The sequence below is a fragment of the Arvicanthis niloticus genome, chromosome 5 (genome assembly GCF_011762505.2).
Source record: "Arvicanthis niloticus isolate mArvNil1 chromosome 5, mArvNil1.pat.X, whole genome shotgun sequence".
In the NCBI taxonomy this organism is placed as follows: domain Eukaryota; kingdom Metazoa; phylum Chordata; class Mammalia; order Rodentia; family Muridae; genus Arvicanthis; species Arvicanthis niloticus.
The window spans coordinates 40,891,096-40,996,036 of record NC_047662.1 but is presented as its reverse complement, the minus strand read 5'-3'; the positions used below and the strand labels follow the sequence as shown (position 1 = coordinate 40,996,036).

The 104,941-nt window shown below is 40.6% G+C and overlaps 1 protein-coding gene, 1 long non-coding RNA gene and 1 pseudogene across 5 annotated transcripts; 1 reads left to right on the top strand and 2 right to left on the bottom strand.

Moving 5' to 3' along the window:
• Nucleotides 1–241: 241 nt before the first annotated feature.
• On the bottom strand, nt 242–53,579 carry C5H1orf185 (chromosome 5 C1orf185 homolog). Its single transcript, XM_076935185.1, has 7 exons — nt 53,562–53,579; nt 53,327–53,429; nt 42,664–42,762; nt 18,763–18,868; nt 9,745–9,874; nt 5,517–5,553; nt 242–2,612 (listed from the first exon to the last, which is right to left on the bottom strand). Exons 1-7 carry the CDS (start codon nt 53,577–53,579, stop codon nt 2,218–2,220), a joined length of 888 nt encoding a protein of 295 aa, XP_076791300.1. The 3' UTR covers nt 242–2,217.
• On the top strand, nt 28,859–28,970 carry LOC117709730 (small nucleolar RNA SNORA17; annotated as a pseudogene).
• Nucleotides 53,580–56,061: 2,482 nt separating the features above from the next.
• Nucleotides 56,062–60,394, bottom strand: LOC143442382 (uncharacterized). Of its 4 annotated transcripts, none has more exons than XR_013110518.1 (4): nt 59,951–60,328; nt 58,873–59,014; nt 57,762–57,973; nt 56,064–57,217 (listed from the first exon to the last, which is right to left on the bottom strand). It is a non-coding gene; the product is annotated as an uncharacterized LOC143442382 (long non-coding RNA). The 4 variants fall into 4 exon arrangements; XR_013110517.1 differs by having other exon boundaries at nt 56,069–56,519; nt 59,951–60,320; XR_013110516.1 differs by having other exon boundaries at nt 56,062–57,973; nt 58,873–59,561; nt 59,951–60,394.
• Nucleotides 60,395–104,941: the final 44,547 nt, after the last annotated feature.

The window sequence follows — 104,941 nt, the reverse complement described above, 5'->3', positions numbered from 1 at the left end:
TCCCTCTCCCTCTCCCTCTTCTTCCTCTCCCTCTCTCTCTTCTCCTTTTCCCTCTTCCTCTCCCTCTTTCTCTCCCTCTCCCTCTCCTTCTCCTTCTTCCTCTCCCTCTCCTTCTCCTTTTTCCTCATCTTCTCCTTCTCCTTCTTCCTCTCCCTCTCCCTCTCCTTCTTCTCCTTTTCCCTCTCCCTTTCCCTTTCCCTCTCCCTCTTCTCCCTCTCTCTCCCTCTCCTTTTCTCTTACTATTCTATTTTTTCCTTCTTCTTGGTATTACTGGGGATTGAATTCAAGGCTGTACAGATGCTAAATACACATTCTACATTGAGCTAATGATTACCCCTAAACCTGAAGTAGGTTGAAGACAGCCTTCTATGTACCAGGAAGCACATCAGCACTGGCACCCTCTGCTAGTGCCCTAGAAGAAAACATCTGCTGTTTATAAACTACATAACTTATATTGTTTTGTTTTAGAAACCTGGATGAACTAAGACCATCTCTTTAAATATTTAAAAATTTTAATATGGATTAGTGGATTCTTATTATTTATTTATTTTTATTTTTTTGTGAGACTATGTAGCTTGGTTGGCCTGGAGCTTGCTGTGTAGATCAGGCTGGCCTTGAACTCATAGAGATCTGCCTATCTCTGCATTCTGAGTGCTGGGATTAAATATGTGCACCACCAAGCCAAAATTAGATTTTTCCTCCTCCTCTTTTCTGTGTTTTTTTTTTGGGGGGGGTTATTTATTTATTTATCTATTGAGAAAATTGTTTGTGTGTGTATGTGTGTGTCTGTATAACGGATATAGTATGATATATAGGTATAGAGACATCAGATAAACTAAACAGGAAATATACCATGTGTGTCGCAGCATGTAGGTACTGAACCAAATTTGGGTCCTCTGTAGGACAGGAGGAATTGTTAACTGTTGAGCCATTTTTCTAGAGTCTCATGGATTCTTTATAATTCAATATATAGTTATATTATAAATGGTTATAGTGTGAATAATAAACAAAACCATTTAAAACCTTTATTTTGGGCTGGGCATGAAGGTGCATGCCTTTAATCCCAGCCCTTTGGAGGTAGAAGCAGGTGGATCACTGTGAGTTCTAGGACAACCTGGTCTACAGAGTGAGTCCAGTACAACCAGGTCTCTGTTACACAGAGAAAACCTGTCTCGAAAAACAACAATAACAACAAAAATTTATTTCCTAATCCCCTAATTTGAACAGAGGAATCTTTCATAGAGGAAATGTGCTAGGGTTGCCCTCTGCTTTCTTTGATCTGGCTGTGCTGACAGCCACTTCTCAGCAAAGTGTCATGTATAGTGGAGAATAGTTTTCACCAAGAACTGAGCATTAACTGTGTTCATGGTCCCTGGGGTGAATTATCAGTAGAGCAAATACAGTATGAATATATAGGAGAAAGTAAGCAACCAACATGCATATGCACAACACACATATGTACACCCTGCTAGCTCTAACCCCAATCACAATACTCAGTGTCACAATACTCAGAGCCCTTTATGGATTCTACTCTATGTGATGGTCAGTCCAAGTCTCTCTTAGAAACTGATATTTGAGATGAACTTGAAGTAATACTTAAGAGCCATGCAAAAATCTAAAAACAAATGTTTATAGAGTCTATAAAGCAGCAAGTACACAGCCCACGGTGAAAATAAACACTGTGTTTGAGAAGCCAACTAGCCAGTGTGGCCAGACTGCACTGACTTCCTAAAGAGAATGGTTTGAAATGAAACCAACCCACCAGGAAGGAAATGTTGTATGTGAAATTGCATAAGATATAGCAAATGCATAGAAATAGTTTAGTAAAATATGAGGATGCTGGGCGGTTTTAAGAAGAAGACAATGGGGAGCTGGAGAGATGGCTCAGTGGTTAAGAGCACTGACTGCTCTTCCAGAGGTCCTGAGTTCAATTCCCAGTACCCACATGGCAGCCCACATGGCAGCTCCCACTGGAGTCTGTAACTCCAGTTTCAGGGGACCGGACACCCTCACACAGACATACATGGAGGCAAAACACCAATTCTCATAAAATTAAAATAAATAATTAGTTAAAATATATAAAACCCAGTAAGGACTAGAGCCGCTTTATGGTGAAGAACAAGAAAAGCAATATTCATATGGACATGATAAGAGACTCAGAAGTTCATAATTCAGTTTTAACTTTACCACGCTATACCAGATTTCACAGGGAAAATGTCATTCAATATCAAAGTGACGGTTGTGTTTGCCAACCTCTATGTTTTTTTGTATAAACATTTCCTTAATGCTGTCAGCTTTTTGCCCATTACAAAATGTTGCATTCACTGAGTTTCCTGGCCATTCTTCTAAAGAAATGGATGATAGGTATGCGAGCACCTTCTCAGTTATAGGCTCCTGGAGTAAAATATTCTTTGAGGGTTTCTTGGTTTCTAAACAATCATCAGAATACCATTCTTCAGCTCCTTCTATGCTTTGGTTACAGTAAGAACTAGAAATTGATTTTAAGCTCGGTGTTGTCATACTGCTGTCATTTGTTATTGAGGTCATCCCAGGGGACTCATGGCTGGTGGCATCCAGGAGGCAGAATTCAATTTGAGAGTGACTTTGGACAGCTGTTTAAAAAAAAAAAAAGGCAAATCAAATCTTTGGGTCCCGAGGCTTGAGACAGTGTTTTTCATGTATGCCTGGTTGTGTGCTGGGATTAAATGTGTGCACCACCACCAACCACTTGTTTTTTTGTCTTTTTGTTTTCTGAGTTAGTACTTTTCTGTATAGCCCACACTGTCCCAGAACTTACTCTGTAGACTAGGTTGGCCTTGAACTCAGAGATCCACCTGCCTTTGTCTCTTGGAGTCCTGGGATTTATAGTATGTGCCACTATGCCCAGCTGACAAGTTAAATCTTAAGACCCCTTTTAGGGGTATCATTGTTAAGATAATGCCAGAAAGGAAAAATACAAAGTCACTATCATCTGTAGAATATTAAATACTTGATATTTAAATATTCTAATCCAGGAAAATATTCTAATTAGGTTGGAAATCTCAGTTCTACAATGTGCCTCTAGACTGTTTCTTAGAAACATTAGAAAGTATAGAAGACCACAACCAATCAAAATGCAGTGTTGTGAAACCCAGTCCCAGTGAATACATCTACAAAACATTCCCATACCTAAGGCTCAGAGAACACTGCAGAAGAGGGAGCAAAGATTGTAAGAGCCAGAGGACCAGGGAGTCTGCTATGAGATTATGTCTCCTGGGATGTCTGAGGCTACACCATAAAGACTCACCCATGTGAGTTATAGTTGAATATTACATTATTTTTTGAAAAAATATAATGGGCAGGATCATAAAAAATCATTTTGTCCACAGTGAGTGAGGTAAGATCCCACGCATGGGGTAGCCTTCTGCCAATAACAATAGGAGGCATTGTTTTTCTTTTTTGAGACAGAGTCTCTCTACATAGCTATGGCTGTCCTGGAACTCACTACGTAGTCTAGGTTGGCCTTGAACTAACAGAGATCCTCTTGCCTCTGTCTCCCAAATGCTAAGATTAAAGACATGAGCCACTACTGCATGGCATGTTTTCTACTCTTAAAGCTATTTTGATATTTTTATAATAAATGTTTAAGATATATACAAAGACATACAACATTTCACATTTACTGCCAGGTAGTGTTGGTGCACACCTTTAATCCCAGCACGAGGGAAGCAGAGGCAGGTGGGTCTCTGAGTTCAAGGCCAGCTTGAACTATAGAATTAGTTCCAGGTCAGCCAGGGCTATATAGAGAAACTGTGTCTTGAAAAACAAAAAAACAAAAAAAAAAGTTCTTGGACTACTATAGAAAACCATAACCAATCAAAACACATAGTTATGGACCCCATTCCCAATGGGTACATCTACAAAACACTCTAGTACCTAAGGCTTGGGAAACACTGCTCAAGAGAAGGAGGATGGAAAGATGGAAAAACTAGACAATCTGGGAGTTTGCTGTGAAATTGTGTCTGAAGCTATATCCATAAAGTCTCACCAACCTGATTGTCCAGCTATAAGCTGAACAGGGATGGCACCAACGTGCATGCCAAAGAGACAGGGTAAAGCCCACAAGGCCTCAGCCCTACACTGAGAACTATAGGAAAATGGGGACATCCGGGAGCAGGAGTGGTGGTCTCCAGAGAAGAGTACACCAATTGGTTATCCAACACCAAATGGTCATCCCTGAAAACATACATACAAGTAACATATGGGCTGAACAGGTTGTATTTAAAAATATATGTATACATATTTTAATATATGCTTATTTATTTATTTATTTATTTATTTATTGACAGATACTATGGCTGTCCTCAAACTCACTATGTAGACCAGGATGGCCTTGCACTGACAGAGATCCTCCTGCCTCTGCCTCTTTGGGATTAAAGGCATGTGATACCACAACTAGCTTTGAAAAATTTTAAAACAAATTTATTTTCTTTTATGTGTGTGAGTGGCTGGTGTTCTTGGAGGACAGAAGAGGACAGAAGAGGACAGAAGAGGTGTCCTGGGGCTAGAATTACAGTTGTGAGCCACCATGTAGGTGCTGAGAATCAAACAGTGGTCCTCTGAAAAGAGCAGCTAGTGCTCTTAACTGCTAAGCCACCTACCTCTCCAGCCCCAGCAAGCATTTCTCTAGAGCTGTATGGTCTACAGAGCACTTTATCATGCTTCCAGATCTCAGTCACTATCCCAACAACTCTTCAGTGTAGTTACTATTGGTACCACTTCACAAATGACAGAGACAGAGAAACCACCCATCATCAATCAGACACCAGGCTGATTTCAATCTACATATTAAGACTCAAGCTTTTCATATTATTGAGGCTGGTGTTGTACAGGCTGCAGTCCCTATACTTGGGAGACCAAGGCAGAACAGAATTTGAGGCTGTCAATCCAGCACAGCCCAGCTAGAGTAAGTAGTGTGAATCTGTCTCAAAATAAAACAAACCCAAATGAAAAACAAAATAATAACCAAGTAAAATCCATCAAAACCCAAACATTAAGTTTTAGAAAATATCACATTCCTAAAATACATTACACAATACTTCAAATGTTAGCTTCTATTTTTATACATTAAATTCAAAATTGTTCAAAATATACTTTATAATCATTTCTAAAATTATGTAGGACAAGTTTTGAGAAATGAAGGCATGGAATAAACATTTAAATGGGTACAAATATCTTAAATTTTTTGATTTTGTCTCATACCCTGACTTAGTCCAACTTGCAGGCATTACTACCTGGTCACCATTATAATACCTTTGAATTCAAATACGAAAAAGAATTAATCTCACATTCTAAGACATGATATTACAATTTTTTTCTTTAAAAAGATATGCCAATTCACAGAGCAAATTGATATTTCTTTTGATTTTTCATAGAATATTAAATAACATTTAGGATAGCCTGTTGATTCTTTAAGATTTAAAAATATATTTGTTACACAGTAAGAATTCTAACAATTTATTGGAAACAAAAAGTACCTTTTATTTGTGCCTCTTCCCTTTTTGTCTTCTTCATCTACATAAAAAATTGCATTTTTTAAAAAAATGATGGAAATTTGTACCTCTACAATTCATTTACTCTCTATACATTTTAGTAAGAAATGTTAAGTTTTTGATGAAATTTTTTCCCACAAGATGTTTTGCTTTGCCAAAATATATTAACAGAAAAACCAGTTATCATTTGAGAATCTGAGGGCTACAGAGATGACCTGGTGGCCAACAGTGCATGTGTTTACTCCTGGTCCACTCCTATGTGGCGGATCCACTCTGTGAGACTGCATCGTCCACTCATGAGTGTGAAACTCCGCTTAGAGCTTCACCTGCTAAAATTTTTGCCCTGTCAGTGCAACCTTCCCAGAGGCAGCCTTGTATCCCATGAGCCTTCCAGAGATAAGCCACATTTACATGTGGTGGCAGCGACTGGACTGTATCTCAATAAAGCTACTAAGTATAAAACAAAGGGTACTGGAAAGAAAGCTTTTCAAAGAGAAGGTAGATACCCCATTTTGTGGTCTATTGTTAGGATGAATTCTGAAACATTTTACTAACAGTATGACTCAAGGGGGGTGGGCGGGAAACAGAAATAATACTTTGTCAATGTTGAAAACTTTTATGAAATTCTATTACCAGGGTAAAAAACTCACCAAATGAGATTAAAACATTGAAAAGCAGGCCAGGTTGTGGTGCACACCATTAATCCCAGCACTCTAGAGGCAGAGGCAGGTGGATCTCTATTAGTTTGAGGCCAACCTGATCTATATAGTGAGTTCCAGGCCAACCAGGCTACATAAAAAGACTGTCTCATAAATTCAACAAACAAAAAAAATATGAAAAATGAAAAACAGATAACCAAGAAAGGACTTGCATTCATAATAGATAACAAACTCTTAGTTTAATATTAAGAAAATAATCCAATTAGAAAAAATATGAGAAAAAATATGAGATTTAAAGAGAGATTTTACTGAGAGTATAGATTAAAAGATATGTAAAACCACTTACTGGCAAATAAAAATTAAAACAATATGTTATCTTCTACTGAAAAGGATACAGATCTTGCCTTGGTATAGACAGCTTCTGACTGATAAGTGGTGGCTAAGGAGACTGTTTTCTCTCTTATTCTAAGCACATGTGTGCACCACTGCACACATGCAGAGGTGAGAGGACACCTGACAGGACTTGATTATCTCCTTTCACTATGTGTATCCTGGGGATAGAACTGAGGTTATCAGACTTGGTTGCAGCACCTTTATCTACAGAGCCATCTAATGCACACATATATGCACACATACACACATGCACACACTCATACACACATAAACATGCATACGTGATACACACAGAGGTCTGAAGTTGCCTACCATAGATTACTCAGCTTTTCACTAAATCTTTCTCTTATAGCATGTAGAACTTAAAAAAAAAGAGCCATTCTCAAACCTTGTTGGTACTGTCATCTAATTTTATATAATATTCTGAATTCTTTGTTGTGGTTTCAACAATGCTCCTGGTGTTTTAATGAGGAGTAAATCCCATCTCAAGAAACAGCTTTGGAGAGATTTTGGGTTAGATGGAGGACTAGAAGCTGCCTCAGTACAGTTTTGTGAAGAATCATGCGGTGTAAACAGTGTATTCCAAAGAAAGGAGGTGAAGGAAGAATTCAGAAACCCATGGAGGTGATCTAGCATGGCTGCAAAGTGCAGAGAAACAGGAGGAGGAGGAGGAGGAAAAGGAGGAGGAAGAAGAAGAGGAGGAGGCACTGACAAGAAGACCAAGCCCAATACAGCTCCAGCCTCAAAGCTTCCAGCAGTGGGAGGGGACACAGAAGCCTTCTCCAGAAGGTCATCCATAGGACCTGGTCAAAGAGACTGGCAGTGTTTCTCACAGGCCAGGTCCACAGCACTCATAAACCTCCAACTCAGCCCACTGTGGGCTGGGCCAGCAGTGGAAAGGAATATCCTTGGCTCAGGGGATGAGGCCGGGTGTCATCTTTAGAGGGGACATACTGTTTAAAATTGAACTACCCTGGGGTCCTGAGAGTGGAGACTAGTTATGCAAAGGAGTCTGGATTTCTACCTGTCACAGCTCTAGCCCCAGAGATGGCTCTAGAGGAAATCAGTAGAGCATCGAAGGGACCTATACTGAGAAAACCCCGAAGGGCAAGCAGCAGGTAGCTTCACCATTGATGCCTGAGAACAGATTCCATGAACATAGCTTTGACTGAAGTCAGCAGGTGAGTCATTTCTGGAGCCCTCTCTGCTCTGAGGTTAGCTGCTGTGAGTCTGGACCCTTTGAAACTCCAGCTAAAGCTTTTCTAGAGAACACAGGTTCCCAAGTCAGGTAACTCAACCAACTGCCTATAACACCAGCTCCAGAGGGTCTGAATCCTCTGGTTAAGACCAAACACATATGTATGTACACACACACACACACACACACACACAAAAATAAAGACTTATTTTTTAATGTTGTGTATGGATGTCTCTCTGTCTGCAGCACTCTCAGAGGCCAGAAGAGGGCTCTGGATCCTTGGTCCTCTACAGTAACAGCCTGTGCTCAGAGCCATCCCTCCAGCCCTGCTAAATGGATTTTAAAAAGATGAAAGCAGGTTTGCCTGTAGGGAGCTCAGTGCTGTGGATGGAAGCTTCTCCTACTTCACATGAAAAAGGCAGATAGAAACTACTCAGGTAGAACATTCACCAGTCCAGAGAGTATTAACTGGGAAGTCTTGGGATCATGGGAGGCCATGCTCAGCTCACAGACTGAAATAGCCAAGTGTGACTGCAGAGGCCTGTGGCATGGCAAAGAAGGGAAACTGCACGTTAATTGACATCAGACATTCGCACTGTACAGACTTCTCAGAACCAACAAAAATCATGGTAAATGGGGATCAGAGCCCACTGTTTAACTGGCTCCAGCCCTAGACACATGCTCAACACGCATGTCCTTAGAGAGCTGTGACTACAAGTGAGCATTCAGACTGCATCTCTTATAAATAGTGAGTGCTGTAAGCGACACCAGCCAGTGCTGCCGAGGATGTGGAGTGGAACACCAGTTCTCCATAGCTGGGGGGCGGGACCATGAATGGCACAGTTTCTCATAAAGCCAAGCACACACACAGTATGATTAGTGACTCTTCTCTTTGGTATCATCTCAAATGAGTTGAAAAGTCACATCCATACAAAAGCCTCCACATGGGTGTTATTGTACCTTTGTTCACCATTGCCCACACTGTATCCTTCTGTTGGTGAAAGGACAGACTGAGGTTAATGTTTAGTTTTTTTCTACCTTGACTGTTAGCTTATCTAGGTCTGGGCTTGTCTCTTTTTGGTTTGTGTCTACACCATAGCAAATTAGTGTTGCCATATGGTCATCAGACATGGTTGCTGAGTTCAATGAATTCAAGATGAAGGCTGCGTAAGGAAGCCCTGCTGTCCTATCTGTCATTGGTCTCTACCTCCAAATGCTGTATGATCAGGAATTCAATGGATTCATGACCGTGATTCGTGGATTTAGCTTGGCTATGTCATAGTGTTCCATTTCTACCACGCTCTACCATGTTCTGCTTTGTCCTGTGATACTGTTTGGATACATAACATTGCCAGCTGTGGTCTGCTCTTCTCATCAGTACCACACAAGCACCTTGAAAGATGGGGTGGTATCTTACTCTCCCCAATAGGGGAGGGGCAAAATCTTCAAGTATAATATGGATTAGTAGAACTTTGTCAAGTTGAATTAAATTGCACTTAACTGGTTTGGTTATCTCGTTATCTGAGCTCTTCTCATCTCCAAATTTCTTTCTTTCTTCTAGTCCTGAGAGGTTTGCATGCACCACCCCCAACATGCCACTATCTTCATCCCTCTTACAAGCCTAATATAGAGAATTTAAGGGGTTTTATTTTTGTTTGTTCAATTTTTTTTTGTCTGAAAGGTATATGAAAGTAACTGGAGATGTTTTCATTTAATTTTTCTGTTCATTTAAAACATTTATCACACCCCTCCCCCAAATATAAAGGAAAACTTCTGTTTTCCTGTTACATGAACTTATGGTTTAGATAATTTAAATTTTGGCTCCATGCTTTTGTATCTTAAACTAAAGCATTAACAGCAAATACGTTATCCTTCCACATAACAGTGAATACTTAAACATCAACATGCTGGTGACATGGTCTAGAGATCTCTGAGGGGACAGCTTTAAAATGTGACACTCTACCTGTAATGGTGACCAGCCAACATGGAAGTTCCGGGAAATGAAAACATATTGAGGGTGAGCTTTAAGCTTTGGCTTGGATGGCCCTTGATTTTCACCAGTTGCTTTAAATTTGGAATTCCCAAATATTTCTCTGAAAAACATTGTACAGAAAATGTTATTAAACAGGAATCAGATTATATGTGTATATATATGCCACCTGAGATAATTGTCACTAGTATTTATACATGGGGGGTTTAAATCAGTACTCAGTTTATACACTCTAACATATATCTGATTCTATTATGTCTACTTTTCATGAAATGTAAACTAAGCTACGTATAGCAGGTTAGTATTTCAGTTTGAATGTTATCGAGTTACTCACACACACTTCATTTTGGCTATTGGCATAACCAACTTCACTGTTAGTCTTTTTATAAATCTGTCTTCAGTTAAATAAAATGAACTCATTGGTCCCTTTTCACACAAAGAGGAAAGAAACTGGGTTGAAAATAATAACCACAAGAGGACACTTAATTTTTTATTATCCGAATAGTTACAAGCAAGTCTGGGGGTGGTGGTTAAAAAACATGGGTTGTAGCCGGGCAGTGGTGGCACACACCTTTAATCCCAGCACTTGGGAGGCAGAGGCAGGTGGATTTCTGAGTTCAAGGCCAGCCTGGTCTACAGAGTGAGTTTCAGGGCTACACAAAGAAACCCTGTCTCAAAAAAACCAAAACCAACCAAACAAACAAAAACAAAAAAATAAAAACAAAACATGGGGTGCTAAATAAAACTTCAGCTCATCAGAGTCAGAGAGAAGTATAAAGGGACAAAGTTTTCTTTATAAAGTTAAATATTTGTGATGGCTCTTCTTGGTTGTCCACTTGACTGCATCTAGAATTAACTAAACTCCAAGCAGCTGTGAGCATTTTTCTTGACTGAATCATTTAAAGTAGGAAATTCCACCCTAAATCCAGATCTTTTGAGGGGAGATCCACCTTAAATCTTGGCCACACCTTCTGCCAGCAGCCTGTATTAAGGATGTAGAAGAAGTATGTTTTTGCTTTTTGCCTGCTTACCCTCATTGTTGCTTAGAAGCTCATTCTTATGCTGGGGTTAACACCTACTTCTGTGGTTATTTATAAACAGTTGAGGCATCCAGCCTTGTAGACAGAACAACTACTGGATTCTGAGACTTTCCATTGGGTGACAGCCATCATTGGAATAGTCAGACCAGAACCTGTGAGCCACTCTAATAAATCCCATGCATCTATGTGAATACACACACACACACACACACACACACACACACACACACACTTTCAGTTGTTTCTCTAGAAAACCCTAACTAATACAATAAGAATGCCAGGCAATGGAATATTTTTCAATGATACAAAGAAAGCTGTCAAAGCCACAAAATGACACGGAGGAGAGCTAGGCACAGTGACTCACACCTGTAATCCAAAGCCTGGGAGCTGAGGCAAGAGAGGGCAACCTGTGCTAGCTAGTGAGTTTTAGGCCAGTTCAACTACACAGTTAAGGCCTGACTACGAAAAAATCTAGGAAGGCTACATGCTGTATGATTTGATGTCTGATTTCAACACTATGACATCACTTTGGAAAAGGCTGAACCACTGAGACCTAGGAAAATCAGTGGTTGCCTGAGGTTAGGGAGAGGGAGGGATGGCTAGATGATGCACAGAGGACCTTCAGGGTGATGACAATACTCTGGCTGATATTGTAATTGTATGTACAAATCATTGTGCATTTATGAAAACCTAGAATGCACAGGATGTTTGTTGGAAGCCGACTCCTAGCAGAAAGAGGCTATCATCTTTGCAAACATCTCAGACTATATACCCTGACAAGAAACTTGTTTTCAATAGCCTACAACAGCTGAGCACACTCTGATAAACATCCTGTTTTGCTCATGCATCTTGTTTTGTTGTTTAGTGCTCCCAGATGCAAGGTGCATATGATATCCACGCCTGCAAGATGCACATGGTATCCATGCCTACAAGGCATGTGGCAAAGCCTATAAATACCTTGGATTTCCTTTCTTGATCAGACCCTCTGTCTTGTCTCCATTCTTCATGTCTCTTGCCCCTCCATTCCCACTCACTCTCTCTTGCTAGAGTCTGACCTGCTTGGGCTGAGACACAGTGGCCCCCAAGCCAGGCAGTGTGGGCCTCAAGATAGTGGCCCCCCCCCCAAGTGTGGGGCAGTGCAATTCTGCAACATAGTGGCGCCTAACGTGGGGCTCCAGTAAGTGGGATACAGTGAAGGAATTGGAAGTGGCCATACTCAGTCCTGCACTGGAGAACCTGTCTACTGATGGAACTGGCTTGGCAGTGGCACACAATGTGAGACAGCAAAAATGAGAGACCCAGTGAGGGACGTTACTGGAAGAAGGGTCTGCCAAGAATTCAGAAGTGAAATAAAGGTGATTGCAGCGAGACCAGTAGGTTATAGTAACAAAAATGGGACAATAAATAAGTGAGCAGAAACAGATGAAAAAGGCTTTAAAGATGTGAGGAATAAATTGCAGGCTGCTCTGAGTCAAGAGAGTCAAACAGATAAATAGATAAATAGAAGGTTGCTCTAGGCAGAGAGCTGAACAGAAAGATAGTGTTAATCAGTTGTATTAGATTGACTTAACTTTCAAAATGGGTGTGATTCTTAGTTGTGTAGTTGTATTTTTCTTCTGGATAAAAGGTCAATATAAAGGTTTTTCTGGTTACTGGCTCAAGGATAGGCAGATTTGAGAAAAAAAGGTTTTTCTATGTGTTTTCTGAAGGGGTCATTAAGGTAGTAGTTATATCTTCCAGAATAATATGGATCAGACATGACAGAGGTAGGCCTCCAGAAGACTAGATTCCAGAGAATCAAACAAAATAATTATCTTGACACTAAAATTTGTTTTGGGATTTGTACATTACAGAATACACAGCCTTGGTGAATGAATCTTGTCACCTGCATGTCCACTGATGCCCTGGACTTCCAGCTGGATGCAGTTAAGGCTTATCAATTAACGCTTCCCCTCAACCCTCTTCTAATATCTCAATGCCCATATTCAGCTTGAAGAAGTTAATGAAGAGTCAGCGCCCCAATTCCCTGGACTTCGGGACTGAGGTGGTTAATATTAGGCTGTCTTTCTAGGGAAAAGTAATGGTTTCATTGGAACAGGGAGAGCTAAAATTGATTACACAGCCATAATCTATTGGTAGAAATCTGTATAATTGTTACTAAGCTGATGCAAATTCAAGGGTTTCATTGGTATAATTTCTTCTATTCAAAATTTGTGGGTACAAGGCTTAGACCTTTTACTTCTCCAACAGGGGGCTTGTGTGCTACCCTTAAAGAAGAGTGTTGCTTTTATACCAACCATTTAGGCATTCGGACTCTTGTCTCTCGGGTCCATGCTGTTTAACAAACTAATGGCTTTTGTACAACAACAGATAGACGATATTCAAATTAAACCCATACAGGTTTGTTATTACAGGCTGGAAGTAGGGGACTCTAAAACCTCTGTCATCAAGACTAATGAGGATTATCCCCTAATATAAGTGCTAAGCTGGATAGTCAATGACGGATAAGAGAACACCCCAAGACCCTTGCCCCTAACTGGGAGGCCTCACCATCCTAAGGAGCTCAACCAATGGCTGTTGAGTATCCAAAGACAGGAAAGGGAGGCTGGAGTCATTTGTTCCCACCTAAGGCAAGCACGGTTTCTGTAAGTTTTCCCAGCCTTCCCTTTTGAAAAAAATGTAAAAAGGGGGACCTGTTGGGAGCCGACTCCTAGCAGAAAGCAGCTATCATCTTTGCAGCCATCTCAGGCCATATACCCAGATAAGAGACTTGTTTTCAACAGCCTACAACAGCTGAGCACACTCTGATAAACATCTTGCTTTTCCCACATATCTTGTTTTGTTGTTTAGTGCCCCCAGCTGCAAGGTGCACATGGTAAAGTGCCTTCAGCTGTGTTCCCCTGCTTCCGCTTATAAATACCCAGGATTTCCTTGCAAAGAAGGAGAAAGGAGACTAGGGACTTGAACACACACCCTGTCTTGTCTCCATTCTTTATGTCTCTTCCGATCCATCCCCACTCTCTTTCTTGCTAGACCCTGACCTGCAGACTGGAGCAGCAGCTCAGGACACAGTGGCCCCCAAGCTGGTCAGTGTGGGCCTGGACAACAGGAAGAGTGAATCTTAATGTGGTATGAATGTTAACAACTTGTCGACATAAGTTCTTCAGTTGTAACCTTCTCCAAACAGTAAAATGGTAGCCGTTTATTTTTCCAGAGGTAATAGAAAACTTCCAAGTTAATTTGAGAGTTCATCATATTGGATTCCTTCATAAGATATGAACAACTAAGATCCAGTCACTCACTGAATTCCATTCACTAAACAAATGTTTAGCCTATATGTCAGAAATGTTGAATGTTGAATGTTTAAAGAGTATGTTGGAGGCAGGGCCCATAGCCACCACCTTCATGACCTATCACATAGTTGTTAAGTACTAATAAAGACAGATATTACAATAAATAGAAAATATGACCATGGAAAATATGTGCCAATGAGGAAAGTCACCAGGCACTGTGTGTGGGTTGGTATAAAGGGAGGCAATCTGGCTAGAGAGGTCAGTGAAGGGTTTCTTGAGGAAAAGGTGGTTGAATTAGGCTGCTAAAAAATAAAGTTGTATAAAATTTAGTAGAAATGGGGAGATGTGGGAGGGATGTTATTCTAGAAGGATGGAATATCAAACACAAAGAGTTCCACCATGTAAAAGGAACACAAAAAGCAAGACAGAAAGTAGGTCATGGGATGGAGTGTGCAGATCATGTGGGGCCTTAAAAGATATGGCACCTGGCTTCATCCCCAAGCCAATGGGAGGTCCTTTGAAAAACAGTGGTCACAGAAGAGACGAATGGGGTGATCTGAGGAGGTTTGCATTTGGAAAATGTATGGCTGAGGTGTGGCAAAGAGAGTAAACGAGCTTACTCCTGATGGCAGGGGTCAGCTTTGAACCGCTACAGTAGTCCACGTGAAGGACAATGAGGACTTGGAGAGGGTGGCATCAGTGGTTAGAGAGATGAAATTGATATGAGTGATTTAGGAGGAAAAAGTAGAATCGGTGATCGTCCAAGTGTGTTAGGGGAAGGAAGAGGGAGCTAACAAGTGTGTCGTCTACGTTGAGAAGAAAAACAGTCCTGTGACTCCTGTTCTGACTTGCATCTAAAATGTCACCCACAAACCCATGCTGTGATCATGTGCTGCTTAGATGACAGTGCAACCTGGGGGAGGTGGGACCTGTAAGAGGTGAGTTTGATAGCTTTCTTCTTTCCCATTGACAGTACTGAGGAGCCTCTGCCACACATTCCTGAATCTATGAATGTGGCCATGCCTTTGTCCCTGTGACAGACTGAAATCTCCTGAAACCAGGAGCCAAAACAAGTCTTTCCTCCCTTAGCTTATGGTGTCAAATATCTTAGTCACTGTGCTATAAAAGCACCTAATAAAATTCTATGTGCTCAAGCTACTACTATTCCCTTTACCAGTTTTACACACGCACACGCACACATGCACACACATGCATGCACACACGCATGCATGCTCGCTCGCACACAGGCATACTCCTTTTGAGAGAGACAGCTATTCTTTTCTCCATTTTTCTCACACCTCATTGTTCTCAAGGATCAGCCTCCAAACATCATTGCACCAGCATTTCATGAAGGTTAAATGACCTCCATCTCCCCAAATCAAAGCCACCTCTCTGTCCTCCTCTTCTTCCTCAACTTCAGACATCAGTAGAACTGGCTCTCACCTTTTTCTTCTGACATTTCTCACCCAGTTCTATGACTTTAGATTCACTACATCTTCTCTTCCATCCTGGCTTCTCAGCTTACACTGGCACAGCCAACTGTAAAGTCCATTTTGGACTTTAGGCTTTTAAACTCACACTGAACACACAGCTTCTAGTTTATCATCTCTCCCTCCAAATTGATCACCATTAAGATAATTTTTCCATCTCAGAAAATGGCACAACCAGTCAGCTGCTCGTGATAAAGTCCTAGTTGTCAGCCTTAGTCCTGTCACCTCTCTCTTCTCTCCTGACTTCATGTGCTCTTTCTATCAAGTCCCCACTGCACCTGTAAGACATCGCAGGTCCAGCCCCTTCTTTTCATTTCCTCTGGTCACACTAGTTCAAAACATCCTCCCCTCTCTCCGTGGATGAAAGCTAGGCATCTCATTTGCCTGTCTCCTTTCTAGTTGCTCCATTAAAGCCAGGCTTCACAGAGAAACATCTTTTGGAAATATAGGCCAGAACAGACATACATTCTTATTAGGAGTGCACACTCACTTTTATCAGCAGTCTCTTAAAATGTGCTGGGTGTTGTTGGCACATCCCAGCACTTGGCAGAAGCAGGAGGATCTCTGTAGGTTCAAAGCTAGCCTGGTCTACATAGTGAGTTACAGCCTAGTCAGGGCAACATAGTAAAACTCCATGTAAACAAACAGACAAACAAACAAACAAAAGCAATTATGTGATCTAACATGTCTGTCTCAGATATTTACTTAGCAGAAAAACTGACCATCATTGCTCTTTTTTTTCTTTCTTTCCTTTGTTTTTAAATTAGACAGCCTCAAATGCACTATGTTCTGCAGACCAGCCTTCAGCTTCTGATCCACCTGCCTCATCCTCCCAAGTGTCGAGAGAAATGAATTATCATATTCAATTTTTTTGAGGTAGAGTCTCAATGTGTAGCTCAGGCTAGCCAAGCCTCTTCATTCTCTTGCCATAGCCTCCCAAGTATTACAAACACATGCCATGCCCATCAAGCTTGGTTATAGTTTTTAAGTTGGGTATAATATTGCTTGTACTACATGTTGCTAAATCTAGATGAAACTGTATATAAAGTAGTTAGAGCAGTGCCTAGCATATCGTAAATATTCAGTATCTGAATGAGAAAGCTATTCTCACTAAACACCTCACAATGGCACAAAAAATAAAATCAACTCCCTATAATATAGCCTACTAACTCCTATGGACTCTTTAATTTCAAAATTACTTTTCTTTCTCCGTACTAATTATTGACATTGAACTTTCTGATAACTGGATAATGCCATGATCATGCCCCCTTTTGGGGTCTTGGTGTTTGCTACCGCTTCAGCTTAGAAAGCTTTATTTTTTAAAAAATTGTATTTATAAACTTTTTATTTTGTGTGTGTGTGTGTGTGTGTGTGTGTGTGTGTGTGCGCTCATGCATGCATGCTTGTGTGTGCATGTGTCATGGAGTGCAATGCACAAACGGTAGTCAGAGAACAAGCCATGGGTGTCATGGTGTCACTTGTCTCCTTTCACCAGGCTGCCATGTTGAGGGCTACTATGTGCAAGGCTATTTTTTTGGCCCTTAAAAATTTTTACACAAGGCATTCAAGAAGTCTTATTCTTTTAACTCTAGTCTCAGATTGAACAGAGTCCTTGTACAGTCCTTCCTTGTCTACTTGTGTTTTCTTATCATCTGTTTCCTGTCAAGTCTAGAGAACAAGAATATTTGCTGCCTTGTTCCCAGTTGTATCCTCAATTCCAATAACAGTAGAAGATAGCCAACAAATACTTTCCTTTATTATTCATGTTTTGTTGTGCATTTATTAAATATTTGCTGAAATAATGAACAAATGAATACTTTCTAACTTATTCATGGCAGAGAGAGAGCTATTGAAGCTTATAAGCCCACCAAGAGAAAACGTAGGAAGGTGAACTTAGATTTTCTATTTTTGAAAATACCAGAATGCAAATTCTGAGCAGATTAAGTAAATAGAAACACAAAATTTTAGAGTTGAAAAGAAGGGGTCAGCCAAACCCTGACACAATTGCTGATGCCAAGAAGTGCTTGCTCACAGGAGCCTGGTATGGCTGTTTCCTGAGAGGCTCTGCCAGCACCTGACTAATACAGATGCAGATACTCACAGTCAACCATTGGACTGAGCCTGGGGACCCCAATGGAAGAGCTAGGGGAAGGACTGAAGAAGCTAAAAGAGATTGCAACCCCATAGGAAGAACAATATCAACTAACTGGAACACCCAGAGCTCCCAGGGACTAAACCACCAACCAAAGAGTATACATGGAGGGATCCATGGCTCCAGATACTAAGTAGCAGAGGATGGCCTTATCTGGCATCAATAGGAGGGGAGGTCCTTAGTCCTGTGGAGGCTTGATGCCTCAGTGTAGGGGGACGCTAGAGCGGTTGAGGTGGGAATAGGTGGGTGGGTGGTGGGATGGGATGGAAGAGTTGTGGAGGGGAAACTGGGGAGGAGGATATCGTTTGAAACCTAAACAAATAAAATGATTTAAAAAAAATATTAAAAGGAAAAAAGGTGTCAACTGATCTTTTGTGTGTTTCTGAAGGGAGAACACTTTCAGACCATGTCAGGGGATTTTGTCAGTTCTCTTAAATGACTAAAGAAAGGAGCCATTCATGCCTTAACCTCCTTCAGTCATGCCTTAACCTCCAAACCAGAAGGTAACCCCTGATTTCTAGTGTTAGATTACAACCAGACCCATGTCTTCCATGTAAAATAGGATTTGTTATTCCTCAGGTTTTCAACACACAGACTGCTGTGTATCTCTCTAGCTCAGCAGTTCTCAGCCTGTGGGTTGCTCCCTCTCCCCATTAGGGGTCACATGACCCTTTCACAGAGGTCACATATCAGATATCCTTCATATCAGACATTTATATTTCAATTCATAAAGCAGCAAAATTATAGTTTTGAAGCAGCAACAGCAATAACTTTATGGTTGGGGGCCAGCACAGCATGAGGAGCTATATGAAAGGGTCACAGTATTAGGAAGGGTGAGAACCACTGATCCATCCTTCTTACACAGAAAGCCTTTTCCAACCAAAGGGTCTCCAACCAAACCCTAGATTATAGAATTAATTCTATCATAGTTATTTAAGTCTAACAGCTATTTAAAAAAGTCTTCCATCGAATTTTTAACAACAAAAAACATAGACAAACTTTCTAATAAGCCTTACCTTCGTTTGTAAATCAGGAACCACAAAGCAGATGCCAAAGCAAAAAATCCGATTCCCAGACTAACAGCACCAGCAGCCAGAAAGTAGGTTAAATGATTAAAGAAACCTATAGAAATACATGGTAAAAGATCATTTCATGCACACATCTTTACTCACTAGGTAAATTAATGATGTAATGTTTACAATGAGATAACATGTGACATTAAGACTGACCAAGAAATCGAGAAGCCCAGATTTTAGTCCTATACTGCCCAAATAAATGGGAAGACCCAGAGTTAGAGAACAATACAGGACACATCATAAATAGAATTGGGAAAACCCATAGGCATCTCACTGTAGAAACAGAAAAATTGAAGACCATGTAAAAGAAGTAACGGAACCAAAACTGTGCAGTAATTCAGGCCACTGTTCTGATTTTTTCTTTTTCTTTTTCTTTTTTTTGCTAGCAAACATCTCAATGTATTTATAAAAAAAATAAGAATTAAGAAATTATGATGTAAGTAGAGTGAACTCTGATATGCAAGCATAAGGCAAACTGCAGAAAGCTTTCATAGATCAACCTAGGTTTTTAACAACAGAGGGATGTGGGTGCTCGTGTGTGTGTGTGTGTCTGTGTGTGTTTGTGTGTGTGTGTGTGTCTGTGTGTGTATAGTCACAAACACTCAGTGAAACTTTTCTAAGGCATTAAGAAGAGAAAAGCTATGTCATATACAGGAAAATGGATGCAAATGGAGATAGACATATTGAGTGAATTAAGCTGGGTCAGAAAGACAAACATCATGCTTTCTCTCATTCATGACTCCTGTGTATGGAGACACCAAATCATGTATATAGAAGTGAAGCTATCTAGGAAAACAGAGGAACTAGTGGGTGGGGGGAGATGACAAAAGGGGATAGAGAGCCATGGGGAATATGCTCAACAAGCAATATTTACTCAAGTGGTAATTTTAAATTTCATTTTTATTTTATGTGTATAGGTGTTTTGCCTGCATGTATGTCTGTGTACCACTTGTGTGCCTTGTGCTTGCAGAAGCTAGAAGAAGGCACTGGATCCCTTGAAACTGGGATGGTTGTGAGCCACCATGTGGGTGCCAGGGATCAAGTCTAGGTCCTTGAAAAGAGCAGCCAGTGCTCTTGAGTGCTAAGCCACCTCTCTGCTCCCATTATTTGTGTGTTTGTTTATTTCAAAAGACTTCTTTAGTACCATGGGTTTTTTGTTTTGTTTTTAAATTTTCTAAGTGATTAATAGCTTCAAGATAGTGCCTCTCATATTGTAGCTTACTGAGTTTGAAAATATCTACATTCAACCAGGCATTGGTGGTGTACACCTTTAATCCCAGCACTGAGGAGGCAGTGGCTAGAGGATTTCTGTGAGTTGGAGGCCAGCCTGGTCTACAAAGTGAGTTCCAGAACGGCCAGGGATATACAGAGAAAACTTTCTCAAAAAGTAAACAAACAAACAAAACAAAACAAAATAAATCTACATTCTAGAATTATTGATATGGAAATTTTACTATAAGGCTATTTATCAAAGTGATATTTTAGACACAAAAAGACTATAAATGTCCCAAATTAGAAAGTTATTAAATAAATTATGTGTGAGAAATAGTGTTAAACTTGAGTACAGACTTCCTCAGTATCATCACTGTAGAGCTTTTGGATTGCATACTTTTTTAAAAAAAAAGAAAGGATATTTCTTAGCTGGGCAGTGGGAGTGCATACTTTTAATCCCAGCACGAGGGAGGCTGAGGCAAGTGGAACTCTGTGAGTTCAAGGCCAGCCTGGTCTACAGAGAGAATTCCAGGACTCTGACAGAAACAAATAAGCAAGCAAACAGACAAGAAGAGATTTCTTGTGGGCTGGAGAGGTGGTCCAGTTGTGAAAAGTACTTGCTGCCCTTCCAGAAGACCTGAACTGGCTCCCAGCACTCTCACCAGGCAGCTCACAGCTGTCTGCAACTCCAGTTCTCAAGGATCCCACACATCTGGATCTGCTACACCTCTGAAGATTCCTGTCCTCACATGCACGTGCTCTCAAATAGACACACACATGTCTAAATAGAAAAATAAAAATAAACCTTTAAACATATTACTTCTTTTAAGGCATGCTATTAATCCCAGAACTCAGGAGGCAGAGGCAGGCCAATCTCTGTGAGTTTGAGACCAGTCTGCTTTACATGGTGCATACCAGGACATCCAAGGTTATATATATATGGAGACACTGTCTCAAAAAAAAATAAAAGAAAAAATGTTAAGTCTAGATTTCTCTCTTTATTACTTTCTCTCTTTTTCTTTTGGTGATGGGGTTCTCAAAGAACAAATTAAAATATTATAATTAAAATAAAAATGAATAAGAAGTAGTTTTAGTATACTGAAAATGAAGATAACACCAGAAACTTAAAAAAGCAAGGAAATGGCTACATGGCCAATAATCATGTATAAACTTTACTAATTATAAATGTAGTATGAATTAAACCACAAATAAAATGTCATGAACACTACATCCAATATATTAAGGGGAAAATGAAAAAGACAAAATATGGACTGTTGACAAGGGAGTAGGAATCTGAAGTTACTTCCACTGCTGTTGGGAATACATTTGGGAGAAGCTCTGGGAAAGTGGCTCCACTATAGCTGGACATATGGATACTCTATAGTTCAGCAATTCAACCAATGACACACATGCAACTCAAGTCCACATACATGTTAATGAAACATGTAGCAGAGGGTTTACAGAAGTGTGGTTTGAGGCAGCTCATCATTTGAAAAATGCACAAAAGCCCATCAGAGGTTGAATGGATAATTTTAAAAGCAGACTTGATGAAAAGAGACAAGAATGAACTACAACCATGTACAACAAGATGTACAATCAATGGGAAAAGAGTGAACAATAACCATGTACAACAAGATAAATTTCACAGATAAAATGTTGGGCAAAGGGGCTGGAGGAATGGCTCAGCGGTTAAGAGCATGGACTGCTCTTCCAAAAGTCCTGAGTTCAATTCCCAGCAACCACATAGTGGCTCACAACCATCTATAATGGGTTCTTATGCTCTGTGTACTCACATGTATTAAATAAATAAATCTTTTTTAAAAAAATGTTGGGCAAAAGCAGACATTCAACACAGATCTCGAGGGAAGTATAGTAATGCTGCATATGCCGTTTCTTGGCTTAGGTGTAGACACGTGTGCAGACACATGTGTACTGAGACTTCAGCAACCCCAGCACATGATACTTAGCAATACATCAAATTTATGATGGCCATCATCTCTGGGTGAACAGGACTATGGTAAAAATACAAACTGACTTAATGTTCCATTCTTAAGATACAAGGCTAAGATGACAAAAAAATGCTCATTTTGCAGACTGTGTGGGTATTTGTTATTGTCCTTTTTTTCTACTTCATTCTTTTAAATTTTCCCTACTATTCAAACATTGTAAAAAATAGTGTTCTAAATTTTAAAACAAAAAAAGAAGAAAAATGAAAAACAAATAAGGAAAAGCATCAGTGGGCTGTCATGGGGCACAGGCTTATACAAACTTTTCTACTTTATCCAATTTTTCCTGTGCAAGAGTGCCTGCCTCACATAAGTCCTGGGGTAGTCTCCAGCAACAGAAAAAAAAATCAAGACTCAGGGAAAGAGTAACAAAATCAACAATCTTATATTATCATATTAAAAATTAACGTATAAAAATGAAGAACACAGAAAAGTTGAAATAAAAAAGTGCTGCCAGTAATGAATGCAAATGTATTTAAAGCTTACTTAAAATAATGAATACTGGAAAAGTGATTTCTAAAAGTGAGTCAAGAAGTGACAGAGCTTCCTGTGCTGACAGTGCCCCAACCAACAGTAACTGTTCCTAAGACCTGCAGGACTTTCTGCAAGAGATGTGTGTGTAGTACCAGCCCCACAAAGCAACACAGCACAAGAAGGACAAGGATTCTTTGTATGCCCTGGAAAAGGCGTTATGGGTGGAAACAGAATGACTATAATGGCAGACAAACATTGTTTCTGTGAAAAGGGTAAACCTACTGAGAAGATTGTGCTGAGCCTAACTGCAGATGAAGAGAGCACTGGCTAGTAAGAGAGAGCACTGAGAGATGCGAGCATTGTAAACAGAAGCGATAGGAGAAAGGGCCTTGTCATGCAGTTCTCAGTTGATTTTGTTATGAAGACAGCTTTTACTCAAATTATAAAGAAAGGAGATTAAAAAGAAAGGCAGAGAAGGGGGAGGGAGGGAGGAGAAAGAGAAGAAAGGAAGAGAGAGAGAGAGAGAGAGAGAGAGAGAGAGAGAGAGAGAGAGGAAACTGACCCAAGGGAACTCAAATTCATTACATTGAATCAGCAGTTACAAAAATTTTCCCCCAAAGAAATTGGTGGTCCCCAAAATGTTACAATTTCTACTGTATACCCATGATGCTAGCTAGTATTCCTTAGCTTCAAGTTCATCCAGAGAACAGAGAGAGATTTCTGGCTGTTCCTCCAAACACATTTTCTTCTTTGTAGGCAAAACACTGTCTCACCATTAGATGAAGCCATGTGACAGAGTTCTGACCAATGAAATCTGAGAGCAATGATGTCATAAAAGCCTTCTGAAGTTCTTTCTTCCGGACTGTGGGGGGATGAAGGTGATCCCCAAGGAAACTGTGGAAGTCCCTGGTTGATGGCATCCATCTACTGCATCTAATTGACATCATAGAAAGTTCATTCTCACGAGAGCTCACATTCTTTGTAAGGGTGCCTTCTGTATTCTCCAACATGAGAAACAATTGGAAACTAGCAAACTTAAAAATGATACAGTTTGAAACAACCCCCTCCCAAAATAAGAAATCACAAGGAGATACAGAAAAATATTTTTAATGAGATTAATGAAATATGATGTCAAGGTTTGTGAGGTACCATGCAAGCAAAACTCAGAGACTAGAATTGACTTTTCCCCTCCCCCATAAGGAAGAAACTCTCTAGATGTCTAAAATTATTGATGCCAAACATAGTGGCTCATACCTTAAATCTTAGAACATGAGAGGCAGAGGTAGGTGGATCTTTCTGTGTTCAAGGCCAGTCTGGTCTACATAGTAAGTTCCAGGACAACTAGGTCTACATTGAGAGACACTGTCACAAAACAAACAAAATGTTTCTCCATTAGTATAGATTTTTTTTTTTTTTGAAAAGACCAAAGTTTTATTCTTAGTAAATTATAGCTCCGGATTCCACAGTCTAGAAGCTCATGTGAAAGAGGCTCTAAAAATAAATCATGGTTTCTCTCCTTTTCTTTCTCTCTTTTTCTTTTTTTGACAGGGTTTCTCTGTATAGCCCTGGCTGTCCTGGAACTCACTCTGTAGACCAGACTGGCCTCGAACTCAGAAATCCGCCTGCCTCTGCCTCCCAAGTGCTGGGATTAAAGGTGTGTGCTACCACTACCCGGCTCCCCCCCCCCACCTTTTTTTCTTTTCTGCACAGTATTTCTGCGTAGTCCTAGCATAGAACTCAGAGATCTGCTTGCCTCCGTTTCCCCAGTGTTTTTAATGTGAATGAACTCACATGAATTATATAGACATTTAATGAGCTCCTTCTGCTGGTCACTGTGAATATTCTTTCTTTCTTGATAATGTGTTCAATGCCATCTACTTACCGTTTCTAATTTTAGAAATATTTATCTCATACTTTCAAATATACCTTTGCTATTAGTCTTTGTTTGTTTGAGACAGTGTCTCACTGTGAAGTTCTAGTTGGCTTGCAACTTACCATGTAGACAAGGCTGACCTCTAAATTACAGAGATCCATTTGATGTCCACTTGACTTTGACTCAAGAGTGCTGGGATTAAAGGTGTTTTCCACCAGCCCTGGTTAGAATTTTTTTTTTTTTTTTTTTTTTTTTGGTTTTTTTGAGACAGGGTTACTCTGTATAGCCCTGGCTATCCTGGAACTCACTCTGTAGACCAGGCTGGCCTCAAACTCAGAAATCCACCTGCCTCTGCCTCCCAAGTGCTGGGATTAAAGGTGTGTGCCACCACTGCCTGGCTCATGTGCGCCAAAGTGTACGTATGTATACCATGTGTGTGCAGGTGCCTACAAGCCAGAAGAGGGTGTCAGCTCCCCTGGAGCTGGAGTTACAGGTGGTTGTGAGCCACAGGCAGGTTGTGGATATAGGGAATCAAACCCAGGTCCTCTTGCAAAAACAGCAAGTGTCTTACCTCTGAGCCTCTCTCCTGCCCCCAAATTCTATAAATCTTATAGTTACATTGACTGGGTAAAAATTTAGTACCCATATAGTACAAGGAAATATTTGAACCTTCCTTCTTAAAGTCATTCTTTAATAACTCGAGACAGCCTTTGCCTGAACTTATAGGCGGCACTAAGATTTTTATTGGGAATGTATTTTTCCAGTTTACCAAATTGTTCCTCAATAAAGTTCTTCATGAAAAATAAAAACTTTTTTCAACAAGAAGAATGTGTTGGCTGGACATTATGGTCCAGGCCTTTAGTCCCATCCCAGCACTTAAGAGGCAGAGGAAGTCAGGCTTCTGTGAGTTCAAGGCCAGCCTTGTGAGTTCCAGGTGAGTCAGGACTACATAGTGAAATCCTGTCTCTAAATGAGAAGGAGGAAGAGGAAGAAAAAGAGGAAGAGGAGGAGGAGGAGGAAGAGGAGGAAGAGGTTGACATGTTTCCTTTCACATTTTGCCGTGTAGGCTGAGTTAAGTTTTACTTTAAAAATCATTTATTATGTAGATTTTCCTATTTTTATAAAATATGTTGTCAGTATTACATCTTGACTTATTACTGTATTTTTAAATGTCTTCTTTAAGTTTGGTTATATTCCAGATATAAAGAGAATCACTGACTGCGGAGATGGCTCAGCTGATAAGGTGCTCACTACAAAAACCAGAAGGACCTGGATTTGGAGTTCAGCATCCATATAAAAAGTAGAATTCTGCAGTATGCACCTGAAGTTCCAGCACTGTGGTGGCAGAGACACGGGAATCCCCAGGGCTTGCTAGCTAGCTGTCCTAGCTGACAAACAAGCTCCAGGTTCAATGAGAGACTCTATCTCAAAAATTAAGGCAGATACAAATTGAGGAAGATATTCTACATCAACATCCGTCCTCCACGTGCACTTGTGGGTGCACACATGTGCACACACACACAAACACACACACACAAACACACGCACACACACACACACACACACACACCTGCACTCACATATGCAGACAAAGAAACATCTATGTACACATACAACTGTGCAAAGAATATCATGTGTTAGAGACAACATTCTGGGCTTTCCACCCTAAGCCAGAAAAAAGAGCTTAATATTTTATTATGACCAAATCAATATTTATACTTATAGAAAATACTTTACATTTTCCAAATGGACAATGTAAGTAGTTTCCTTCTACAGATCGATGTTTTCAGTTGTAATCTGGGTAGTTAATTTTGTCCAAAGGCATCAATCTAGACATGACATTAAATTTCAGTACAAACAAGTCTTATAATGTATGCCAAGACAAAACAACAACTCTGCCATAAAATGAAAGTCTGGACGAAACCAAAATATTCTACTTTCAGTAATCAAAAACACTAAGTGCAATAAACAAAAAGAATAAAGAGAAGTTTCTCTGGCCAAAAGAAAATGTAGCTGTCATTGGAGATCCTCCAGAGAGTCAGTCTCTCTCTCTCTCTCTCTCTCTCTCTCTCTCTCTCTCTCTCTCTCTCTGCTAGAAGCCACTTAAATCTTAGTGGAAAATGTACTGAGCTGTCTTCTAATTCTGCATCTTGACCTCAGGGAGACACAAGAAAGAGGACTGCAGCTAATGAGTTAAAACATTTTAAATCTACAAAGTTATTAAATATTTGTTATTAATCCTGTGAGAATAAAAGCCAACTTTCTTAATTCTCAAACTAGAACATCCACTTTATTACTTGTGCATGTTCCACATAAAATATACTTAACTCCTTTGAGAAATAATGAGTGACTTTGTATCTTTGCCAGAACCTTGTCTTATACTGATTGCTGTCTGACCCCCTGGAGTCAGTGTGGGCAAATGAAATCTGAAATATTAACTATGCAATAAGTAAACATTACAAGTAGTAAGTGACCCTCTAGAAAGTATATTAGCATAGTATAGTAGATTTCTTTCTCTAAAGAAATGCCTCTGGGGGTGTAGAGAAGATGGTGGATTCAAGACACCCAAAACTTTCCTATGCCTCCAGAAATCTGAAATAAAATCTCGGGTTCATGAGTACTGGGAGGTGTGGATGGCACAGAAAGACAAGGAAGGGTGGTGGTAAACAGTAGGCAGAGAAGAGATAAAAATCAAGAAGTATTGGACTTTCGATTTATAAAAAAAAAAATGGTGGTAACAGCACTGGGCAAAATAGTAGGGGAATGAAGGAAACAGGGCAGACATCTGTAAGCTCCATGGGCACCAGCTGGCAGTACTGCAGAGCTGCAGAGTAAAAAGGGGCATTAAACCATGTGCAGCAAACACACCGGAGAGGGAGGCCCTGCACCTCCCAGCTTGCCTGCTACTGCTGTGGAAGAGGGATCATTCTAGAAGTCTTGCGTTCATGTCTTTCATTCAGGGAAAGCACAAGGCCAATAGCTCCCTGACCCCCAGCTAAATGAGTGAGCACTCTGAGAGCCTGGGAGCAACTAGTACTCTGATACACACACACACACACACACACACAGAGAGAGAGAGAGAGAGAGAGAGAGGGAGACAGAGAGAGAGAGACAGAGAGAGACAGAGACAGAGAGAGAGACAGAGACAGACAGAGAGACAGACAGAAAGACAGACACAGACAGAGACAGACAGAGAGACAGAGACAGACAGATCTACTTGGGTTAAAAATATGAGTCTTTCTGAACAAGGAATCTGGAGGTGACTGTATGAGAGTAACTGTTGTTCAAATTCTGGTAGAAAGAGAGATCATAGTGTGTACTAGTAGCTGCATAGGGCAGAGAGCTTCGTGGCCAGGGCACACAGGACCTCTTGACCCTCTGGCACACATAGCTTTGGTCTTACTTCTTTTTGTATTCTCAGAGGGCCAGAGAGACTTGGTAGTAAGTAGCTGCTGCTTTGAGATTTCTTGTGCCAAACCCACTTGTGCTGGTGGGAGGGGGCATCCAGGAAGGGGGTTGGGTAATGTGATCCTTAGTCTCAGTGGTGGGAGCAGTGGAGGGGAGCTCCTGTGTGCTCCATGTCAGCAGGTCTGCACACAGAAAAACACTCACAGGAATTCAGCCTGGAAACCAGCATGGTGGGATGGTCCTGGAGGGGGCAGAGCTTTATCTGCAAATGACCCTTAGTGGTGTAGTCTATTTGGACATCAGAGAGAAAACAGCTGCTCCCCACTCCCAGGAAAATACTTACAGACAAGCCTGGGGTGGGGATGGGGACAAAGAATTTCTACCCTCTTTCTCTTCAGAAAAGAGTTTGTCTAAAGTTTTTCTAATTATTTCTACCATCACCCCAGATGATTATCTCTTTATCCTTTTGTTACATTTATTTATTTTATTAAAAAATATTTTTTGACTTATTAGAGTGACTTTTATATTCATGAGGTTTTACCTGAATGTGTTTATGTGTACTCTGAGTATGTCTGGTGCCAGAGGTCAGAAGAGGGTTTCAGATCCCCCGGGACTGGAGTAACAGAGGGTTTTGAGCTGCCACGAGGGTGCTGGGAATCAAAAGCAGTTGAGAACATTGGCTATTCCTCCAGAGGACCCACATTCAATTCCCCTAGCACCTGTATGGCAGCCGGCAACCATCTAACTCTAGTTCCCAGAGATATAATGCCCTCTACTGGCTTCCATGAGCACTGCAAGAGCATCATGCATTGTGCAGACAAAATACCCATATACATAAAGAGAAACAAGAAATTCTTTTTAAAAAAGAGTTAGGTGAGGTGTGGCAAGGTGCTTCAGTTGGTAAATAAGCTTGCTTCATGTACTTCCCATATCATATACACACACACACAATAATAATAATAATTTTCTTTTAAGAGCTAGATGGGAAACCCAACAATATACCTGAGTGATTCAGTAAGAAAATTGAGATTCTGGGTAACACCTTCTAAAAGTTTTAGAAATGTCTGCCCCTAAAGGCACTGCAGGCGTGCAGTAGGCGGCAGAGAGGAGAAAGGCTATGTTGAGCTCAGTGTTCTGACCTGTGAGCACCTGGATGATTAGCAGCCTCTAACACTCCCTGAAAAACAGGAGCCTGAGATGACCACAAGTCAGGTGCCAGGGGCCCAGACAGGGAGCTAGCCTAAGATGACCCCCAGTTCAGCTCCAGGCAGGCCTGGAAGGGTTCCCAGGGCAGGAAGTGAGCCAGAGACTAGAAGAACCCCCACCTGGGACTGCTGGACCCAGGCAAGGAGTGAGTCTTAGTCAGATGACCCCAGCATGGGGCCATGCGGGCTGGCCAGGAGAGGAGTGAGCCCAAGGTGACCACCAGTCTAGACAAGGAGCTAGCCTGAGATGACCCGTACTGTGCAGGCCTGTGGAGGGCAGGCCATGTCAGGGATGAGCACTGCCAGGTACCATGATGCACAGACAGAGTATAGCACCCCTGAGGCCACTGCTGAGAGAACCCCAGGCTCTCAGAGACCCCGGGCACCACTAAGAGAAGCAAGTAAGTGGTGGGGAAATGGAAGAGAAAGAGAAACAGAAGGGTGTTTGCACAATGAAGAGAGGCAGAACTAGAGGCTCAAGGGGAGTAAGGAAAAGCCTGATATAAGAAGCCAGTGATGCCAACTGGGATCATACTGGGGGCCTGGCCTGTGCTGCTATTGGGAGCCATGTGTGGGTCTGTGGCCCTCATCAGCAGAATTCTGTTATCACCAAAGACAAGGCAGATGTCCCTGCTCTGGGCTGCTACCCAGGGACATGTTAGTGTCTTTGGGCTATGCAGAAGTGGCCCACCCTTACCTGGGCATTGTGGGAGAGCTGGCCCTGGGGGTGTGAAAGCAGGAGAGCTGACATCACCCCTAGTCAGCTGCAGTACTTAGGACAGCATGTCGGAAAGTTGCCCAGGAAGCACAGTACAGCTGGCCCTGGTTGAAGGAATTGTGGGTGAGCTGACACTGAAAGTATAAGCATGGGAGAGCTGGCTCTGCCACTCATCTCCTGTGCAGTGGCATGGATGAGAGGGAGGCACCTTTCTTCCTCCTTGCTCCTTGTCATCTGTGCCAGGAGGGAGACCTGGCCCTGGGGTCATGAGGGAAAGAGGGCTGGCCGTGACCCTCGCCAGCAGCAGCACTTGGAAGAGCAAGCCCTGCACCTCTCATGGGCAGCAAGTAGAGCTGGTCCTGGATGTGGGGGTTGTTAGTGAGTCAGCCCCATGGGCATGAGAGCTGGGCAGCTGACTCTGCCCCTCACTGGTGGTGGTGGCATTGGATAGACCAGCTGAGGCAGGGTAGAAGTGCTCACCCAGTGGTGTGGGTGTGGGACAGCTGGCAGACTGACAAGCTCAGCTACTTCTTAGAACCAGATCCAGGGCTTTGAATTGGCCTACCCCAACATCTACCTTATCGGAGTACATGAATTGACCAGTCCTGCAGATCCAATGCTACAGAATCTCCGACAACATGGGACAACAACAGGATCTCTGAAATAAGTCTTAGTGAGGTCCTAGTATTGATACTATAGCAGAAAACAGAGGCCTCCTGTGGGACCATGTTCCACCCTGCTGTTGGGCACAGCTGTTGAGCATGACTGCGCTTATCCAAAACCACTACCACTGTCGTGGGGTGTTGGTCTTCAGGGAAACACTGAGACACTGCTCAGGGGGTGGGAAAGTGCAGTTTGAGATGTGGGGGTTGAAGTTGAGGTTCCCTGACTTCTAGACTTCCAGTCTCTGCTGGAGAGCCACACAGAGAAATCAGGAATGAAGTGTTGGGGGTGGAAGGGTCCATGGGTCCAAAACAAGGCCAGGACCGGATGCTCCCAGCCCAGGCTGAGGGAATGAGAACTCTGTAAGCAAAGGCCTTCTCCATGTTCCCCATGGCGGTTCTCTATGAACGAGACAGCCCGAGTTTATCAATACAGTTTGTTGACTGTTCTTTGTGGAAAATAGATGCATACCAACTTCTCAGGGTGGACCAGCAATTAAATACCTTCTGAAGGAAGGAATGTCTAGGAAGGGAAGCTTATTGGCTAAAACGCTGAGGGCCTCTTAGGTACCTCATTAGCATGGAGAATTCTGTTCTGTGCTATGTGAAGACACGGGGAGTGTGGATACATGTTCCAGGCCAGGAATCTAGCAGGGAACAAGAAGGAGTCTGCCAGCTCAGGTGTGAGTTTCAGGGGTCTCAGACCCACTCTACTTTACCAAGTTTCCTGGCATGGTCCATGGTTCCACACCCTCACGCCAGATCAATGAGTCATTGCAATGAACATTTGCAAGCAGGTAAGTATGGACAAAAGGGTATATTGTGGGATACACTGTAACACATGCAACATGAACAATGAGATTTTTTTCCCTTTGTTGGAGTGAGGGGAGGTTGCAAGGGTGGAAGGTAGGTTCAAGGCAAGGGGAAAGTGAAAGGGATTGGGGTGAATGATGTGAAATTCACAAAGAATCAATAAAAAATTAAGAATTTAGAAATAGAAATTTAACAAACAAAACTTTTTTTAATAGAAACCACACTATACTATATTAAGACAGAGAGAATAACAAAGGTTGAAGACAAGATCAAATAGTTACTAGGCTCAGACAGCAATAAAGAGAAAAATATTATAGCAACAACTTTCAAGAAATCATGGTCTGGGCAGTGGTGGCGCACACCTTTAATCCCAGCACTTGGGAGGCAGAGACAGGTGGATTTCTGAGTTAGAGGCCAGCCTGGTCTACAAAGTGAGTTCCAGGACAGCCAGGGCTACACAGATAAACCCTGTCTTGAAAAACAAACAAACAAACAAAAAAAAAAAATAAAGAAGGAAAAATAATCACACAAACCTAGGACACAAACCTAGAAGTCTATGAGGCAGAAGTAGGAGTGATATAAATACTAAAAGAAAAAAAAAAAAACCTGTTTACCCTTCTGCCCCTCACTTGGTCCTTTTGCCTGGGACAGATACCTAGCTGGTCTGCTCCTGTGAAGATACCATATCCTGAGCCATCCTAGAGGAATCAGTGCACTCAGAACAGAGAAGGAACCACTGCACCCAGAGCAGCAGGATTTCAGGATCCCAGAGGTGGCCTGAGACCCAGCAGTTCTTCCACCCAGGAGCTCAGGATCACAGAATCACAGAGACATCTGGACTCTGAGGAGTTCTGACACAAGCAAGATAACTGGAAAAATAGGCTCCAGTCAGAGACAGTGAGTGCAGGTAGCACCAGAGCTAACCAGACGGCGAAAGACAAGCGCAAGAACATAAGCAACAGAAACCAAAGTTACTTGGCATCATCAGAACCCAGTCTCCCACCAGAGCAAGCCCTGGACACCCCATAACATCGGAAAAACAGGATTCAGAATTAAAATCACTTCTCATGATAATGGTAGAGGACTTTAAGAAGGACATAAATAACTCCCTTAAAGAAGTACAGGAGAACACAGGTAAACAAGTAGAAGCCCTTAAAGAAGGAACACAAAAACCCCTTAAAGAACTGCAAGAAAACACAACCAAACAGTTAAAGGAATTAAACAAAACAATTCAGGATCTAAAAATAGAAGTAGAAACAATAAAAAAAATCTCAAAGGGGGACTAACCTGGAGATAAAAAACCTGGGAAAGAAATCAGGAGTCTGTAGACACAAGCATCACCAACAGAATACAAGAGACAGAAGAGAGAATCTCATGTGCAGAATATACCATGGAAAACATTGACACAACTGTCAAAGAAAATGAAAAATGCAAAAAGCTCCTAACCCAAAACATCCAGAAAATCCAGGACATAATGAGAAGACCAAACCTAAGGATAATAGGTATAGATGAGGGTGAAGACTCCCAACTTAAAGGGCCAATAAATATCTTCAACAAAATTATAGAGGAAAACTTCCATAACCTAAAGAAAGAGATGTCCTTAAATATACAAGAAGCCTACAGAACCCCAAATAGACTAGACCAAAAAAGGAATACCTCCTGTCACACAATAATCAAAACATCAAATATACAAAACAAAGAAAAAATACTAAAAGCCGTAAGGGAAAAAGGCAAAGTAACCTATAAAGGCAGACCTATAAGAATTACATCAGACTTCTCACCAGAGACTATAAAAGCCAGAAGATCCTGGACTGATATCATACAGACTCTAAGAGAATATGAATGCCAGCCCAGACTACTTTACCCAGCAAAACTCTCAATCACTATTGATGGAGAAACCAAGATATTCTGTGACAAAAACCAAATTTACACAATATCTTCCCATAAATCCAGCACTTCAAAGGATAATGGATGGAAAACTCCAACACAAGGAGGGAAACTACAACCTAGAAAAAGCAAGAAAGTAGTCTTCCTCCCAGCACTTGGGAGGCAGAGGCAGGCAGATTTCTGAGTTCGAGGCCAGCCTGGTCTACAGAGTGAGTTCTAGGACAGCCAGGACTACACAGAGAAACCCTGTCTCAAAAAAACAAAAAACAAACAAACAAAAAAAAAACCAAAACCAAAAACCAAACCAAACCTACCAAACAAACAAACAAAAATGAAAGTAGTCTTTCAACAACCCCAAAAGAAGATAGTTACATAAACACAATTCCACCTCTAATAACAAAAATAACAGGAAGCAACAATCATTTTTCCTTAATGTCTCTTAATATCAATGGACTCAATTCTCCAGTAAAAAGACATAGACTATCAGACTGGATGCATAAACAGGACCCAGCATTTTGCTGCATATAGAAAACGCACCTCTGTGACAAAGACAGGCACTACCTCAAAGTAAAAGGATGGAAAACAATCTTCCAAGCAAATGGCCCCAAGAAACAAGCTTGAGTAGCAATTCTAATATCAAATAAAATTTTAAACCAAAAGTAATCAAAAAAGATAAGGAAGGACACTTCATACTCATCAAAGGAAAAATGTACCAAGATGAACTCTCAATTCTGAATATGTATGCCCCAAATGCATGGACACTCACATACATGAAAGAAACTTTACTAAAGCTCAAAGCATACATTGCACCTCACACAATAATAGTGGGGGATTTCAACACCCCAGTCTTAGCAATGGACAGATCATGGAAACAGAAACTAAACAGAGACACAATGAAACTAACAGAAGTTATGAACCAAATGGATTTAACTGACATCTATAGAACATTTCATCCTAAAAACAGAAGAATATACCTTTTTCTCAGCACCTCATGGTACCTTCTCCAAAATAGACCATATAATTGGTCACAAAACAGGCCTCAACAGATACAAAAAGATTGAAATAATCCCCTGTACCCTATCAGACCATCATGGACTAAGGCTGGTCTTTAATAATGAAAACAAACAATGGAAAGCCCCACATACATATAGAAACTGAAAAACACTCTACTCAAGGATGACTTGGTCAAGGAAGAAATAAAGAAAGAAATGAAATACTTTTTAGAATTTAGTGAAAAGGAGGACACATCATACCAAAACTTGTGGGACTCCATGAAAGCAGTGCTAAGAGGAAAACTCATAGCTCTAAGTGCCTACAAAAAAGAAACTGGAGAGAGCATACACTAACAACTTGAAAGCTCTAGAACAAAAAGAGGCAAATACACCCAAGATTTGATGGCAGGAAATAATCAAACTCAGGGCTGAAATCAACCAAGTAGAAACAAAAAGAACTATACAAAATATCAACAAAACCAGGAGCTGGTTCTTTGAGAAAATCAACAAGACAGATAAATCTTTAGCCAGACTGACCAGAGGGCACAGAGACAGTATCCAAATTAATAAAATCAGAACTGAAAAGGGAGACATAACAACAGAAACTGAGGAAATTCAAAAAATCATCAGATCCTACTACAAAAGCCTATACTCAACAAAACTGGAAAATCTGGATGAAATGGGCAACTTTCTTGACAGATACCAGGTACCAAAGTTAAATAAGGAGCAGACAAACCATCGAAACAGTCCCATATGCCCTAAAGAAATAGCAGCAGTCATTAAAAGTCTCCCCACTAAAAAAAAAGCCCAGGACCAAATGGGCTTAATTTAGTGCAGAATTCTCTCAAACCTTCAAGGAACAATGACACTCATACCTAAACCTCACAAACCGAATCCAAGAACACATCAAAACAATCATCCATCATGATCAAAGTAGGCTTTATCCAAGGAATGCAGGGATAGTTCAATATTTGGAAATCCATCAACATAATTCACTATATAAACAAACTCAAAGAAAAAAAACACATGATCATCTCACTAGATGCTGAGAGAGCATTTGACAAAATTCAACATCTTTTCATGTTAAAAGTCTTAGAAAGAACAGGAATTCAAGGCCCATACCTAAACATAGTAAAAGCAATATACAGCAAACCAGTAGCCAACATCAAACTAAATGGAGAGAAACTTGAAGCAATCCCACTAAAATCAGGCACTAGACAAGGCTGCCCACTCTCACCCTACCTATTCAATATAGTACTGGAAGTCCTAGCCAGAGCAATTAGACAACAAAAGGAAGTCAAAGGGATACAAATAGGAAAGGAAGAAGTCAAAATTTCACTTTTTGCAGATGATATGATAGTATACTTAAGTGACCCTAAAACTTCCACCAGAGAACTCCTAAACCTGATAAACAACTTCAGCAAAGTGTCTGGATATAAAATCAACTCAAACAAATCAGTAGCCTTCCTCTATTCAAAGGATAAACAGGCTGAGAAAGAAATTAGGGAAATGACACACTTTACAATAGTTACAAATAATATAAAATACCTTGGTGTGAATCTAACCAAGCAAGTGAAAGATCTGTATGACAAGAACTTCAAGTCTCTGAAGGAAGAAATTGAAGAAGATCTCAGAAGATGGAAAAATCTCCCATGCTCCTGGATTGGCAGGATTAATTTAGTAAAAATGGCCATCTTGCCAAAAGCAATCTACAGATTCAAAGCAATCTTTTTTTTTTTTTTTTCTGAGACAGGGTTTCTCTGTGTAGTCCTGGCTGTCCTGGAACTCACTCTGTAGACCAGGCTGGCCTCGAACTCAGAAATCCACCTGCCTCTGCCTCCCAAGTGCTGGGATTAAAGGCGTGCGCCACCACCGCCCGGCAATTCAAAGCAATCTTGATCAAAATTCCAAATTAATTCTTCATAGAGATAGAAAGAGAAATTCTGAAATTCATTTGGAATAACAAAAACCCCAGGATATCGAGAACTATTTTCAACAATAAAAGAACTTCTGGAGGAATCACCATCCCTGACCTCAAGCTGTACTACAGAGCAATAGTGATTAAAAACTGCCTGGTATTGGTACAGAGACAGTCAGAAAGATCAATGGAATAGAATTGAAGACCCAGAAATGAACCCACACACCTATGGTCACTTGACCTTTGACAAAGGAACTAAAACCGTCTAGTGGAAAAAGGACAGCATTTTCAATGGTGCTGGTTCAACTGGAGGTCAGCATGTAGAAGAATGCAAATCGATCCATTCTTATCTCCTTGTACAAAGCTCGAGTCCAAGTGGATAAAGGACCTTCACATAAAACCAGATACACAGAAACTAATAGAAGAGAAAATGGGGAAGACCCTTGAATACTTAGGCACAGAGGAAAAGCTCCTGAACAGAACATCAATGGCTTATGCTCTAAGATCAAGAATTGACAAATGGGACCTCATAAAATTGCAAAGCTTCTGTCAGGCAAACGACACTGTCAATAGGACAAAATGGCAACCAACAGATTGGGGAAAGATCTTTACCAATCTTACATCTGATAGAGGGCTAATATCCAATATATACAAAGAAGTCAAGAAATTAGACTCCAGACAAACCAAATAACCCTATTAAAAATGGGGTACAGAGCTAAACAATGAATTCTCAACTAAGGAAACTCGAATGGCCGAGAAACATCTAAAGAAATGTTCAATATCCTTAGTCATCAGGGAAATGCAAATCAAAACAACCCTGAGATTCCACCTCACATTAGTCAGAATGGCCAAGATCAAAAACTCAGGTGATAGCAGATGCTGGCAAAAATGTGGAGAAAGAGGAACACTCCTCCATTGTTGGTGGGATTGCAAGTGGTACAACCACTCTGGAAATCAGTCTAGCGGTTCCTCAGAAAATTGGACATAGCATTACCTGAGGACCCAGCTATACCACTCCTGTGTATATACCCAGAAGATGCTCCAACATATAACAAGGATATATGCTCCATTATGTTCATAGCAGCCTTATTTATAATAGCCAGAAGCTAGAAAGAACCCAGATTCCTTCAACAGAGGAATGGATACAGAAAATGTGGTACATTTACACAATGGAACATTACTCAGCTATTAAAAACAATGAATTTGAGAAATTCTTAGGTAAATGAATGGAACTAGAAAATATCATCCTAAGTGATGTAACCCAATCACAAAAGAACACACATGGTATGCACTCACTGATAACTGGATATTAGCCCAAAAGCTTGCAATATCCAATATACAACTCACAGACCACATGAAGCTCATGAAGAAGGAAGACCAAAGTGTGGGTGATTTGGTCCTTCTTAGAAGGAGTAACAAAATACTCATGGGAGCAAATATGGAGACAAAGCATGGGGCAGAAACTGAAGGAGGGGCCATCCAGAGAATGCTCCCCCCTGGGTATCCATTCCTTGTGCAGTCACCAAAGGTAGATGCTGGTGTGGATGTCAGAAAGTGCATGCTGACAAGGAGCCTGATAGAGCTGTCTCCTTAGAGGTCTGTCAGAGCCTAAAATATACAGAGGCATATGCTCACAGCTAACCATTGAGCTGATCATGGGGTTCCCAATGGAGGAGTGAGAGAGAAGACTGAAGGAGCTGAAAGGGTTTGTGGCCCCATGAGGAGAGCAACAATACCAACCAACCAGAGCTCCCAGGGTCTAAACCGTCAGCCTGGAAGCACATAGGAAGGGACCCATGGCTCTAGCTGTATATGTAGGGGAGGATATTCTTGTTGGGCATAGGTGGGTGAGGGGGTCCTTGGTCCAGTGAAGGCTGGACACCCCAGTGTGGGGAAAATTGAGGGTGGGTTGGTGGGAGTGGGAGGGTAGGTGGAGGCATATCCTCATAGAAGCAGGAGAAGGGGGGATGGGATAAGGGGTCCCTGGGGGGGATGGGGAAAGGGGATTACATCTGAAATGTAAATAAAATATCCAATAAAATTTTTTTTTAAAAAGCTGTTCAATGTAATTATAGTAGAAAATTTCCCAAATCTTGGAAGGAACCTGGACATCCAAGTACATGAGACATTTAGAATCCTAAATAGACATAACTAGAAAGTAGCTTCATGTCACATTATAGTTAAAATACCAAGTGTACAAAGCAGAGAAACAATATTACTAGAAGTAACTGAAAATGCCAAATTAACTACATACAAAGGCAAAATTCATCAGAATTACATGAGACCTTCCAGAAGAAATTCTAAAAGCTTTGAAAGCATGGAATAATATTTTAAGTCCTGAAAGTAGATAATTAAGAACAAAAGTTACTATATCCAGCAAAATTATTCTTTAAATCAATGGAAGAGTAAAGATCTTTCATGATAGTCACAAAATAAATCAATTTCCATTAAGCCACCACTGCAGAAAATATGTAAAGGAATCCTCAACAGAGATGAAGAGAGTCACAAACAAGAGGGTTCCACAAAAAAATAAATTTTACAAGAACATATAAACCATGAAATATATAGTTCAACACAGTAAAACAGGAATCTCCTACAGTGAATAGGAAGTATTTGAATTAAGTAGAAAAATACAAAACACTCAAAATATTTACAGGAATCAGCAAACACCTCTTGATCATAACTTAAATGTAAACAGTCTTAACTCACCAATTAAATGACACAGACTGAGTGAATGGATTCAGAAACAAGGTTCAACTGTTTGCTGCCTGCAAGACATGTATTTCATTATCATAATACAGACCAAGGAGTAAAGGATAGAGAATGATATACCAGAAGCAAGTCAGAATACCTCTCCTCACATCTGAAAAAGTAGACTTCAAGCCAAAATTAGAAAATATAAAGTCATTTTACCAACTAAGAGACCAACTGTACATCCCTGTTTCATAAGACAAATATTTGTGAACATCAAGCAACAGATAGTTCCAGAAATAATAGTGATAGAGTTCATAACCTATGTTTATCAACACATCAGACAGACAAAAAATTAATAAAGAAGATAAAACTGTACCATAGGAAAAAAGGTGTGTGGATGATACCCACACATGGTCTGACAAAGTATTTAGGGTTTAATTTGAAAAAGGCTCAAAACAGCTTCAGAATATTTCTCACTTAATTGGAGAAGTGAAATAGAAAACTTTTCAAAAGCCAAGGAGAAAGAGTTGGTGTCAGAGGGATTAGTTTTGTTAGGGGAGCTCCTGCACACAATAAGTAACAGACTGGAACAGACTGGAAGCCAGAGAATAGAAAATCTTTACAATAGGGAATGCTCTAAAGAGCTGGGAATAAAAGCCATGCCCAGGGCAAAGGCAGCTTCAGCAGAAGGAAATCCTGAAAAGTCTCACTCTCTTCACCAAGTGCTGGATCGAACAGGAGTGGGAAGCTACTTCACAAAGACTCCTGCTGCCCTGGTATCTTAATATCCTGAGACCCTTTCTAAATCACACTCAGGCGGTTCAGAGCAAGTATCTGGGGACTATACATTCAAATCTAGCTAGCAGAATACTACTAGACTGTAGGAGAAAACCAAACCAAACCAAACCAAACCAAACCAAACCAAACCAAACCAAAAAACCTTGAATCAGGACCATGCAGCATCCCATAAACTGAAAACCCAATGGTGAACTTTAACAGACTCCAACCAGTATACTGGAAATTGGAAAGGACCACACAGGTGTGTGAGGCTGGCACTGGAAAACAAAGTCCTGAAGGGATAACAGATGTGTGAGCAGATTCTGGGACTCCACTCTAATGAAGCAGCTCTAATGGACTGGACCAGAATCTATAATCCAATCAGCCAGAGGAAGACCCAGAGGGGAGAACTCATCACAGAAGAGCCACAAGGAGTGAGACAGGCTTCTGTGAGCTGGGGAAGGCATGCTGAGAGACTCCAGCCTGAAGCCCAGGTGTCAGGCCACATCATATACGTAGCTCTACCCAGTTTTCATAATGGACCTGCCCTGGACTGTGATTGCAGGCTGTAGTGGTTTGTCTGAGTGTCTCTGGTATTTGAATACTGGATCCTCACTTAGTGGCACTGTTTGGGGAAGTTTAGGAAGTGTGGCCCTGCTGGAGGAAGAACATCACCTGGGTGGAATGTGATGTTTCAAAGCCTCCTACCATTCCCAGTTGGCTGTCTCTGATTCATGCTCATGGTGGAAGATGTGAGTTCTCAGCTTCCAGCTCCAGCTGGTATGTCTGCTGCCTGCTGCCATGGTGTCTTTGCCATTATGGACCCTAAAGTCTTCTTGAATGAGCCCAAACAGACTCTTTCATTTATAAGTTATTGTGGCCATAGTGTTTTAATCACACCAATAGAAAAGTTACTAATGCACAGACAGACAGTGAGTCATGAAGACAGAGCCTGGTCTACTGAACCACCACTCTAACAGAAAAAAACAACACTAGAATTCTACAACCCAGTCCCTCCTGAACATTGCAAATGCTTCTACTGAAAGAAGAAAGGTGATCTAAATAAAAGCCAAATTCAATTTATGACCAAACTCCAGATGTACAAATCCTAACACAAAAACACAAGCATGAGAAAAACAAATTTCCTACAAACTGACCAACCCAACAGTAACGGCCCCCAAAAGAATGACATGAACAAAATTCCTGGCAATAAATCCCAAAGAACGGTTACAAGTACATTCAAAGTAACCAGAGCACACAAATAAACTGAATTAATTCTGCGGGAATACAAACAGCTGAACCAAACAAGAACATACTTACAATTCAACAAAGAGATAGAAATAATGAAGAAAACCAAATTGAAAAGCTCAGTGGAAAGACTCTCCAATAGAATAGGACCAATTCTGGAGGCAGTCCCCTGTGACTGCTGTGATGCTGGGGGTAGTTTTTCCTAGCCTCAAGGTTTCTTCTTTCTCTGGGTCTGCTGGAGTCTGTCACCTGTTCTACTTCTACCAGATTCTATTTCCCATCCCCCTCCAGCCACTCCCCACACCCCACCTCTGGGCACAGCATCCTTTTCTCTATGTCTGCCAAACTCTGTCTTCAAAGTCGATATACTTTTAGTTTTTCTAAGACAGGGGTTTGCTCTGCAGCTGGGGTAACCTAGAACTTACAAGCCTTCTGCCAAAGCTTCTCAAGTGCTAGGGTTACCAGTATACTCCTATTTACTTCTAGCAGGACATTGGTGTTAAGGAGAAAAGACTACTGAGACCCATTGTTTAAACACGTTTCTCAAACACTTCAAGAGCTCAAAGGAGAGAACATGCATGTTTATGATGAGCTGCTTGACTACAATCACCTTAATAAGTATGATGAGCAATCTAATACTTCACAGTATTAAAATGCTAATAAATAGAAAAAACAATGAAAGTATTTCTAAGGCAGAGAGTCTAGAGAGATGGCTCAGTGCTTCAGAGCACTTGCTGCTCTTCCAGAGAACCCGGGTTTAGTTCCTGGTACGTACACATCAGCTCCCATCTGTTTACAGCTCCAATTCCAGGGGATCCAGCACCCTCCTCTTCTGGCTTCTGTAAGCATGACATGCACACAGTACACATACAAAGCAGCAAAACTACTTGTATGCATAAAGTAAAAATAAACATATCTTTTTTCTGTAGTTAAAAATACATATTTCCAAGGGAGAATTGAGTCTTTAGTGGTCAAAATTTAGAAAACTGCAAGTAACTTTGGTGCTACTGAAAGATGGCATAAGATCCTACATCTACTGTTTTCTTTCCCCTTCAGAGTTAGGAAACTGAAGACTAGCAAGCATATTCAAACTGATAAGGTGGAATTCTATGTTACACGGACATATTCGTAACCAGTATACTATTTAATAGACATGCTGTATGGGAAGATAAAAGGCAAGAAAAAAAAAAAAAAACGAAAGAGAGCAGAGAGAACATGATTTACAACTCTTTGAAAGCATATTGTTTCAGAATGCCCTCCAGTTGAGCTTGTCCTTTTAACTCCAGAGAATGAAGAGCTGGGGAGGAGGTAGCTTACCATTGCTTCAAGAAAGGAAGGTTGGGGATGGAGAGAAAGCTAGTGGGTAAAATCACTGGTTGTTCTCTCAGAGGAACTGGGTTCAATTCCTAGCACTCGCATGGTGGCTCACAACTGTCTATAACTGCAGTCCCGGGGAATGTGACACCCTCTTCTGGCCTCTGAGGGTATCATGTATGCCGGTAATGCCCAGACATACAGATAGGTAAAACTCCCATACATATAAGATAAAAGTAAATAAATCTTTAAGAAAAGGGGAGGTTGTAGCTGTGTGTCATAGGAAGCATTTTTGTGCATGGAGCTGGGGTAGGGGATGGCATAATTGTTAATGTATCCTGTAATAAGTCTCTGCAGTGAGACTAACCTCTCTCTGAGGTACATGGGACTAACAAAAAAAAAAAAAAAAAAAAAAAAAAAAAAAAAAAAGAAAGAAAAGAAGAAAAAAAAAAGAAAAACCTGGGCCATAGTTTCAATGACAAGATATTAACGGTTGTTACACAAGCTACACATGGTCATAATTCAGAATGATGTTGACTACAGGTTTGTCACGTATGCCCTTTACTATGTTGAGATAGTTTCCTCAGTATTCTGAGTCTCTTCAGGACTTTTATCACGATGCAGGAATGTTGTATTTTACCAGAGGCCTTTCTTGCATCTGTTAAGATGATGGTGTGACTTCTGTCCTGATGCGATGAGTTGCCTTTATTGATTTGTAGATGTTGAATTATCCTTGTGTCTGTAAAAAGATGGGAAAAGGTAATCCAGGCAAATGAATCTAGGAAATAAGCAGGCATCCCTTTTCTAAAATGTCAACATAGACTTCAAGCCAAAACTAGTCAGAAGAGATAAAGGTCATGTCCATCAGTTCCAGGAAGAATCCATCAAGGGGACATTGCAATTCTAAATATGTATACACTGAACATGGGAACATTCGATTTTATAAAACAAAAATTGTTATACATACAGTTACAGATTAACTCCAAGACAGCAACAATGGGTGACTTTAATACTCCTCTATTCTCTCCTGTCTTCTTCCCTCCCATCCCCCTCCCCTCTCCTTCCCTCTTCTCCTCTTTCCTCCCTCTCCTCACTTGTCCCCTCCCCTCCCTTCCCTTCCATTCCCCTCCTCTCTTCTCTCCCCTTCCCATTTCTCTCCCCTCATTTTTCCTCTCCTTTCTTCTCCTCTCCTCTCCCCTCCTGTCTCTGTTTCTCTCTGTTTCTGTCTCTCTGTCCCTGTCCCTTCCCTCTCCCTTTCCCCATAACCCCCAGGCTCTGGCTATGTAGTCAAGGCTGAGCTTAAACTCAAGATCCTCTGGCCCAACTGGCTCAGCTTTCCAATGTTTAGTTACTATTTCCCGAATGGCATCCTTGTGAAACACTTTTCACGTACTCTTGAAGGCATGCCTATTTTTAAGGCTGTGGTCAAATGCTACCTTCTCCAGCAAGCCACCCGAGGTTTAGCAGTTGGCATTAATTCAGCTTCTTCTCTCCTGTTTTTACGGTTTATCTAAGGCACTATCAGCCTATCTCATGAGTACATCTCCTCACAAAGTCACATAAAACCAGAACTGGAACCTGAAAAGCACTGGCAGCAGGAGAGGCCGTCTGGTCACTTCCCCCTTAATTTCAGCTGGCCTCTGCCCAAGCGCTCCTAAACAAATACACAGTCTAAAAGCCACCACACAGCTTGCTCGGAGAATTCAGCTTCAAGGCAAATCCACTAAACCTCACACCCAATGTGAATGTTTATTTTACACTCCCTTTCCTTGAGGAAGTTGGGGAGCTTTCAGAACCATGCTGGTCCTTCCCACTAGATGGTAAACTTCTTCAGAGGTGTGTCTCTATGTCCTCCAGGGTCCTGACTGCAATCCTCTTTTTCTTTCTTTCTTTCTTTCTTTCTTTCTTTCTTTCTTTCTTTCTTTCTTTCTTTCTTTCTTTCTTTCTTTCTTTTTTTTTTCTGTGCTTGGGGAAGAAACAAAATTCCCTCAAGAATCAGGAGGAGGTTATTGGATATGTGCATGCTAAAGCAAAGTTAGCAAATGAAGGGTTTAGGATTTAATTCAGGATCAGAGAGAGATGCCATTTTAGCACTGAAAAAAATCTAAAATTTACACTACTGGGGCTGTAAGTCTGCACGAACAGGGAGCAAAAGACAGGAGGATATGTCTGAATGAAGCTGCTCAATGGGTGAGAGGGGGTGGGGGAGGGAGGAGGGAGGAGAGGAAGGAGAAAGAGAGGAGTGGGAGGAGAGGAGAGGGAGGAGAAAGAGATGTATTTTCAAATAAATGTAATGCCATTTTACAATATTTAATCTGATATAATAATCTGAATATGATATTAAGTGTAGATCAAATTTATACCTGTGTATTTTCTTTTCTTTTTGATTTTCTCTCTTTTGAAACTCATCGGCATAACTTGCCAGTTTCAACATTCCATAGCCAATTTCCGATTCTTTTGTGGCATTTTGGTTTTAGCCACTTCGATAGCTAGGTGGAACTCCGAAACTGTTCTGAAGAGTCCATCGCACGTGGTATTTCAGTCTCCTCCTCTCATAGCTCAGAGTAAAATGCATAAGACTTGTAGCTTTTCCTGAATAAATTCTGAAGGTGCTACTTTCTTTCCATTTATAAAATGAATCAATCAATCATTCTAATATGCTCACTTTATCACTAAGTCCCACTCTTTCCCGATTAACAATCAGGCCTACATTCTCAATAATTTGACTCTTTTGAGGTTTTTGTCAATATCTGTTCATTAGAGGTCAAGAGGCCTGAAGAACATTCAGTAATATTTTCATTTCCGGGTGAGCTTTTATAAAATATTTTTCTGAGACTGCAAAGTGTTTCTTCCAGTAAGCTACTCACAGGGTTCAGCGGCAGGGTACTGGCTGGGTGCTGGATGAGAAGTGTCCCCTCCAAAGCTGCATGTGTCGAAGGGGGTCTCCAGCTCTTGGTGCTACTGAGAGGATCGTTTCGTTTTTATCTTCATCAATGAGTTAATGCGTTGCTGATTTTGGACGAGTTCATAGCTGAATAGATGGGTCGCCAGCACACGCCTTAACAGGGTCCTCCACCAACCCCTGCCACCTTCCGATGATTCCTCTGCCTCTCTCCTCCTCCCCCCAAAGGTGAACAGCTTTCTTCTGTGGCTTTCTTCCCAATGCCCTGTCTCATGGTGCTCAGGCCCAGAAGCCACAGTGCTAAGCGAAGCAGAATACCAAAGTGTTGGGAGCCGACTCCTAGCAGAAAGCAGCTATCATCTTGGCAAACATCCTGAGCCATATACTGTCGCGCCCCCGCTAGATCAGCAAGGAAGACGCGACAAACTGAATCCTTCTCAACAGCCTTTATTGTAGAAGTGCTCTTTTAGATTTCTGGGAGAGACCTCGAATGCCCAGAACGGGCTGTTTATATACCCTCAGCCCTGGGCGGGGCAAAGCGCATGGAGGTGCATGATTGGTCCATTTGCAGTGCTTCATTAGCATACACCTCAGCATACCCCGCCCGGGAGGGGGTGATTGGTCAGATTCGTGGTACCCTAGTGGTACCTCATTTACATGCCCCGTTTGGGAGGGGCTGGAGCCAAATTCCAAAGTGCACTGCGCATGCGGGGCTGCTCCGTTTCAGTCAGCCGTCAGGTCGGCAGCTTACAATATACCCTGACAAGAGACTTGTTTTTCAGCAGCCTTCAACAGCTGAGCACACTCTGATAAATATCTTGTTTATCCCACATATCTTGTTTTGCTGTTTAGTGCCCCCAGCTGCAAGGTGCACGTGGTATCCACGCTTACAAGGCTACAAGGCACGTGGCAAAGTGTATAAATAACCCGGACTTCCCTTCAATAAATGAGACTTGAGACTTGATCAGAACCTCTGTCTTGTCTCCATTCTTCGAGTCTCTTCCCCTCCATCCCCACTCTCTCTCTTGCTAGACCCTGACCTGCGGACCGGAGCAGCAGCTCAGGTGGGGACACTTGGCCCCCAAACAGGAAGTGTGAACCTGTCAACACCAAAGTAAGTCTTTCTTTTTTTTTTAAGTAAATTTCTCAGGTATTTTGTTACAACACCAACAGCAAAAAATGACGAATCCACCTGTGAGAAGTTGGGCCTTGGGTGACAATGAATGATGATTTCCATCACAAACAATAAAGACTACAGCCCTCCATGACTTGTTTATATAAAACTTTAAAAAAATTAAATCTGTTTTTTCCTTTCAGCCTCTGCTCCCAGAAAGTCGACTCTGAGAGTAGTTATTTCTTATTAAATGTGTTGGCCACCAGCTTTGGCTCATTCCCTACACAGCTCATTATTGACTTAACCCATTCAAACTAGTCTATGTCTTCCACATGGTTAGTTAGCTGTCCTTCAGTCCCGGATCATTTCTTCTTTCATGTCTCCTCAGCATCCCTCTCAGTATCTCACTTAAATCTCTCCCTGGGTCCTTCCCATGCATCTTCTTTTATTCTCTCACAATTTCCCAGAATCCTCTCTCTTCCTGCCAGTGGCCCGCCTCCCATTTCCTGCCTCAGCTCATTGGCCACAGGCTTTTTTATTGTCAAGCAGGTGAAAAGCATCTTGACACAGAATCAGAACATAAAGAACAAAGCAGATCTTTTAAATCATCTTTTTTTTTTTACAATATTAAATCATTTTATTTTTTTGTTTTGTTTTTGTTCTTTGTTTTTTTTTTTTTTTTTGAGACAGGGTTTCTCTGTGTAGCCCTGGCTGTCCTGGAACTCACTCTGTGGACCAGGCTGGCCTTGAACTCAGAAATCCACCTGGCTCTGCCTCCCAAGTGCTGGGATTAAGGGCGTGCGGTGTGCGCCACTACCGCCCGGCACAATATTAAATCCTTAATCAACCATTGTGAGATAGCCCTCTTTGTTTCCTTATTTAACACATAAAATGGTTTTGAGTGAAGCAGTTAGGTATATCATAAACTTTTAATAGTTCCAGACTCTCCTGGATTTGACTTTAAAAATGTTAGCCGAGAACAAATCTATTTCTCATAGCTGGATTGAAAGAATTGTTTCTGACATTTTGAAAATAATTGGCTCAGTGGATAAAGACACTTGGCACCAAGCCCAGCGATCTGAGCTCAATTCTTGAAATCCACATGGTGGAAGGAAGGAACCCACTCCCACCGGCTGTCATCTGACTTCGCATGTGTTCTGTGGTATACTTGCACACTTATAAAGAGAAAAGAAATAGGTGTGATTTAAAAAAAAAAGCAGAGCTGGCTAAATTTAATACTGAGGTGTTTACTGATTCCCTTTTATTTTTAAGGACTTTTCTAAATGCATCCATAACCCAGGTGTCTGCTCAGATTGTCAGGATTATGAAAGAATACTTAATGGATATTCTTGCCACTTACCTTCTTTTACAAATTCATTATGTTTTTTTTTTTTTCTTTCTTTAATACAAGGTCTCTCTATGTAGCCCTGGCTTTCCTGGAAGTTACTCTGTGGTCCAGACGGGCCAGACTGGCCTTGAACTCTGGACCCTCCTGCGTCTTCCGCCCCAGTACAGGGGTTACAGCACACACCACACCACTACACTTGGTTTCAATTTGTAATCTGATATTGTTGTGTTCTTTCACATTGTATAATGCCTTTTTACTATTAAAGGAGAATTGAGTTTCTTTCTTGCTTCTTTTCTGTAAGTGTACATTTTGCTCATTCATTTGAGACAGGTCTTCCTATCCAGCACAGGCCTGCCTGTCAGCTTCCTGCCTCAGCCTCCTGAGAGATGGGATTACGGGAGTGTGTCACTCCATCTGGCTCTGTAAATAGAAGTTTTAATTTAATTGGTGTTTTCTTTTGTTTGCTTTACAATTTCTAAACTAGTCCTAGGGAAAGATTCCTAGGGAAAGAAATGACTCTTTACTTTGTCTCATAGTTTATGTTGAATTCCCATCTGTCCTAATAAAATCTTCTCCCAAATCTTTAATGAATTTAATCTTTGAAGGATGGTCTGCTTTGAATATGAAAACAGTAGCAAACATATAAGCAATTCAGTTCAACTCTGGTCACCAGTCTCTTACTTGTTATGAAAAGCAGTGTGAAACAGAACCAGAGCCAGAACATAAAGAACAAAGCAGATCTTTTAAATCACCTCTTTTTGCAATATTAAATCCTTAATTATTATGATACTTTTTTATTTGAATTCTTTTTGTTTTTTATTTCATTTTATGTGTATAGGTATTTTGCCTTCATGTAAATCTGTGCACCACATGTGTACCTGGTGCTTGGGGAGGCCAAAAGTGGTTGGATTCCCTAGAACTAGAGTTACAGACTGTTTTGAGCCATCATGTGGGTGCTGGGAATTGAACCTGGGTCTTACAGAAGAGCAGTCAGTGCTCCTAACCATTGAGCCACCTCTCTAGCTTCCCTCTCTTTAAAATGTATTTAGTGAAGTTTAAGTTTATTAAAATTTATTTTTATTTTACTATATATGTGGGTTCTCTGTTTGTGTATGTGTATCTGTACTACATGCTCACAGCGGCCAGAGGAAAGAGTCAGATACCCTGGAGCTGGAGTTCACACGTGGCTGTGAGCCTCCACGTGAACACTGAGAACTGAACTCTGGTCCTATGGAAGAACAGTGTACATTCTTAATTTCTGAGCCCTCTTTTAGGAAAAAAAATATTTTTATACAGTCTCACTATATAGTCCTGCTAGCCTGGAACTTGTAATGTAGACCAGGCTGGCCTCAAACTCAGAGATCCACCTGCCTCTGCCTCCTGGGTGCTGGGGTTACAGGTATACATCCTCATGCCCAGCTGTGAATATTTTCTTTTAATTCAAAGAAATGGTAAAAATATTGGAAAAAATATTCTAAACAATGTATAAGGAGATTAACTACATGTATAATGTGGCTGTCTTATGGAAGTCTGATCCAGTAGCTTAATTTAGGAAAGACTTCAAAATCACCTCCTCAAATGCAAGTTGTGGGAGTCTCTGCTAAAGAGTGTGAGAGTCAGTGGGACTTTGTGCAGGAGGCGATCAGCTTGGTGCCTAGTGCTCAGAAACTATCTTAGGTTTCTCTTCAGCCCCACTGCACCTCACAGCAAACTGAAATTGCTGAAAATTTAACTTCTGTCATCTGCTCTTTGTCTAAAATATTCTTTATTCTGATTCTTACTTCAGGTTTTACTGCTTAAATCTAACTATACTTTTTCTTTGATATTTTCAAAGTCTTGACCTTATTCTTTCCCCCTTAATTTGCTGTTACTCTCCAGCTTCATTCAACTCCAGATCTACCTATTCCCCGACTCCAGTCAGTATAAAACCTTACAGTCCACAAACATAATAGCCCTTCCTCAGAGCTCAATAATCCCTAAAAGTACATCAGTCATAGGATCTGAAAACGAAATCCTTGTGGGTCAAATTAGGCTGAGGACTTATTAAATTTGAGAACTAAACAAGATGCTTTAGCCTTGCTTGATGTTATACACATAGTGATTCTTAAGTTAGATGAAGTAACAGTGTACAAAGCATTTACCCCAAACACTGGCATGTGTTAGACTTAAGTAAAATAACTTAAATAACTCAGTTTTTTAAAAAATTATTTATTCACTTTACATCTCCCCAACCCTCCTTTCCTCCCAGTACTATCCTTAATTACCCTCTCCCCTTACCCTCAGAGAAGGGGAAACTCCTTTGGGTACTACCCCACCCAGGGAAATCCCCATCCCAGTAGGCTTAAGCATGCCCTCTCCATCTGAGATCCAACTAGGTAGTCTGGTTAGGGGAAGGGGACCCAATGCCAGGCAACAAAATCAGAAACAGCCTCTGCTCCAGTTGTTAGGGACCCACATGAAGACCAAGTGCACACCTGCTACAAATGTGTAGGGGTTTTAGATCCAGCCCCTGAATGCTCTTTGGCTGGTGGTTCAGTCTCTGTGTGCCCCCATGGGCCCAGGTAACTTATTTTTCTTAAGTAGCACAAATGATTACATTTTTCTTTTCTTTTTCTTTAATCTTTCTTTTTTTGTATTTTCCCCTTAAAACATTTATATAATACAAAATTAAGAGTAAAAAGTTCTCCCTACCCAAATTGCACACACAGGCACATATGCACACGCACTTCCTTCTCCACTGTTAGCAGTCTGCTCCGCATTCTTCCAAACTGATCCTTCATTATCAATCACCTTAGCTTAGGTACCATTTCTTCCGGAAGCATTCTCTGACTCTCACAGCCACCATTATCTTTCCCTTTCTATTTGCTTCTGCCAAACGTTGGGCGACCTCTATCACAGTATCACAATATGTTGGGTATAGTTTGAATGTGCCCTACCCCCAATCTCATGTGGTTGGTATGTCCTCCTTGTCCAGTGGTGCTGTTTTCAGAAGGTCGCAGACACTTTTGGGTCAGTGGCCTGGCAGAAATGGGTTGGAATTCAGATCCCCAGAACTTACATAAACTTAACACTCAACAATCAGAAACAGAGGATCCCTGGGACAAGCCAGCAACTGTCTTAGGGTTTTTATTGCTGTGAAGAGACACAATGACCTTAGAATCCTTATAAAGAAAAACATTTAATTAGGGCTGACTTACAGTTTCAGAGGTTTAGTCTATTATGGTCATGGCGGGGAAACATGGTGACATGTAGGCAGACATGATACTGGAGAAGGAGCTGAGAGTTCTACATCTTGATCAGCAGGCAGCAGAAGGAGACTCTGTGCCACACTGGATGTAGCTTGAGCATAGGAGATCTTAAAGCCCACAGTGACACACTTCCTCCAATAAGACCACACCCACTGCAGCAAGGCCACACCCACTGCAACAAGGCCACACCTCCTAATTGCCACTACTCCCTATGGGCCAAGCATTCAAACACAGGAGCCTATGGGGGCCATACCTATTTAAACCACCACACTAGGTAAGCCAGCTTTGCGGTCAGGAAAAGATCTTGCATCAGTAAAGTGCAGAGCAACCAAAGAAGAAACCCACTGTCAACTTCAGACTGCCACACACATGCTTACACAGCCACACATACAAAGGAAGGGGAGAAGAGAGGAGGGAAGATGTGAGGAGGGAGGGAGGGAGGGAGGTAAAGAGACAGAGAGAGAGAGAGAGAGAGAGAGAGAGAGAGAGAGAGAGAGAGAGAAGAGAGAGAGAGAGAAAGAGAGAGAGAGAGAGAGAGAGAGAGAGAGAGAGAGAGAGAGAGAGAGAGAGAGAGAAGCAGTTCTTTCTTCCAGGAACTTCAAGTGAGAGGCAAGCCACTGACCTTAAACTCCCCTCCCCAACCAGTGGACTTCACAGACTAAGGAAAGCGAGAGTGCCAAAGGGTGCCTTCGACCTGTCAAAGGAGAGTCCAAGCAGTGGCCAGTCTCCATCAGAGAAAGGAGAACAGAGACTTTTAAACTCCAGAGAGTTGGAAGCTTGCTAGGGTGGCAGAAATGGAGAGAGGGGGCCAGGCTGGGGTGGGGCAGGGGTGCTGGGAAGGTGACCAACACAATCAAAAGGGCCTTAGACTTGAGCACTTTGGTGACTTGGCAGGGCCTTGGAGACTGGCTGAAAAGCACCCAGATTTCCTGCCTTGTAACGTAAGCTGGCCGAAGTGGGGAAGATGAGTTCCAGGAGGAAATGCCACAGCTAGCAAGAGGCTAAAGCCAGTCCTTGTGAGCCAGAAACCTGGGGTTCAGACCAGAAACTCTTGTTTCTGGGGAATGATTGACCCTTGTCACTTGGCTGATGTAGACAGGAGGAGCCCCAAACTCCTTCTCTTAGTTAATTTTGATACTTCACTGGGCTCAGGATCAGTACAGATGACTATACTGGCTTGGTTGGTTTTGTGTGTCAACATGACACAAGCTAGTCATCAGAGAGAAAGGAGCCTCCTTTGAGGAAATGCCTCCATGACATCCAGCTGTTAGGCATTTTGTCAATTAGTGGTCAGTGGGTGAGGGCCCAGCGCACTGTGGTAGTACCATCCCTGGATTGGTGGTCCTGGCTTCTAGGATTGGTGGTCCTGGCTTCTATAAGAAAGCAGGCTGTGTAAGCCATAATGTAGCATCCCTTCATGGATTCTACATCAGCTCCTGCCTCTAGGTTCCTGCCCTGTTTGAGTTCCTGTCCTGACTTCCTTTAATAGTGAACAGCAAAATGGAAGTGTAAGCCAAATGAATCCTTTTATCCCCAACTTGCTTTTTGGTCATGGTGATTTTATGGCAGCAATAGAAATTCTAAGACAATAACCTTCCTTGGCAGTTCATCAGACCCAGTGAATTGTCCAGTCTTTCCAAGTCCCTAGCCTGGGTCCTGGAGCACAAGGCATATTTTAGTCACTTACTATTCACACTCAGTGTATTTTAGCTCTAATTTAGAAGCATGAAATTAGTTTTTGTGTGCATCAAAATACTGAGGAAAATTAAGGGTTAAACAGTTGTTGGCTTTGGGTCTTATCAACTTTGACGTTAATTTCAGTATTTTTTTTTTTTTAACCAACATGTAAGAATGAGCATCCATGTACCAAATCTTGAGAAGTTAAATGATGCTTTTTTGCCCTCAAGGACCTCTCAAATTAGGTAAAAAAAAAAAAAAAAAAAAAAAAAAAAAAAAAAAAATCTCAATCTGAGTATATCAGTGCTTCTTTCTCTCTCTCTCTCTCTCTCTCTCTCTCTCTCACACACACACACACACACACACACACACACACCATGAACATTTACTAGACATGAATCCTGTCTTAGGTGTTAGGCTGGGAGCTCAGTTTTGAATCAAGGACAGGACAAGGTAGGCAACGATTATCTTTTAAAGTACAGATCGGATGCTGTTAAATGCTTCCGCCTAGGTTCAGGATGGGCACACATGTGAGGAACAGAGTTCTGAGCTGTATGTTTAGAAGGAATTGGCAGGCTTAGAGGAGGCAGAGTGTGAATTAGGCCCTCAGGAAATGGCTTCGTTCTCTTGTGGAATTCTGGCTCGACTTTTGGACTTTCTAGCAGACCTGAGTTGAGAGACTTTACATTTTTTTATCTTTTATTTTGCTATTGCTGTCCAATTTACTTTGTCATCCACCTACCAACTCAACCCTTGGCTTGTTTTCTTGGAAATAGCCTCAGCCAAAGTATAGCACTTACAAAAGATAATTGTTCTATATTAGGGGGGGGAACCCCCACCTCATTTCTATGGTATTTGTAAAGAAAGAATTTTCATTTTTAAGATTTTGTTTTAGCCAAGTCGACAAAGCACAGTTCCTGTGGCCCCACTGCTAGAAAAAACAAACAAACAAACAATAACCTCAGTATGTAGAAACAGATGTTTAAAGAGCAATTCACTAAAATGAGATCCCACCTGTAATAGGAAGCAGAAAGTGGCTGCAGGAGGCATGCTGGGAGCTGGCAGTCCACACTGTTGCCTTCGGTTCCCTCAGGAATGTGCAGCTTCGGGTGAGATCCTGCTAATAAAAATGTGCTTCTGGTTTTGTTGTCTAGTGATGTGGATTATCAGCACTTTTGAAACACAGAGGGCAACGGTCATGGGAAAGATCTACTCCTCAAGTAGGTGCCGTAGCCACGGATAGCGTTACCTTAGACAGAAAGTACATGACTGCCTTGTATTAGGACAGTCTCTAATTAATTCTGCTTGAGGCGATTTACTGCACATGTTATAGGAATCCTGTAAAGGGAGATATTCTCTTTTATAACTGAGGAAGTTGAGCCTGAGCAACAAATAGCTTGCAGAGTCATAACTAGGTTGGCATCCTAAGTCAGTGTGTTCTTTTTACTGTTTAACAGCCTTTCCGAGAATGGAAACACATGGTGGTTAAGTAACATTCACTATCAAGTGGAATATCTGGGATACAAATCCAGGTCTGATTCTGTGGGCCTAGGCCTATGTCCCTTTTCTTTATTTTTCACCTTTGCCTCCAAGTCCACTTAGCCCCAGACACTATGCAGTAGAACAGAGTGAGTTTTACATTGTAATTACCAAGACTAAGCTGGCATCAGTAGCCTTGCTGTTAGGGAAAAAAAAAAACATACAAACTGATGAAAATACACGAACATTTTGAAATGAATATGGAAAATACATGAACTTTGTTACTTCTTAAATCATATCCTTTTATTCATTAGCCCACCCCCAAAAATATCAATTTCTTACTTTTGTGAACAAAAGTTCCCATTATGAAGCCATTTTTTTCTCACTAGAAATGGAAGTAACAAGATAAATAACAACCTGTAATATATGTTGCACCTTGGTTGGTAAGTGCTGAATAGAAAGTAAATGGTGGACAGGGGCAGATAAGACGGTGGGAGTCTTTGCAGTTTAAAATAGAGAAAGATTTACATGGAGAGGTGGGAGAGGGAGCCCAGCAGATGTGAGAAGTACAGTTCACTAGATGAGACCTCAAGAGCAGAAGCTTGGAGGTCACTGTGGCTGGAAACTTGGGAGAGAGGCTAGTAAGATAAGGTCAGAGTGACAATAAGAGTGTTCCCATCTTAAAGAACCTTGTGTATCTTCATAAAGGTTTTGACTTTTGCCTTCATTACTGGGGCATCTTCAGGCAAGACTGCTGTTGGTCAGTAAAGGGCACAGAGATAAACTACTCTGGAGACAGTTTCGTGAATCAGCATCTGCTTTATTGCACAGGAGCAACCAATTCTGTAGTGGAAGCCTGGCGACTGTGAGTGTGTGGATAGTGAGCATTCATACCACCAGGTGTCTATTCAGAAGAAGCGCATTAAAGGAGAGTGCAGAGTCCACAGGCCAGCTACCAGCTACTCATGCTACTTCAGAATTCGGGGTTCTGACTTTTGTGGCATGGTTTGCCATGCTTCTTATTTAAAAGCACAGTTTGCCAAGCAGGCTGGCTGCCAGGCCATGCCTGCATTTTCTCCTGCAGACTTCCCCTGTGAGTGAAGTGGAAATCATTGAAGGATATCAAGGGGATGAATGACTTGATCCACATGCATTATTCTAGGGGTCACTTGGGCTACTGTTTTCAGGATATTGAAAAACAGCATGGGAAGAAGCATGGATACCATTAGGAGGTTCCTGCAGTAAGCTGGGTGAAGCTACAACAGGAGACTGGAGGGAGACTGGGTTCACTCTACGAATTGCCATATATTGATCCCTGTCTTGTTACCTAGCTGCTTCTCTTCCTCCAAAGGTCAGTGTTCCTCTCAGTATCACTGACTTCATCTATTTCTGTCTTTTCAAATTACAACTCTGCTTCCATTGTGTCTTTGGGCACAGGATGATGACAGCTTTGCTGCAACTAAACCCAGAACCATCTCCTGTGGTTTCCTTACTCTTACAGCTTATAAGTATTCCTTCATAATAAGCCCCATTGACTTACCATCTTTCAAATGTACCATCTGTTTCCTATTGAGACACTGACTAATAAAATAAAAATTTCAGTTCAAGATGCTATGCTTTAAGTACACCTATTAAGTCAACCTTTCTAACTCAGTCAACCCATATATAAATACTTGATATTATTGCATTTTAAAAATATGATTTAGCAGTTACTGACAAAGTACATTAAAGTTTCCTGTTATCATTGGTAACATCTGCTGTATTTTAAGAATCAGGATTCTCAGTAGGAAAGAAAGGAGCTAGAGAGACAACATGGAAGACAGAGGGGCCCTTATAAAAGCCCAGAAAAATGAACCCTGACTTAGAATGGTTTGATTTAATGACTTTTTTACTACAATGCCTCAGAACTACACTAATCAAGAACCGTGTTGATCTTTTCCAGGCTGGTGATTGGAGTTATTCCATCCTCACTTACTGGGTATCTGCATGAAGCGCAGCTTTCTGTCAGCTCTGTGTGTTGCTAAGCTACGGGGTTTGCTGGACCGAATTAAGCATATATTGCCAATTTCCAGTGGTTTTAACAGCCTCTAACCTCAATGTAAGTTGGGCATATGTGGTACTCAATTTGAACTCGGGGTACTAGTATGAACTTTTGAGATACCACATGTATATGTATATGTCTTCGGTCTGCCCTCCAAAAAAAAAAAAAAAAAAAATAAGCATATTACCTTCAGTCAGATACTCCGACTTCGGTCTTTTTTTATTAATTATTTTATTTATTTATATCCCAAATGTTACCTCCCTCACAGTTCCCTCTCCCAGAGTTTTTCACCCCCATTCTCCCTCCCCTTTTGCCTCTGAGAGGGTGCTCCCCTCCACCCAGCATCCCCCTTCCATGGGGCATCAAGTCTCTACAGGATTAGGCACATCATTTCCCATTGAGGCCAGACAAGGCAATCCTCTGCTACGTATGTACTGGGGGCCTTGGATCAGCCCATGTACGCTCTTTGGTTGGTGGCTTAGTCTCTAGGAGCTCCCAGGGGTCCAGGTTAGTTGATATTGCTGTTCTTCCTTTGGGGTTGCCATCTCTTTCAGCTCCTCTAATCTTTCCCCTAACTCTTCCATAGGGGTCCCTAACCTGAGTCCAATGGTTGGTTGTGAGTATCTTCATCTGTCTCACTCAGCTGTTGGTAGAGCCTCTCAGAGGACAGCTATGCCAGGCTCCTGTCTGTAAGCACAACATGGCATCAGCAATAGTGTCAGGATTTGGTGCCCACCTATGGGATGGATCCCAAGTTGGGCTGGTCACTGGACCACCTTTTATTCAAACTCTGCTCCATTTTTTTTCCATGAATTTCCTTTAGACAGAAACAATTCTGGGTCAAAACTTTTGGAGGTGGGTTAGTGTCCCCATCCCTCCACTTGGGGGCCCTGTCTAACAACTGGAGGTGATCTCTTCAGGTTCCATCTCCCCACTGTTGGGCATTTTGGCTAAGGTAATCTCCATTGAGTCTTGGGAGCCTCTCACATCCCAGGTCTCCGGGACTTTCTAGACGTTCCTCTCTAATCCCCACCCCTCATCCCTCTCCACCGCAGCTGCCTATTTTCATTCATTCTCCTGGCCCTCTGGGCTTCTCTCCTGTCTCCCCCTATATATGATCCTACTCCCCCTTTCCCCTTTCCTTCCCCTCCAGGTTCTTCCCTCCCTTTGCCTCCTATGATTACTTTGTTCTTCCTTCTGAGTGGAATTGAACATCCTCACTTGAGCCTTCCTTCTTATTTAACTTCTTAGGGTCTGTAGGCTGTATCATAAGTGTTCTGTACTTTTGGACTAATACTCACTTATCAGTGAGTACATACCATGCACATTCTTTTGGGTCTGGGTTACCTCACCCAGGATGATATTTTATAGTTCCATCCATTTGCCTGAAAAAAAAATCATGATGTCCTCGTTTTTTAGTAGCTGAATAGTACTCCATTGTGTAAATGAACCACATTTTATGTATCCATTCTTTGGCTGAGGAACATCTGGGTTGTTTTCAGCTTCTGACTTTTAAAAATAAGGTTGCTATAAATGTAAAGAAGTATGTGTCTTTGTGATATGGTGGAGCATCTTTTGGGTATATGCCTAGGAGTGGCATAGCTGGGTCTTCAGGTAGAACTATTTCTAATTTTTTGAGGAAGCTCCAGATTGATACTCTGAGGTAGTGTCTGTCTTTGTTGCTGAGATGTGTGTCTTGTATGCAGCAGAGTGGTGGATCCTGTTGATATATACAATCTGATTGCCTGTATCTTTTTACTGGGGAATTGAGTTAATTGATGTTGATAAATATTAAAGACCAATGATTGTTAGTTCCTGTTATTTTTGTTGTTGAGGTGGTATTATGTGTGTGTGTGTGTGTGTGTGATTCTCTTCTTTTGGGTTTGTTGTGAGATGATTAATTTCTTGTGTTTGCTTGGGTACAGTTACCTTCCTTGTTGTTGGAGTTTTCCTTCTAGTATCCTCCGTAGGACTGGATTAGTAGACATATATTGTTTAAATTTGGCTTTGTCATGGAATATCTTGATTTCTCCATCTATGGTGATTGAGAGTTTTGCTGGGTATAGTAGTCTGGGCTGACATCTGTGGTCTCTTAGGGTCTGCATGACATCTGTCCAGAATCTTCAGGATTTTTAGATTCTCTGTTGAAAAACCACGTGAAATTCTGATAGGTTTGCCTTTATATGTTACTTGGCCTTTTTCCCTTACTATGGTCTTGAACTCACATTTGCTTCCAAAAGAAACCAGGGCTTCTGGGACATCCTAGAGTCTGTTTAGCAAGGAAGCTAGCAGTGAGTTCTAGGGTTAAAGGATCATAGACCTGAATGGAAAGTGACACGGCTCTCAGTCTCTCAGACCTGATGACCTAAGCTTCAGTGCGGTTTACAATCACAAAAATCTCAAACTATCAAAATCCATGAATTGGCAATGATAAAACATTGCTCATGCCGGGCAGTGGTGGCGCATGCCTTTAATCCCAGCACTTGGGAGGCAGAGGCAGGCGGAGTTCGAGGCCAGCCTGGTCTACAGAGTGACTTCCAGGACAGCCAGGACTACACAGAGAAACCCTGTCTCAAAAAACAAACAAACAAACAAACAAACAAACAAAAACATTGCTCATGTTTGGTAATAGGAGATGTTTGCATTGCTTTGGAAAACCAAGAATTTATAATGTCTTTCCTACATACACTGCACTAATGGATAACCAAATAATAGATAAGGAGAAGTGTCACTTTGCTGAGACATCTCAACAAGAAAAAAGTAATATTAAAATTAGACTATCAGGCTGGCACCACTGAAGTGGGTGAAGTGGAAATTTAAGGGTTCTTTGGAAAGTTGGTTGGGTGGTGTTTTGCTGGGGCAAACATGTGAAGGAAGATTTAGCTGTAGTGGACACAGGTGGAAACCAGAGCAGACTTGTGAAGGAATGTTTCACTGAAGCAGTCACAGGAGAGAGGATGTTCTGCTAAAGCAAGCACATAAAAGGACATGTGATGAATGATTCTTTGCTAATGACATGCATGTGTTTGGTTCATCTTACCTTGTGTAGTTGAATTGCATTTGTTGGGACTCCATAGAGAGAAACAAACCAAAAAACATCTGGTGGTATTCTGCGGTTTCTTGCGACTTCCTCAGACCCGGGCTGATTGGAAGAGTGATGTCAGCTGAGACAGATGCACTTGCTGAGGCAAGACCGAGAGGACATATGATGTTGGGAGGGTGTATAAAAAGGACTTCTTGGACAGTGACAGAGACAGAGCTAAGCTTGCTTATAGAGCTAGCTGTTCAACGCCTGTTGGTCTTGCTTATTTGCTGATCTTTGCTTCACTGAGAGGCACAGCCAAGAACTTCTCCTGGCATTCTTCCTGGTCCCTCCTGCTGACTTGTGCAAGGCTGAGGGCTGGCTATCCCTGCTAGGTAGTGCCACCGCTGCTGATTCATGTTTGCTATCCCGACTCTACTGAACCGAACTAGATTGCTGGTGTATCCATGAAGTGCTTTCAAGCTGATTGAGCTACTGTTGTTAACTTGTGAACTGAATTGCTGATTTCAAGACAACTCTTGTGGGAGGTGGACTAAAAAGGAGGTTAAAGTGTTTAAGAACCATCATTAAAAATAGGTTTTGAAAAAAAATTAAAGTGACATTTAGGAATACTGGCTGCTCTTCCAGAAGATCCAAATGAGAGCTCACTGCCTTCTGTAACTCCAGTTCCAGGGAATCTGATGCCCCTAATAAAATCAAATTATAATGTCATCATGGAAGTCCCAATGAATTGTAACTATTCAGCACCACTAATTAACAGCACACCCAGATGTGATGAGTCACTGGTTGCTCTGACAGAGGAGGGGTTCAATTCCCAGCATCCACATGGGGACTCGCAACTGTCTGCAACTCCAGTTCCAGAGTTTCTGACACCCTTACACAGACATGCAGGCAGGCAAAACACCAATGAACATAAAGTAAAAGTAAATTATATATTTAAAAATAAATAATTATTATTTTCATTACTGCATCCACAAAAGAAGTCAGAGAACAACTTTTGGGAGCCAGTTTTTAGTACAGGTGATTTTAATGCCAATTTGTCACAAAGTATAATTGCCTGAGCTGGGAGCCTCACCTGAGGAAATGTGCTGACCTCCTTGATGGATGTGCAAAGACCCATCCTGAGCAGCATCTTCCAGTCAAGGACAAAAGGTGCAGCACCTTTGCTCCCTGGATTTCCCTCTTCCCTGCTGCTGCAGATTCCTTCCCTGATGGCAGAACCAGCTTTCCCAAACTCTCATCATAGTGGACTAGCATCAGCAGCAATCCAGGCACCACTTGGCCTTTTGGCACCAGGTTGGAACTGCTGAGGCACCAGGCTTGTGGAAAAAGCAGCTGCTGGTTATCTGGCTGCCACCCATCCCATGGAGGGCAGCCCCTGTGGGACTACTTCAATTGCAGAGGCACGGGCCTCAGGGACCATGTACCTCCTGGGTTCTCAGCTGGGGGTAAGAGGAGAGAATTCTGTTACTATTTTAAAAGAGCCAGAAGAGGACAACTCCAGATCCTAATAGTTGGAGTTGCCTGGAGGAGTTGGTTTGAAGCTGAATATGAGGCCAATTTTTTTTAACTCATAGACTTTGAAACATTAAGCATCTGAGTGGGGATGCCAAAGAGCCAGTTAAATAAATAGGTCAGAGGTTGAAGGGGAGATCTGGCTGAGATAATAAGAAAAGAGAAGTGGTGAAGTCATGGAATCCTCAGGTTCTTTATCCATTAGTGTGTTTTTATATAGTGTTTACATCTCTTTTTTTGACCCAAAAGAAAAGTTATTCATGGGGGTGTGCAGAGAAAAGGACTACAGGCTGAGAGGCAAGCAGCAATCTGGGGCTATATGAGTCCTGTGACCTCATGCAAGTGACTGCTTTGCTGGGGACCTGCCCTAGACTTGAATCAACATTTTCAAAACTAACCCCTGACCTAGTATCCTGGAACACCCAAGACTTGGAGAAACAGTGTTTAAAAAGAGTTGGGTCAGAGGGAAACCAGGGACCAGGCTGAACCTTCTGCAGAGATCGTCCACAGCACACAGTTGGAATTTACAGGGAACACGGTGACCTTAGACAACCCAACTCCGGGTCTTCAACCTTTGAGAAACCAGAGTGGGAGATGTAGTGGCCCAGGAAGCAGAGGGAGAACTTTTCATTCATATAAATGGCTATATATTGAGATGGTTCAACTTTCAACAGATTTGGATGTGTGAACAGTGAGAGTCTGCCTTCTATTTCAGTTCCCGTCTCATACAGCCGGGCTTAGCGATTTCAGAGTATGACCACTGTTTTCTGTCATTTTAATGGTGATAACTTAACAGTTCCCAGTTAATGGAGATCAAGTCATCTACAAATTTTCCCAATACAAACTCTGAATAACATGTCATTTCTAAAATATGTAAATTACATGTATAGGTGGAAATTTAGTTAACATAAAATAACACATAAAAATATGTGTATTTGTAATTTTGATAGATTTTACCAAGCTGCCATTGTAGGAGTGTATATTATGTGCTCACACCAGCACTGTAAGGGAATGGACATCTTCACTACCCTGGTAACATAATCAACTTTTTCCTCTTTTGGTTTGGAGAAAATTCTCACCTCAGTATGGTTCTATTATTTTTCTCACTTTAGAAAGGTTTATTTGTGTGTATGTGTCCTTTACCTGCATGTAAATGTGTTCCTTGGATCCCCTGGAACTGGAGTTATAGACAGTTGTGAGCTGCTATGTGGTGCTGAGATTAAACCCTGGTCCTTTGGAAGTGGGCAGTGCTCTTAACTGCTAAGTCTTCTCTCCAACTCTTAGGAAGATTGTTTTTTAATGTATTTGAAATATTTCTATATCCTTCCTGTGGACTATCTGCTGCTTGAAGAATTTTGTTGTTGTTGTTCTGTTTTGAGACAAGGTTTCTCTGTCTATCCCTGGCTGTCCTGGAACTTGTTCTATAGATCAGGCTGGCTCTGAACTCATAGAGATCCACTTGCCTCTGCCTCCTGAGTTCTGGGATTAAAGGTGTGTACCACCATACCTGGCACTTTTGAAGAGAAAAAAAGAGTTTCAAGACATTTTTTATAAATGTCATAGACAATAAAATATTTCTATTATTCAAATTTAGTGTTTTAAAAATTCTTTCAAAAAATTTTAGGAAAAATTCAAGGACAAAGGTTACAGTTATATAAAATCTTAGTTCAGTGGCAATGCCCCTGGGGACCAGCTTAGCAAGGCCACCATGAGAAGTTACAGAAATGGGTCTTTTAACTGGATAAATCTTTCTTAAGTGTTACCCAACCTCAGGTATTTCACTATAATAACATAAAATTGACCAATATTATGTTCATAGGCAGTGAGCAATTAACGGTTTTTAAAGAATATTTCTCAAAAGTTTTTTTTTAATCTTTTAATTTTTTTTACCATGTAACAATTCTCTTTGCTAATGTTAAAGCATATAAAAATAACAACTGCATGTATGCACGTGCACACACGTGCGCGCACGCGCGCGCGTGCGCGCGCACACACACACACACACACACACACACATTTATCTGTAAACACATGTCCACTCTACACACTAAAATGCTTCAGATTATAATATTCATTTGATGTTTTCATCACCAATGGACCAGTCTGAGATTGTATATAAACAGTTAATACAGAAAATAAGAAGGAAACAAACCACGCTGGAGCTGGTTGAATAGTAATACTTTTCTTGCTGGAGCTCTTTGAAGGAGAAAAAGGAAGATTACTTGCCAACATTATGTTAAATTAAATGTCATTTTATGGCTTTACTTTTTAAAATAAATACCTTTCATTTAATAGTGTCTCCCTACAAATATTTGTATATCCCGGCTATTTGATGAAACATCCACAAGATGGTGCCATGGTTAACATGTTAGCATGGGGATTTGAGAGTTACAAGGGGGGACACTGACACGTCATTGTATGGAAGACATCGTCATACTTTCCTGACTCAACTGTATGCCTACCATTAGTGGTTGCCACTTTCAGATGATTGCATTTCAGACCCGTGGTTTTTGTTCTTTTTAAACAAATTTCTTCATTTGGGCCTATTAAGTAATGTTATAATATTCAACTTACTAACAGAGACAGGAATTAGACATTTTCTACTTTACAAGTTGATGGATATATTTTTAATGATCTCTTGCTTAACCTTTATGTGAGGATTAAAAATAATATCCAACTGGATTCCTCTAACTAGTGTAAGTTAAACTTTGATATAGACAAGGCTTTTGCTGTGAACAGAATTGAGTGCTTCCAAATTCATAATTGAAGCTCTAAGTTTCTGTATGAAGATCTGTAGAGTGGGGTTTAGAGATGACTAGAGTTAGGTGAGATCATAAGGGTGAGACTCTTGCCTTGGGCTTGCTGCATTTATAAGGAGACATACAAAAGATCTTAACTCTCTTTCTATCTCTACCAGGTGAGGACATAACCAGAAGACAGCCATCTGTAAGCCTGACTATGCTGGTATCCTGATCTCAGATTCTTATGGGCATAACTATGGAAAAACACATGCCTGCTTTTTTGGTCACATAGTCTATGATATTTTTTAATGGAAACTGAAACACACCTCTTCTCTCTCTTCTCCCTCTTCTTTTTCCTCCTCTTCTTCCTCTTCCTCCTCCTATTATTCCTCTCCCTATCTCCCCGTTTCTATATGATGGGGATACCCAAAGGCTCATGGCTTCTACAAAATAACGTATCTGCTGAGCTACATATCCCACTCACTAAAATTTCAGAAAGAGATTTTTAGAAGACCTGTTTAACAGTTTGTTTTCTATTGATGTGAAAAAGCACGGATATAAAGCAGCCTGGGAAGGAAAGGGTTTCTTTGGCTTACATGTCTTGATCACAGTCTATCATTAAGGGATGTCAAGGCAGGAACTCAAGCAGAGGCAGAGGTAGGAACCATAGGCAGATGCTGCTTACTGGCTTGCTCAGCTTTCTTTTCCTTTAAAATATTTTTATGAGTTAATTTTATATGTGTGACTGTTTTGCTGGCCTGTAATTATATGTATCACATGCATGGCTTATTCCTGCAGAAGTCAGAAAAGAGTGTCAGGTCCCTTGGAACTGGAGTTATGAGTGGTTGGTCGTAAGCTACCATGTAGGTACTGGGAATTAAACTTAGGTTCTCTGCAAGAACAGTAAGTGCACTTAAACTCTGAGACACCTCTCCAGCCCTTTAGTTTGCCCAGGGGTGGCATCACCCACAGTGGGCTAGGCCTTTCCACATTAATCATTAATCACGAGAATGTCCCATAAGCCAGTCTGATGGAAGTAATTCTTCAGCTGAGGTTCCTTCTTCCTTGGTGACCTTGGTTCATGTCAAATTGAAAAACACTAACCAGCATAACAAGTATTATAGAGTAGATAAAAAGTTGTACAGTTAATAGTGTTTAACTGTTACTTATATAACTAATGATAATTATTAGGCATACTGAGACTGTTGCCAATGTAGGTCAACATGGCTGTTGTAAGGATGGTGATATTAGTGAAGCAACTAAAGTATTTATTTATTTATTAGATTTATTTTATGTGTGTGAATGTTATGCATGCATGTATGTCTGTAACAGGTATATTCAGTGCCCACAGAGGTCAGGAGAGGGTATCAGGCCTCCTGGAATTTGAGTTACAAAAGGTTATTGGCCGGTATATGGGTACTGGAAACTGAACCTGGGTCCTCTGCAAGAGCAATCAGGCTCTTAAGAGATCCATTTCTTCAACTCCTGATATAATCATTTTAAAAGCATTTACTTGAGGGAAAATTTGAAGGGGATTCTGCTGGATATGCAGGGCTCATTTTCAAAACAAGCCAGCGGTGTGCAGGGTGGGGGAAAATAAATGGAAATTCAGGAAGGTACCGGAAATTAAAGAACTGGGCAAAGGGAAATGAACTCTCTATGAAGACGAAGTGTGGAAATGCCTCCGAATTTCATACAAACACTTGAAAGTCATTGTTTTAGAAAGTTATCATCTGGGCATGATAAAGGTGGCACATGCCTTTAATCCCAGCATTTGGGAGGAAGAGGCAGTCGGATCTCTGAGTGTGAGGCCAGCCTGGTCTACAGAGTGAGTTCCAGAACAGCCAGGGATATCCTGAGAAACCCTGTCTCAAAAAACCAAGTGAAGAGAAAAAAGAAAAATTATCACTTAGCCATAGTCTCTGCATATCCCCATTAGGGTGTGGTTATTATTAGTTAGTTCTCCTTGAAATCTGAAAGCATTCTTTGATTCCCTAGTTTTCACTCATGTGACACGTCCACCATAAGATTTTTGAAGATCCTTGTGTGCACTAGGTTTTTTGAGAGGTTTCTTCCTTCCTTCCTTCCTTCCTTCCTTCCTTCCTTCCTCTCTCTCTCTCTCTCTCTCTCTCTCTCTCTCTCTCTCTCTCTTTCTTTTTTTGAGACAGGGTTTCTCTGTGTAGCCCTGGCTGTCCTGGAACTCACTCTGTAGACCAGGCTAGCCTCGAACTCAGAAATCCACCTGGCTCTGCCTCCCAAGTGCTGGGATTAAAGGCATGCGCCACCACTGCCCGGCCTGAGTATTTTTATTCTTGATTATGTGTGTACATGTGTGTCTGCGGATGGGCATGCGTGAGTGTGGATGCATACAGAGTCCAGAGGAGGATCTAGAGCTGGAGTTATAAGCAGTTGTGAGCTATACAACACGAGTGCTGGAAATTGAACTCCAGTCCTTTGCAAGAGTTATACATATTCTTAACTGCTGAGCCATCTCTCCAGCTGATGTGAAATTGCTATCATTATATTTCCCTAGAACTTACTTTGTAGAACAGGCTGCCCTTGAACTCATAGAGAACTGGTTCCTTCTGCCTCCTAAGTGCTAGGATTAAAGGAATATTTTTACTTCATTCTTGAGTTACTAGGAAAAAAAATCTAGCTATTTCTGTGTTCTCAGATTTTAACTAGTAGCTTGTTTGCAAAATAATCGATTACTTAAGAATCACCTTTCATAATTTTTTTTATCGATTTATTTATTTACTTTACACCTCAATCTCAGCCCCCATCCCCTCCTCTCCTCCCAGTCCCACCCTTCCAATTCCCACCCCCTGTTACTCCCTCCCCTTCTCCTCAGAGAAGGTACCAAGCCCTACTTGGGTACCATCTGCCCTGGGACATCTAGTCCCAAGGAGGACTAAGCACATTTTCTTCCTCTGAAGTCCAACCAGGTAGTTTGGCTAGAGGAAGGGGATCCAATGGCAGGCAACAGAGTCAGAGACAGACTCCACTCTAATTCTTAGGGGACTCACATGAAGACCAAGCTTCACATCTGCTACAAATGTGTAAGAGGCCTAGGTCCAGCCCCTGCATGCTCTTTGGTTGGTGGTTCAGTCTCTGTGAGCCCCTACGGGCCCAGGTTAGTTGATTCTGTAGTGTTAACTTCTTATGGTGTCCTTTACCACTCTGGCTCACTCAGTTCTATCCCCCACTCTTCCTTAAAACTCCCTGAGCTCCACCTGATGTTTGGCCATGGGTGTCTGCATCTGTTTTCACCAGCTGCTGGATGAAGCCTCTCAGGAAACAGTTATGCTAGGCTGCTGTCTGCAAGCATCGTGGAGTATCATTAATAGTGTCAGGGGTGGGCTATCTCTCTCATGGGATGGGGCTCAAGTTGGGGCAGTCATTAGTTATATTGACAAGACAACCTTTCAGAAATCTTGGTTCCTTTTAGAAGTAGTCTGAACTTTAACCTCCTTTAATTGCTGTTTCTTTTTTCTTTCATGAGTTATCCCTCCTTAATTATTATCAAGCCATTTGTTTATTTAGTGTAGATACAATTTGAAAACACTAAGGGTTTAATAATGTTAAACGTTAAAATCTGAAATAGTTCTGAAATTTAAAAGACCAGTATAGTCTTATACACTCTTTACTCAGATTCACTAAATGTAAATGTCTTCCTATTTTTAATTTATCTTTCCTGTTTCATTTCCATTTTCCCTATGTGGTATGTTCTCTCTCTCTCTCTCTCTCTCTCTCTCGCTCTCTCTCTCTCTCTTCCTCTCTCTCTCTCTTCCTCTCTCTCTCTCTCTTTCTCTCTCTCTCTCTCTCTGTGCACATGTTTAGTAGGGAAGGTTTATGAATATAGACATATATTTGAACACATGTGCATAAGATGTTCCGAGTCATTTGAAGAATGAAACTCGCAGACAGAATATCTGTCTGCGATATTAAATAATTAAATAGTTTTGTGTGTAATCCAAAAAAAGAGAACATCATCTTAATAGACAATTACCAAGTTTAGAACGGTCAGTACTGATGTGTTGTATTGTCAGTTATTACCTGTTGTCTCAGAAATGTTTTATGGTGCTTGCTTTGCTTTGGATATGGTGTGTGTTTGTTCCCAGGAGACTCTGGTGCCGGAAGTTTGTTCCCTGGTGTGGCAGTATTGAGGAATGGTAGAACTCTTAAGAGGTGGAGTCTAGTGGAAGATTATTAGGTCTTTGGGAATCCCTAGAAAAGGATTTATTTACTTTCCATGAGACTCAGTCGGTTCTACAAAATTGAGTTATGCAAGAAGAAATCATACCTGGAAATAGAGAGGAGAGAGTGACTTCTACAACCTCCTCTGAGGGCATGCCTCTCTCTGATTCACCCAACCTTATTAGAGGCTCTACAGCCATCACCACTGACTTACAGGCAGGACATAGCAGCTCTTGAACATATAGCAACTATGATTATTTGCACGAAATTGTCACAAGCTCAGCCCAACAGCACTCTGTCATAGAAGGAAGGGGGACTCATGGGTTCTGACACCTTCCAGATGAGCTGTTGACAGTTAGTGATTGATGGAGAGAGAGGCATTTTCTTCAGTGGTCATTGGTAAGGTGCCCGTGTGCCTATAAATAACCCTAATTAAAGTCATTGGACCTCTCTCTTTCAGTGTTAAAGTAGAAAGAAGGGGCCTCATGGGAATGGGAGGAGAATAAGAGAGGTCATTGTGGGTGGGGGTGGTGAATATGGTCAAGATATCATATGTACATGTATAAAACTGTCTAATAAACTCAGATATCATGAGTTAATTAATATCTTAATATTTTCAAAAGGTTCCACAACCATCCCAATATCACTACTGCAGTGACAGATGGGCACTTAGAGGTCATCCCACACTTTGGAAGAATCTGGGAGCAACTCATGGTTCTTACCTGGGATTTCTTATGGAGTAGTGTTGAGACACCGGTTACCTGTAGATTTGACTAGATCATGATCATTTTTTAAAGTGCTCGTCTGAATGGCCAGCTGGTCTGAGCCCGTTTCTGGTCCCTCTGTACATATAAGCCTTTATCTGGGGTTACCTGAGTATTTTCACAGCATGCTTGTTGTTTCTCTTGAAACAAAAGTCCAAAGCCAGCTATACCTTTTAATTCCCTAACCTGGGAAGTCACACAAATGCTACGTTCAGCATGTTCCACTGGTTACAATGACTAGTCTTACTCATAGTGAGAGGAGACTGCAAAAACAGACAAACAAACAAACAAAGAAAAAAACCCATGAACATTAGGACATCATTGGGTACCATCAGCATTGAGGAAACGCTACCTTATTTTCTCTCATCAACTCTCAGAAGTAAATTTATGTATTTACTCTTCCTATGTGTGAGGAGTGGAAGAAGCCTTGACTGAGGGAAACCCTGAGTGAATGAGTACTGTTGGCATGAGAAAGGCCATGTAGGGCACACAGGAAAATGACAGATTTTTCTTCAGGGCAAGGCTCAGAGGGCAGGCAAAACCTTTCTTGGTCTGTGTGCAGATGTCGACAGTGTGTGCAGAAAATGTCCACCATAGCTTCCTCCCTTGGAAATCCACAGTCTAAAAGCTGTACCCCTGTAGAGACTGCTCCTCCAGAGATGAGTTAAATCTGCTTCTTTGATCAGCTGTGTATCATAAGCCTGCCCCCTTGTTTATCTGTATGTAGTAACCCCACCTCCTTGTTTATCAGTAGACAACAACCCAGCCTTTCTGTTCATCTGTATTTAATAAACATGCTGTGTTTTCTCCCATCAGAGAACCCAATCTGCTTGATCCCAGCTGTTCTGCATGTCTGCCACTTCTTTCCCTCACTATTCAGTCAGGTCCCAACCTGGAACGGTGCTAGGAGTGCCATGTATGCTTCTTTTCAAGCACACACACATGTGAATGCAGATGCTTGTGGAAGCCAGGGATCCCTCTGAAGCTGGTGATTGTGAGATGCTGGTGTGTATCCTAGGAGTTGATCTTAGGGTCTCTCGAAGAGCAGGCTCTGTGCCTAACCACTGAATCAACTCTTCAGGTCTTGTGTTCTCTTTAAAAAGACAGGCATACCCATATATTCTCTTGTTTCTCTCTTCCCACACAACGTTAGCATTACTTACTGTTTTTACAACTTCCGTTGTATGTTCTGGAAATCTGTCTATTTCATGTGTGTTCTCCTCATTCTCTCTTATGGCTTTGCACTTTCTGTTGTGTGAGCCATAATTTATTCAGCTTATCTCCCATTGTATTGGTGTCTAGTTGTTTTCAGTGTTCTAGGATTACAATTGGGCCATCATTTTCCCAAACGCTCTTCCTTCCTTTCCTTTCTCTCCTTCAGGGATTCCCTTAACATCTGAACTGTTTTTCTTCTTGTCTCAAAGGGCTGTGAGACTGTTTGTTTTTGTTCAACCTCTTTTTCTTTGTTTTTTTTTTTTCAAACTGAAGACTTTCAATTAGGCACTTTTTTTTATATAGATAATAGAAAGCAATTGACCCTCCAAATCTATGGGCTTTGGTTCTGTGGACTCAACCAATTACAGACTGAAAATATTTTTAAAATGTCAGGTATACTGTATTTTCTTGGCAACATTTTACATTTAATCTCTAAACAACAATATAATGATCTTTTACGAAGTATTTACATTGTATTAGTGCTGCAAGTTACCTGGAGGTGATTTAAAATATACAGGAATATATGCAAAGGATATATCTACAAGCACTTTGCTATGTTATATGAGAGTCTTGACCAACTGTGAATTTGATCACTATGGGGATCCAAGAACCAATTCCTTCTGGGTACCAAGGGACAACTAGATATGGGTCATAAATTACTGCATAATTTTGGTTTCAGAAGGAGAGGAAAGAGAGCAGAGAAATATTTTAAATTAATGGTCTAGTTTTCCACACATTTGATTAAAAATATTAATGTCTGCACCAAAAAGATTTAGCGACTCAAAAATTTCATTGAGGATGTGTGTGCGCACAGACATCCAGAGTCATGGGCTTAGAGGTTTTCTGGTAATATGATTTTCTAAAATATTTTAAAATATTTGTTTCCAGATGGCTGTGCGTATGCTACTAATTACACCCAAAGCTGCTTTCTGATGTGTGCCTTGTCTGTATATTTTGTGTGTAAGATACATCTCTTCCTTGCTGAATGGCAGGTGTTTCTGTTTAGTTTTTGTTGTTGTTTTTCTGGTGCTGGGATCAGACTCAAGGCTTTGCACACGCTAAGCAAGCACACTGCCACTGAGCCATAGCTCCAGCCCAGAGTCCAGCCAGGTTAATTAGTGACTTAGATGGAAGGCACCAACCCTGACTAATCTTTGGTTTAGCTACCTTTCTTTTTTTCTGGCAGAGAAATCTTGCTGAGGGAAGTAAGAGAAGAGGTTGGAGAGTTAGCTGTCTTGCTTAGAAAAACACACACGTTTCGATTTGTTTCTAACCTCCTCTGCATGAGCTTAGATTGTGGTCTAAAGCCAAAAGTTCTTCTTTAACGGAGTGAAATTGTCTTTCATCTTTGCTTGACAGTTGGCCAATTCTTGCCGGCACTGTTGCTTGCTTTCAGCGTCTTGCTACAAACACCAAACAACTGCCAATAGACATTACATGCTGGCATTTTTAACCCCTTCATGTTCATCTCCACACCCTAGCAGCACACAAGTTTACTTCCAAGATTTTAGAGGCAACAGTTTTCTGAAGTATTTCTCCACATGTGATGGCAATCAGCTTTCTTTCATGGAGTTGTATCCTTCCACATGCTGCCACACTACTAAGAAAACACTCCAGATTTGAGTCTTTTCTGTACAGCATCATCTCTCTCTAATACTGAAGACCCCATCAATCAGGTTCATCCATAACACAAATGACACTCAAATTTTAAACATAAGAGATTTTTGTTTGTTTGTTTGGGTAGTATTTTTCCTTTTATTGAAAATAGATGTTTCTTACATAATACATCTTAATTATGGTTTCTCCTTCCTTTCCTTCTCCCAGTTCCTTCCCACCTCCCTCCCATATGGATCCACTCCATTTCTGTCTCTCATTAGACAACAAACAGCCTTCTAGGGGATAATAATAAAATAAAATAGCATATAATAAAATAAAACTAACACATAAGAATTAAACAAAACAGACAAGCAGAAGGAAAAGAGACCAAGAGAAGGCACAAGAAACAAAGACACAGTCATTTGCACACTTGGGAATTCCATAAAAACTAAACATAATTATATGCAAAGGACCTGGTACAGACCCAAGCAGTTGTTTGGAACACTCAGCCCTAAAGGGGATGTGTCCATTAAATCCTTCCCATTAGGTGTCAGGGGACCCTATGGAAGAGGGGGCAGAAAGGCTGTAAAGGCCAGAGGGGAAGTATGAGTATCAACAGTATTGATACGCGTATGAGCTCACAGAGACTGAGGTGTAATTAGTAGCATACGCACAGCCATCTGGAAACAAATATTTTAAAATATTTTAGAAAATCATATTACCAGAAAACCTCTAAGCCCATGACTCTGGATGTCTGTGCGCACACACATCCTCAATGAAATTTTTGAGTCGCTAAACCTTTTTGGTGCAGACATTAATATTTTTAATCAAATGTGTGGAAAACTAGACCATTAATTTAAAATATTTCTCTGCTCTCTTTCCTCTCCTTCTGAAACCAAAATTATGCAGTAATTTATGACCCATATCTAGTTGTCCCTTGGTACCCAGAAGGAATTGGTTCTTGGATCCCCATAGTGATCAAATTCACAGTTGGTCAAGACTCTCATATAACATAGCAAAGTGCTTGTAGATATATCCTTTGCATATATTCCTGTATATTTTAAATCACCTCCAGTAACTTGCAGCACTAATACAATGTAAATACTTCGTAAAAGATCATTATATTGTTGTTTAGAGATTAAATGTAAAATGTTGCCAAGAAAATACAGTATACCTGACATTTTAAAAATATTTTCAGTCTGTAATTGGTAAATGAGATGAGAAATACATGAAGCCCTGGATTTGATCCTTAATAGTGCAAGCAACACAAAAAGACAGAGAAATAAATTTTAAATTCCCCAAACATTTCCAAAACACAGTGTGAGAAAATCCAAATCAATCCAAATAATGTATCATAATCCACTAATGTGAACAATGTCAGTGCCAGTTTCCTTATGTTACTGTTTAGTTGCATTTTTAAAAGTATAGCATTGGATTAATTAGTGGATATTTAGAATTTTTACATGTATTTTCTCAAGTGAAAGTGGCCTGTGAGACTTTTACAGCTTACTTAATGTTTCCCTTTGTGTGTGTGTGTGTGTGTTGTGCATGCTTTTTTTTCTGTTTTCATATATGTGTGTGGGTGTATGTGTGCGCATGTGTGTAGAGGCCTCAGGTTGACACTAAGAATCATCCTCCATCACTCTCCATCTTATTTTTTGAGGCACGGTCTCCCAATCAAACTCAGAGCTCACCAATTCAGCTGCTCTTCATACCCAGCTTGCTCTGAGGATTTGGTTATTTCTCTTGTTGCTGTGACAAAATGAAGGATTTAGTTTGGCTCACAGTTCCCTATTATACTGTCCATCATGGAGGGTGGCATCTGCCCAGCAGCTGACCAGTTTTAGAAATCAGAGAAAAGAACTGAAGCAGGTCTGAAGCAGGGCCAGGCTCTGATCTTTAAAGGTTTACTCCCAAAGACCTACCTCCATTAGCAAAGCCCCACAACCTACCCTAATACCACCACCTGCTGGCTACTAGGTTTTCAAATATGAGCCAATAGGGGACACTGCAGGTCCAAACCATAATAGGATGTCAAATGGCTTCCTAGACCTGCCTCAAATGTACATTGTTTTCAAGTGATTTTAATGCTTTGCTGATGTCTGGATTCCCTTTAGGCCCTGAAATAAGTGTTTTAATCTTCATGTGCACTGTTGGACCTTTTAGGCCCTACAATAAGTATCTCAGTCTTCAAGAACACTGGCTTCATTGTCTTTTCTGTTGTCTCTAACCTTGACTCAGAGCTCTCCTCTCCCTACCCACCCAGTATTTTTGTCACTATAAATCTGAAGTGGAAACTTCTAGTTTCCTTGGAAAGTTAGTTATGTCAAATGATTGTTTGCTGGGATACACAGGTGAAAGGATGTCTTACGAAAGCAGACATATGACAGAATGTTTTCCTGAAGCATATACAGGTGAAAGAGTGTATTCCCGAAGCAGACACAGATGAAAGGATGTTTTGATATAGCAAACATGTGAAAGGACCAGTGATGAAGGAGTATTAATATGACCCCACAGACAATGGGGGATGAGCACTGAACACTGGTTTGGTTTGCTCCACCTCACTATTCTTCGCTAACTACACGCATGTATTGATTCGCCTTACAAAGTGTTGTTGAGCTCAACTTGTGGTAAAGCAGCCTTTTGGGAGAGAGGTTCCTGCGGTAGCTTGCTGCTTCCTCAGATCTCCTCAGGCCAGTTATCAAGCTTTGTGGTTCCTTCAAGATTGAACTACAGCTGCTGGTTCGTGCCTGGTGTCTGCCTGCCTAGAGGACTGCTCTGCAGTTTCTGAGTCATATTTGGTGTTTGCTACAGGACTGACTGCTGAGAAAGATTAAGCTTGCCCCCAGAGAACTATTGCTGAGCAGGTCCACTTCCCGCATACCCTAACAACTTCCACTCCCTCTGCTGGGTGGTGGGCGAGAGGAGAGGTTGAACCTTTATTAAAAGTAGGTTGCAAAAAATTTATGCCTACAATAAGCTTTCTAGATTCTTGTTTGCATCTTAACATCTTTACCAACTTAGACTTTTTCTCAGGTTGCAGAGTTTGTTCTTTCAATATTTGTCACATTTGCACGTAGCCGATGTTGAGTAAGAAGTTACCTCAAACCTTTTTCTGGATAAGGTTCTTAGAAAACTATTATAAAAAGTGTACTTAAATAAAAAATTAAAAGCTAGGGGTAAAGCTCTGCTTTTTTTAATGTGGGGTATTTAAATGACTATTTTGGATAAATACTGAGTGTCCAAATCAATTATATTAAGCAAAACTAGAAAAGAGTCAATTTGCTCAATAAGAAAATCAAACATATAAAAGCTAACAACAGACTGGAATGATGGTGAGCTGATTTCTAATAAGATGCAATTTAACAGTAACTTTTATTCTCCTGATGAAATTGTCATTTTGGTGGCTTACTGCCTCAGCCTGATGATAACCTAGGCCTAGTCCTGGATGCTTCCAATCTAGGCTTAGAATGTTTTCAGCTTCTGAGACTCACTGTTGAACAAGTTTGCCCTTTCTTGTTCTGAGCTCTGGTTGGCTAATTTAATTCAGCTGTTCTGGCTCAAACTCCTCTCTAAGCTGACTGATTCAATCTAGTTTTTATTGGTTTTCCTGAATATAATCTGGCAATATGTTCTAATCTTCTGGCTCCTTTTCAGTCTCTGGTTCGTTCTGTCTTCACCCATGTCTACCCTTTCTCTCTCTCTCTCTCTCTCTCTCTCTCTCTCTCTCTCTCTCTCTCTCTCTCTCTCTCTCTCTCACACACACACACACACACACACACACACACACACACACACACACACACTTGTCATCTCTATATAACCATCCCAGTAAAACTGCACTGCCCCTTACATAGCTTCCCTTTTCTCTCTCTTCTCATGAGAGTTCGGCATATCTTATTCTGTCAAATCTTTCTCTGATTTCTTACTTTGACACTCAATTAAACACCAGTTTCAAATATGGGTGCTTTCTTCTACAAACTAACTTTGCCTTCACTCTTTGGGATTAAAGCTGTGTACTAAGGGCACATGTGTATTCCAGCCACAGGGATTAAAGGTGTATGTTAGGGCTGAGCCACACCACAACTAGAAACAGGTTTTTCAAGTAAATAACACAGTCTCAGGGTTCACAGTGTGAACAAATATCCTGCAACAATGCAATTTCATAAGGTTAAATAAGTTTGAATTTATGTCTAAAAATGAATTCCACCAGTAAATCACAGTTACTGGTTATGGTATATGATATAGAAAAGTATTAGAAACTTCATTTTATGAACTTCATTTATGAAGTTAAATTTGACATGAGTCTGCAAGGTTATTTTTATCTAAAAGAGCCAATGTTCATCCACATTTAAAGTTTTTAATCAGTAAAAGTATAATATACTTTGTTGTGGTGAAAATACTCCTTTCATCAGTAAGTGGACCTATAATCACACACATAGACATCACACTAAGTGGATCTGGTGGCTATAAAAAAGAGAGAGCACTTGAAGCTGGGAGGGAAACGTGAGGGCTTAGCAGGAGAATTGGGGGGAGGTAACTGGAAGTGGATTAGATCAAAACACATCATATGTATGTATAATAACATCAATTAAAGAGATGAAAAAAATATCCCTTGAATGTAGAAATCCTTTGGGATTGGTATACTTTGAGATAGGGCAGAGTGGAGCATGACAAGAAAAGGCTAAAAATTAAGAAAATTTCTTCATGTCCATAAAAAAAATCGAAAGAAATAGAATGTTGGCTTGGAATAAGGAGGTATGGAAATTAGACCATAAAAATCTTCTTCATGTTTAAAGGCCAGCTGTGTAAGAGAAAAGTAAAGATAGTTTTGTGTGATGATGTAAGATAGGATAGAAATAGTTTAAAAGCTTGAAGGCAACTTTTAGAAAAATAATTTCGGAAATGAAATTCATATGCATTTCCCTGCCACTGGGAGTGTTGAGTCCACATGAGCTTTGGCTTAAGGTCTTCCTTAATTCAAGTGTTTATAGAGAGCTGTCGTAGAGTGTACCTACTCATTTGAGCCCTCAGATGCTTTGAAATTTCACTCAATTAAAAAGGTTCAAATGAATTTTGGTGACAGATAACTATCTGAAGTCTTAATGTAGGAAAGGAGCAGAGTGGGCAAGATCACAGTCTGTGGAGCAGTTGGATCCAGGCCTGGCTCTACCACTTAATAGCTCTGTGACCTCGGCATACTACTAAGTTCTATGTGGAGACTGGACTTAGCCAAGGATGTGTTTCCTCATTTGTCAAAGGGGATAACAGTGCTTACCTATGAGATCATTAAAGAATTTGATGACTTAATATTTATAAAGTTCTTAGAACAGTGGCTAGCACATTATAAGCACTTTATATGCATTCATAAAACTAATGAGACTTAGTTGAGAAGACAACCCAGCAGTTAAGAACACTGGCTGCCCTTCCAGAGAACTGGGGTTCGATTCCCAGCACCCACAGGGTGACTCAGTTCTGGGGATCTGATGCCCTCTCTGGCCCTTGGGTTACCAGGCACACATGTGATGCATAGACAGATATGCAGGCATGACACATGAAATGAACACATTTAAAGAAATAAGTAATAAAGACTTGTAAACGTTTTAAGGGACTTTTAATGACTAGATTCTGTATGTTGTAAAATATGGTTGAATGTTAAGATACACTGTTTATTTTATTCTAATTTATATATATTTTTATTTTTAAAATAACTCTTGCCACAATTTAAAAGTGAATACTAATATTAGTGAGTTGATGATCAGGGCTAAGGATATGCTGACACATCAAATTTTAGTTATTCTATACTGAGTTATTGCCCTCCACAGTTACTCTGCATCAAGTTTAAATTCCAAAGTATTTCTCCCCTATTTTAAGGCTCATCTTTCGTCACTTTCCTTTTGCTCTCCCTGATGCAGCAATGCCCTTGCTTAACCAACTCATGCATCTGGAATTGCAACATAAAAGTCCCCAAACGACACTTGAGAAACCATGATTTATACTTAATGTGTTACAGGTGGCTTCTTAGGAGAAACGCTTATTTCTTCTGTCATTAACATGATGAATTTCTAAATTCTCAAATTGCATTTCTGTTGAAAGTTTACTGCAGTTCATTTTCTTCCAAATTTGTTTTTATATACACAAGAATAAACTTATCGTTTAAATCCTAATAAAAGTAGGTGAATATTTTAAATTTCAACAAAATGAGTTCCTCCTATTAAAAACATCATATGCTACTTAGACTAAACTGTACCAGACTTGATTACATATTCTAGAAATATCTGGTTTTTTTAAGAGTACATTAGATCACTGAAAGCAATCTAATAAATGAGGGGACCTCAAATGTAAATTACATCAGAATAAGCAGTACTGTAAGTTTTTAACTTCTATTTAAAGACTTATTTTATTTTATGTACATGAGTGTTTTGCCTATATATGTGCACCAGTTGCATGTTTGGTGTCCTTGAAGATCAAAAGAGGGGGGTCAGATCCCTTGGAACTGGAGTTACAGGTGGTTATGAGCCATCATGTGGATGCTGGAAACCAAATCCAGGTCCTGTGCAAGAGTAGCTAGTGCTCTTAACCACTGAGCCATCTCTTCAGCCTCTATGGTAAGTTTTAAGATGTGGTTTGATTTCTAAGGAACCAACTGGCCAGCAATTTACAGCCTTTTGTTCTCATTTTTAGACGAAAAAAGTTTACAGTGAAACGCATACTGTGATAATCATGTCTCAAAACACTGTCCATTCTTCCTTTGCTGGCTTAAATTCTACTTTAAAAATGAATGCAAAAATCAAGCACTTACAGTTTCAGATAGTCTTGGAATGATCCTGAAATCGTCTCTTGATTTAAAGCAAACATATGTTGCATTACAGTAACAAAAGTAAGCTGAGACTCAGTATACCTGCCTAGATCATCACTCAAACATCCATCGTTTAAGTACATAATAATTAATTTCACAAATCCTATTGTTATGTTTTGGGGAATGTTTTATAATTGTTAGATGAAAACGGTCATTTTCAAAGTTTTAACTGATAAGTGGCCTTTAAACATGCACACTGGCAGACATTTCTATATTTTCGAATTTCAAAACCATGTGTTCCTGTTGGCTGGCCAAATAAGCAATCTGTGCTAGCCTAAATGCAGGTACATTGTACTGCTCTCGTAGCTGCCTTTCAGTACAGCTTAGGTCTGTTGCTAATTATAATTATAATTAAATAATTATAATTCTGTATAAGACAGCTTGGGCCTGTCTTATACAGAATTATCTACTCACCATTTACATCAGCTGGCTACTAAAATGGTATCTGGGGCTGTGGACAATTCTCTGTATTTGAATATAGTCCTATAACTGACAAAGTAAATAAAGCCCCATCTTTTCCATATTCAAGGCAGGAGTTTTGAAGATGTATCTTTTAAGCCTGTGAAACACACACACATACATAAACACACATACACACACAAACACATACATACATACACACATACACACATACATACACACATACACACACATACAAAGGCCTACTAAGATTTTTTTCTCTAAATGATTTTACTAATTCCCTTAGAAAAACAAATTTTGTGTCTATTTTATATCAGACTCTATGCTATGCATTAATAATACTTAAGAAAACAAAATCACTATTTTCAACAAATTTATAATCTAGAGAGAATGAATGACAAAAACAGTTTGAGGGACTGGTGAGATTCAGTGAAAAAAGCACTTGCTGTTCAGTGTAAGGACTGGAGTTCAGAGCTCAGAATTACTATTATAACCCAGGCCTGGTGCTTAGATGGCAGAGACACGGGTTCTCTGGGGCCAACTGGCTAGCTACAACAGCTAAATCTGCAAGCCACAGGCTCAGTGAGAGTGCCTGCCTTAGCAAAGTAGACAGTCATTGAGAAAGATGCTAGTTGGTCTGTCCACTTGACAACAACTAGAATCATCTGGGAAGAGTTCTCTCTTCCCTCCAACCTTCAGCCTCAGTTGAAGAATTGCCTCCATCAGACTGGCCTGTGGAAAGTCTCCTGAGACAATTTTTTTTGATCGATGTGGGAGGGCCCAATCGGCTCTGGGCAGGTGGTCCTGAGTTGTGTAAAAAGCAGGCTGAGCATGCCATAGGAAGCAAGCTGTAAAGCAGTGTTCCTCATGGTCTCTGCTTCAGTTCCTACCTTCAGGTTCCTGACCTGAATTCCTGTGTGGCTCTCTTCAGTGAGGGACTGAGACCTGTAAGCTGAAATTAACCCTTTCTTCTCCCGAGTTGCTCTTCATCAAGGTGATTTATCACAGCAACAGAGAACAAACTAGGATAGGTACACAATGTCAACCTCTGGCCCCACGTGCCCTCAAACACGTGTACCCATATACATGCACACACACACATACACGTATGAAAAACATACAACAGCCACAGAAACACAAAACCTTATGGTCTGCAGATGTCACCAAGCTTACTAAGAGAACACAAAGAGGTACTTAATTGTGTCTGAGATGTCCTGGAAAAGCTTTCTGGATGCAGTGATGATTGAGTTAAGATATAAAATTTTGTAGGAAATTCTAAGGGAAACATAGGGTAAGATAAGAGGATTTAAAAAAAGTAAGAATGCAAAAAAACAGCATTTGCAAAAACAAAGATGCAAGCGTGTGCGGTGCACTGTAGAGAACACCGAAGGTTTGGTGAGCCAAGTACAGAAGCCTATTAGAATTAGAAAAAAGGTTTCTGAAAAGACAGAGAACCCAGTCATGAAATGTCTTCAATGAAATTCTATAATTTCATATAATTCTGCATGTGAGCCATTTTCCAACTGTTAGTGGTAGTCAGTCACATCCCCACTTTCTGCTGAGAAAAATAGAGCAAAATGCACTGATTTCTCTTCTCCAAGAACTGAAGCACATAAACACACTGCTACCAGATTTAGACAGAGAATAATTTTAGCAGTTAGGATTCTGTCATGCTGCTTTCTAGTCTTTCCTCTTCTTTTTTCTTTATTTTAAAAGATTTACTTATTTATTTTATGGTTATACCTAAGCCTGAGTATATGGGTATCATGTGTGTATATGGAGGCATGGAAGGCATGCCACCATGGAGGCAGGAAGAAGGCATCAGGTCCCCTGGAATTGGGGTCACAGGTGGTTGAAAACTACCTAATGTGAGTTCTGGGAATGGAACCCAGGTCCTCTGGAACAGCAATGATGCTCTTACCTGATGAACTATTTCTCCACTCTTTCCTGCCCTTTTGACCACTCCTCACCCAGACAACCACTTTTCTAACTTTAGATTACTATGGGTTGGTTTTGCCTAGTTATTTATCTTTTTTCTTTTGGACTTAGAAAAACAAAGTCCTTAGGCTTGGGAGGTGACTCAACAAGTAAGTTGGTACTTGACACCAAGCCTGAGGATCTGAGTTTGATCCCTTGGAACTATGTGGTGAAAGAACCAACTATTACAAGTTATTCTCTGACCTCCACACATACACCATGGCACACCTGTGCACACACACATGCACATGCACAAACATACATACATAAGTGAATAAAACATTTGTTTCTTTATTGAACATAACATTCATGAGATCTATCTATATATTTTTTATTACTTTTTAAAAATCAAATCATAATTTTTACTTTTTTACACAGGGGTTATAAACACAAAAAGGCAGAATGTGGGGAAGGAGATGACACAGGAGCATAGGTGTTCAGGGGGAATACAGATATCTTTCAAAACAGGGTATCAGCTGGGTGAAGGTTCAGGGGACAGGTCACTATGACTCTGCCTATGATTCACTTATCCTTATCTAAGTTGGTACTATCCACCAAGGCTGCCTATTTGCATGGTCTATGACTGCTCAGGCTGGTATATTTCCACAAAAGCTGCCTGTTTACAATAGCTTATAGCCATCTGTTTCAGTGTTTTTCCACAGAGACCCAAGACTTTGTGTTAGCAAGCATGTATGTCAGGCCTTGCTGATTTTTAGGCCTATGGGTGATTTTAGGCCTTCAGTGTATAAACAGGGCTGCCCCTGACATCTCCTCCCTTCTCCAAGTATAGAAGGGCCATGGAGATTCTAATCTTGCCAAGGCGGGAATAGAGGCCTGACCTCCAGTAATTAAAGGGGACCTTGTAATGGCTCCAGTCCTCCTGTCATTGTCCAGTGAGGCATGAGGGCCATACCCATCCCGATGTCTTTTTCCTGGAGAGGGGATACTTTTGACATCAACCCCTATTCAGTCAGGCTTGTCCCTCAGGGAACCCAGAAAGATATTTTTAACTTTTATTTATATTCCCTTGCAGTGCTTAGCCTCACAGCCTAAGCAAGAATTCAGATCACCAGTCAGAGGGGTTCTGGGTGGCCCCTCTCTGCTTGGTCTAGGGGCAGAAGTCCCCTCTTTTAGGTTGGGTGGAGATGGGTTTTGGGAACATCCTGGATAGAGTAACAACCTCATCTTGAGTCTCATGGTCCTCCATAGCTAACTTATGATAATGTATCTGAATAGGTTATACTACCAAATTATCTATCTGTTGTTTCACAAATTTAGTCAGCCTGTTTAAGGGACCAAAAGAAATAAGCAAAAATAACCCAATTAATGGTCCCAAGATGGAAGTAAGTAGGGTTGGCAACCATGGAGAGGTTGAAAACCAATTCTTGTACCAGCGCTCATCTTTCTCTTTCTCTCTCTGTCTTTTCTCAAGGCCTTCTCTGACCTTTTTCATGGTCTCTTTAACCATCCCTGTTTTGTTTATGTAAAAGCAACATTCTTCTTTAAGGGCTGTACAAAGTCTAGAGCTGTACACAGTCTTTTCTATTGTAAAAGAGCAAAGCAAGTCCAATAAAGTCCTTTGCAATTTTTGGAGATCACTTCAGACAGCGAAATGAGGGATTTCTTCAGATTAGTGATGTCATTGTTTGATGTCATTGTTAATGGCCCATTGAAGGTCTGAGTAGTATAAGTCCGGAGGCCAGCATCAGGATTAGAACTCCTAACAGCAGTTATCACAGGTGATTCATTTTTACCTGGAAAGGAAAAACAAGGGAATTCTCAGGGAGATTTCTCTTCCCTGGATGTCAATTGTTATCTTATTTATAATTGGGCCTGGCTTTGTGGGGGTATCTATTTATTTTATTAATCTTTTTGGCGGCCATTTAGCTTCTGTGGTATCAAACAAGCATATCAATCCTCAGCCTCATATGAGAACTGGGTCCGGGCCATTCCATTTAAGGGTAAGAGGGTCCTTCCACATAGCTGTGGCATAGTTTTTATTGGTCTCAGCGATGCCAAAGGCAGTCAGCAGCACATTTGTCATGAGCTTTCAGTTTTAGAAAATTAAAAGCGAACAAGGCATGATGGAGAGTATTTCTGGGAGACTCCTTCTGGGGGTACAGTTCCCCCTTCTTTTGTTTTTAAAGCCAAATTTTCAGAGTTCTTGTAAAATCAGGGCAGAAGCGCCAGCAGCCACTCCTTTTACACTCAGAGAGACTCATGAAGACACCATTTAAAGAAATATAAATCTTTATTAATAATCTCTTTTATCAAAGGACTGTTATAAAACAGCCAACTAATCAATCTATATAATATATCAATTAATGATAGCTTCTTCTACTTTTTGTAAAATTACTCCTCTTTTGTCAATGAATTGTTGAGGGAAATTAGGATTTGCATCTCTCTTGAGAATATTAAACAGAGACTTAAATTCTTTTGTGGAGAGCTTAAAATAAGATCTTAGCCAATCAACATCTCCTAGAAACTTTTGAAAATAATTTAAAATAAGTAAACTATCTTTTTTTTGCCAGACCCGTTATCTATTTTTTTAAATTGTATATTTTACGTATTTACCTTTCAATATTATCTCCTCTCCCATTCTTCCCCCAAACCCATACCCCTTCCTCCTAATTTTATGAGGATGTGTTCCTACCATCCTCCCAATCCCGCCTCCCTGCTCTCAAATTCCCTAACACTAGGGAGTCTAAACTTTCGGGGACCATGGTCCTCTACTTCCACTGATGCCTGACAAGGCCACCCTCAATTACCGATACAGATGGAGCCATGAGTCCCTCCCTTTGTGTTCTCAGGCTGGAGGTTTAGACCCTGGGAGCTCTGGTTGAGTATTTTGATACTCCTTCTAAAAAGGACCAAAGCACCCACACTTTGGTCTTCCTTCTTCTTCTAAAGAAGTGTTCGGCATCCCTAGTCATCAGGGAAATGCAAATGAAAACAACACTGAGATTCCACCTCACACCAGTCAGAATGGCTAAGATCGAAAACTCAGGTGACAGCAGATGTTGGCTAGGATGTGGAGAAAGAACACTCCTCCATTGTTGGTGGGATTGTAAGCTGGTACAACCACTATGGAAAGCAGTCTGGCGGTACCTCAGAAAATTGAACATAGTGTTACCTGAGGACCCAGCTATACCACTCCTGGGCATATACCAAAAGATGTTTCAACATACAACAGGGACACATGCTCCACTATGTTCATAGCAGCCTTATTTATAATAGCCAGAAGTTGGAAAGAACCCAGATATTTTTCAACAGAGGAATGGATACAGAAAATGTGGTACATTTACACAATGGAGTACTACTCAGCTATTAAAAACAATGAGTTCATGAAATTCTTAGGCAAATGGATAGAGCTGGAAAATATCATCCTGAGTGATGTAACCCAATCACAAAAGAACACACATGGTATGCACTCACTGATAAGTGAATATTAGCCCAAAAGCACACAGTACCTAAGACACAATGCATAGACCATTTATACTAATGCACTGTGTTACCAGTATTTGCTCCTTGGTAGTGAGTAGCTTCCTTGTGGGTTTACTATCATTTCTTTGTTCACCTACTGCCTGGGATTCTTAGTCCTCTTCCATCAGTACTTCTTCTAGTTTCATTTCCTGTTGCTGTGATAAAATACCCTCACAAAAGCAACATCAGGAACAAAACATTTCTTCACTTAGCTCATTGATTCCATCATTATAGGGAAATCAACGCAGCCTGAACTTGAAGCAGTTATTTGAATTACAGCCACAGTCAAGAGCATAGAGAAATAAATGCATGCTTATCTCCTAAGGCTCAGATTGACTTCTCCATTGTTACACAACCCAGGATCCCATAGGGTGCCACCCACAGTGCACAGGTCTTTTATATCAATTAATGTAATCTAGATAATTCCCCATAGACATGTCTACAGACCAACCTCATGTAAATAATCCTTCATTGAGATTCCCTTACTAGGTGGTCCTAGACCATGTCAAGTTGACAATTGAAACCAGCTATCATAGTAGCTATTCTGTTAGATATGAATTGTTGTCTCTTGATAGTTGTAAATTATTATTTCCCTGATAATAATATTCACACTGTCAATTTGGATATCTTGTTGTAGGATGATCTACTTAATTCTGTCATCCAGATTAAAAATTTAAAATGCCTTTATCAGGGCTAGAGAGATGGTTCAGTAGTCGAGAGTACTTGCTGCTTTTACAGAGTTCCTAGCACCCATAACAGGCTATTCACAGCTTCCTGTAACTTCAGTCCAGCGAATCTTCTTCTACTCAGAAAGACAAATGTTGCTTGTTGTCTTTAATGCATGGGATTTGAGTTTGGCCTATTTTGCTTACTATGATAATATCTAGGTCTATTTTCTTGCAAATAACATAATTTCATTATTCTTTATAGCTGAATAAAACTCTGTTGTTATATATAGATTTGTGTATATATAAATGTCAGTTTGGGCTGAGTCCAAAACATTTCCTCCTTTGTTTTAACTATCCCTAGGCCTAGGTAGGTCTGGGAGCTTCTAGCCTCTATACAATCTAATCTTCTGAGCTGACTGACTCAATCTGGCCTCTCTCATCTCTGACTGAATTGTTGTACTTGTCTCACACTAACTCTGGCAATATGTTCTCTGACTTGTTCTGTCTTTACTTGTTCTCTATGCAACCTATCTCTGTAAAACTGTCCCAGAAAAATTGCCATGGTCACACACCACACACCTTTTTTTTTTTTAATGCTCTTAAGTAGCCTCTCTTTCCTGTCTGTTCTCGTGTGAGTTGGGCAGATCCTATCTCTGACTTATTCTATCAAATCTTTCTCTGATTAATCACTTTGTCTACCCCTCAATTAGACCTCCCTTTCAAACATGGCTGCTTCCTTCTACAAGCTAAACTTACCTTCATTATTAGGGATTAAAGGTGTATTCTAAGGGCAGGACTGTATTCCAGCCAGATCATACTGCAATCCAGGGTATGTCTACATTCTAGATGGATCATATAGACCTCTAAAGTCTTTGGAAGTAATCTCTTACCAGAGTAGCCATGTTGCTAGATTAAAATTCCTCTACCTCTATAACCCTATTCTATTTATCTCAGCCATTATGGATATATGAGTTTAGGATTAAGTTTCATCATCTACCTTACAGAGATTCAATTAGTCTAGCACTTAAAAAAAAAGCTACCTTACTCAATTGCAGCTATAAACTACACTGCAAATTTGTTGACTTTAGATAAGGGACCTGTTTTACTCTGTTCTGTATCATTATTGGCTTATACCTCTACTATACCTGAGCCAAAAATATCAATTTCTTTATGAATTTATGGTATAAAGTCAAATATCATCAAAAGATATATCGCTAATATTGATATGTTGATATGCAATATATCAAGATTTCATGGAAAATCTTTTAAAGTCTTATTTTCTTAGCTGTCTTGGGATTTCTGTATTTGCATATAAAGTTTATAATCAGCTTGTTAATTTCCATAAACCTCAAATCTTCTAGGATTTTGATTAATATTATAGTAGAGTAAGCAATTGATGTTTTTATAATAATTGATTTTTTTCTCTGTGAACATTTTTTTGTTTTCCATAGACATCTTTTCATTCAAATCTAGTCACTCAGCTATCAACAGTCTTCCTGTGTGAACTGTGCTGACAAATTATAGAGAGACTATCTCATATATTGTAGGATGCAACACCTGCCAATTTAAAAGTCTGTGGCCTATGGCTTAGGCAGGAAATAAAGGCAGGACATCAAGGAGAGAAAGAATTCTGGGATAGAGCCAGATGTGTAAGATTCACCTGGAAGATATGATGAGACAGATGCATGGTACCTGAGCACAGGTAACTAGCCACATGGCAGAATGTAGGCTAGAATAAATGGGGTATTTTTAGGTACATTTAGTCAGAGAAGAACCTAGCTATATGACCAAGGTAAATATGCTTTGAGTCTGAATCTTATTTCTGGGAGCATAGGGCTGGGAGGAAGAACCATGGCCTTACTTCTACAAAATGGCACCCCATGTTAGGCGCAAATTTGTTGCCAAAGCTATTTAATCTCAAGTCTGGGGTTTCTACTCTGCCCTTTATCATTTAGTTCCCAGATTTAAAAAAAACACAGCAATTTTATATTTATAATAAGCCTTAATCAGCACTAGAGCTGGGCAGATATCTACCCTCTATGCTGTTATATCTATTTCCCTATCAATAACCCCGAGTTATAACTTCCATTTGGACTGCTCTTAACTCTAATTGGCCACTCATCATGGCCATGTTTTCATGACTTACCTAACCCATGGCATCTTCTCCTCTTCCTTTCCTTCCTACTCCTTGTGGTCTCCTCAGATCCCAAGCCTGGAAACCCAAACCCTGCCTATCTCTTGCCCATCTATAGACTGTCAGCATCTTTATTTAACCAATAGTTTCATATTAAGGACCAAGGTCACGTTGTACATGCAGATTCTCTTGTTCTTGTGGACAACCAGGCCTTGGGGGCCAGTATTTAGTATTACAATACATGGCAAAAGACCACACCTCAACAACAAATAGACCAAGAGGTCATCACCTGACACCAGAATTTTTTCCCACATACTATCATACATGATTATCTGTTGAAATAGATTTCTTTGTACAGATCTTGGTTTTTAAATACCACAAATACTGTGAATTTTGAGCAAACTAGCATTGGTTCCATTATTTTACCTGATGGGCCTCAACTTCACTGCAAAATAAAGAACATGGGCCAAGGAAAGCATAGTTGGTCACTCATCTAGGACTGTATTGCTTCTCTGACTTGAGGCTTTCAGAATAGACTCAGAATAGATGTGTTCAGGCCTGGTTCAACTGTTAAAAATGATTATATAATATAATATAATGAATATGTTTTGTGGAAATTATACAATGTATTATATTATTAACTTTAATCAATAGCTTGAACAAACGCATTGCTACTCAATTAAAATCATGTTTCTGAATCCACAAGGAAGTGTGATGTGTACCTCACCTGGTCACCCTATATTTGGATTTGGATGTCATTGTGTATGTCAATAGAAACTTTTGCCTTATAAAAGAATCACAAAAATGTAAAAGATGCCTTTAGTTGTCATGTTAAGAATAACAAAGTGTAAAGATTATTAGAAGTATGGTTAAGATCATCATGGCTTTGGAATTTCTGACACTTCCTGGAAACACTGATTTATTGTTAAAGAAAAACATGCCAAAATTTGAAAGTACTGAGAAACTTGCTTTTTACACCATATGTCATAATTCTAAAATGTATCGTTTTTGCTTAATAAATGTACTTTAATAAACTTTTTTTAAAGAATATGGTATGTTCATTAAATATACATTGTAGTACTGATACTGGCAGGGTGGAAGCATCACTCTTGTTGAAAACAATATATACACATATTTGTGTTTAAAGGATTTATTTATCTTTTATGTATAAGTATTTGGCATGCTGTGTGTATATACACCATGAGTTTGCTTGGTACCTGAGGAGGCCACAAAAGGACCTCAGATACCCTGAAACTGGAATTACAGGTAGTTGTGAGCCACCACAGGGTCCAAACCTGTGTCCTCTGCTAGAGCAGTGAGTGTTCTTAACCATTAAACCATCTTTCCAGCCCTTCCTGTTGAGAACTATAAAAATTGGTTTATATATAAGATGAGAAGAAAAAGCAATCCCTTTGAAGCAAAAATTATAAATAAAAAATGTACTCAATAGTTAGTATTAACTGTGTACATGTCATGACAACATACACATATTTAGAATATCCTAAGGCACCCTTTATGAGAAAACAAGAAATTACATGATTCCCACTTATTTTTAAAAACTCTGATCTACAGTACTCTTACTCCTAAGACAAGATAAATTGTTCTGGAGTGTACACTTCTATCTTTAAAGTGATTTGAAAATTACATAACAGAAATGTTCTTTCTTGAGAATGGAATAGCTTTCATTTCCTGTTCCAACCAACAATTGACCATTTAGTAAGTAGAAAATGGAATGTGTGGCCCCAAACACAGAACTACCTGAGCAAACTGACCGGTTCATAGTATAGTTTTTAAAAATGCAGACTGAGGGCTGGAGAGATGGCTAAGGAGTAAAGAGCACTGGCTGTTCTTTCAGAGGTCTTGAGTTCAATTCCTAGCAACCTGATAGCTCCTAGATGGCTCAAAACCATCTGTAATGGGATCTGATGCCCTCTTCTGGTGTGTCTGAAGACAGTGACAGTGTACTCATAAACATAAAATAAATCTTAAATTTAAAAAAAATGCAGATTGACTGCTCTACACTATAAGTCCCAAGTAGGTGGTGTCAAATGGAACCCATTTCTCTGTTTCCTACGTCATCATGCCCCCTTGGATGTATTACAGGTCTTGAGACATTGGGTTCCTTAAAATCTGAAAGGAACATACCAGTGTTTCATCCACACACACACCGCAGCAACTGCATTGGTAAATTTTCCATGATGATTGGTTGAAGAAATAGTGATTGACTGCCTTCTTGTAAAATTTTCATCTTCATCTTCAGCCACCTGATGGGCTCTACTTACAATATGCAAATCATGCTCATGGAGAAATTCCCCTGACACTTGTGTACCAAAAGGAAGGGACACTTCCTGTCATTTTCAACCCAGCCCAAGACTTCTATATAGGGATCAGACCACAAAATATCACAGCCAAAACTTTGATTTGGTTCATCCGTCAGCAGCATTGTTAATCCAGACTGCTCCATACGTTTTCAATCTGGTGATATACATCTATAACAGACTGTTTTCTCATTCATGATGGCTGCTGTGAGCTTTTGCCACAGTGAAATGCTCTATCGACTTTTGCATTAATCATAAAGTCTGTAAATTCTATTTGGCACAGCCATGGCTTTGAAAAGAACACTCTTTGGGTATTTGACGTTTCAGCTAGTAAGAGGCAGACAGTCTCCAGTGACTGTTTCTTCTGTGCCCATAGTCTCCAAGAGACACACAGTGCTTTCTGTAGATGTCTTAGTTAGGGTTCCCATTGATGTGAGGGGAAGCCATGACCAAGGCAACTCTTATAAAGGACAACATTCAACTGGGGCTGGCTTACTGGTTCTGAGGTTCAGTCCATTATCATTTTGGCTGGAAGCATGGCAGCATCCAGGCAGGCATGGTGCTGGAGAAGCTGAGAGTTCTGTATCTTGCTCCAAAGGCAAACAAGGCAAGACTGGCTTCCAGGAAGCTAGGAGAAAGGTCTTAAAGCCCACCCCAACAGTGACACACTTCCTCCAAAGAGGCCACAACTACTCCAATAAGGCCACACCTCCTAATAATGCCATTTCCTAGTCCAAGCATATTCAAACCACCTCAGGAGGGAAGGCCAATTTCACTGACAGGAAGATTGAGAAAACCCTCCTGAGGCTTTAATCAGAGCCCTCAGATTTCTTCTGTAGAGGACCAGTCTTGCCTGGCTTCAAGCCTCTCGGGTCTTTTAAAATGTTTTCTTAAATTATACTTGAGAGAGAGAGAGAGAGAGAGAGAGAGAGAGAGAGAGAGAGAGAGAGAGAGAGAGAGAGACAGCTTGGGGAATTAGGTTCTGTCCTCCAGTTTGGGAGACCCAGGGATTGAACTTACTCAGATCCTTGGACTTGGCAGCAGGTGGCCTTAGCTGCTGAACCATCTCATAGGCCCTGGTCCTCTCACTTCTTTGGTGATGCTGTCAATGTTGAGTTTGCCTGTCCATAGTAGATGCTCCTCCAGCCACACCTTTACAGGCTGCTGCTCAAGACTTGGGCCAGTGCATGGAAGTGAGAGTGGAGGTAGCTGTGGGCAGCAGGTCACTCCTGGTGTGCACTTGTTCCATCCACCCTTGTCCCCTACCTCCTCCTTTCCCTACTGGAACCACAAGTGTTTTAGAATCACGAATATTCCCATTGCTGTGAACAGACATCATGACCATGGCAACTCTTATAAAGGACAAGACTTAACTGGGGCTGGCTTATGGTTCAGAAGTTTAGTCCATTATCATTATGACAGGAAGCATAGTGGCACACAGGTAGACACAGTGCTGGAGAAGTAGCTGAGATTTCTACATCTGGATCAGCAGGCAGCAGGAAGAGAGAGGGCCTAGACCTGGCTTAAGCACTTGAAACCTCAAACCCCATCCCTCATTACACATGTCCTCTAACAAAGCCACATCCCCTAATAGGAATATTTTGATTAAGGTCTTTAATTTCTTTCAGTGACAGTTTGTAATTTTCCATGTTGAGATCTGTTGTACCTTTTATTAGATTTGTTCCTGGACAATGTTGCTTTTTAAATTTAAATGTTTTTATAAATTTCACTTTCCTGTGAGTTACAGAAATACAATTAATGTTTGTGTGTTAGCCGTGCACACATCTGCCTTGTTAAATTTATTCTTTAGATTTTCAATAAGTACATCATTATCTGTAATAACATTTTACTTTGTTTTCTATTTTTGTACTTTAAAAACTTTATTTTATAATAATATTAAATAGTAGTTCTGTAATGGCTGTAAATGCAGAGAAAGGTGTTACCCCTGTAACTTAGCCACAGGCCTGAGCCCCCAAGATTAAACTCAGGTTGGCAGGATTGGTAGCAATTGCTTTTACCTGCGGGACCATCTCACTTTTTTGAGTTTTCTTAAGACTGAAAGTACTGCTGCTGAAGTACTGGGATTACAGGTGAATGCTGTCACAGCTGGCTCATTTCAGATTCTCTCTCTCACTCTCTCTCTCTCTCTCTCTCTCTCACTCACACCCACCGTCTCTCTCTCACTCAATTGGTAAGTTTGTGTCTTAGCTGAGTATTGAACTTTATCATAATGTTTTTACTGTCTCCTCTCTCTCTCTCTCTCTCTCTCTCTCTCTCTCTCTCTCTCTCTGTCTGTCTCTAACTTGCTGAGATTTTGTCTTAGGTAAGTATTGAACTTTAGTTTTTGCTATAGTTCTTAATGATTTTATTGGTTTTTCTCTTACTCGGTTAATATGGTTTATCAATTGATTTTTCAAACATGGAATCCACTTTGCTTCCTGGAGTTAATATAAGTGAACCATTATGTATTATAAGTTTTATATGTCAAGTTGTTTAATTTGTTGATACCTTATTTATATTTCAACTTCAAGATACATGGGAGAAAATGGCCAGTAACATTATTTTTTTTATAAATTTTTTATTTTATTTATTTATTTATTTATTGTTTTTTTTGAGACAGGGTTTCTCTGTATGGCCCTGTCTGCCCTGGAATTCACTCTGTAGACCAAGCTGGCCTCGAACTCAGAAATCTGCCTGCCTCTGCCTCCCAAGTGCTGGGATTAAAGGCGTGTGCCACCACTGCCTGGCAACATTATTTTTTTGTATTACCTTTTGCAACTGTTGTAATTACAGTTACACTGTCTACTGTCTACCAAAACTGAGTTGGGGTCTGCTCATGATTTCACTATAGTCTGAAAGAAGTTTGTCTTGGTGTCATTTCTTCCTTTCAATGTTTGGAATTGTTTTCCAGCAAAGCACTGCAGGCCTGGAGATTTGTCAAAGGACCTTAATTGGGAATATAATTTCTTTCTCCAAAATGAAACTATTCCGCTCTTTTCCTGTTGTGTTTTTAGAACTATGCATTTAATGCATACCAATTTAGGGTTCTTGTGTGTTCTTTCTGGATTGACACTGTAATGATCATAAAATGGATATGTATTTGTTGATAATACTTTTTGCTTTCAAGTTTTGTTTTTCCTGTCGTAACATAGCCCTGATAGTTTCCTTTGGGTTGGGCTTTATTTTCAGCTCTCTATTAACTCATTTACTATGCATGTCTTAAAAACAACATACGATTTTTTCTTGTTTTGCAGTCATTTGGACAATGTTTATCTAATATAAGTACTAATATACTTGGGGATAATGTACTCCTAGCTGATTTTTGTATTTCTCTCTTCTAATCTTTGTTTAACTCTCCTCTCCTTCTCCCTGTTGAGCTGAGAAGTTTTAATTCTACATCTTTTTGGTATTGTTCTCATAGCGATCACTTCACAGCCAGATTTCTCAACCCCAGCACTTTGACACTCTGGGGCAGCGATTCCTTCTGTGACAAGATATCCTTTGCATTGCAGGATCTTAATTAGCACCCTTGGCTACTGCCCAGCAGCAGTGTCCTCCTTCCTCCTGTTGTGCAAACTATCTCCAGATATTGCCACAGAGTATCTGAACTCACCAAATCAATCATGTTTGAGGTTCTCTGCTCGAGAGTATTGTCTGACAGCTATATAAGGCAAATTTTGTATGTAATGTAGAATTTCGTGGGCTCACATTAAAAAGTAAATGCACAAAAGTAAAATCAATTAAAATGATGATTCTTTTTGACCAGGTCTGTCAAAGTGTTTATCACTTCAGTATGTAGTAAATGCAAACTTATTATATTTTATATTTTTTCTCATTATTGTGATTTAGAAATTTTGTAAGTGTTTTGTTCTTATTATATCTTACTTTGAGCTGACCAGGGGAATAGCCATAGGCTTGTACTTTTGAACAGTTTGTCCTTAGCTGATAGTGCTGTTTTGGAGGGTTTTGAAACCTTTGGGAGGTGTTGGCTAATGGGCAGAAGTAGCTTACTGGGAAGGAGGGATTAAGGGCTACAGCCTAGGACTCCTTCCAGGCCAAACTGTCTGTCTCCTGAACTCTGACATGACATAATCTGCCACCTTCCACTGACACTGCCATAGCCATAAGCTGCCCCGACTCTTGTGCCTTTCCTTACTCTGAGGGACTGCTTTTTCAAACCATGCACTAGAATAATTCCTTTCACCTTCTAATGGCTTTGTCAGCTGTTCTGTCACAGTGATGATCAAACTCGACAAGTTGGTACCAATCTGTAAGGCTGTTGCTATGATAAACCTGACCGTGCAGTTGGCTTATGGGCCTTTGGAATTGGTTTGTGGGAGGAATGTGGGAAAGTTTGGGGCTATAGGCTAAGAGAGCCCCTACAGTGTGTAAATAGAGTTGATGACCACACTAGTAAGAGACAGAACAGAATGCCACAGAAACTCAAGAAGGACTGTGCTCATAAGATTGTTTTTTTGTTTGTTTGGTTGGTTGGTTTCTTGGTGGTGGAGTTGGGGGTGGCAAATGGGGACTTTTTTCTAGAATTGGGTTAGAGGACATTTGTGTTAATTCCAGTAAAGAATCTTGCTGTGTTATACCCATGTCCTGAAGATGTGATCTAGGTTGAATTTTCAATAGTATGTAGCTTTAATTTTTTTTCAAAGCCTACTTTTAATGAAGGTTCTTAAACACTTTAACTTCCCTTGTGGCACACCACTCACCAGAGGTAATGGAAAAGAAAGGAAAAGGGGAAGTGAATCTGTTTAGAAATGGTTCTTTGAAACAACTCCCATCTGTGTTGTCAGGAAACCAGCAGTTCAGTTCACAGGTCATTAGTGGCAGCTCCATCCACTCCTAGACACTTTATGGATATAGCAGCCATCTAGTTTAGTAATGTTGGGATAGCAGCAGTGGTGGCATGACCTAGCAGGAACAGCCAGGCCTCAGCTGAATCAGCATGAGTTAGCAGGAGGGACCAGGATCACCAGGAATGCCAGGAGCAGTTCTCAGCTGTGTCTCTCTCAAAGAAGTGAAGATCAGTGAGGATTTGAGAAGCCAAGCCAAGCCCTTCTCATAGGCCACTGAGTCCTATTTATACTCCCTCCAAACATCACGTGTTGTCCACAGGCCTTGCCTCAGCATGTTCGTCTGCCTCAGCTGACATCACTCTGCCAATCAGCCTGGGTCTGTGGAGGCTGCAAGAAATCGCAGCATATCACCAGAAATCTTTTGATGCATTTCTCTCTGTGGAGTCCTGACAAATGGAGCTCAAGAAGAGAATGTAAGGTGGACCAATACATGTGTGTTGTTAGCAAAGAATCCTTCATCATGTGTCCTTTCACATGCTTGCTTTAGCAAAACATCTTTTTACCTGTGTTCACTTCAGGAAAACATTCCTTCACGTGTTTGCCCTAGCAAAACACCATCCAACACAACTGACTTTCCAAAGAACCCTAAGTTTCCACTTCAGTAGTGAACTAATTTTGTGTGTGTGTGTGGGGGGGGGGAATTTCCAGATATCATGGTGTTCAGGCTGAAGTAATATTATCACTTGCTGAACTTAGATTGATTTACAATGAGAGACAACAGAAAAAGAGCAGAAGAATGGGTGGAAGGCACAGTTTGGTGCCCTTGGAAAGAGATGCAAACCCTTGGAGTTGCAGACCTGGCTGGTGGGAAGGAAATAGTTGTAATTGTTGAAGATATTAGTTCTAAGTAAAGGGGTGTATGTTGTATGGGATGAAAGGCTGGTGCCTCGAGGGCAAGACACCATCTTGGCTTCCAATTTTCTGTGTAAGTTCTATCAGAGCTGTGACAGAAACTACTTGCTGGGGAAGAACTGATTTTAGACCACGGTTTAGAGAACACAGCCTACAGTGGTGAAGAAGGCTTGCCACAGAAGCAAAGCTGGTTACATCATGTCAGAGGTCAAAGTGGAACGCTTGGGGAAGAATCAGGGCCAGGCTATAATCAGTGGCTACTCCACAGTGACCACTTCCTTCAAGGTGGCTCCAGTCCAAAACCTCTCAAAATATTTATGCCAGCTGGAGAGCATATGTTTAAAAACATGAGCCTGTGGGGGACATTTCATATTGAAACTATGACACAGCATGTGGCCAGTGGGTTGAATAATACCCCAGAGACTACTTTTTCCTTGATTTCTTGTGGTTATTAGTAAATAAGGCTGTGCCATAGTTTGGGATTTTAAATTCCATCCCAAAACCTTCATGGCAAATGGTTAAGTTCCAGCATGGCACTTTGGGTAGGAAGAACTGGGTTGTGACAGACCGGTACAGGGAGAGAACATCTGGGATCTCTAAGGAGCTATTCTAAATTCTGAGAGAGATACCTGTGTCCTCTGTAACTATGAGACTCTCTTTTTTATTTCCATTTGGAAAATTAATGTGTTTAATCAGCCTGAAGGAATATGAACTGGACTCCGACCTCCCAAAGAGGAAAAAAACAAAGATACAAAGGACTTCCATCTACATTTATCAAGGGGTGAATGGCCCTGCGTCAGAGAAAAGGCCTAGAATGGATGGGATCTTCCACCCACCATCCCACTAAAACAAGAAAAATAAATAAATAAATATTTTTTCTTTCTTTCCCACCCATAATTAACATTTATGTCTTGGATGAATAAATGAACATCTTGCAGTGAAAATAAAAAGCCAGAATAGAAAACATCTACATGATATCACAGCACTGGTAAATTATTTGTACAGGGAGAAAATATCTTTCATTTCAGTTACATTTTTACAATTTAAACAAAGTACTTAAATTTTTTTCAACACATTCTTTGTTTTTAATTTTTGAGGTTATAATATTATTACATCACTCCCACTTCTCTCTGGCTGGAGGTTATTTTCACTTTGAAAAATGGGGAATATTTGAGATAGAATTTTTTTTTTCCTCAGGCCTGGGCTTAAATCATCTTGGTGGCCTAATTTGTAGACATATAGTGTAGGTAGCCTCCGTGCTGAGGATGGAGGAGACAGGAGAAAAGCTGAGGGCAGACCTGCGCTCCCCAGAAAAGGAAAGCAAATGTCTCACACTTAATTTGAGTCTCTTTTGGCTTTGCCTGTTTTCCCTAAACATTGAGGCTGCCTCAGGTTTGGTGAGAGAATTTGGATTCTTTCTCTCTCCAGCTTGACCAAATTATAAATAAATCCATTTTTCCTTTGTACATTTTTATTTTCTAGTTATTCTTGAATAACATGGAAACTAAAGTGGCAGGCCATAACCTGAGAGACACTGTGTGTGCTGCAAACCACAAGGCAATAAAGCCTGTCCTGTCCAAGCCCTTGGGAGCACATGTTCACCACCGTGTGCCCCAGGTCATGGAGCTTTAGTCCATCTTGCCCTGTTGAGCTGCAGCCTCATTTTGGTCCTATCATTTGCCACTCAGTTCTTCCTTCTTAAATGGGAATATGTAGCCTGTGCTGTTCCCATGTGTATTAGAAGCACATAACTAAGTTTATTTGAGTCTTGGAGAAGATTGAAGGCTGTAACTCTTTTTTTGTATTCGTCTGTTTCACAACTCTAGAATAGTTTAGGCACTCAGAAATGAGCTAAGTGCATTTTGCTTTAGGAGATAGACGCCAGCTTATAAGGGAGCAAGGGAAAACACTACAATTTGTATCCTAAATTTCTCCTAAGGCCCAAGTCTCTTGCTTGGTGCTTTTGGAAGGTGACACAAACTTTAAGAGATGGGGCCTAGCAGGCAATCTCCTGGTTAGTGAGAGTGCACCGTAGGTGGGGCCTCGGGCCCTCTTCTCCTCTTTCCTATACTAGTCACGGTGTCAATGCTGCTGTCCAATGTTCCTGCACTGCCATCTCAATCACTGTCGCCATAGTCTTCATTGTCATCATCATCATTTTGGTTTTTTGATACAGGGTTTCTCTGTGTAGCCCTTGCTGTCCTGGAACTCACCTTGTAGACCAAGAGGACCTCTACAGAGATGTGCCTACTTCTGCCTCCCCAAGTACTAGGATTAAAGGTGTGTGCCACCATACCCTTCCCATAAATTCTCAATGAAATACTTGCAAATTCAGGAACACACTAAGAAAACCATACTATGATGTAGTTGGATTCATTCCAGGGATGCAAAGATGGCTTATCATATGCAAATCAAGAAATTCAATATGGCAGGTAAATAAGTTTAATAACAGAAGTCATGTGACCATCTCACTAGCTGGAGAAAAAGCCTTTGAAAAAGTTCAATGTTCCTAATAAAATCTCTAAAGAAAGTAGGAATATAAGGAACACTTTTCAACATGATAAAGGCTACTGCACAACAACCTGTTGCCAGCATTATCCCAAATGGGAGAAAGTCTAAGACTGTTCTCTAAAACCAGGAACAAGAGAAGGGTGTTCAACCCTCTCTGTTCTTATTCAATACAGTGATTGCAATCTTAGCAATCACTAGAGACTAGAGAAAGAAATAAAGTGCATACAAGTAGGAAAAGAAGTCAAATGTCTCCTATTTGCTGGTGACATGATCTGATAGATTACCCTAATGACTCCACTAGAAAAATTAAGATCTTATTAACACTTTCATCAAAGTAGAATACAAAAATCAACATATTAAAATTAGTAGCTTTTCTGTATTATGCCAAAAACAAACTTGCCAAGAACTAAATCAGGAAAGAAAATCGCATGCACAATAGTTTTTATAAGGAAAGAAATAAAGAAAATAATCAAATAAGAAAGTAGAAAGAAAGCCTCTACAGTGAAAAGAAAAAAAAATGAGGCAGATGTTAGAACATGCAAAGGTGTCTTGTGCTCATAAATTCACAGAATTAGTTGTATGGTAATATCTATAATATTGGAAGTAATATACAGACTTAACATAACCCTTGTAAAAATTCTACTGACACACTGTACACACTGACACACAGCACACACAGACACACTGCACACACTGACACATTGCACACACTCACTACTGCACACAGAGGCACACTGACACACTGCACACACTGATACACTGCACACACTGATACACTGTACACACTGACATACTGCACACACTGACACACTGCATACACTATACACATGGACACATTGCACACACTGCACACACTGCACACACTGACACACTGCACACACTGATATACTGCACACACTGACATACTGCACACACTGACTACTGCACACACTGACACACTGTACACACTGACACACTACACACACTGATATACTGCACACACTGACATACTGTACACACTGACTACTGCACACACTGACACACTGCATACACTACACACATGGACACATTGCACACACTGCACACACTGCACACACAGACACACTGCACACACTGACACACTGCACACAGACACACTGTATACACTGACACACTGCATACATTGACACACTGCATACACAGACACACTGCATACACTATACACATGAACACACTGCACACACTGACACACTGCACACACTGACATACTGTACACACTGACATACTGCACACTCTAACATACTGTACACACTAACACACTGCACACACTGACTACTGCATACACTGACTTCTGTATACACTGACACATTGCACACACTGACACACTGCACATAATCAGGAAAACCTAAAATGTATAGAGAGGCACAAAAGAGTCCAAGCAATCACAAAAAAAAAACATTGCTGTAACATCACATTACCGCTCTGAAACTGCACTACACAGCTCAGTAGCACAAACAGCATGGCCATCACATAAAACAGACATGTGGACCAATGGAACAGAATAGAGGTTCTGGATATAAGCCCATACAGCTCCATCCACATCATTGGAAAGAAGCCAATCTCGTCAATAGCAATGCTAGGAAAGTACATACCCGCATGTGCAAGGATAAAACTTGATGAAATAGTTTTATCTGGCACACACAAACACACACACACATGCACACACACACATTTTTCTCTCTCTTTTAAAGATTTATTTATTTATTTATTTATTTATTTATTTATTTAATGCATATGAGTACACCATCATTTCTTTCTTCAGATACACTAGAAGGGGGCACCAGACCACATTACAGATGGTTGTGAGCTACCATGTGGTTGCTGGGAATTGAACTCAGGACCTTTGGAAGAGCAGTCAGTGCTCTTAACTGCTGAGCCATCTCTCCAGCCCCAACATGCACACATTTCAAGGTTTGGGGAGATGTCCCAGTGAGTAAAATCACTTGTCACACAAGCCTGATTAACTGAGTTCAATATAATATACACACAAAACGCAGGATGCCAAACAAAATGATGGTACACACCTTTAATCCCAGCACTGGGAGACAGAGACAGGAGTTCAAGGCCAGCCTGGTCTATAGGGAGAGTTCCAGGGCTATACAGAGAAACCCTGTCTCAAAAAACCAACCAAACAGACAGACAACATCAACAAAAAGCAGGATGCCATGGCATGTATTTGCAATCCCTGCACTTCTGAGGCAGGATGGAAAGCAGAGACAAGATAATCACTTGAAAGCAGCTTATGGGCCAGCAAGTCTGGAGTATGTCACACAACAGCAGGAATAAGAAGAGAGACTCTGCCTCAATAAGGTGAAAGATGAGACCTGATCTTTCCAGCCACACTTTGACATGTATGTGATTCCCCACACACACATATTTTAATTCAAGATGTGTCAAAGACCTCAATTTAGACCTTAAACTGCTAGAGGAAAACACAGGCAAAGCACTCCATAACATAGACATGGGAAAGGACTTACTGACAAGGTCTCCATTGACAGGAAATAATCCCAAGAATTGGCAAGTGAAATTGAGTGGAATTAAAAGGCATCTGCACAGCAAACAAATGACTCAGTAGGATGAAGAGACAGCTTATAGAGCAGGAGACATTTTCCAAGTATCTATGTGACTGGGGATTATTATCTGCAAAGAACTCCAAAAAATTAAATTCTTTTTTTTGTTTGTTTTTTTTCTTCTTTGTTTTTGTCAAGACAGGGTTTCTCTGTGTAGCCCTAGCTGTTCTGGAACTCACTCTGTAGACCAGGCTGGCTTCAAACTTAGAAATCTGCCTGCCTCTGCCTCCCAAGTGCTGGGATTAAAGGCGTGCGCCACCACTGCCTGGCAAAAATTTAAATTCTTATAAGGCAAATCATCCAATCAGTGAATAGACTAATTAAATTGAATAGACAGCCCTCAAAGGAAGAAATTCAATCAGCCAATAAATATTTGCAAAAGTTTTCAACATACTCAGCCAGCTATGGAAATATAAATTAAAACTGCCTTAAAATTTCATTTCACCCCAGTTAGAATGGCTATTATCAAGAAAATTAAAGACAGCAAATACTTGCCAGGGTGTATGAAAAGAGGAACCCTCTCCTATGCTCCTGGTAGGAGTATAAATTAGAGCAGCCACTATGGAAATCAGTATAGAGGTTCCTCAAACATCTAAGAATAGGATGTCCATAAATATGATTCAGCAACAACAGTCATGGGCATATACATGAAGGACTCTAAGTCAGAATACTATAGAAACATATGTATTTCTCTGTATACTGCTACCCTCTTTACAATAGCCAAAAGAGAGAGTTGGCCACCAAGAGATGAATGAAGGAAATGTAGAATATATGCACAATAGAATTTATTCAGATACTAAAGAAGAATGAGATTATGACACTTGTAGAAAAATGTATGGAACAGTGTGGGACAGTTCCACACAGTTAAACAGATCCATATGTTAAGTGAAATAAGCCAGATTCAGAAAGACAAAGATCACATGTTTTCTCTTGTACGTGGAATCTCAATTGTGTACATGAATATAAGACACAAAATAGAAAGGGGACTCTGTTGCGTGTAGCTCTCTCTACCCCGCATTGTGTTCCAGGCTGGTCTCATGCTCACACTTGCCCAAGAGTTATCTCAGATCAGTGGATTGAAGAAACACACACACACACACACACACACACACACACACACACACACACACCAGTTATTCTCAAAATGCCTTGGCTAGCAATGACTGGGCATACCTAATTCTTCCCCTGCTACCCCAGGCCCAGTTGGGAAAGTAGCCTTTGGCTACTTCCCTGAGTTCTTACATCCCTGGTAGCTCTGTCTCCCTCCAAGGATGGTGAAGAGGCAGTGGTGGGGGTGGGGAAGGAAGAGGAATAAGAGAAGGAAATGAGATATATCTGTAATAATAGCAAAATGGGAGGGGGTATGGGGAGGGGAAGGAAGGGGACCAACAAGAGGGGGAGAAGGGTAGTGGTGAAGCAGATAAGAGAAAGGTGTTGCCCCATGCCTTTAATCCCAGCACTTGGGAGACAGAGGCAGGTGGATCTCTGTGAGTTCAAGGCCAACCAAGTCTACATAGTGAGTCCGGGACTGCCAGGGCTATTACATAGAGAAATACTGTCTCCAAAAAAAAAAAAAAAAAAAAAAAAAAAAGTCGCAATGAAATTCATTTTCTGGCTAACAAAAATTAAGAGTATAATGAAAATGATTTTTTTTTTCTGGAAAAAAGCAAACTATTAATTTATTAATTCTTTGAGATTTCAGATAATGTATTTTGATTATATTTACCTCCAGTTTTTCTCTCTAACTCATTCCAGATTCATCTCATCTCCCTACCCACCTCAAATTTTGTGTCTTGTTTTTGAAGCACCTATTAGTTGCCATTTGTGCTGCCCATATACTTCTGCCTGTCAGGCCATCTACTGGAGTGTAGTTGTCCTGCTAGGAGCCCACAACCTCAAGAAAATTGACTCTCCCTCAAAAGCTATCAATGGTCCTTAGTTAATGGTGGGAGTGTATGATGCTAGAATGCTGTGCGGCTTGATCTGTGTAGGCACCCACAGCTGCTCTGAGTTCATGAGTACAACAGCCATAACATGATTTTCTTCTGGTCCTCCCCAGCCTCTGGCTCACACAGTCTTTCCTCCCCCTCTGCCATGGTGGACTCTGTGTCTTGGGAAAGGATGTGATGTAAACGTCCCATTTGACACTAGTTCAGTGACACTAGTCTCTGCACTTTGAACAGTTGTGTTTCTGGGTTTTTGTTTGTTTGTTTTTTGTTTTGTTTTTGTTTTTTGAGACAGGGTTTCTCTGTGTAGCCCTAGCTGTCCTGGAACTCACTCTGTAGACCAGGCTGGCCTCGAACTCAGAAATCCACCTGCCTCTGCCTCTTAAGTGCTGGGATTAAAGGCATGTGCCACCACTGCCCAGTGTGAGCTTCTGTTTTAACCACTCTTCACTATACAAAGGAACATCTTTTGTGAGGACTGAGAGCTGAATTAACTTATGGATAGAGAGAGGTGAGTTTAGAGGGTAGTTTGATACTATGTCGATTTGGCAGAATAGTAGTGTCATCCCTGAGGCTAGTGAGTTCCCCAACCATGGGTTCTTGTCCAGATTTGCAGTACTAGGCATGTGTTTCCTGTGTGGAGCAGGCTTTAGATCTCATCAGAAAGCAGGTGGTTACCCCATAACATTCATGCCACTATTGCACTCCTGGGCACCTTCCCATGCTAACCATTACTGCAGCAAACTATCAACTTCAATTGGACTATAAATGTTACAACACTTGTATCAAATATTTACCATTTAATGAGATTTGCTTTATTGTCTAACATACAGTCTGTCATGGAGAAGATCTGACAAGTCGACAAGATTGTGTTTTCTGCCGCTGTTGGATAAGAGAATGTTCTATAACGTCTATTAGAGTCACTTAGAGTGCAGTGCCATTGAACTTCAACCACTCCCTGTTAACTTTCTTATCCAGATGAGCTTCATCGCTCTGTGTAGAACTCTAAAGTCCCAGTTATCATGTGTGAATCTATTACTGCTTTTTGATGTGATATTTGCTTTATGTATTTGTTCTGGTATTGGTTTATATTCTATATTTGATACTGAATGGATTCTTTTACCATTTTATAATGATCTCCTTTGTCTGTTTTTATAGTTTTCCACTTCATCTATTCTATATGATGTAATCATATTAGTTCTGATCACTTTAATTTCCATTTGTAGTGAAATGCCTTTTTTTTTCATCCTTCACTTTCAGTTTATATGTGTACCTACTGGTGAAATTAGATTCTTATAAGCACCATGTGGGTGCAGGGAATCTAACCTGGGTCCTCTGGAAAAGCAGCCCAGTGTTCTTAACCACTGCACCATTTCCAGCCCCAAACTTCTAGATATTTTTTTAATGAATTCACAAAATTGGTCTTCACATGTTAAATTTAATCAAGATCACAGCCAGGTTTATCAACCTATATTTACCATTAATTGCAGAATTTGTGTTAATTTTAATCTTGTAAAAATTAATCTTGCATCATAACTACAAATAGAAGTCTTTCAAGAGATGAACTTGGGGTTGAGTAATATCTAATTTCTAAAGTCTAAGAATTGCATGTTTTCACACCTATTAACACTGCATAATCAAGAACTGGATGGATGAACTGTGACAGGAACATGGAGGAAGTGGAGACTTCATACCTTGCAAATGAAAAAACATTTCTATGAAAGGTAAACAGGTGTTTACTAGTGATGTTTTTTGGTTTATTGCTAAGTTGGTTGATTATTTTTGGTTTCCAACACGGTTGTGTTGCGTTTATCAGAGTGGTCTTGAACTCTTACAATCCTTTTGCCTCAGCCTCTTCATGTTGGGACTAGAGGTCTGAATCACCAGGGCTGATGTGTATTGGGTTTTTGCTCAAGAGAATGAAAGTGTCTGTCAATATAGTAAATTTGCTCATGAATATTCAAGATCTTTTTTTTTTTTTTTTTTTTTTTTTTTTTTTTTTTTTTGGTTTTTCGAGACAGGGTTTCTCTGTGTAGCCCTGGCTGTCCTGGAACTCATTCTGTAGACCAGGCTGGCCCCAAACTCAGAAATCCGCCTGCCTCTGCCTCCCAAGTGCTGGGATTAAAGGTGTGCACCACCACTGCCTGGTTTTTGAATATTCAAGATATTAGATGTGGCTTCCCAGAATAATTTTGCTAAGTAAGTGATGTCAGGAAAGAGTATATGTTTCATCATTAATAATATAAAATTATAGAAGATAAAGCCCTCAGTAATATTTACTGTTATTAAACAGATCGATGGTTACCTAATAATGGAGGAAGAAGGCAGGCTAGTAAAAGAGTTACAAAAAATTTTTTTAAAGATGAAACATGTTATATTAGTTGGAGTTTTCATGTTTAATGTTAAAATTTATCAAATTGTACCATTCCGATATGTACAACTCATTCTATATCAATTATACCCAACCCTTTTAAAGTAAAAGAGAAATTGCATACTTTTTCCCAATTTTAGATTTATTTTATTTTTTATTTATATGTATATGTGTGTCTGGGTGTTTGCATGCATGCATGTGGGCCTTGCTCATGGAGGGAGGAAGAGGGTGCTAGCCTCTGGAGCTGGACTCAGAGACAGCTGTGAGCCGCCCGAGTTAGGTGCTAGGAACCAAACTGAAGGGGCAGGCAGTGCTTTCTCCACTGAGCTAGTTCTCCAATCTGTTTGTCTCTGTTTGAAACAGAGATGTGCTAAACTGCTCAGGCCCCTCAAACTTTTATTTTTCTCCCTTGGCCTTCTGGGTGCTGGGATTACAAGCTCTTTGTTTCTTTAGTATTCATCTTAGCAGCTTTCATACATCCTTTGTCTGATTTTTATTTTCTTACTTATTTGCAGTTCTGCAAATCAACCCGAGGCATCTTGTCTACTAAGCAAGTGTGCTACCATTGAGCTACACCCCTGCCCTGTCTTAAATTTCAACTTATAAATACAAATACATTTATATGTTCATAGACATGATAGAATTAAAGTAACTGAGGGTCTATTTCTTCTTCATTATGTCCATTGTCATTGTTTGTATCAAGTTTACTATTCAAATGTAGAAATATACAGTCCCATAGTCATTAGAGACAGAGGATTAGAGTGTCCATAATGAATGCAGACAGTTCTGAACTATTATGAACTTACTCGAAACAAATGTGCAGCCTGGTATGATTGTACTGGAGCCTGACTCAATTATTTCTATGAAGAATATATTATTTAAATAATAAAAGGGGCTAATTGGAAGTTTATGTATATAATGTTACAGCTCTTAGTGTAACTGCACAATTGCCTAAAGATTAGACCAACAAAATATCTGGGGATATGCGTACTTGGTCACTGGTATACTTTTACATTACTGGTAGATGGTGTTAACAAAAGAGG

Coding starts and splice junctions, on each gene's coding strand:
- C5H1orf185 (XM_076935185.1), bottom strand. Junction 42,763..53,326: donor CTTTCTGCTTCCTATTACAG/GTGGGATCTCAT, acceptor ATCTTTTTACAG/ACACAAGGATAATTCAACAT. Junction 9,875..18,762: donor TTCCTGATTTACAAACGAAG/GTAAGGCTTATT, acceptor AATGTTTTTCAG/AGAAATATTTGGGAATTCCA.